Genomic DNA, 110,973 nt, shown 5'->3' with positions numbered 1-110,973 from the left:
ATTCCCACCACCTGTATGGTGGCCCACCAGGTGATCTGATACCCTTTTCTGACCCCTGTGGGCACCAGGTACACTCATGCTGCACATGCATGCATGAAGGTGAAACACTCACACGCATACACTAAAGAAAATTTCAAATCTCTATTAGAACATGCAGCCCTATTCTTGTGTTAAAGATATGTGCCATAAGAACCACGCCATGAATAGTTTGCACATTTGCAAAGAACCGAAAGACTGCAAAAACAATGTTAATGCACTACAGTCACCCCACCTCGTGTCATTTCATCCCTCAGAATCTTCTCTTACATAGCAAACAGGCTTTCGTGAATGCTTTGAACATCACAGGCATTATGCTCAGTTGCCCTTTGTTCTTCTTGTTTTTCAGGTGAGGAAATGGGTTTAAAATAAGAGAATTCTGTACAGTGTCATGCTAACTAGAAGAGGCAGCTTTCAGAGCTCATGGCTAACTTTGTGACTGAGCAAGACAGAAGCTCTTCCTTGCATTACCTCGTAGACCCAGCCCTTTGAAAACTTCACAGTCCCTCACCATTTTGATCTCCTTGTGTGTTTTTTCCCAGACAGGGTGTCTTTGTGTAGCTCTGATTGTCCTGGAACTCACTCTTTACACCAGGCTGGCTGCCTCAAACTCAGTGATCTGCATGCCTCTGTGTCCCAAGTGCTGAGATTAAAGGCATGCGCCACCACTGGCCATTTTGATCTTTTATCTGAAACAAGACTTGAAAAACTAGAATCTCATGCACTGTGGGTGTTTTCAAGGTATTCCCTTGTGTCCCCTGCAAACAGCACCCGGGGCGTCTGATGCTTTCTCATTTTCTTCCTTGATCCAAACTGGTGTCTGCAATAGTCAGTAGGAAGACTAAAACATCTTCCACTTGTCACAACTCATTGTTTTGGACATGGGGTCTTATGTTTCCTCCTGCCTCAGCCAAGTGTCTGAACTCAGTTTAATACTCCTTCATGAGCTCAATTAGTCACCAGTTGGGAAGCCTATAGGGTTAAATATTCTGAACAAATTAAGTATTCATGGTTCTCCCCAATAAAGATCACTCTTTATTGAGACCTGGAACCCCTGTAGAGAGTAGGCTGAAACAGGACAGTCATAAGTTCAGAGGCCAGTCTGGCTACATAACAAGACCTAGTCTCAAAAATAGACATGGCTAACATCTGGGTTTGTTTCTAAGTCCTCATGTTGGGAAGCTTATTATCGCCTATCAAGTCCAGTTCCAAGATATCTAGCATCCACTACTGGACTCTGCAAGAACCTGCACACACTGTGGCATACACACACACAGAGACCACCCCCCCCACACACACACAAATGCCAGCATTCTTGAGCGTGCATACACATAAATAAAAACTTCATAAATAAATGAAAATGAATGATTTATTTCAGCTGCAAGGAATAAATATTCAGCTCAGATTAGTATCGACAAATAAAGGACATTCTTTTTTTTTCTGGAGATCCCCCATGGAGGACCTCACCCTCCCTAGGGAATGGTGTGGGGATTGTGTGGGGGCGCTGGTGGAGGGGTAGGGGAGGAGGGCTGGGAGAGGGAGCTGGAATTGACATGTGAAACAAGCATGTTTCTAATTTAAATAAAAAATATAATGGAAAAAATCTCCTATAATCAATAGCTTAACAATGTATAAGGACACAAAGATGATAAAAATAAAGCATGTTTACATATACCTGCAATGAATAATTTAGAAAAAGCTTCCCCTTAGAATACCTTTGAAGTTTGTTTTTGATTTTTATTAATTTTTAAAATTGTGTTCCTTGGAGGAGGCAATTGCTTTAAAGCAAAGACATTCAGTTCTTGACTGGATTTTTTTGTTGTTGTTACTCTCTCAAGTGAGCTTAATTTTTTGTTTTTATTGTTAAAGATAATAATGCTAGGGTGATGTTACCATGGCAACCATGCCTTGAAAAACAACCTTGAGTGCTGCCCAAATAGTATACAAAAATTAGAATGTAGAGCTATGATCCAAGTGCAGTGAAACGGCCCTATTGTCACCTATGGAGCTGGCAAGCAAGGAGCTGAAGAATGAAGGGATGGAGACGATGGAAAAACAGAAGTGTAGGCTCGAGTGGAGACCAAGGCAGAGGGGATGAGACAAAAGTGGTGCCCACTTCTTTCCCAAGAAGCCACCATGGAACTTTTAGGAGCTAAACTGAAAGTAATCAGAGATCTTATGCTTGCCGTGGGCAACCAAGAAAGCAATTGTAGCAGCAGACTACCTGCTTAATTGGCCAGGCTGGACATGGGGATCACGAAAGAGCAAATAGGCAAGCCACAGTCTGTGCAGATTCAACTCCAAGGCTGTGTCTAATGATACCACATCCTGTGTGATGTCTGTGGTGTATGTGTGTGTGGTGCGTGAGTGGTGTGTGTGTGTGGTGCACGTGTGTGCATGGTACATACATGTGTGTGGTGCATATGTGTGTGCTGCATGTGTGGTGTAGTATGGTGCGTGTGATAAAGGGCATTTTTAAAAAGACTACTGGCTGGGTCTGTGGAACAGAAGAGAGAACCGCAAAATAGACCCACATAATTGTTAAAAGTAGTAAAACTTAAATTGTTGGGCAATGATGGCACATGCTTTTAATCCCAGTGTTTGGGATGCAGAGGCAGGTAGATGTCCTAGTTTGAGGCCAGCCTGAACTATAGCTTGAGTTCAAGGACAGTCAGGGCTACACAAAGAAACCCTATCTTGAAAAACCCAAATCAATCAATCAGTCAATCAAGAATACAACTAAGGAGAGGGGTGCCACTAGCAGAGTGGTAGAGCAGTGGCTTAGCGCACGCAGTGCTCTGAGTTCCACTCCCCCGCCACAAACCAAGACAATCAGAGTGACTTCTAGAATGTGAACTTGTAGAGACTAAGAAAGGAGTTGCTGGGCAGTGATGGCGCATGCCTTTAATCCTAGCACTCCAGAGGCAGAGGCAGGCAGATCTCTGTGAGTTTGAGGCCAGCCTGGTCTACAGAGTGAGTTTCAGGACAGGTTCCCAAGCTACACAGAGAAACACTGCCTCAGAAAACAAAAACAAAAACAAACAAACAAATCAAGTGACTCAGTAAAACAATGCAGGCAGCAAAGAACAGAACTCAGAATAGGTGTCTAAGGAATGGCATGCTGTACTTATGCACGAAAGATCATAGCCCCACTTACACCAATAGTCACAGCGCAGCATGTGTAATTAAATGGTGGTACAGGCAGAATGGTGATCTACACTGTAAGTCTACTGTCCAAATATGTTACTTTACAAGGCAAGGGAAAATTCAGGTTGTGGGTGGGACTTAAGCTGCTAATTGACTCCGAGATGAAGGTATGTAGCCTAGCTTGTCTTTGTGGATCAAAATAATCACAAAGTCCTTAAAACTGGAGGCAGAAAAGTGCAGAGCATAAAGATTTATTGAAGACAATCACCAACCTTTGTGCTATTTACCACTCTTCCTTTTTCCTGTTCATATGTCTGCACGTACAGTATATGAGCATGATTAAAACTATAGTACAATGTGATTTCCATCCTGCTTTTCCCTTTAAATTACCCTGGGACAATTTAATTTCAATGCCATTTAAGATATTCATGAATCTCATTTTGTTTTGTCATTTTTTAGACAAGGTCTTCCAAGGTTGGTCAGGTCTGCCTGAAACTAAGTCCCTATGTATCTTAAGCTAGCCTTAAACATGGCAATCCAACTGGCTAGCCTCTTTAGTGCAGGGTTATAGGCATGGGCCATCACACTTGGCTTTGTAGTAACATTTAAAAACTGTTCCTTTAAGACAGGGTGTCACAATGCAGCCATGGCTGACCTGGAGCTTGCCATGATCCTCCCACCTCTGCCTGCTGAGTGCCATGATTACAGTCCTGTGCCAACACACCTGACTGTTTTATGTTGATCCCTACAAGGCAAGTATTTTTACTGGCTGAGCTAAGTAGTTAGCCTCCTCTTTCTTTTCATTATTGCAATCAATATATAGAGCCCACGTAACAAACCAGGCCCAGTGGCACACACTTGTAATCTCCATACTGGAGAGGTGAGGGCCAGGTGGATCCCCAGAGCTTGATGGCCAGTCAGCCTAGCCTAGTTGGTAAGTCCCAGATCCTAATGAAAGACCCTGTTTCAAAAAAAACAAGGTAGCTTCTCTCCTTTGTGCGGTCTTTGTGACTTGCACCTTGGAAGGATCAGAAGGTGCAGAAGTTGATGAAATAGCGTCAACCTCATCTTCAGACACATGCAAAGTAGATCATACACTCAGCTGTGGATCTCTGAGCCAGTGAAGATGTGGATAGAAGGGTAGATTATTGGTTTTGATGAGTCTGCTGGATTGGTACTAGATGGTACAAAAGAGAGTCACTCTAAAACAAAGCCAAGAAAACAACTTGGGTCAGACAGTGCTAAAAGGAGAGCTACTCCGTTACAAAGTTTCTATCTAGAAAGGATGCTAGAGGTTGAGAAGGTAATACGATGATTTTTTTTTTGTTGTTGTTGTTTTCTTTAAGATTTCTTCTGCTGGTAGCACAGTCTGAAACATTTATTCATATGATTTTGGCATCTATCCCTTATTGTTTTTGTTGTCAGGTGACAAAAAATGCTGTGAGATTTTTGTTACAATTAAAACAAATGAAAGGTATACAGAACCATCCAGACAATCTAGGCCATCCTCTGCCATCTTAAAGTCAGTTGCTTAGCAACCTGATTTCCATCCACCTTACTTCATTTTTGCCAACTAAGAAACAGGAATGACACTCGGGGTTAGCCTCTGACCTCCACATGTCCACTCACAAGCACATCCTTGCATACACATGCATACACACCTCAGTAAATAGGTGATACTTAACTCTAAAATGAAATAACTAAAGAAACAGCACAATAACTTGTCATAATGATATACTATAACAGCTGTTTTTCTGTTACTCAAAGTTAGTGTGTGGGTTTTTATGCACAATGCTTCAATGAGATTCTCTAAGAATTTCTGCATTCCTAGATGCAGATTCACTGGTTTAAAGACATGATCATTTTTAAGCTCTTTTTTTCCTGCACTACTGGAGATTGAACCCAGGGTATCTTTCATGCTAAGCAGATACTCTACCACTGGCTTATATCTGCAGTCCCAAGATTCCATATATATATATATTAATTCCATATATGATTAATTCCATATATGATTATGCTTACTTAGTTCTTCATATCTTCATTGGTTTAAGTATTGTATTAGTCTACTTCCCATCGTTGTGACAAAATACCTGAGATAAACAACTTGGAGGAAGGAAATGTTTGAGCTGGACATGATACTACACACCTGCCATTCCAATTCTTGGAAGGTTGAGTCAGGAGGATCAGGTGTTCAAGGCCAGTCAGAGTTATACAACAAAACTGTCTTGAAAAAAATTCCCAAAAGAGAACAACAAAACTTTTTTAATTTTATGGGCAAAATTTGCTTCATTTTTTGTATTTTATTAATTGATTTTGAGGCGAAGCATACTTTTAAAATAAATTACACATCTCATTTGGTGAATTGTTTATGTGCTTTGTTCATATTATATTGGAAGCAGTGGTTTTATTATATATGGGTATGAGTCCTATATTCTGCATGTTAAAAGTAAATTTTTTATTTTCTGGCAAAATCTTACATTTATTTTACCCTTTTTAAAATGTTAATACTTTTTATATTTAGAAGTGTCAAACTTCTTAATATTTTCTTGGTGGCTTCATACTTTGATAGCATATTTAGCAGGGTCTGTAATAACTGTGTGTTAGCCACTGTTCTATTGATGTGAAGAGACACCACACAAGGCAACTCTTATAAAACAAAACATTTAGCTGGGGGCCTGTTTACAGTTTCAGAGGCTTAGGCCATTATCATCATAGCAGGGAGCATTGTAGCATGCAGGCAGACACTGGAGAAGGAGCTGAGAGCTACATCCTAATCTGTAGGCAGAGAGAAAGTCACTGAGCCTAGTGTAGGCTTTAGAAACCCCAAAGCCCACCCCTAGTGACACACTTCCAACAGAACCATACCTCCTAATTCTTTAAGTCACTTCCACTCCGGGGTGATTACATATCCAAATATAAGAATCTTCGGGGGCCATTCTCACCACAACTACAGAGAAACCTGACTACACTGCAAGTGCAGGAATTTGTGGAGAAGCACATAAAGAGTACATTGATGTTAAGAGGCAGGACACCTATGGCAATCGCGTGTGGGGCCAAAGATATACGCACTTGCTTTTGGTTTGGGGGTTTTTTGTTTTGTTTTGGATTTTTGGGACAGGGTTTCTCTATGTTGCTTTGGAGCCTGTCCTGGAACGAGCTCTTGCAGACCAGGCTGGTCTTGAACTCACAGAGATCCACCTGCCTTTGCCTCCTGAGTGCTGGGATTAAAGGTGTGCGCCACTCCCACTTGGCTACACTTTTATTTTTGTACTAGCGAGTGTGTATATCTTTGGTCCACAGAATTTTTAAGATATTTATTTATATGTATTTTATGTATATGGGTGTTTTACTTCCATGTATGCAAGAGTAGCATGTTGAATTCAGTCAGTCCCTGTTCTTTTGACTTGTGTGTTGCTAGGGATCACACGAACAGTCTTGGGCATCCTAGACAACTAATCTATAACTGAGTACTCATCATCTTGTCTATAAGGATGCCACAACTAATTAATGGGAGAAGTTTTCAGCACATGCTGCAGGGGTACCTAGAAATATACATACAAAACAATGAAGTTGGATCTCCACCTCACACTGTACCCAAAAATCTATCCAAAATGATCAATGACCTAAATGTAAGACATAAAACCATAAATCTAGAAGACTTTGGGTTAAGTCATAGTTTCTTATATATGACACCAAAAATATGAGCCCTAAGATAAGAAAAATAAACTGGACTTCATTAAAATTAAAACTTTTGTGCACTACATGACATTGTTAAGGACAGGTATTATGGCTCATACCTATAAACCTAACACTTGAGTGGATGAGACATGAAGGTTGCCACAAATGTCAGGTTATCCTGGCCTGCCTTGTAAGTTCCAGGAAATCCTGTGCTGCAATGTGAGGTCCTGTTTGAACCTCTAAAAAACGACATTACCAAGAAAGTGATGGGATTGGGAATTTAGCTCAGTGGCAGAGTACTTGCTGGCAAGTGTAAAACCTTGAATTTGATAATGGGGTAGGTAGAGAAAGAAAAGAAGGAAGGGGAGGGAAGAGAGGGAGGGAGGGAGGGAAGGAGGAAAGAGAGAACCTGAAGAATGGGAGAAATATTTACAAATTCTATAGCTAATACTGGACTTACATGAAGAGTAGACAGGTTTACACCTAGTACTTCAGAGGATGATGCTCGAGGATTGGGAGCCCAAGGCCAGTCTAGCCTACATAATGAGGCCTTGTCTCAAAAGTCAAGACTATATAAATAAACTCAGTAACATAAGACAAAACCACTTAAAATGCACGGAGAGCCGAGTGGGAATAACATACACCTGGAATTGAAGCACTTCAGAGCCGCAAGTAGGTAGGTCCCAAGTTTGAGGCCAACATGGGCTACATAGTGAAAATCTGTTTTTGAAAACCATAAAAAAATCAGTAACATTTCTGTATATGAATAGCAATCTAGAAAAAGACTTCAGAAAGCAATTCTATGTATAATAGCAATGAAATGTAGTTGAGTGTGATCATATTTAAATTATTGAGGAAAATACAAAAAAGTATATATGTCCATGTCCATGGATTGGAAGAATTAATACTGTTAACCTACCCATATTACTCAAAGTGCAACACCACCCCTAACAAGGTTCCAATTCTATTTTGTTTTTTACAAAGGGTCTAATTATGTAGTTCTGGATGTCCTGGAACTTACTATATTGACCAGGTTGGCCTCAAATTCACAGAGATCTTTCTCCTTCTGCCTCCCAAGTGTTGTAATAAAAGGTACGAGGTGCCATACGAGGCCCCCAATTCCATTTTTTACAGAAATAATGAAAACAGTCCTTAAATATGTTCAGAAGTAGGGCGGTGGTGGTGCACGCCTTTAATCTCAGCACTCAGGAGGCAGAGACAGGCGGATCTCTGTGAGTTTGAGACCAGCCTGGTCTACAGAGCTAGTTCCAGGACAGTCTCCAAAAGCCACAGAGAAACCCTGTCTTGAAAAACCAAAAAAACTGTGTTCAGAACTACAAAAGAATTCAAACAGCAGACAAATAGAGATAGGTTGGTGGTAGGTAGGTAGGTAGGTAGGCAGGCAGACAGACAGACAGACAGAGACATATCAGGATGGACCCCATGTAGGAAAATGATCCACCACTGAGCTACCTTTCCAGATCCTGAAGCTAATGCAATTTTGATAAAAAGAATAAAATTGGAGACGTCATACTCTCTGATTTCTATATATTATAAGGAAATTGTAATTGAAACAGCATTGTACTGGCATAAAAACACGTATCAACCACTGGAACAGGATTTGAAAGGCCAGGAATAAATTCATGGATTGATGGTCAATTTGTTTTCAGAAAAGTTGCCAAGAATACATATTATAGAAAGGATATCCCTTCAATAATGGTGTTGGGGAAACTGGATATCCACATGCAAATGACTGAAATTTGATCTTTATTTCACATCATCTGCAAAAATCAACTCAAAACAGATTAAGAAATTAAATGTATGACTTGAAACTGTAAAATTGCTAGAAGGAAACATACAAGAAATGTTCCACATTGGACTGGGCAAATGTTCTTTGAATACACAAAGCATGGGATTCAAAGGAAAATGAGAGGGGGAAGGACTGACTGTAACTCCAGTATTTGGATCAGATAGATCATGGTGATAAGGTTTGTTCTTCCCAAAGCTAAAATTCGATTGGAGTTTAAGATCATCCTTGACTAAAAAACTAGTTAAAGGTCAGCTTGGGCTGCTTGAGACTCTGTATGAAAAAAAATAGAAGAAGAAAAGAAAGTGGGGAGTAGCGAAGGAAGGGAAGAGGTAAACAAAGGAAGGACAGGAGAAAGAAAGAATGAATACTATCATATGGAGTAAGAAAAAACATTTGCAAACAATTTTTCTGCTAAAAGGTTAATATACAAAACATGTAAGGAACTCAAACAACTCAATAGGAATAAAATAAACAATTCAATTAAAAAATGAGTGAAGGGGGCTGGGGAGTAGTCCAGGGACAGAATGCTTGGCTATTATAGCACAGGACTTAGGGTTCCATTTCTGGCATTGTCAAACAAAATGAAGCAAAACAAAGGGGATTGACTAGATGGACAGGTGCTTCTCAGAAGACCACATGTCAGTGGCTAGAAGGTTTTGGAAAATGCTGAGCTGAGCATCACTAAATGTCAGGGAATGCAAACCCAAACCTGAAAACCACAGGGTACCTGGCTGCAGAACAATGGCTATGAAAAAGATAAGTCTCTTAGGTCCCCGGACTCTATATTTCTAGGCAACTATACCAACACAAGTGATGTAGGCTGGGTGGGATGACTTAGATATCTGTGTAAGCATGAAAACTGAGGTTGGAACTCTAGCACCCACATAAAAATTTGGGCAAGCACATCGCATTGGGGAGACAGAGACAGGAGGATTCCTGAGGGCTCATTAGCCAGCAAGTCGAGCCTAAATTGGTGAATAGAGGTTTGGTGAGAGACACTGTCTCAAAGAAATAAGATGGTGAGTGTCTGAGGAAGATATCCAAAGTCAACCCCTGGCATCCTGATGTATGTGCATACACAGGCATAATCCATACAAATATGTACATGTATCAGACTAAGTGCTGGTGAGGATGGAAAGGAAAGGGAATCACTGCACAGGGCACACCATTGTCAGGAATGGACGTTAGTATAGTCATTAGAGAAATCAGTATGGTGAAACCTTAAAACAGAGCCTTTAATTCCAGCACTGGCAGAGGCAGGCAGATCTCTGTGAGGTTGAGGCCAGCTTGAGTGTCAGGCCAGCTAGAACTACACAGTCAGATCCTGTCTCAAAACAATAGCAATAATTAAAATGGAATTACTGGTTATATGCGGTATGCCACATATGTAATCTCAGCATATAGGAAATTGAGGCAGGAAGAATTTGAGTTTGTAATCAGCCTAGGCTATCTGTCAAGATCCTTTCACAAACACAACAGATAGACACACAAAAACCATGTCCTATGAGCCAGCAGTCTCACTATCAGGGATCTATCAAGAGAAAGCATAGGAAGTAAAATTAATGGCCAAGGTGACTTACACTCCTGAGTTTACTGTAGCATTAGTCATGACAGCCAAGATATAGATTCACCCTCAGAACACTGCAAAGGCTCGTTCTGTCTGTCTGTCTGTCTGTCTGTCTGTCTGTCTGTCTGTCTGTCTGTCTGCCTGCCTGCCTGCCTGCCTGCCTGCCTGCCTGTCTGCCTGCCTGCCTGCCTACCTACCTACCTACCTACCTATCTGTCTATCTATCTATCTGAGAAACTGCGGCCAGCCTACCCAAGCTGCAATCGCCCTGCCGCTGGTGCCCAGGCCAGCCTGCATGTGCATGCACAGCAGGCATTTCCTCCCTGAGCCAAGTCACCCAGCCTGTCTCAACACCCAGAGACTGCTGACAGAGAGACACCTGACCAGAGACACCAATGAGAAAAGGACATACAGTAGAGTCAGTCGCCTGAGCCAGTGGAACCTTGGGAGGTGGTATAAAGGCAGCATTATTTTTTGCTGAGTAGTACTCCATTGTGTAAATGTACCACATTTTCTCTATCTACTCTTCAGTTGATGGGCATCTAGGTTGCTTCCAGGTTCTGGCTATTACAAATAATGGTGCTATGAACATCTTAGAGCAGATGCCCTTGTTGTATGAATTTGCCTCTTTTGGAAATACGCCTAAGAGTGGAATTGCTGGGTCTTGTGGTAGATTGAGTCCCATTTTCCTGAGGAATCCCCATACTGATTTCCAAAGTGGCTGTACAAGTTGGCACTCCCACCAGCAATGGAGGAGTGTTCCCCTCTTTCCACATCCTCTCCAGCATAAATTGTCTTCGGTGTTTTTGATTTTAGCCGTTCTGGCAGGAGTAAGATGGAATCTCAAAGTTGTTTTGATTTGCATTTCCCTGATGGCTAAGGATGTTGAGCACTTTCTCAAGTGCCTCTCAGCCATTTTAGACTCCTCTATTGAGAATTGTCTATTTAGTTCTGTACCCCACCTTTTAATTGGATCCTTTGGTGTTTTGTAGACTTGCTTCTTGAGTTCTTTGTGAAGTTTGGAGATTAGCCCTCTGTCAGATGTGGGGTTAGTGAATATCTTTTCCCATTCGGTGGACTGCCTTTTTGTCTTGTTGACTGTGTCCTTTGCCTTACAGAAGCTTCTCAGTTCCAGGAGGTCCCATTTGTTAATTTTCGATCTCAGTGTCTGTGCCACTGGTGTTATGTTTAGGAAGTGGTTTCCTGTACCAACTCATTGAAGAGTATCTCCCACTTTCTCTTCTAAAAGTTTCAGTGTGGCAGGATTTATGTTGAGATCTTTGATTCATTTGGACTTAAGTTTTGTACAAGGTAATAAACATGGATCTATCTGCAGTCTTCTGCATACCAATACCCAGTTATGCCAGCACCATTTGTTGAAGATGCTTTCTTTTTTCCATTGTATAGTTTTAGCTTCTTTGTCAAATACCAAGTGTTCATAGGTGTGTGGGTTAAAATCAGGGTTTTCAATTCGGTTCCATTGGTCTACCTGTCTATTTTTGTGCTAATACCAAGCTGTTTTCAGGACTATAGCTCTATAATAGAACTTGAAGTCAGGCATAGTGATGCCTCCTGAAGTTCCTTTATTGTATAGGGTTGTTTTGGCTATCCTGGGCCTTTTGTTTTTCCATATAAAGTTGATTATTGTTCTTTCAAGGTCTGTGAAGAATTGTGCCAGAATTTTGATAGGGATTGTATTGAATCTGTAGACTACTTTTGGCAAGATTGCCATTTTTATTATGTTGATCCTACCAATCCAAGAGCATGGGAGATCTTTCCATTTCCTGGTATCCTCTTTGATTTCTCTCTTTAAAGACTCAAAGTTCTTGATATACAGTTCTTTCACTTCCTTGGTTAACATTATCCCTAGATATTTGATGCTGTTTATGGCTACTGTAAAGGGTGATGTTTCTCTGATTTCTTTCTCAGCCACTTCATCATCTGTATATAATAGGTCCACTGATTTTTTTGAGTTAACCTTGTTTCCTGCCACTTTGCTGAAGGTATTTGTCAGCTCTAGGAGTTCCCTTGCGGAGTTTTTCAGGTCACTTATGTAAACTATCATATCATCTGCAAATAGTGAAAGCTTGACTTCTTCTTTTCTGATCTTTATCCCCTTGATCTCCTTTTGTTGTCTTATTGCTATAGCTAGAACTTCAAGTACAAAACAAAACAAAACAAAAAAAACCAATGGAATCTTGAAATTCGCAGGTAAATGGATGGCACTAGAAGAAACCATCCTGAGTGCGGTAACCCAGTCACAAAGACAAACATGGTATGTACTCACTCATATATTGATTTTTGACATGCATCAGGATAGTGCCAGTCTGCACTTCCACTGACAGAGAGTCTGGGAAACAGGAAAGAACCTAAGAGATATGCATGGTACTCCAGAGAAGAGGAGTGAGGCAAGATCTTCTGAACAGATGGGGAACACGGCGAGGGGTGGCAGGGGGAGTGGGAGCTGGGAAGAAGAGAGGGGAAGAAGAGGAAGAGAGAGTAGGTCATGGGGGAACAGAAAGGTTGAGTGGGGGGTAGAATAGGCGGAAGAGGGAATCATAGGTTAGAAGACAGATCAGGCACCAGTGTGACCTCTAGTGATCTAAAGGGATGACACCAACTGGCAAGCTATGCAATAGTGGTGAGACCACCCCAAATGCCCATTCCTGATAATGAACTTGATGTCCATAACCATCCTGGAGCCTTCATCCAGTGACTGATGGAAGCAGAGGCAAACACCCACAGTTAAACACTGAACTGAACCCATGGAACCCAGTGACAGAGAGAGGGGAGCGATGAGCAAATTGGCAAAGAATGGGCTGGCAAAACCAGCAGAGACAGCTGATCTGAGCAGGGGAGAGCTCTTGGACCCCAGACTGACAGCTGGGAGGCCAGCATGGGACTGATCCAGACCCCCTGAATGTGAGAGTCAGTGAGGAGGCCTGGGCAACCTATAGGGCTCTGGGCAGTGGATCAGTGTTTATCCCTGGCATACAAACAGACATCGTGTGTCCATAACACAAAGAGGGATGTTCTCACAGCCTGGACTCTTAGGGGAGTGCCTGGACCCTACCCTGAGTGAAATGACAGACTCTAGATATCCCCTATGTGGAAGGAATTGGCAATAGGATGGGAGGATGGGGGTGGTGGTGGGCGGGTGCGGGAGGAGGGGGAGGGAGAGGGAACTGGGATTGACATGTAAACAAGCTATTTAAAATTAAAATAATAATAAAAAGGCAGCGTTAACTTCCTTAATAAATGATTCTGCAGCATGGTCTTCTTACTGTTCACTCACTCCTGGTGCCTGCGTTGTTAGTGCTGTGTCTTCTCACCCCCTATCCCAAGGGGTATCCGAGCAGGTTAACCCACAACATCTCCATCTCTCTCTCTCTCTCTGTCTCTCTCTGTCTCTCTCTGTCTCTCTCTGTCTCTGTCTCTCTCTCTCTCTCTCTCTCTCTCTCTCTCTTTTTCTCTCTCTCTCTCTCCCTCCCTATGTCTACCTGCCTCCATCTCTCAAGTGCTGTGATTCTGCACTTATACTGCCTTCCCTGGTTTTATGTGAAGGCAATCATTCTACTACTTGACCCACATTCGCAGCCCCAAGAATATTAGTTTGTAAAAAGAAATGATCTTGTGGGGGCATTTACTTGTTCTGTTCTGTTTTGAGACAGGGTCTCACTGTGTAGTCTGACTGGCCTAGAACTAGCTATGTAGATCAGATTGGCCTCAAACTCCTATAGATATCTGCTTGCCAAATGCTGGGAATAAAGATATGTGCCACTATATCTGCCTCTAAAAAGAAATCTTGACGTTTGTGACAACATGATGAACTTGGAAGTCTCTATTCTAAGTACAATAATGCAGACACAGGGAGAAAAATGCTACCTGGTTTTGCTTATAAGTACCATCTCATAAGAAATCAAGCTTCAAGGTGCAGAGTAAGGATGGTGGTTATCAGCCGGGCGTTGGTGGCGCACGCCTTTAATCCCAGCACTCGGGAGGCAGAGGCAGGCGGATCTCTGTGAGTTCGAGACCAGCCTGGACTACCAAGCGAGTTCCAGGACAACCTCCAAAGCCACAGAGAAACCCTGTCTCGAAAAACCAAAAAAAAAAAAAAAAAAAAGGATGGTGGTTATCAGGGTGGTGTGGCCGACATGGAATTGGTGTAAGGATGGAACATTCAAGTAGACTTTTGAAATCTGTTGTACATTAATGTGATAATAATGAACGATAATGTATATTTCAAAACAGCACTTGGGGCTAGAGAGATGGCTCAGTAGTTAAGAGCATTCATTGTACTTGCTGAGAGCCTACACTTGCTTCCCAGCACCCACATGGCATGGTGACTCACAACCATCCATGACTCCAGTTCTATGATCTCCTTAGGCACCAGGCATACATGTGATGCACATACATACATGCAGACAAAACACTGATACACATAAAATAAATTAATATATATAGAGAGAAACAATCAAAACAACGTTGTATGTTAAATCTCAATACAAAATAAATGTGGTAATATATTAATTAGCCTTAGTCAATCATTCAGCATTGTATACATATATCAAATTACTAGATTACATCTTATGAATATATGCAATTATAATTTGTTAATTAAAGCTAAGCTAAATCAAAACATCATAATGAGATACCAGTTCACACCTAATTAGTACGACTATAAGAGAATGATTAGAAACAAGAGGAGGGTAGGATGTAGAGATGTTAGAGGCCATCAGGTGTGCTGGGATAAGCCTGTAATCCCAGCATTCAGGAGGCTGAGGCAGTAGGACTGTGAGTTCAAGGTCAGCCTGGGCTATATAGTGAGATCTTGTTTCAAAAATAAACTAAGAGGTAAAAGCAAATGAAAGAAAGAACTGGAACTCTCGCATATTATTGGTATACATACAAAATTGAGCACCCTTTCAAATAGATCTGGTCCTCTTGGAGTCTATCATTATGAGGTACATGCTCAAGAGGATGAAACCATTCTCACACCCCTGTATATGGATATTTATAGCAGCATATCTGCCATATACAAACGTAGAAACACAGAGAAGCCCTGTTTTTATCGATCAAAAGAAAAAAGATACATATTACAAAATGAATGTATCCACAAAATAGTGTGCTACAGAGAAGTAGCCAGTTATGAAAGATTACACACTGTAAAATTCAATTTATATGAAATGTCCAGAGTGAAAAAAATCCATAGAGACTGAAAGTAGATTAGGGGTTACCACGGGCTGGCTTGGAGAAGAGGGTAATGAGGAGATATTGCCTAATGGTTTTAGAGTTTTTGCTTAAGGTGATGAAAAGGTTTGGAAGTATTGTGGTGTCAGTTGCACAATACTGGAAGTATAATAAATGCCATTGTGTGTATATGGTTAAAATGGCAGATTTTGCTATATATATTTTATAACGATAAAATGAAGTTTTCAATAAAGAAAAAATAAAACCAACACACACACACACACACGCGCACACACACACACAATTGATAGGAAGCTACTGTGGGATGGCTTGAGTCTTCTGCAAAACGTGAGGGAGGCTCATCCACAGAGACCAAAGAGTACTTGATGCAGAACAGGCTAGAGCTGAGCTCCAGGCAAATGGAGCTGAACCAATGTTGTGTTCATGTCCCGTTCTCATGATAAGAATCACTTGGGACTTGTTAACTATACAGAGCAGTGATTCTCAAAGTACAGTCCAAGGAGTCCTAGGAGTCAGTGAGACCTTTTCTTTTCCAGTTACATATCTCTGAAACTTGCTGCATTTCCCTCTATATTTCAGCCAAAAGAGCATATAGTAACAAATTGAATGCTGGGGCAGATGCGAGCATCTATTCAATTTTGCCATTGTAATTTTTGCAGATGGAAGATAGAGGCTCTGTCAACTTGTGTGATGCCGTGAATTCCTGTAAAGTGGGAATTGGTTATTTGTTCCTGAAACCATTGCAGAATTGAGCCTTTGGGGGAGGGAGCACAATGGTGGGCCCCTTGGTTCGTATAGCCCTCACAACGCAGTTCTCTCTATAGGTTATGTCACATGTGGAACGTTCCTTTAGACAACCAAGTAAAAAAGATGCTTCTCAAATCATCTCTTTCTTGCATTTTTTATTAATTTGTTCTTTGACAATTTCATTCAGACATAAGATTTTGATTCCTCTTACCTCAGGCCTTCTCTTATCTCCCTCCCACCCCTGTCAAGCCCCCTTCCTTTCTAATGATCTTGCTTTTATGTTTTGTGGCCCACTGAGTTTAACCCAGGCTATCTAAAGCAATCATCACAAATGTTAAAATTTAATCATTAAAATATCTGTTATGACCAGGTGATGGCGGTGGCACAAGTCTTTAATTCTAGCATTCTAGAGGCAGAGGCAGGCAGATCTCTGTGAGTTCAAGTCCAGCCTGGTCTGGTCTACATGGTGGGTTCTAGGACAGCCAAGGCTGCACAGAGAAACCTGTCTTGAAAAGAATAAAGAATAAAGAATACATACACACACCACACACACACACACACACACACACAGGACCCAAGGAGGTAGCTGACTCAGCAGGTTAACGCAATTGCTAAGCAAGCCTAATGACCATGGTGGTGTGTGTGTTTGTAATTAATTACAGTACTCCTGTGGTGAGATGGGAGGCAGAGACAGAATTAGCTGGAAGCTAGCTAGCCTGGAGCACAAAATATAATAGAAACAAGAGACACTGCCTCAAAAAAGATGAAAGGAGAGAATTGGGCCCTGAAAAACAGCCTTCTAACACTTGTGTGCCTCTCCCAAAATGAATAAAATTATATCACACACACACACACACACACACACACACACACACACACACACACACACACACACACACACACTCCCCAGGATAAAAGACAGACACTAAAGAGTAGAAAATGTAAAACACTATCACTCTTAATTGAATTGTTGAGAATGTAGTCGTTTTATTAAATATTGCTTATGTTAATGTGTGATAGGTTTATCATTTTATACAAGTTATGGGCATGCACCACTGTTCCGAGTTTTTCAAGTAATTTTTAAGGGTGTAAGTGTTTGTTTCTGAGGACAAAAACTTGAGAACTTTTGACAGAGGAAATTAATCATTTCAGTTACAAATTGTAATTTAGATGGCTTCTCCACATTTTGGTTGGGAGCAAGTGTGGAAATTTTGATTTAGGAAGTCTTTCTTAGGGCCCTGGGCTCTGTTTTTAGACACTGTACTGGGTACTTGCTGATGAGGCTTGGTACTAGGTGTTTATGACTTCCACTGGAATTAAAACTAGAGGAATCCGGATTGTCAGGCAGAAAATAGCTGCCCCCCTGGAGGTTGTGTAGGCAGTGACAGTACTTGATGAGCACACTTGCATAGCTGCATCCAGCAGTGCTGACAACCCAAGACCAGAACAGCGTGGGCACTGTAAACTCCAGCTACCAGGGGCTCAGACGAGGCTCTGTAAGTCACCTTGTACTATATACACGTGGCTGGGATTCATGTTGGTCACTGAGAAACTCCCTTCCTCCCTCCCTCCCTGCCCGCCTCCCCCCCCCTGCCTCTGCCTCTCTCTTCTCTTCTGCTGCTCCAGTCCCCAGAGGCAAATCTCCCCTCTCCCTTCCCCAAGGCCCATTCACTTTCCCCCAATAGAAAACCCTCCACCCAAGCTCTGTCACATGGTGTCTTTCTCTTGCACACAGCTTTTAAAAATTACAATAGCCTAAGTGGAGAAGCTGAGGAAACCTATAGGATGCAGTTGGAGGAGAGATCTGGAAGGTTTGGTGTGCTTTGGGCTGGTGGGACAGATCAGCTCGACCTCTTTCTTCTCTTCCAGGCTCCTCTACGATGCACTGGACTTCTAGTGTCTTCCAAGTGGTGGGTGTTCAGCCTAAGCATCACTGTTTGGGGACTTTTCACAATCACCTGAATTGATTATTTCTCTCTCCTGTATAACACCAACCTGCAGTCTTGGTCTGAGACAGTCTTGCTATGTTGGCCAGTCTGATGTTGTACTCCTGGACTAACAGTGATCCTTCTGTCTCAGCTTCCCCAGTAGGTGGGGTGACAGGCACACCATCACAGCCCGCTCCCCTGTGCACAGTACTGCAGTGCTTTGCACTCTTCTTTTTGTAATCTATATAGCTTCACTTGCTTGTGTCTGACCATCTGATCAAGCAATGCCAGGAAGACAGAAACTGTCCTATTCACATTTATGCCTCTAAGGATGTAATATGTGCTTAATAAATACTCAATGAATTAATGAATGATTGAATTTGTTCAAAGAGTTAAAAGAATCAGATTTAAAATAAGGGGCTATAGTCAGTCTGAGTTATATAGTGAGGCCCTATCTCAAAAGCCAAGGGCTGAGAGGATGACTCAGTGAGTGTGCTTACATAGTATGCATAAAGACCTAGGTTTGAGCCCCAGCAGTGTGAGCATGAATACACACACACACACACACACACACACACACACACACACACACACACATCATAAAAGTAAAAGAAAAACAGAACAAAATATGAGGTTGGTCTGATTCCAAGGTCTGAAAAATATCTGCATGTCTTTGGCTCCAAAGCAAATGAGAAAAAAGCAGAGCTGAGTGCAATAGATACAGAGGGGACCATGGAAACCATGCTGGGTGGCAGAGTGAACAGAAACTATTGATGGTCAATGAAAAGCTCATTTTTCTGAACTTTCCACCAGGGTGTTGTCACAGGGACCTACCTACTAGAAAACTTCTTCCATGAAAAACCAAAAGACCTTCTGACCCTTCTGTCAAGTAAGCATCAAATGATGGAAACTGAATTTGTTGTTCAAAAGGGCAGCCCCTCCTGTCTGGTCCCCTCTTCCCTGCTCTGCTGGTCCTCCTTGATGGATCCCAGCCTATTAAGTGCTGGGGAAGCCATTTAGGAGAGGAGGAAGGTGATTCTCAAGAACCAACCTTTTGAAGAAGAGGAAGGCTGGGGCTGTCTCCTAGACTACTTGGACTGAGCCCAGGTGACCCCTGACCCACTAATTTATATAAATTAGTGAGTGTCTGGTATACTGTTATTGCAATAGAAAATAGAGCAACAGGAGCCAGAGAGACGGCTCAGCAATTAAGGGCATTGGTTGCTCTTCCAGAGGACCTAGATTTGAGTCCCAGCTCCCACATGTTGTCTCACAACCATCTGTAACTCCAACTTCAGGACATCTGGCACCCTCTTCTGACCTCCTTGGGCACAAGATACACACATACATGTAGGCAAAATACCCATATGCATAAAATTAAAAAAATAATAATTAAAAAATTAGGAGAAGAAAGCAGAACAAGACATTAAGGATAGTGGCAATAGAGGGACAAAGAAGCAAGTAGAGCAATGCTGCCAGGGATGGCCTTGTCCTCCATGCCCCTACTTATACCTTCTTGTCTTATTTAAGGCTCTCTCTCAGAGCACAGGAGACACATAAGACCCATGTCTTTGTGGTAAGTAAGCAAGAGAGCAAACATCTAAAGACTTTGTTAGCACTTTCACATAGGATGACAGTGCCCACTAGTTCTTATGTAGGATGCTTTCTGTCTGTAGAAACTCTTAAGGTACCCATTTATAGCTCTTGAAGGATGCTTCAAGGACCAAATATATGTGTTCACATATTATTTGGGGGAGTTCAGGCCCAACTGGCCTTCTTTGGTCCACTAAAAAATCTCATGAACTCCAAGCTGGGGATCTCTGATCATCGCCATTTTCCTTGTCAGAGACAGCAATCGAGCAGCACTTTTAGATCTTATATGTTCTTACTAGGACCAACACTGGTGTTCAGGAGAATTCTGGGAGCCTTACAGAATGTATAAGTGGTAAGTCAATACCACATCCTACCATTTATCTAGTACCCGGTATACTAGATATTCTGTGTATGCAAAATGACACAATATTCTTGTCAAGTGGTTGTCTAGTCTCTTAAACACTTATAGCGACAGGGAACCCTTTATCTTTTCCTTGACCCACTCAACGTTGTCATAGTCCTATTGAGTCACATGTACAACTTGACATAGCACTCTATATTATTCTGTTATATAATACATTCCTAAGTTCTTTCTCACCAGGGATTTCTAGCATATGCATGCATATATACAGAGGCATGTCTACATACTATAGAAGGAATCTAAGTCTCTGTCCATTCATTCAATGGTACATTCATCCTTTCAACTAATTAGTATTTATTCAAGATTTCTCAAGTGCCTGTTTTGCTTCAGGAATGTCCTAACCATGAGGAAGGGATGGAGAGATGACTAAAATGTGGTCTCCTTACCTGGTTTCATCCAAAACAAGAGCTGCAGAGCTTATTTTTCTAGAATTCTCTTTAGGTTGGTGCAACATAACCCACTGTTTTAGCACTTTGGTGATATGGTGTTGATCTGCTGTTGACTGACATTAGTGGTGCTAGCTCATGCATCTTATACTCCTATTTCCAGAATGTATCAGTCTTTTTGAAAATGAGAGTAGCCCAGATTACTAGTCTCTGTCCACATGCCCCACTGATTGTTACCCTGAGTTAATCACCAAGAGCAACCCCCTCCTTGGCTTCCTTCTAGTCTTGTCTCTTCTACTTCTATCCAAAGGGAAGAAGGACTGACTTGGCATTTTGGGTCTTTCCCTGTCTCAATGTTATGGTATTTTTCTTGCACATCCTTCTTTGTAATATGGTTCCTGTGGTCTTTCCAAGCTAGAGCTAATGGGTCCATTTAAGTAACAGTAACCCTGCTTACAGAGAAATATCACTCTCTTATGGTTACAGATGATTTCATGTGTCTTAAAAGATGTCACAAGTTGTGGCTGGGTATCAAAAGTTCTAAGTAGCTGAACACTGATAGGTAGCATAGGTAAATTTTAGGTTTTAAAACCAGAACACAGTGCCAGTGAGATGGCTCAGTGGTAATGGTACTTACTGTCTAGCCTGACAACTTTATTTCAATTGCCAGGTTCCACATAGAAGAATTAGAGAACTGTCTCCTGCAAGTGGTCCTCTGATTTTCACACATGGCATGTGCATGTCTACAGACAGACAGACAGACACACATACATACACATACACACTAAATTAATAATGTAATAAAAGTGAATTAAAAATAAAATCAAGGTGCAGCCAGGTATGATGGTATGTGCCTATAATTTCAGGACTTGTGAAGTAGAGAAAAGAGGATCAAATGTTCAAAGTCATCCTCAGTCATAAACCAAATTCAAGGCAAGTCTGGACTTTATAATGCCCAATCTCAAACAAACAAACAAACAAACAAAAACAAAAAACCAAACCTAACAACCAAAAAGTACAATTATCAAGGTATAAAACTGGGTGTGGTGTTATACATCTGTAGTGCTAACACTCAAGAGGCTAAAGCAGGAAGATCACTCAATCCCAGGAGTCTGGGGCAAGCTGGATAACATAGCAAAGTCCTGTCTCAAACAAACAAACAAACAAACAAACAAACAAACAAACGCATAAACAAAAACCCATCAAGGTCTGATGCTCATTATTGACATTGATAATCCAGATGAGGTAGTGCACACCAGCAAAGTCAGCACTCAGGAGGCTGATGCAGAAGGATTGTGAATCTGAGGCCAGCCTAGGATACATAAGAAGTTTCTGTGTATCTCTTGGATACACAAAGACGTCCTGTCTCAAAAGTACATAAGTGTTTTTAATGTAGCTGGGTTTTAATCTTGGAGAATTTTATAGATAGTGTTTTCCATAGTCTAACCGATCTTTGCTTTCCTTAATTCTGTTGGTTCTTCAAAGCAGACATTATCCTTTCTGGAAAACACCCTAGCAGGCATAGGCCACCGAAATGTCCATTTTGGGGATTCCATAAATCAGCATGCTAGTTAATGATCATACATGTCATGAAATAACTTGTTTTTTTTCAGCACTAGGAACTGAACCATGAATGAGGGGTAAGCACTCTTCCACTGAGCTATATCCCAGCCCTCAGTTTAGCTCTCACCACAGTCTTATTTGGTATTTTAGGTATGTATCTCCATATTGTGACTTTTCTAGTGGGCACTTAAATTTCGGTGAGCTTTTATAGCTCTTTTGGATTTGCTTTTTTTGTGGTGCTGGAGACCGGGTTAGGGATGGAATCTAGGACCTGGCACATGCTAAGAAGCCCTTCACCGTTGATCTATACCTACCACTGGTGTTGTTTTGCAAGTGAGCTGGTATCTAATCAGTCTGACGCACATGTTCAATTAATTAGAAAAATAGTCGATGCCTATATGATGGGCAGGATGAGGAAGAACTAGCCTAGATTCCCAAACCTTTGCCCACCAGGCCTTCATACTGTTAGTGTGCTCATTAGACTTTTATCCTTTTGATTACAATCTCTTCTACACCTGCTTCTGGAAATACCAGTCAAGAGTCCAGGGATTTGAAGACAAGATACCTTAGGACTGATCTGGGAGAGAGAGCTCTGAGGTATGCCTCCTTCTTTCTGTGGACTAACACTATCCCACCAGTTCACTTATGAACCATTTGGTTGCAAAAACAAAATCTCCTTAGCGTGTTAATTCTCAAATTGTAGCATTCTGTGCTTAGGAGTTCCCTGGAAAGCTTGATACCATGCAAGGTGTCTGGCCCTGCCCTAAATTCATGTTGATTTCTATCCCTGAGCAGTTTCCAGGTGATGCTGCTGGGCAACAGACCATGTGCTCTGAGCACTGCTGCTCTAAGGGAATGTGCTGACAGTTTCCCAGACTCTTCCAGAAGGAGCCCTGGCAAGAGATGTCAGTAAGATAATATCTTCTTGAAGGGAAGTTGACTGGCTCAAAAACTCCTCTCCTTGCTGACTATCATTTTAAATTGCTTTACCATCATATCTGAAGTAAAAGTCCACCAATTAAGTCTCTGCCCCTGGGGCTCAGGGCTCTCATCAAGTCCCTAACGAGGGTTCCTCTATGCCCAATCCTAAATGTTTACAGTGGGAGCTTCAGTAAAAGCTGTTGATTGAGGCCTTCCTTCCTAAAGTTCCAATAAGTCACAGGACAAGAAAGGAGTGCTAGGTCTTGAAGGAGGCCCCTAGATAATGCTCCCACCCTGGATGATGGAGTCACCCAGTCCAAGCTACATGAGCCTGCCATCAGAATTCTAATGACCTGGAGAGAAGGAAGTCGAACAGCCTTTTCGTTCTACTGAATGCGCAAATCAATAGAATTAGACACTGGTTTATAATCTAAAGACAATTTTATTGCCAATAAAAGCCTTTAATAACTCATTTTTTCCTGTTTCAGTAGGACCTTATTCTTTCTGATGAAAATCCAGTCATAGCATCTCTCATTAAAAATAAAATTATTTTGAAATAAATAAATATATAAAATAAATAGCATATACATTTCATAAATAGTTTGTCCTTATGCACAGTATCCATGCTTACATTTTAATATCATTTCCTTACAACCTACCCCATATCTCCCGCTCCGGTGGCAGGAAAACTGCATGTCAGGATGAATGAGAGCTCTGCAGAGCCAGGGCAGGGATGGCTTGGAGCAGGGCTGGAGCCCCTAGGATCTTCCAAATGACATTTTCCCAGAGCTCTTTAGGTAGCATCTGGGGCAGATTCCTTGGTCTTTCATTTGCACCCCATCTCAAAGTATCTGGGTAGATTGTGAGGCAAGACAGCCTTGGCCCTTAGCGGGGGGGGGCCCCTGTCTTTGTTATGCCACCTCATGGGAAAGAACATGAGTAAAGCAAAAAGTATATACAAGATTCCCTCTGACCCACCCCTCCTCCCATGTCCCTCCCCAAAATAACCAACTTTGATATACACTTTGAACAAGGGGACAGCTGGGTCAAGTTGAATGGTAAGTGCTTCTCTGTTATCTAATTGATAGGAAGGAAGGATTGAAAAGCTACGGAGTATAGTGTTTGCAGAGCCAACCATGGCCACAGAGTACATGGGTCACAGAGGTGGCACCAGAGGGCCATTACCTATAGCGGAAGAGGTCTCTGGACATGGAGGGCAACTTAGAAGGATCTACTGGCCTGGGTAAAAAGTGAGTGAATTTCTGGTGTCGTTTAGTCCTGTAACCCTCCCGGGGTGAGCCGTCCTTATTCAGGGCCACATAATACTGTCTTTCCGAGTCCGAGTGTTTGTACAAGGTGGAGGCATAGGTGTTGTACCAGTTTTCTTCAAATTGTTCCCGGAAAACACATTCACGGGTGAGTTTCTTCTGTGAGGGGAGAAAATAAAGCAGATCCTATTATATGACTATTCCTCCCATCCCAGTCTGCTGGTGGGGAAACCCTGAAATAGCAACAGCACGTGGAGATTGGACAATTTCAGTCTTGTCTCCTTGTGTGACCAAGGAGTCTTTCTTCTAAGCAGCACAAAACCCCCCTGACTTGTATCTTCTTCGTCTTCTTTCACGGGCCACACAAAAATGTTTTGGGTGTGAACTTTCCTGAAGGATTTGGAGGAGCTGGCCTAGGCTGGCTCTTTAAAACCCCAGAATTTCTATCATGGCCTTCCAATGCCTCTCTAGGTTCCACCAAGCTCACTTCCTACTTAGGGCTAATAATGTTTGAATGCATTGAGATTACAGTCACCCACATCAACTGGCAGGCAAAGGCCATGGGTCTATATAAAGCTGCATGGGAGGTGAGCTGTGATCTTTCCTAATGAGCAGCCTGTCAGTTGGAAAGCTCAGAAAAGATCTCCTTGAAAAGCTCTTCCAATCTGGCTACTTCAAGCTGGCAGCTCCTGGGTTTCCTGCTCTTGGCCCTTCTCATACAAGATCGGACCGCCATACTGTTTGCTGGGGTGCCCGATACTGAGTGCTGGGGACAGGCCTATCTCCTAGGTGTCAGAGAAAAATGTGTTCTGATTTCATGGGTGTAGCCAGCCAGAAAGCATGCTATGTGAGTCAAAAGTCTGAGCCAGGATACTGGGATTCCCTGAAAGGGTTAAGGTCAGCAAAGTCACTTACCATGCCCCAGTGCTGGGCTAGCTTCCAGAGCACAGGAGATTATTGCAGCCAGCCCTTTCCTAGTTAGGGGTCGGGGCTGTCACCAGTCCCCAGAACACTCATTCTTCATTTGTTGGTGTTATTTGGCCTTTGGGGTTCAGTTGAAGCAAAATGGAAATCGGGGGCTGTGTTGTTAACTTCAGAATTCTTACTGGAAGGCTGGCTCTTTCACTGTGTTATTTTGTGCCTGCTCATCAGCGACTGCTCTGGGTACCCATTAAAACTAACATGTGCTCTTTAGAAGTGTTAATGCCCTAAAGCCTGAGCATCTACTGACAAGCCAGCATGGCTTCCTAGTATCATAGCGCTAGCAGGCCCTCTAATGGAAAAGGTGAAGCAAATGTATCAAAGAAAACCTTGTTTGGATGCAGGGCTGAACAAGGTATTAGGGAGAAAGACCCTGAGCAGCCAAGAACAAGAAGAGACCAATCTTTTACAGTCAGTCATAAAAGGGGTTTCAAGTGCTAGATAGACAATTTTATCCTTTGCCTTAGGCTGTCCAAACACTGGTGGCAATAGCCTCGCCTAAATAGAAAAGCTGAAACTTACCGATCCATATAGCTCTCCTCGCTCATTCATTCCTAGGTACAGGCCAGAGTCCACTCCCCGGATGCTGATCAGCCCCACAGCCAAGCTGATGAATTCCAGAATTCCTGGAACAAAAAGTAGAACACCATTTTGTTACTAACGTGGAGCTAGGAAAAAGCTGTTCAGGTGACAAGATCTACCAGTCATTTACCCCCAACTCTAGGAAGCCCTGGGTATCCATGGAGAATCACCTTGGTGAATCCGTCTTCTGCAGCAAGAAATGAAAACCTCAGGGAAAAGTGCTCAGTCTCTCCAAGCCTCAGTTTTCTCATGTGTAAAATGGGGCAAACAATCCTTTCCTTCACTTAAAACTGTGATTTTCTTTTTTTCTTTTGCTGTACTGGGGTTGGAACTTGGGGCATGCTAGGAAAGAGCTCTATCACTAGGCTACACCCCCAGGCCTCTTAGGTATGCTAGGTGAAGAAACAATGGGATGTCTTTCTAACAATTGCTCCACAATTACAGCATCAGTATAGTGGAATACCGCACTTTCAAGAAATGGCAAAGCCGTGTTCTCTCGATGCCAAGCCACCCTGTTCGTCCCTGACACCCACCTGCACTCCCTTGCTGTCCTCTAAGCTGAATGTATTTTTCACCCTCTCAGCATTCATGTCCTTAAAAACCACATGAGGTTGTCAACTGCCTGTAGCTGACTCTAACAAATGCCATACAGGCCATGCACTTGTAAACAGGCCTGTTTACAAGAGGAGGGAAAAGTTAGCCTGCAAACATTGTTAGCTTGTTCAAGCCCAAACTGACAAGCCTGTCAGTCTGCTGCTCTCTCTTGAGAATTTAAAGTTGAGCCATGGCTGAGTTGGCAGGTAGCATTGGACTCCAAACCGATTTGAGATGTTGCAACTTTAAGGGGAAAGGGAAGAAATCAGAAATGTCCATTTAACTGACAAGGTTAGAGGTGAAGATTTGAAATGTTTTCATTTACCCCAGGACAATAAAATATCAATTATGAAGAGGGTAAAGGGACACAGAAGCTAAATCAAAATAGTACTGAAGACTTCATAATTTTGCTCTGAAACAGTACATCTATTATCCCTTGGTTGTGAGCCTAGCCTTTGACGGCTCAGCCATCTCTCCAGCGTAGTCCATCCATTAGCTATGTAAAGATGTTAACAGTCAACTAGATTCTTCTTCCTCTTCTTCTTCTGTTTATTTGTGTTTTTTTAGACAGGGTTACTCTGTGTAGTTTGGAGCCTGTCCAGAACTCACTTTGTAGACCAGCCTTGTCTTGAACTCACAGAGATTGCCTGCCTCTGCCTCCAGAGTACTGGGATTAAAGATGTGTGCTACCACTGCCTGGCTAGATTCTTTGATATTCTTCCCTCTAACCACATTTTCAGCAGAGACCAAAAACCTGACATAACAGTCTGAAAGCATACACTGAGCTCAGGAAGGGAATACAATATGCCCTAAGGAAGTAAAGGGGAGACAGTAGTGATGGGGACTAACCAACCATTGACTTAATGAACACAAATCTTTCATTACTCTGAACAAGGTTCTGCCCTACTATAACATTTTAATAAACAACTCATAAGAGGACATGGGAGCATGGCTTCCCCTAGCCTCAGAGAACACACAGTCTAGGGGGATGGGAATACTCAATATCCAAAGAGGTTGGAAAATGGGCTGGCTCCAACAAAATAAGCATAATTATAGCCAATAGAAAGTATTGCCCCTTTTCCCCAAAACCAGTTTCACAAGAAGTTTGTGTTTGGGGTTTCATTGAGGGAGGGTGAGCCTAGCATGCACACAGCTAACTTCACTCCTTAGTTCATGGCCCCTTACCACAGTTGCGTTGTTTGAGGGTTTTTCTATCATCTATCTCCCTCTTTATATCTCCATATCCTACCCCCATACACTTCCCACTTCAGAACTGAACGTAGGGCCTTGAACATGCCAGGAGCAACCGACCACTATCTACCCAGTCCCTGCGATTTTCTTGAGAATGTGTACCTTTTGTATTTCTGTGCACTTAAATTTTTTCACTCTTGGTTTTGGTGTTGTGTGTATTTTAATTATATATAAGTCTGCCTGTCTCTACAGTGGGGGAGTGTGGCCCAGTGAAACTGAAATAGCAAAGGCTTCTGGAATTTCATTGGGCAGTTAGCTCATTATGACAGTGATTAGCAGGATTATTGAAAAGCTAATGTAGGGTTGACAAGTGGCATAGCAGGTAAAGGCACCTGCTTTCAAAGCTGCCCACTTGAATTAAATTCAGAGAATTCACATGGTAGAAGTCCAGAACTTCCCCAAGCTGTCCTTTTGACCTCCACACGTGCTGCTGTGGGTGGTAGACTTGCCTGGCCCAACACCCCCACTCATCTCTCTCTCTCTCTCTCTCTCTCTCTCTCTCTCTCTCTCTCTCTCTCTCTCTCTCTCTCTCTCTCCCAGTCTCTCTGTCTCTCTCTCCCTCCCTCCCTCCCTCCTTCTCTCTCTCTCTCTCTCTCTCTCTCACACACACACACACACACACACAAAACACATACACGCACACACTCTCTCATGCACACATACACTCTCTTACACACACACTAAAGAAATAGAATAATTTTTAAAGTTAAGGTAGGACTGGCAAGATGGCTCAGTGAATAAAAGCAATGGCTGCCTAGCCTCCAACCTGAGTTTGATCCTTGGAGCTCATATGACAGAAGCAAAGAACTTGACTGACTGCCAAAAGTTGCCCTCTGACCTCCACGCATGCACTGGTGCTAATCCTGCCTCCCCAACGCACACAATGAAAACTAAAATTTCACAAAGCTAATGTAAAACAGGTCACATAAAAATTAAACATTATCTCTGTGTGGAGGCATAATCTGTACTGCTAATACGTGGGGGGTCTTAGGCAGGAAGACAGCTAACTCAAGGTCAGCCTATGCTACATATAGAGAGACCTGTCTGGAAAACACAAAATTAAAACAAACTTGAGTCACACATATGATTCCAGGAATTAGGAGGCTAAAAGGAGAGGGTCCCAAGTTTGAGGCCAGCCTGGGTTACATAGGGAGACCTGTCTGGAAAACACAAAATTTAAACAAAAGAACAAACAAACACCAGGTAAATTGATTTATGCCTATGATTCCAGGAATTAGGGGGCAGCCTGTGCTACATAGTAAAGCACTGTCTTAAATCATTTAAATATGTTTTTGAGGCATGGTCTCATGTAGTTCAGGATGGCCTTGAAATTGGACTCTCTGCAACTAAGGATAACCTTGAACTCCTGATCCTCTTACTCCATCTCCTAGGCATTGGGATTACAGAATGTGCACCCTGATGCTTTTTTTAAAAATTAAAAATATATTAGAACCTAGTGTAAAATAGAAAACAAAAGTGGGAACTGGTCCAGACCCCCTGAGTGTGAGAGTCAGTGAGGAGGCCTGGGCAACCTATGGGGCTCTGGGCAGTAGATCAGTGTTTATCCCTGGCATACAAACGGACTTCGAGTGTCCATACCACAAAGAGGGATGCTCTCTCAGTCTGGACTCTTAGGGGAGTGCCTGGACCCTACCCTGAGTGAAATGACAGACTCTAGATATCCCCTATGTGGGAGGAATTGGCAATATGGTGGGAGGCTGAGGGGGATGGTGGGGGGTGCGGGAGGAGGGGAGGGAGAGGGAACTGGGATTGACATGTGAAGCAAGCTATTTAAAATTAAAATAATAAAAAAGAAAGAAAACAAAAGTGGGGGTAGGCTGTATTTAGAGATCTAGTTACTAACATGAGAGGAGGGACTGCTCTAACCCTCTGCCTTGTCTTGGCAGAATCACACTGGGTTCTGTGTCTGGTTCTACCCTGTCTAGGGAGGGCTGTAGAAAAACAGAAGCGCGCTCAAAGAAGAGTGGCCTATCTGACAAGGAGGTCCCAAGCCATGCTTTGATTCTGTCCTGGGCACTAAACTCTGAGGGACAGCAATCCTCGCTACTAAAGATCTTTGTTTTGCTAAGGCAGCTTATCTTTGAGCCTCCAGTCACAGCAGTTGCCCCTTTCTCTAAGTATCCCATGGTCCCGACTACACTGAGCTCACTAAGTAGCAGAGGGCAGCCTGTGATCTCACTTCCAGAGACCTGGTGTGAGAACAAATCATGAAACCCAAGAGGTGTGGCCATTTGAGTCACCACAGCTTTTTCTCCAACTCTCTGTGAACCCTGATGCCAAAGGACAGATCATACAGGATGTCGCTTGGGTTGTGTCCAGTAACAGGGGTCTCCAACAGCTGGAATCATCCCTGCCCAGCTGTCTTTGGGCATCATTTGCCTTTGCCAACTTTCCTATTAGTTGGATTCAGACTGTGGGAACCCAGTGGCACATGATGATGGAACAGATATTTCTAAACCTTCTCCTGAATCCCAGCCAGCATGAAAGGGGAGAGAAAACAAGCCATTTTCATATTTTCCCAGCTACAGCTGGGCAGGGGTGTTAACAGCAAAGCGTTGAGGCAAAGTATTAAGTAGACAAAGTTTGTCATCAGTTCTCACCCCTTCGAGACCCGGGACCTCCATCTCCTCTGCCTCATCTTGACCTGCCCACCTCATGCTCTGGCATTTTCTCGACAGTTTCCAGACTCTTCTCTCCTTACACCTCTCTCCCAAGGGCCTCAATCAAAACGGATCTGTCCTGGGCCCCACTGTTTGAGAACCTAGCTAGATGACTGGCTAATGTGTCATTTAATCTGGTTCCCTCAGCCATCCTGTCAGACCATCGGGGCCAAGACAGTGCTGCCCTGGCCCTTTGCCAAATAAGAACCAGATCGCTCAAAACCCAAAGCAGCTGCAGCAGCCTGCTCCGTCCCACCTGGCAGGAGGCCTCTCCTGCAGTCTGGCTCCCAAGTCCTGCTCTGTCAGTCCACAGGTGCCCCTCAGGAATGTCAGGCTCCCTGTGAACCTCATGGAAATGCCACCAGCCAGGCGGGGACTGCAGCAGTCCTGGCTACCGACTGCAGATGGAGAGCAGGGAGCATGTGTGGTGCCAACAGGTTATTATTTGGAGTCGGGGTTGCACTTGGGCTCAGCCTGACTTGTTTAGAACACACGGATTCCAGGGTAATCCTTGGGGGCCCTGCTCTCCAATTACAACAAATAGCTATTTACTTTACGTGGCCTTCGGAGACTCCCTCCTCCCTCCAAGCAGAGATCTATAATATTTTATATCTTAAGTCTGGCCTACTTTACCCTGCTGGAATGTTGACTGCTAAAGCACTTATGGAATGTTAAAGTTTCGATTTATTGAATACTCTGGCTGATTAACTCAAACGTGGAGGGCGGAGAGTGTGAGCAAACTCAAACAGCACCTTGCCCTGTGCCAAATGAGTACTAGTGTGTTTAGAAGTCGGCAGGGGAGGTTCCAAAGAGACAGCTCTGGCCAGTTATCATCCTTTACAAGAAATACGCGGAACTGCCAAGAAATCAGGGACGGAGGAAAGGGAAAAGGTGATGTTGAGGTGGTCTCAGGAAGCTTGTTTTTTTCTAAAAGGCCAAACCCAAACCGAAGCAGCCAGTTAAGCAGCAGTGCAAAGATCCCTTCCTGGGCCAGCTTTACTTCCTTTGGTTTCTCCTTAAACTTAACACCCTCAGCAGGTCTGGGAGATGAAAAGAAATCAAGATGTGTCTTTAGGGAGGCAATTAAAGACCACTTATCCCAAGAGCCCATTCCTGATTTATGTTGACCTTGTAGATTATTGGGCTCAGCCCAGGCACAGAGTCAGACAAACACTTGTAGCAGCAGGGAGCAGTGCACAATTTCACCGCTTTCATTGCCCCCGCCCCACATTTCACCATCATTTCACGACTTTGTTTTTATACATATACATATAAATGCACACACTTACATGTGCTTCTCTTATATGTGAACCAGTCTAATATCTGTAAGCCATTTCAGGGATCCTCTGAGTTCAGGGTGGGAGTCCCATTCCTTATGAAGAGGAACAAAGGGGACTGCAAAATCACAAGTGACAGAAGGGAAAGAAGCCAAGTTAACACTCCCTCTCCTCCCACCCCACCTCATCACCCTTTGAGGACCTGCTGCAAGTTTATACAGACACCTGCACCCCTCCATTACCCCTCCCAACCTACTGTACTCCAGCTCTGTTTGAGTGCATTTTTCCAAGATGACATAGACCTCATTAGGGTTCCTGCCTGCTCCCAGCAAGGAAGACCAACCCTGGTCCTAGTTGTTTGCTAGGTTTGGCCTTAAGCTGGCCCCTGTCTGCCTGCTCCCCCCGAACCCATTTTCTTCGATTTTTTTTCTTTTTAAAAACTGAGCACTCCAGATGCAGCTCTAGAAAAGCATGCAGAATGGGAAGATCGGGAAGTGGGGGGGGGGCAATAAAGCATGTCTGCTTGAAGGCAGGCGTAGAAAGTGCCCTTCTAGATTTACAAGGACCGTGGAAGGAAGCAAAGGACATCGAGAGATGGAGGAGGAGAAAGGGTAACTGTCACAGCACCTGCTTGATGGCTTAATAGAGACTAGGAAATTGGAAATAAAAATGGCAGATTATTGAAGAGGGAGCACATTTGCTTAGAAACCTAAAGATTTCTGTCGCAGACCAAGGTTTATATTAATCATGTAATTAGTTCTGTATGGAGGCAGGCAGCTGGATGTTCTGAACACTCTGTATAGTTCCGGGCAGGCAGAGGCAATCCTGCCTGGGGATTAGACATTTCCTGTCCTGGGCCCAGGGGACACCTGTTTCTGGGGCTGGCAGCGGGCTCACAACAGTTTCCTCACATGGGTAAGGAATTAGTTCTGGGCCAAAGATGCCCAAGACTTGTGTCCTTACTCCATGGTTACCGTGAGCTTTCCTTGGATTCCCAGGAGTTATACTGCCTGGATTGGCTCCTACCCTGGGCAAAGACACCCCGAGGATAGCCAGTGCCATGGCTGCCGGGTCAGATGAAAGTGATCCTGGTGCGGGCCGCCGGCCACCACACCCGTGGCCCGTGAAGGTTCCTGCTCTGAGTGATCAGCTGCTACGGGCCTGCTACCCGCGAGGCTCCACCAGCCACAGCCTCTTGCCTCCTAGGCAAGGAGTCCCACTCCTCTCCCGGCTCCACCTGCTTCCGTCGGAGGCTCTCACAAGGAGCCCCTGGGTCCTGGAGGAGGGAGGGTGGAGCGGGTGGGAGAGGCCGCTCCGCAAGGCGCCTCCGCCCCCTCCGGGGAACATTGCGGGGGCTCCCGGGTCGCCTCAAGGCTTAGGGCCCTGCCACCACGTCCTGCCCCGACGGGCCCGGATGGCACCCGGCCCGGGGAGGCTCGGCTGGCCCCTGCGCGACAGCCCCGCGCCGTTGGCTCCCCGGTACGTGGTCCACCCACCTCCCCCTCCTCCTGGCCGCGTCCTCACCGAAGCGGCTGTGGTCGTGGCGGGTGCCGTGCACCGTGCCGTTGGGGAAGATCTCCAGGTGGAAGCCTGTGCGGCAGTAGAGCTGGCGGCGCCGCAGGATACCCTTCAGGTGGGCGAAGTCTGTGGGCGAGCCGCGCTGCAGCTTCCCCTCGATCTGGCCCAGGCGCTCGTTCAGGAAACCCGGGGAGTCAGCTAAGGGCACGTTCCCCAGAGACGAGGAGAAGCCGTGCAGGTCCCAGTCCAAGGAGGCAAAGACGCCCCCCACCTCCGCCATGGCGAGGCTGGCGGCGGCGCGGGCCGAGCCGGGGCCGCGGGGCGCGAACTGCCTCTCCCCGCGGCGGGCGCGGGCGGGTCGGCGGCGCTCGTTCGCTGCTAGGCTCCGTGCTCTGCCCAGCTGCAGCACACGTCTGTTCGCGTCCAAGGAACTTCTTAGCGGCGGGGAGCGTGGGGCAGCGCGCTCCCGACCTTCCTCTCAGTTAAAGTGCGGCTTCCCCTCCGCATCCATCTCTCCTGGCCTCTCATAGCTGGCTTCCTGGAGCTATCAGATGCAAACGGCACTTTATATACATACCCACTCCCCTTCCATTGACATATTGGATATTTAAATACAAGCCACACCTCACTGGCATCCCCTCAGAGATTGGTGTGTGGGTTCTTTCCTTTTCCCCCGCTTCTCGTATCCATTTGGCTCTTTTTGGGAGAGGGGGGTGGAGGGGGGAGCGAGCGAGCGAGCTTCACTCCCTCTTTTATTATGAAAAAAAAATGGCAGGAAAAAGCTACACATTGCAGTGAGGCATAACTGCTTTTGGCAGGTTTTCTTAAACTGCTGATGAAATAACGGAGCCCAGTACGCGGAGGCCATCAGCGCCCACGGCCACGCAGGCCGGTTCTGCGGGGGTCTGCCTGTTGATCGGCTGCAAAGGCCATCCCCACCTCCCACGCATCTTCTGGTTGCTCTCCTCTGGAAAGTGCTTGAGCTCTGGAAGGGCGTCCTCGAGCCGAGCTGTTGAACCCCTCTTCTCCGGCCCATACGAGGCTACTGAAGGGGTGTCTGGCCCGGGACAGAGGCTCTCCGTTTCCTTTGTTCCGCTGTCCCCTAATCCCACTCCCCACCTGTAGATCCACAGGGGGCTGAGGAAGCGAAAAGGATCCTGAAGCTGAATGCAGTTGCAACAGTAAAGACTGAAAGGAGGTGAAGGTCCCTGCAGACACCGGGGTGGGGGGAGCTTTTGGGAGGGGCGGGAAACCCCAGAGGGGAAAGAAGACTTTTAAAAAGAGTCGCTGAGGCTTCGGTATAGAAGGTGTGTGTGTGTGGGGGGGGGGGGGTGAGAAACAGAAAGCGATCTTTTTGAAAAATGATCTCCATGGCTTTCTGGGCTCACTTTTACAAGGCTCGAGAGAGCAAGCTCGATGAGAGGCCATTGGAAGCCTGGTGGAGGCTTCCCCCCCACCTCGTTTCTTGTTGGAAACAGGTGTTTCCTCGCTCTGTCCTGTGCCCTGTTCCAAGATACTCTATCAGGAAGAGCAGCAGTCGAGGTGGGAACTGGCGGTGGCCAGGACGACAGGCTGGGTGGAGAAGACCTGGCGAGCAGGTGCCTGCCTGCCGCAAGCCCCTGCTCCTCTGCCTGGCACCTGAACCCCACTGTCCCTCTGGGCCTCTGGCACTCAACCTCCTTCTTGCCTATTAAATGGCGTTGTTGCTTGCAGTTTTCACACGCAACAGACGCTGGCCGCCTCCCCAGGTTCTGGTAGTGACTGAACCCCCAATCCTACCCTTCCGCGCCTTTACTGCGCCTCCTTCTGGAGACCCCGCCGAGCTACAAGTTCAGGGTTACCTTAAAATGGGTAAACAAGACTCCCCACAACTCAGTGCAATTCGAGTTCCTACTCTTAAGCTTCCATGTGCTCCCTCTGTTCACTTCCTGTAGTAATTCTTAGTTTGGAATAACATTGTGGCTTGGCCATGTTGTGCCTGTTTAGCTCAGAAGGGAACCTCGAGGGCCAAGCACAATGCCTGAGAAATGTAGGCACTCAAAATTAGTATTATGCGCTCAGTAACAACACAGATGCAAGTTATCACTCAGTCGTAGTGGACCCACAAATGCAAAAGGCAGAGTCCAGAGACTGGAGAGATGGCTCAGTGCTGAAGAGCGTGTATTTCCCTTCTAGAGGACTCAAGTTCTGTCCCTGCCACCCGAATTGGATTATATATGCCTACAACTCCAGCACCAGAGGTTCAGATGCCCTCTTCTGGCGTCCACAGGCACCCACACACATGTGCACAGGCACACATATGTACACACAATTTTAAGAAAATTTAAAAGGGTGGGGTCCATATTAGAATATAGAAGAAACTATAGGCTGTCTTGGATTCCCTTAAATGTATCCCAACAGCGAGGTTGGTGTGGTGGAACCCACCTGTAGTTCAGCCCTTGTGGGCTTTAGAGTGAGACCAGCCTGAGATGCATAGCAAGAACCTGTCTTAAATGAAGGAATGAACAAACAAGAAATTATCCAAAGTGCTGAACACAGTAATTCACACTTGCAACACTTTCCAGGTGGAGGCAGGAGGATCAGGAGTTCAAGGCTAGATTGGACCTCTTGAGACCCTGTCCCAACAACAAAACAAAACTTTATGGTGATGTGTAGATTCATGAAGCAGAAAGGGTGGGGGTTGGGGTCCTGGATTCAATCTGGGCTAAGGTGATTTTGTAATGAATGGGCCCAGAGGCAAAGATGGGGAGAATATTTTTTGCAGTCAGAAGGATCACTTCCAAAAAGGAAAAAAAATAATAACAAAAAATTTTAATTGTTGAAAACTAATTCTTAAAGATTTTAATGAGTGTCAAATGCAAAATAGATGAAACAATTTTGATAAGCACACACTATAAAGGATGTAGATGTTTATGATGAAATAAGTCACACATAATATTTTTTTATCAAGCATGGATTTTTTTAAATACAGTATTGTCCTGATTATAGTTTCCGCTCCCTCTACTCCTCCCATTTTCTCCTCCCCTCTCCTCCTCTCTGGGCCCACTCCCTTTCTGTCTATCATTAGAAAATAACAGGCTTCTAAGAGATAACTACTATATATGACAAAATAAAATATAAGATGAAGCAAAAGCTATCATAGCTAAGTTATATATGGCAACCCAACACGGGGGAAAAGAGTCCTAAGAGCAGGCACAAGAGTCAGAGATCCATTTGTTCTGATAGTCATGAATTCCATAAAAATACCAAGCTAATAGCTATAGGGCCTGGTGTAGACCCATGCAGGCTCTGTTCTTGCTACTTCAGTCTCTATGAGTTCATATGCCCCTTGCTTAGTTGATTCAGATGGCCCTGTTCTCTTGGTGTCCTCTATCGCCTCTGGCTCTTACATTCTTTCTGCCCCCTCTCCATGGGATTCTCTGAGATTTGAGGGGAGGTATTTGACTGAAGACCTCCCATTTAGACTCTTTCCCTCCATGTAATGTCTGACTGTGGGCCTCTGCCTCCATTCCCACGTGCTGCTTGAGGAAGCCTCTCTAATGATGACTGGATATATCCTCATATAGCAGAATGTCATTAGGAATTATTTTATTGATTTTTTTCTAGACCAGTAACATTTGGTTCTACCATAAGTCTCTGGGCTATCTAGTCTCTGGTTATTGGTCACACAAGCAGTGTCAGGTATGGGTTGTTTCTCATGGAGTTGGCCCTAGGGTCAAATCAGACATTAATTGGCTATCCCCACAAGTTCTGTGTCACCATTGCCCTATTGTATTATGCAGGAATGACAGATTGTAGGCGAAAGGTTTTGCGGCTGAGTTGTTCATATTTTTCTTTTGCTAGCCTGCACCAAAGAGACTAGAATGTAGGGGCAAGAGTTCCATGTAGGCACCAGCTCCACTTCTCCATGTTTAATGAGTTGTATGTGTGTTGTCCTCAGCAGTGGGGCCCTGTTGTCAGTTTTCAGACAACAAACTTCTGTCTTAGCAACAGCCTGGGCTGTTTTGGGATTTTCATGGGGCCCCCATGGTCAACAACTAAATTGAATTTGACCTAGTCCTGCCACAGGAAGCCTTACCTGGCTACAAGAGATGGCCAGTTGAGACGCCATATTCCCTATTACTAGGAGTCCTCATTAGGATCACCCCCATAAATTCCAGGAAGTTTCCACTGCACTAGATTTCAACACCACCCCTAAATGTCCAGATTATTCCAGCCATCTCTCCCTGCACTCTCTCCCTCCACCCCATCATCCCACTACTTGATTCCCCCATTTCTGTCCTGACCCCATCCCCAGTCCACTAGAAAATCTATTCTATTTTCCGCTTCCAGGGAGATCTCTGAGTACCCCCCTAGACCCTCCTCTTTACCTAACCTCTCTGGCTCTACAGATTGTAGCTTGGTTATCATTTACTTAATGGCTAATATCTCCTTGTAAGTGAATAAGTACCATAATTATTTTTCTGTGTCTGCATTACCTCACTCAGGATGATTTTTTTTCTGGTTTCATCCATTTGCCTACAAATTTCATGATGTCATTTTTTAAAAGTAGCTGAGTGATACTCCATTGTGTAAATGTACCACAATTTGTTTATCTGTTCTTCTGTTGAGGGACATCTAGGTTGTTTCCAGTTTCTGGCTATTATGATAAAGCTGCTATGAACCTAGTTGAGCAAGTGTCTTTGTGGTAGGATGGAAAGTCCTTTAGGTATATGCACAAGAGTTGTATATCTGGATCTTGTGGCAGATCAACTCCCAGTTTTCTGAGGAACCTCTATATCGATTTCCAAAGAGGCTATACAAGTTGGCACTCCCACCAGCAATGGAGAAGTGTTCCCTTTGCTCCACATCCTCACCAACATGAGCTGTTACTTCTGTTTTTGATCTTAGCCATGCTGGTATTAACCATTCTGATATTAGCCCTCTGTCAGATAGTGCGGTTGGTGAAGATCTTGTCCCATTATGTAGGTTGCAGCTTTGTCTGATTGACAATGTCTTTTGCCTTACAGAAGTGTTTCCACTTTCATGAGGTCCCATTTATTAATTGTTGATCTGAGTGCCTGCACTATTTATGTTCTGTTTTGGAAGTTGTCTCCTGTGCCAATGTGTTCAAGGCTACTTCCCACTTTATCTTCTACCAGGTTCATGCATCTGATTTTATGTTGAGGTCTTTGAGTCACTTGGACTTGAGTTTTGTTCAGGGTGATAGATATGGATCTACTTACATTCTTCGACATGCAGATATCGATATCCAGTTTGACCAGCACTATTTGTTGAAGATGTTTTCTTTTTTTTCAGTGTGAATTTCTGGCTATTTTTAAAAATCAGATATCAGGTATACATATGTGTATGGATTTATGTCTGGGTCTTCAGTTCAATTCCATTGATCAATGTGTTCCTTTTTTATGTCAAAATCATGTAGTTTTTATTGCTATAATTCTGTAGTATAACTTGAAATTGGGAAGGCTGAGATCTCCAGCAGTCCTTTTATTGTTCAGGATTACTTTAGCTATCCTGGGTTTTTTTGTTTTGCTGTATGAAGTTGAGAATTTTCCTTTCAAGATCAGTAAAGAGTTGTATTGGAATTTTTATGGGGATTGTACTGAATCTGTGAATTGCTTTTGATAAGATGGCCATTTTACATGAGCATGGGAGATCTTTATATCTTCCCATATCTTCTCCAATTTCTTTCTTCCAAGACTTGAAGTTCTTGTCATACAGGTCATTCAGTTGCTTTGTTAGGGTTACCCCAAGATATTCTACATTATTTGTGGCTATTGTAAAGGGTGTTGTTTCCCTAATTTCTTTCTCAGTCCATTTGTCATCTGTATGTAGGAGGCCTACTGATTTTTTGAGTTTATCTTATATCCAGCCATTTTGCTGAACATGTTTATCAGCTGTAGGGGTTCCTAGAGGCATTTTTAGGGTCCCTTATGTATACTATCATATGATCTGCAAACAAAGATACTTTGACTTCTTCCTTTCCAATTTGTATCCCCTTGATATCCTCCTGTTGTCTTACTGCTCTATCTAAAACTTCAAGTGCTGTATTGGGTAGATATGGAGAGAATGGATAACCTTGTCCTGATTTTAGTGGATTTGTTTTGAGTTTCTCTCCACTTAATTTGATGTTGGCTATAAGATTGCTGTAAATTGCCTTTATTATGTTGATGTATGTCTCTTGTATCCCTAATCTTTCCAGGACTTTTATAATGAAGGACTGTTGGTTTTTTGTCAAAGGCCTTTTCTGCCTGTGATGAAATGATGAAATGGTGATGTAGTTTATTTTTTCTTCCCATTTGTTTATATGGTGAATTACATTGACAGATTTTCATATGTTGAACCATCCCTAAATCTCTGGGGTGAAGCCTACTTGATCATGGTGGATGATCTTTTTGATGTGTTCTTGGATTTGGTTTGCAATTATTTTATTGAGTATTTTTGCATTAATGTCCATTGGTTGTCTTAGGGTTTCTATTGCTGTGACAAAACGCCATGACCAAAAAGCATATTAGGGAGAAGAGGGTTTATTTAGCTTACACTTCAGCATTGCTGTTCATCACTGATGAAAATCAGGACAGGAACTCAAACAGGGCAGGATTCTGGAGGTAGGACCTGATGCAGAGGCCATGAAGGGGAATTGCTTACTGGCTTGCTTCCCATGGTTTGCTCAACCCACCTTCTTATAGAACCTATGACCAGCAGCCCAGGGATGGCACCACCCATCATGGGTTGGGCCCCCTCCCCATTGATGACTAAATGAAAAAATGCCTTACAGTTGGATCTTAAGGAGGCAGTTCCTCATCTCAGGCTCCTTTCTCTGATTCTAGCTTGTGTCAAATTGACTCAACCCTCGTAGTACATGGGGGAATTTGATTTGTAATTCTTATTCTTTGTTGAGTCTATGTGGTTTGGGTACCAGGATAACTCTGACTTCATAAAATGAATTGTGCAACGATATTTCTGTTTCTATTTTGTGGAATAATTTGAGAAATATTGGTGTGAACTCTTCTTTGAAAATCTGGTAGAATTCTGTGCTAAAAACACCTGTCCCTGATTTTTTATTTGTTGGGAGACTTTAAATGACTGCTTCTATTTTACTAGGGGTTAAAGATGTGTTTAATTTACTTATCTGATCTTTATTTAACTTTGGTAAGACATATCTAATGAGAAAAGTCCCATTTCTTTTAGATTGTCCAATTTGGTAGAGTACATGTTTTTAAAGTATGTCCTTATGATTTGCTGGATTTCCTCTGTGTCTATCGTTATGTCCCCCTTTTAATTTCTGATTTTATTAATTTAGATATTCTTTCTGTGCCTTTCAGTTAGTTTGGATAAGGGTTTGTCTATCTTGTTGACTTTCTGAAGAACCAACTCTTTGTTTCATTGATTCTTTGCATTGTTCTCTTTATTTCTATTTTATTGGTTTCAGCCCTCAGTTTCATTATTTCTTTCTGTCTACTCCTCTTGAGTGTAATTACTTCCACTTGCTGTCCTTATTTTAAGTAATATTTCTAGAAAGCATTCCAATCAGCAGAACGTTCATGAAAGTGTTTCCACAACCTTGTGGAGTAAGAGGTGCCACTGTTTCTATTTCAGAGGTGAGAAGACTAAGGGGAAAATGAGGTGCATAGCACTGGGTCATCATTCATTAAGTAGCATTGTCAGAATCTGGTCTCAGGTCCACTAGGACTGAATCCTCTGGCGATTATGCAAAAAGGGATAAATTTCAGCCTAGTGAAAACCCTCACCAGGACCCAGTCCTAGGCTAGTGCTGGGCTTGATGAAAGTGAGGAGAAGAAAGTTCACATTACAAAAATCACCCACCAGGCTCAGCGGCAATGCCAGTAAAGCCAGCTACTCTGGAAGCTGAAGTTGGAGAATGTCAAATTTAGGGCCTGCCTGTCCTGCAGAGTAAGTGCAAAGGAAGCCTGGTCAACTTAGTGAGAACACTCCTCAACATTTTCAAAAAGGATACCATGGAGGTAGTGTGAATGAGGTCCCTAGGTTCAGTCCTCAGTACTGATGGGGCCAAAAGAACACAAATCTTCATTGAATTCAGGGTATCATTTAGAAAGGGCTGAGAAGTGCATCTATTCCCAAGAACACTGTGATACTGAATGGTGTAAAGTATTCAGCATGGATAAGCACATGTAAAATGTTCAACCCCCACTGTCCCTTAGTTCTTTCTTAATACTTCCCAAGCCCAAAGCAAACAAAGCAATTGATGTGGAAAAGACACAGACAAACAACCCCGGACTCTCACTATTCAAGAGAATTGCCAGGTTAAAGTCAGCCTAGTCTATAAAACAATGCCCTGTAATAAATGAAAAAAGAAAGAAAGAACAGAGAGAAGGAAGAAAGAAAAAAGAAAGGCAAGTCTTTTTTCCTCTTTGCCTCCATAGGCATTGCACATGCTAAATTTCTACTGAGTTACACTCTCAACCCACAAGAGAATACTCTGCTTTCCACTCTAAGAGAAGTTGGGAATGGGACTCAAAACGACCCACTGGCCTCTGTCCCTGGAGGAAGGAGAAGGCGGGTCTGAAAAATCTGCTCTCACCAGCCTCCTATCCATGACTCTTATTGGCAAAGCATGTGTAACACCATAACCACACCCAGTTCTTAATTTCCCCCACTCGGAAAGGTTTTCCCTATTGTGGGTAGGTTTCCCTGAGAAGGCTCAGGAAGAGCCGCAAGGGGGAAGGACAGCCAAGGACATCAAAGGTTCCTGTTTATGGATCATGTGTTAAGTCTGGACGATTTACATATATTATCTCCAGTGGCCTTATCACAACTGTAAGAAGTAGTTTTATTTCCATTTTACATACAAGGAAACATATCCAACACCTAGAAGCAGAGATAAGACTTAGATCCAGGTGTGTTTCTTTTTTGGGGGTGGTGCTGGAGATTGAACTCAGGGCAAGAGCTCCATCATTGAGTTCCATCCACAGGCAAACCAGTTTCCATCTTAATTTGAAGTGAGTACTTGACCAAAATGCTGGAGCAATTTCATAACCAACTTGTGTATCTCCTCTGTCTCACTCCTTCCTTTCTCCTACTTTCCATTTCCTGAGGACAGCAGGAGGGCATAGTATGTGAGTGTCAGACTGTTTAGCCTCGTAATCACAGCTCCATGGCATTGTAGGACTTGGAACCCCAGTTTCCTCTTCTCTAGGACGCGAATGGCAGGAGTGGCTATGAAATTTAAATGAAATAATATGCAGCATGTCCTTAGAATTGGGCCTGACACATGTTAATATGCCATTGCTTACAATTTATTTATTTATGTATTGTGTGTGTGTTTGGCACCCATGCGTTAATAACGGGCAGACTTTAAGAGTTGATGCTCTGCTTCCACCATGTGAGTCCCAGGTTGTCAGGCTTGGTGGCAAGTACCTATACCTGCTGAGCCATCTTTCTGACTTCCATTCTTTACGTTTACATCGCCCCAGCTTCAGTTATGTCTCTTCTAGTGTCTCTAAGTTTTCTTTTGTAAAGGCAGGAAGGTGTGGAGAGCACTTCCTACTCTTCTAGAGGACCCGGGTTGCATTCCTAGTACTCAAGGCCAGCAGATCACAACCACCAAAGAGATCTGATGCCTCTGGCCACTAGGCACCTGTATTCATGTGCATATACCCACATACACTGACACATAATTAAAAATAATAAAAATAAATCTTTAAAAATGGCATTCTGCCTTTTGCACCTAAGAACAGGTAAGGGCATAGAAGTCTGGATTCTGGTGGAGTCACTTTGAAGCAAGCAGCTATGACCTTGCTCATCTTTCCATGGCATTGAGTCCCTCTCATTGTCTCTGGGCTTTAGAAGGTCTGTGTTTCAGAAACGGGGCAACCACACTGTCAGCCCTGGGTTGGCAAGCAAGTTGTAAGAGAGTGGAGGCTTGGAGAAAACAGGAAGTCACTCATTTGTATAATTCATTCATTGAGCATCCGAAGCTCCAGACACTTTTGTAAGTACCTTACATTTAAATCATCTCCTAAAACCATGAAGTAGATGCTATTATTATCTTGATTTTTAACAAATGTTAAAACTGAGGGTAGAGAGGTTAAAGCCACTCGCTTACTGTCATATAGCCATGCCATATGGTGAGAGTGCAACTTAGAGACCTGGAGCTTGGCGTCAGTGATTGCTAATGATAAAGCCACTACCTGCGGAGTGTTGAGGTTTGATGTAAAAGAGGAAGCATCATCCTGGTAAAACATTAGTCTTTGGTGGGGTGTGACTCAGTGGTAGACCATCTGCCTGACATGCGTGAGGCCAGATTCCATTCCCAGCACTGCAATAAAGGAGGCAACATTTATTCCTTCCTCTCCCCTCCCCCCTTCTTTTTCTTTTGTCCTAGGTATCCAGAGCTTGAGAAGTCTTCCAAAAGTCAAACTTCCTTCACTCTCCCCACCCCCAACCCTAGGGTCCAGAGAAGAAAGAGAAGCTCTCTGGCTGAGATGAGTCCCCCATCTTACCTTTCTGCCCGGTCTCCCGCAGGTGACACTGAGGAACAAGTATCCTTTGTCTCTGCTGTCATTTTCCTGTGTGCCTACCTGTAATGGGGGAGGTAATGGACCATTTATTCTGGCTGTAACTTGACATTAGCTGGCAGGTGATGACATCTCTGTGAAACGATCTGTTAGCTCTCTGAGAGAAATGGGACACTATGGAATGTGGCTCTAATGCGGGCAACCTGTGCCACATCTCAGGCTGGTGTGTGTGATCCTGAATGTGAGTGTCAGTGGTGACTGTGGGCATGTGGGGCTGGGTGTTGAGGGAGAAGCATGGGCTGAGGGTTTTGCTTGCTTTGCTTCCCCTAACATCAAGTGTACTTCTATTTATGCTTGCGATAGTGTGCAGACATTTGCGTATGGCTATGTAAAATCAAGAGTTGTGGGTTTAGGCTTAAGGTGTATGTAGGTCTATGAATTTAGGGGAAGCCTCTGATAATTTGAACGAAAAATAGACATGATGGCTGTAAAGTTGACAGCGGAAACAAAGGAGACTTGGGGGTCAGTGTCACTTCAGGAGACTGGGCAGAAAGCGAAGAGGGGGGGCTCATCTCAGCCAGAGAGCTTCTCTTTCTTCTCTGGACCTTGGAATTTGGGGTGGGGAGATTGAAGATAGTTTGACTTTTTAAAATTCAAGGTCTCTCCCTGCAACCTTGAACAGTCTTGGTATGAGGCCCTAACTGGCCTGGAACTCTGTGTAGACCAGACTGTCTCTCCTGCCTCTGCCTCCTTGAGAGCTGAGATGACACAATACTCAGCTCAAGTTCATTTCATTTTTATATGAAGTGATTATTTTATCCTAGCAGCCTGAGGGAGACAGATGCCAGGCATGGAATGAAGTGACCTCACAGCATCTCTGTGTAAATGAGGGGAATGCAGTTAGCTTAAACTTAGCTCATGTGTGTGTGTGTGTGTGTGTGTGTGTGTGTGTGTGTACACTCATGCATTTGTGTGTGTGTGTCACAACACTTTTATGGGGGTTACAGGAAAAATGTCAAGAGTTAGTTTTCTGCTTCCACGTTTTTGGGGGCAGTTTCTCCTGTTTGTGCTGGGTTGTGTTTTAGGTGATTCTCCTGCCTTCACTTCTGGTTTACCAATAGGAATTCTGAGATTACCGATATGCACCACTGCATCAGACTTTTAGTGTGGGTTCCAGGGACAACTCAGGCTGTCAGGTTTGCACTATGAGCACTTTACCCTCTGCGCCATCTCACCAGTTCTGAGCTCAGCTCTGCCCACTGTGGTTTCTGGTCCCCAGAATCTTCTCTCTGTTTTGCCTCTCTGTCTATAAAGGCTCTGAGACTTTGCTCTGTTTAATGAGGCACATGTGCATGCATGCATGCTCACGAGTGTGTGCATGAGTGTGTGTGTGTGTGTGTTCATCATTTACAGATGACAGCTTAGAAACATATTGTTACTTAGTGCACTTGATACTATAGAAAGGAAGCCCAGTGCCTACCCTGTCCTCAGAGCTTCCTAGCCACGGCTTTCCCTCAGGACAGGTTGTACGAGCCTCTGCAAAGCAAACAAGGCTAAAACAGACAACAATCAGCAATGACATACAGTTAAGACAGTAAACACAGGACAACTAACTAGCTGGGAAGAAACTGACACTGGTGGGTTATAGTTCTAGCTGTTGCTGCAAAGACACTGCATGGGGCTTTGGCTGAATCACTCATTACCTGTGGATCCTTGTTCTACCCCTGGAAACATAAGGTTGAGCTAGATCAGTCTATTTCAGTCTTTTCTTTCTTTTTTTTTCTGAAGAAACCAAAAATGAAACTCCTAGGGTCTGGTGTGTAATCCCAGTGTATTTGGAGGCTAAAATAGAAGGACTGCAATGAATCCCAGACCAGCTTGGGCTGTTGGGTGAAAGTGTCTCAAAATACAGAAGCAAGTGCTGGGGAGATGACTCAACAGGTAAAGTGCCTGCTGGACCAGTATTCAGGTCTGAGCTTGGACACCAAGAACTGATGTTAAAACCTGGATTCCGAGGGAATGAGACAGGTGGTTCCTTGGAACTCCATGGCCTGACAACCTTGCTAAATGGTGAGCTCCAAGTTCAGTGAGAGACCATATCTCAAAAAAAAAGATGGAAAGAGGGGCTGGAGAGATGGTTCAGTAGTTACGAGCACTTGCTGTTCTTGGGGAGGACCCAGCTTTAGCTCCCAGCAGCCACATGATGGCTCACAAATGGTTATAATTCCAGTTTCTAGAGGTAGTCAATGCCCTCTTTTGGCCTAGATTACACTTAGATATATGGAGTGAAAATACTCACATGCATAGAATCTTACAAAAATAAGGTGGAGAGGCATTAAAGAAGACAATGATCTCTGGCCTCCACATGCTTGTGCACACGTGAGTGTTTGTCAGAACTCATCCACATGAACACACACACATACACACACACACACACACATGTCACAAACAAAACAAAACAAAAACCTACAAAGCAAAAATCCAAACAAAACAAATGTTCATTTTAGATAGGGCAGCAGGAAACCCTAAGTGGCCTATTCAAGCTCTAAGTATTTGTTTCCTCGAGGATGTGTAACTCAGGTTGCACACAGACTTGAAATCTTCAGGCTCCAGCCTCCAAGCTGGTACTGTAGATGTACCATGCTAATTGGCCTCCACCACCCCACTGCATTGCAGATAGTGCCTGGGGCATCATGACTGCTAGGTAACCACACCTCCAGCCTGCCTTATAGTCAACTGTGAGGATAGTTGAACCCTTCTCTCTTCTAGGGAGTAGAAGATCCCCACAACAAACTAAGACAACCCTCAAAGGGGGATTTTGGGGGAAAGAGTGGAGGGAATGAAACATTTTTTTTTCTGAGACAGAGTTTCTTTGTGTAACAGCCCTGACTGTCCTGAGATCCCCCTGCCTCTGCCTCACCAGTGCTGGGATTAAAAGCATGCACGGCCATGCTTAGCTGAAATAAACTATTTTAACAACGCTATCTGTTGTCATATGATCTAGTCTGTGGTTGAATGCAAACATATTATGTAAATGATTGGATTTCTGGTGTTCTGGGCACATGCTGTTTCCCCTAAGTCATTGGTACATGTGCATTTTCCCAGGCATGGTGTGGGCACCCCTATGATACCAGTACTAGGGAGGCTGAACCAGGAGGATTTCCAGTTTGAGGCCAGCTTGGGTAATACAGCAAGACCCTTTATAAAGCCTAAAATTGAGAGGAGGGACAGGAGGGAGGGAGGGAGAGCCGCCTCAAACCAAACAACCAGCAATAAAATACCCCCAAACTCTAATTTTCTTCTGGAGAAAATTGAGCAGAAAAGGAAATCTTGGATGGAAGATTGGTTAAGGGTGTTGATGCACCGGTGACTACTTGGTGATACAATGTTTCAAACCACCTTAGAACAGCTGGGGTCTAAGGAGAGTCTCCCCTAGAGGACTGAGGCTTTTTGCAACAGGCCCCAGGACAACTCAGTCCTAGGCTGGCAGTGATGTTATGGGTTCCAGGACAGAGAGCAGAGCTGGAATCCAGGAAGTCTAGCAGCTGACCTGAAGGGAACTGTTCTTAGGGAAGGGCAGCACAGGTGGAATGGTGTGATAACTGCATATTAGAAATGGGCGAAGTGAAAATATTGACATGACTAAATAGAAAGTGTTAACATGCATAAAGGTTAGGTTTAAGTCCTGGCGACCAAAAAGAAAAAGGAGAGGAGGAAGAGAAGGTAGCGGGAAGAATGAAGAAAGAAAGAAAGAGGCGACAAGAGGGAAAAATGCAGAAATGGATGAGTGTTGATACTTTTTCCTATAGGAAACCCACCAATAATGTCTGAAATTGGAATACATAAATATTTAAAATTCTAAAGGACTCTTCCATGAAGTTCCCAGTTGGGTGGGGATTGGAGGGGTTGGCAGGGAAGCCCTCTTCTATGGTCTGGATGAAGGTAGGTATCTAAGAAACTATATAGAGCCTCGGATACTGAGGGGGGAAGATGAGAGCCCAATTACGGGGACTGAAACGAGCACACCTCCAGGAAGGAAGGGACAAGAGCCCAGTTCCTGGAACTGAAATTCTGTTTTGTTTCTTTAATATAAGACAAGGTCTCACCATGCAGCCCTAGCTGGCCAGGAGCTCTCTATGTAGCCCAGTCTGGTCTCAAACTCATAAAAATTCACTTGCCCCTACCTACCAAGTTCTGAGACAGAAGGTGTGCACCACCACCACCCTGGCTGAAATCAGAGCTATCAGAAAGGACTTGCCTGGCATGCATAAAGCTTGAGGTTGTTGGTCTCTAGCACCAAAACAAAATAAAACGGAATATTAAAAAATATTAAAATTAGTCTGTTGGTGAGTTATAGATGGAGAGCCCAAATTTCCCCTTGATTCTTAACAGAACACTATAATTTGGATTTTAGATATCTCCCAAAGGTTCATGTGCTGTGGGGAAATGGTAGAGCCTAGTCAGAGGAAGGTAGGTTATTGCCAATGTACCCTTTAAAGGGACGGTAGGACTTTACTCCTACTATGTGCTTTCTGGTTCTTTTAAAACTATACCTCGCCTGGGCATATACCCAAAGGATGCTCAATTATACCACAAGGACACTTGCTTAACTATGTTGATAGCAGCATTATTTGTAATACCCAAAACCTAGAAACAACCTACATGCCCCTCAACAGAAGTATGGATAAAGAAAACGTGGTACATTTACACAATGGAGTATTGCTCAGCTGTTGAAAACAATCACATCAGGAAATTTGAAGGCAAATGAATGGAACTAGAAAAAAAAATCATCCCGAGTGAGGCAGTCCAGACCCAGAAAGACAAACATGGTGTGTACTCACGCATAAGTGGATATCAGCTATAAAATAAAGGACAACATGTTATAATCCAAACACCCAGAGATGCTAGGTAACAACAAGGAGGGCCCAAGTGGAGAGCACATGGATCTCCCTGGGAAGGGGAAGTAGAAGAGATCTCCTGAGTGGACTGGGGCAGGTGGAGATGGAAACATGAGGGATCAGGTTGGAGGGTGGGTGGAGGGGAAGAGTACTGAAAGAGACGACTGGAAAGGGGCCTCATTTGGGGTCAGGTAGACACCTGATGCAAGGGAAACTCCAAGGAATCAACAAGGATGACCCCAGATAAGACTCCTAGTGATAGTGGATACATAGCCTGAACTGACCCTCTCCTGTGATCAGATTGGTGACTACCCCAACTGTCTTCAGAGAGGCTTCATCCAGAAACTGATGGAAACAGATGCAGAGACCCACAGCCAAATGTTAGGTGGAACTTGGGGAATCCTGCTGAAGAGAGGGAGGAAGGATTTTAGGAGACATGGGTCAAGGACATCGCAAGAAAACCCACAGAATCATCTAACCTGGCTTATAGGAACTCACAGAGTCTGATCCAACAACCAGGGAGCTTGTGTGAGACTGATCTAGACCCTCTACATATATGTGGCAGTTCTGTAGCTTGGTCTACTTGTGGGACTCCTAACAATGGGAGCAGGGGCTGCCTCTAATATTTTGTCTTGCTCTTGGGACCCTATTCCTTATACTGAATTTCCGTGCCCATCCCTAATACAAGGGGAGATGCTTAGTCTTACTGCAACTTGATATGCCACATTTTGTTGATGCCCATGGGAGGTCTGCCCCTTTCTGAACCGAAACAGGGGAGGAGTGGATCGAGGGGGGAGATGGGTTAGAGTGAGGGGTAGGAGGAGAGGAAACTTTGGTTGGGATGTAAAATAAATAAATAAAATAAATAGAAAATTTAAATTTAACTTATTATTATTATCATTTGTATGTATAGAGGCACATTGCACACATGTCATGGTATGTGGAGGTCAGAGGACACTTTCAGGAGTCACTTCTCTCCTTCCACTTTGGTTTTGATGCAGCATCGCTCTTGTTCCTGTGATGTACTGGCAAGCTGGACCCAGAGCTGCCAAGTGATGCTCCTATTTCTGCCTTCCACCTCTTCATTGGAATACTTTGGTTACAGATGTCCACTACAGTATCTGAGTTTTTCTGTGAGTTCTAGGAATTGGACTCAGGTCACTAGGCTTGTAGGGAGAGTGTATTGACCTGCTGAACCATCTTGCCCACCTGCCTTTTGGATTTTTAAAATATCTTATTTTTCATTTTAAGATTATATTTTTACTTATTTATTTGTGTGGACATATATGTGCCATGGTGTGTGTATGGAGGTCAGAGGACAAGTTTCCAGAGTTGGGTCTTTCCTTCTACCATGTGTGTGTTGGTTCATTTTATGTCAACTTGACACAAGCTAGAGTTACCTGAAAGTGGGGAACCTCAGTTAAGACAATGGCTGCCTATATTCCTGCTGTTGAACATTTTTCTAATTAGTGATTGATGGGGCAGCACCTAGTCCATTGTGGGCGGTGCCACTCTTGGGCTGATAGTCCTAGGTTCTATAAGAAAGCAGACTGAGCAAGCCACGTGGAGCAAGCAGCACCTTTCCATGGCCTCTGCATCAGCTCCTGCCTACAGATTCCTGCCTCGTTTGAGTACCTGTTCTGACTTCTTCCATTGATGAACAGTGATATGGAAGTGTAATTCCTTTCTTTCCAAGTTGCTTTGGTCATGACGTTTCATCACAGCAATAGTAACCCTAACTAAGTCCATGTAGGTCCCAGGGATAAAACTTGGATCATCAGGCATGTCAGTGAAGAGTCCTTATCTGCTGAGCCACCTTGCCAGCCCTGACTTCTGGCTCTTGATGAGATGAGAGGTTTCACACCACCATGTTGTGCTTCATGTCACTGGCATTTGGCACCCACACCAACAACCAGAAAGCCATGGCTCTGCCTGGTCATGGACTGGAACCCATCAAATAGGGAGCCAAAATAGTCTTTTTCTTTCTGTAAGTTAATTACTGCAGGAATTTTGTTGTACTAAGGGAACCTTGGTAAACACACCCAGAGTCTGGGTTTTGTAAAGATGGAGAATAACCCATCAAGAGTGATAGGTGGTCCTATGACAAAAGGACATATTACTGGACAGATCATCACTGTGCTACCCAAGCCAGCCCCTGTAGGCACCCTGTTGCTTCACATGTCCACAGCAGAGTTCTGAGGGATGCATTTCCTCAGCTCCCTGGTCTTCCCCATCACCCCAAGAAGGGAATATAAAACTGTCGTTCAGGGCGTTAACTTCACTGGCTCTTGATTGTGTGGACCTCCCCAAGCCCAGGCCTTTCTTGATTAGCATCTGAGGCCCACAGTGGAGGATGAGGTCAGCCTGGTGTGAGATGAGATGACAATGTCACGACTTGGCTGTCCATAAAACAACTGTGTTTAAGGCTAAATTTTGTAATCTCCTAGTTTACCCAAGGGGTTATGTAATACAAAACCTTGACCATGAAGTTATTTGTAAAACTGTGACTTTCTCCTGAACAGAGTGTGGAGTATGGGAAGGTTGGGCACGGGGGAGGCAAGCATGGTTCACATGGAGCCAGGGTGGGACTACACTGAAGGTTTGTCTTAATGTGACAAAGGTCAAATCTTCTGCAGATATGAAAAGCTTTATTTTCTCAAGATTTCCAAAGCAGAGGGTGTTTAACCTACTGACCTCAGCCTGAAAAAAATAGAAAAAGAGAGAAAACCCCAGCAGAAATTGCTCAGCTTCTTAAACCATTACTGGGGCCAGCTGGCTGTTTACTCGGGGTGGGATAACTTGCCCTCTAGAAAGGTTTGGAGGTTGGCCATCCAGAGGAGTGACAGTCTTGGAATAAGATACCATAATTGGTATACCTCAGGCTCTCTTGGAGTCCACAAGAGAATTTGTAGAAGGCATTATGTATCAGATAAAGGCTTATAAGTGCTGGATGTGGCATCCTTGGAGGCTTGTAGGCTAGTTGGGAGGCAGGGGTAGGAGGATCTCTGGAGCCCAAGAATTTGAGAGTAGCCTGGGCAACACAGTGAAACCTACCCCAGCTCAAACAACAGCAACAATAACAACAATGACAATGAAGAAACCAGGCCAGGTGCGGTGGGCCATGTCTGTAATCTTAGCACAAGGAGCCAAAGGCAGGAGACTTAAGAGTCCAAAGCCAGCCTGTCTACTGGCTACATAGTTAGACCTTGTCTCAAAAACCAAAACAAAGTGATGCTGGACAGATCTCAATGTGGATCTATCACTCATCAGCTGTGAGACTTTAGGCAAATCTCCAAATCCTTCCAATTCTGTCTCTTTGACTGGAAAATTGAAACAATATTTCAAGTTAACTCATAAGTGATTGCAGGGTAAAATATGATAATATACAATATGTATATTATATGGACCATATAAGCTGTATATATGATCTGGCAATCTCATAGTGAGTCAATAAAATCAATATAAAAGCCAGAAGAGGTGTTGGACCCTGTTGGATATTGTGATTTATTTTAAAGCTTGCCTGAGGATTCAGAAAGCAAAGACAGCCTCAAGATATAGAGATCAGGCAGTGGTGGTACACATCTTTAATCCCAGGACTGAGAATTAAGAGGTAGAGGGATCTCTGTTAGTTCAAGGCCACACTGAGCTCCGCAAGTGGTTCCAGTCCTAAAGAGAAACAGCTCACACAAAAATCTCAGCACTTGGGATCACACACCTTTAATCCCAGCACTAGAGAGGTATAAAAAACAAAGGGTCTCATGTAAAGCAATTAGTCTCTAGCCAGGTTGCGGAGAGCATGGCAGCCCGAGTGAATCTGAGGAACAATGAAATTGGGAGTAATTTGAGGATTGCCCCTTTGGTCTGAACTGAGGTAGAGGTAAGAGCTAATGGCCAGCTTCTTTGCTTTTCTTACCTTCAGTTTGAAGCTTGGACCCCAATATCTTTCTATCTTTCTCTGGGTCCTTTTATTTATTTGTTCTACAGGATCCCCTGGGACTGGAGTTCCAGATGTTTGTGAGCCACCACGTAGATACTAGGAATTGAACCTGGGTCCCCTGGACGATCGACCATTGCTCTTAATTGCTGAGCCACCTCTCCAGCTATTCCACTTCTTTTTAGACAAGGTCTTGCTATTGTGAGTCCTTTGATTCTTTTTCATTCCCATATTTGCTCAAGATAAGGAAGTGGGAGTTTTGTCTGTTAGACAGGATCTCTCTACTTAGCCCAGGTTGGCCTCAAATTAGCAATCCCCCTGATTCTGCCTTCCAAATGCTGGCATTACACCATGCCAGGCTTCTGACACAAAAATGTGCCCTGTACTTTTTGTCTCTGGTTTCTCCCTGACCATTGTTCACACACAGGCTCCTCAGTAGAAGGCACTCTCTTGTCAGGTATGCTATCTGAATCCACTCACACCCTATGCTTGTTTTCCTAGAAAATCCCATGACCCTATGGGATGGAGCCACAATGAAGTCATGATAAACCCTGCTACACATGCCTGACCATGCTGCCACCTTCCTTTCCATGCTTGGGAGATGAGCTAGCCTCCTGATTTGCTGACAGTGTTGAGAGCACCGGGTTGAAATTGCTCAGCCTCTTTTTCAGTGCAGTCCCGCTCACACACAAGTGAGCCTCTCCCTTTCTTTTGTAATTCGGTGTCACTGCTTCCTCTCAGTCAGCAAATGTCTCTTCTTGTGTGCTGGGTGGGTTCTTCACTTCTCCCTAGCTCACTGTATCCATACTTCCCTTTCTCTTCCATACCTTCAACCTAACCATGCACTTCCTTTACTGATAACTGCAGGAGTTTCTTTTTCTGAAACAGAATCTTGCTATGTAGTGTAGTAAAGGCTGGCCTCAAATTTGTGGTCCTCTTGCTTCAGCATCCTGATGCCTGGAAAGCATGTGCTACTATGTCTAGCCACAGGAGTGTCTTTAATTCTTTTTAAGTTTATTTTATTTTATGTGTATGAATGATTTGCCTGCATGTATGTATGTTCACCATGTGTGTGTGCCTTGTGCCTGAAGAAGTTAGAAGAGGGTGTAGGATCCCCTAGAACTGGAGTTACAGATGGTTCTGAGTCACTATGTGGATGCTGCGAACTGAACTCAAGTCCTCTGGAAGAAGAGCAAGTGCTCTTAACTGCTGAGTTATCTCTCTAAGTCATCACTCTAGCCCTTCCTGGAGCTTGTGTGTGTGTGTGTGTGTGTGTGTGTGTGTGTGTGTGTGTGTGTGTTTGTGTGTGTACATGTGCATGTTGGAGACAGGGTTTCTCTGTGTAGTCCTGGCTGTCTTGGAACTTGCTCTGCAAACTAGGCTGACTTCAAACTCCGAGATCCACCTGCCTCTGCCTCCAGAGTGCCACCTTGCCCACCTTGCAGGAACTTCTTTATCCGCGCTCCTGCTTACAACATGGTCCTTCTGCACTGCATCCAGAGTGGTCATACAAAGACATGTCTGAGCACACGGGGACTCATCCATCACTTGCCACAACACAGCAGCACAAATTACAGGGAGTGTAATGATATATTTTATTTCATTCAATTCCTGAACATCATCCAAACTTCTAGAGATATCAGGCTCTGTAGCATAGGATAGAATTCTATCTGCCTCAAGAAGATCTTCCTCGGGGGATACAGCTGGAGACTGATGGATTTCAGTCAGCTGCAGAATTCTGAGTCATTACTGTGTAATCAGGCTGTGCTTGGGGACCAAGAGTCAGGGCAAAAGGACAGAAAGCTGCAGGAAATGGGACATCTCTCTGTCTTTGTATTGTTTCTAATTTATGAAAAATGCTCTTTCTGTGGAGCCTAGGATGGCCTTGAACCTACCATGCTCCTGCCTCAGCTTTGGAATGCTGCTGGAACTACAAGTAACCTCCTCATTTGGCTTCTTTCTGTTTTCAGTATATCTATTATACCATGAGACTCCCCTCTGGTGAGACCAATGAGCATCTATTAACTACTGGTTTCCCTTCTTTGAGATATAGAAAGACATTGAGCAGGGCCCTGGGTTCAGTCCTCTGAAACACCACAAAAGAAAATCGTGAAGAACTTGCTTATTTTGATCCCAGTGTTATGGACTTCATATTCATGTATGTATGTCATATATGAAGTTTCTTTCTTCTTTTTCCTTTTGAGATAGGATCTCATGTAGCTCAGGCTGGCTTTAAACTTACTGTGTAGCTAAGGATTGACATGGTTTGTTTAAGAGTAAAAGAGCCTTTCTCAGCTTTTGGTAAGCTTAACCCAGGGTGCTAGGGTACTGAATGGTCATGGCTACTAAAATCACCCCAGAACTGGTTTGTAAGTTCATTGTTCCATACCCAAGAAGAGTAAAAGATCACAGATGTGGAGTGAGCAGAAAGAATGTAGATTAAGGAAAAGTGAGAAAAAACTCCAAGGGACTGATATCACTGTGTTCCCACCCATTGGCTCTTATGGATCCTACTGTGGGAACTGGATGGATACTGAGTACACCTTTACTGAGACTGGTTATTTTGGGGTGTATTGTGAGCTGAACCCATGAAGACTCCATGTGTTCTATGCATGCTCTCTTAGCCCAGCTGGACAGGTGATCATGTTACTTGTCCTATCAGGAGAGTGGTCAGTCACATGTACTATATGGCTCGTTCATGATCCACCACGAGTAGTGCTCTGACTTCCTACAGAGAGCTAGCTACTGTTAAAGGATGACCTTGAACTCTAGGTTCTCTTTTCTCTGCCTTCTCATTGTTGGGATTCCAGGTGTGTGCCCACTGTGTCTAGTTTAAGTGGTGTTGGGGACCAAACTCAAAACTTGCTGCATGCTATGCAACTGCTTCACCAGCTGAGCTGTATCTGCAGCTCACAAATTACCGTCTGTGTGCCAGCCACCATCCTAGATTATATAGACCCACGCTGTTCCATTCAGTCCTGCATTATTTGACACCATTTTATAGATGAGGAAACTGAGGCTTGCCAAAAGGTCACACAAAGACACGGGACTCCTAGGTTTAAGCTCTAGCGCGCCACTTCAGGGGCCTTCCTTTTGTGGACTTTTTGAAATAGAAAAGATAGGATTGATTTTTCCCTTCCTTCCTTCCTACTTTCCTTCCTTCCTTCCTTCCTTCTTTCCTTCCTTCCTCCACACCCACTCCAGTCCTTTTCCCCTCTTTTTTTTGGAAGCTGTGGATGAAACTCAGGGTCACATGAGTGCCAGGTGTGTGCTCTGGGATTGAATTATAACACCAATCAAAGTGTGCCATCTATAGTTGGGTGGTGGTGGCAGTGGTGTCCTGGTTGTCAGTGGAGGCAGCGCACACCTTTAGTTATAGCACTTGAGAGGCAGAGGGGCAGGTGGATCTCTGTGAGTTCAAGGCCAGCCTGGTCTATGTAGCAAACTCCAGACCAGCTAGAGTTTTGTAGTGAGAACCTGTCTTTAAAAAGAAAGAAAGAATGTGAGAGAAAGAAAAGAAGGCAGAAAGGAAGAGTACCATCTCTAAAGGAACTCTGAGATCTTATAATTTAGCCAATTAAAAATATTTGAGTCTGTCCACATATTTTGTATGTTATTAATTTCAGTATAAAATCTACTTTAGGGGCTGGAGAGATGGCTCAGTGGTTAAGAAGACTTGCTGCTATTTTGGACCTGGGTTCAGTTCCCAGCACCCACATTGGGCAGCTCAAAACCCCCCCAGCAACATCAGATCCAGGGTATCTGTCATTCTCTTTTGGTATGCAAGAAGGAATGAACACACATGGTAAATGTACATATATTCAGGCATGTGCACTCACGCGCGCGTGCGCGCGCGCGCACACACACACACATACACACACTAATACCATTCAAACAACTATTGCATACTTTTTCTTTTAAAAGACAGTATTATAACATTTGATGTACTTAGTGGGGGAGAGCAGCAGCAAGCAGGAGCATGTGGAAGTCAGAAGACATCTTGGTTGGTTCCACCAGGTGGGTTCTGGAGGTTGAAGTCAGGTAGTTATGCTTGGCAGTAGGCACCTTGACCTGTGGAGCTATCCTGCCAGTCTCCATTATATAAGATAACAAGCTTCTATTCTTGTCAATGAAAATGTATTGCCAGCACTAGTCATGATAATCATTATAGCCAGTGGGAATGGTGATAGTGGAGGGGCCTAGATCATCTCTTTGGGTGAGAGTCTTTTTTTATTTTTAAATTTAAATTAGAAACAAGGTTGCTTCACATGTCAATTCCAGGTCCCTCGTTTCCCTCCCCTCCTCCCGTGCCCTCCCACCAACCCCCCAGTATCCCTTCATTTCCCCAGGGAGGGTGAGGCCCTCCATGGGGGTGTCCATAGTCTGTCATTTCATCCAGGGCAGGGCCTAGACCCTTCCCCAAGAGTTCAGGGTGAGAGTGCATCTCTCATTGTTGGATGGGAGTCCAAAGTTCATGTGTTTACCCGGGATAAATTAAGGAAACAGACTGTATACTAAAGCAGTCATGGTGTTACCTGAGCTCTGGCCAGGGCCTGACCTTGGGTCCATCTGCTCACCCACATTATGTGAAAATGTCAGAACATATTTGAGAGTGGGAAAATGAACTTGTTGACAGTTGAGAAATGCTCAACTGGTCTCTTCCTTTCTCTTAGCAGAGTTACTACTCATGGAAATGATGTAACAATTAGGATAAAAAGGATGAAATGACAGCCTGGGAACACACATGTAGATGTCAGTTCCTTAATGCACTGGGAGATGAGTCCTTCTCCTGACTTAAGGAACATTTTAGTTCCCAGCATGAGATTTCCTGTAGGTAGCCTAACAGCAAGAATCCTTTACAATATCACTGTGCTGGCTAGTTTTATGTCAACTTGACACAAGGTTTAGTTATCAGAGAGAAGAAACATTGAGAAAATGCCTCCTCCATAAGATCAGGCTGCAGGCAAGCCTGTAAGTCATTTTCTTAATTAAGTGATGGATGCCAGAGGGCCCAGCACAATGTGGGTGGTGTCATTTGTGGGCTAGTGGTCCTAGGCTGAATAAGAAAGTAGTCTGAGCAAATCACAGGTAGCAAACCAGTAAGCAGCATCCTCCGTGGCTTCTGCACCAGCTCCTTCCTCCAGGTTCCTGCCCTGTTTGAGTTCCTGCTCTGACTTCCTCCAGTGATGGACTGTGATCTGGAACTGTAAGTCCAATAAACTCTTCCCCAACTTGTTGTTTTTTAAATCATGGTGTTTCATCAAAACAATAGTAACCCAAGCAATCTCTCTGCCTTAGGAAACCTAAGACATGTTCTCTTTGTGTCGCTCAGCTCTAGAATTTGGTATAGAACAGATATTATAAGAGGTATCTCATTCTGATGATCCCAGGGTCAAGAGCAGTTGAAGAAGCAGAAGTTGTTAGGTTTGTTTCTCTCTTTTGAGGCAGGATTTTGTTGTGTTGCTCCCCTGGCCTTGAACTCCTGAGATCAAGTGATTTGTCTCACAGCAGCTGGGGTCACAGGTGCTCACCTTTCTCTAGGTTTCAGTGAGTAAAAGACTAAGGCCAAATCAGCTCTGCCCAGGCTGCTGGAGTGTGTCCATTCCACCGCAACCAATCTAAGCACAATGCAAGAGCCTTTGGCATTCCTGAGGCTCCTTGGCTACTACAATGGGTTTTCATCCCCCCCAAGACAACTGCTGCTCAGTGCATGGACAGTTTCTGGAATGTTACACACTCTATGGTTGGGCTCTGCTATAATTAATGATTTCTTACCTCTGAGGGTTCTCCTCTAGAGAATGGGGTCTGACATGGGTGGAGTCCCCAAATGCCAGATGTCTTGTGGTGACAAATGTTGGCGTCTGATTTCTGGAGAACTCAGTTTCACACTTCAACTAAAAGGGGGAGGAGGGTATGTGCTTAAATGCCGTTCAAGACTCCAGGAACATCTCCAAGATGGAAGAGTTATGCTGAGCCTGTGCCCCCTACTTTTGCAACTCCTTCAGCGTGCTTCAACCCCTCCAAGCCCACTCTTTCACTATGCTCCCCTTCTCCAACAAACACAAGTAAAACCGAAGAAACCAGAGAAAGCCAGCAGGGTGTGTGTGTGTGTGTTTGTGTTGTGTATGAGGGGTGTACCATGGCACACCTAGAGAGGTCAGAGAACAACTTTGTGGAGTTGGTTCTCTCTTTCTTCCTTTACATGGGTTCAGAGGTCAGATTATGTATCAAGTGGTCAGGCTGGCACAGAAAATGCCTTTATGCCTGAACTATCTCTCCCCCCACACATTCTGCTGACTTTCACTGGTTTCTTTGGTTTTACTTGTATTTATTGGAGGAGGAGAGCATAGTGAAAGAGAGAGCTGGGAAGATTGAAACACACTGAAAGAAATGCAGAAGTGTACTATGGTTTTGCAAAGTGTTGTTATTAGAGACACTTGGAAACTACAGTAGAAATTGATGTATTTTTCTTTGTATGTATATGTAGATGTGTGTGCACATTCCTGTGTGCAGGGGTGTGTGTGTGTGTGTGTGTGTGTGTGTGTGTGTGTTCATATGCTGGTGGAGTCCTAAAGCCAACCTCTAGTGATGTTCCTAAGGAGATACCCACCTTGTTGTTGTGTTTTCTTTCTTTTTATTTATTCTGTGAGTCCCTTACATCATGCATCTTGATCCCACTCATTTCCTCGTCCCTTCTCATCTGCTCTCCTCCCCTGCACTCTCCCCAAATAAAACAAAATTTAAGAGAAAAGAGGGAATAAAATTAAAAATCTCATCATGGAAGCTGCAGTATGACACAGTATCTTGCCTGGACAACGCAGTAGAGCAGGTCCCGAGGGCAGGAGAAAGCATGAGAACTGGCCCCACCCCTTGATCATTGCTGCAAGAGGTGAATTAGCCCAGGGGCAATGCAGGAGAGCTCACCCTGGTGGTGAGGACAGGGGAGAACTGGCTGACTGACCAACCCTGCAACTACCCAGGCCCAGATCCAGGGCTAAGACTCGGCCGCCCCAACATCCACCCCATCTGTGATCTGCTGGAGCACATGAAGGGGGTCTGACACGCAGACCCGCCTTGTGTTTTGAGATTTAGTATTTCACTGGGACCTAAGGCTTGTAGATTAGACCAGGCAGCTGGCCAGTGAGTCCCAGAGATCTGTGAAGACAGTACAACACTGGGATAATAAATACTAGTTAGCCACCATGCATAGCTTTATATGTATGTGCTGGGGATCGAACTCAGGTTCTCATGCTTGCAAAGACTTTACCAACTGAGCTACTGCCTTACTCCTTGTGTTATTTCCTTCCTTCCTTCCTTCCTTCCTTCCTTCCTTCCTTCCTTCCTTCCTTCTTTTTTTTCTTTTTCGACACAGGCCTCGATGTGTATTCCTGGTTGTCCTGAAACTCATTCTGTAGACCAAGCTGGCTTCAAACTCACAGACATCCATCCACCTGCCTCTGCTTCCTAAGTGTTGGGATATAAAGTGTGCACTGCCACACCTGGCTCCTGTGTTTTTTCTTACAAATGCACTTGAGTCTACAAAGTGCTAAAACAAAAATGTTATTTGCAAATGAGTGACTGTGTGGGCCAGTGAGCACTTGCTGTTCTTCCAGAGATCATGAGTTGAGGTCCATTAGCTTACAACCATTTATAACTCCAGCTCTAAAATGCTCTCTCTTCCCTCTCACACATGTGGCACACCCACAGAGAAGCACATATTTATTTAGTGTGTTTGCCTTGTACCACATGTGTGCAGGATCCCATGGAGGTCAGAGAGGGTGTTGGATTCCCTGAATACTTAAGTGACAGGAGGTTGTACACCAACATGTGGGTGCTGGGAATGGAACCTGGGTCATCTACACAAACAGTAATACACTTAACCACCGAGCAGTATTTCCAGCCCAACATACATATAATAATTAAAACAATCTGTACATATTTTGGAGCAGGGTCTCCCTAAGAAGTTGAAGCTAGCCTTGAACTTGGAACCTCCCTAATACAAGGATTATAGGTGTTTTCTAGCATACTTGACAAATTATACACTTTAAATGGGTGAATTGTGTGGTATGTGAAATATATCTTTATAAATCTGTTATTTTTATTTTTAATTAGAAACATTTTATGCAATATATTTTTCTTTCTTTTTTAATTTTACATCATGACTACAATTTCCCTCCCTCATCTCCCCCCAGTTCCTCTTCTCTAACTTTCCTATACCCCCCAATATATTCCTCCTCTGTTTCTATTCAGAAAAGGGCAGGCCTTCCATGGATAGCAACAAAACATGGCATATCAAGTTGTAGTAAGACTAAGCACTTTCCCCTGTATTAAGGGTGGATAAGGTGATGCAGTATGAGGAACAGGGTCCCAAAAGTCAGCAAAAGAGCCCCTGCTCCCACTGTTAGGAGTCCCACAAGTAGACCAAGCTGCACAACTGTCATTTATACAGAGTGCCTTGGTTAGTCCCATGCAGGCTCCCTGGTTGTCTGTTCAGTCTCTGTGAGCCCTGGTGAGCTCAGGCTAGTTGATTCTGTGGGTTTTCTCCTGGTGTCCTTGACCCCCTTGGCTTATGCAATCCTTACTCCTTCTCTTCAGCAGGATCCCCCAAGATTCACCTAACATTTGACTGTGGGTCTCTGCATCTATTTCCATCAGTTGCTGGATGAAGCCTCTTTGATGTCGACTGGGATAGGTACCAATCCCAGCACATCCTATAGGCAGGACAGACTGTAGGTTGAAGGTTATGTGGTTGGGTTGATGTCCCTATCCCTCCCGTGGAAGTATTGCCTGGTCACGGGAAATGGCTAGTTCAGACTCCACTATTGCTAGGAGTCTTATCATGCAATATATTTTGATCATATTCTTTCTCTTCCTCCAACTCCTCTCAGCTCTCCCTCATGCCCTACCTACTAAACTTATGTTCTTTCTCTTTCTTAAACAAACCAAAATAAATATTTAAAAAGTACACACACACACACACACACACACACACACACACACACACACACACACACCAAATATGGAGTCTGTTTTGTTGGCCAACTACTCCTGAGAATGAGGCCTGACTTGGAGTGTGGTTGATATACACAGTGTCACTTTACTGGAGAAAACTGATTTTACCTCTCAGAGCAGCTATCAATTGCAAATAGCTTACTGGGTAGGAGTGGGACTTTGTATTCACTTCCCTTTCTCACTGCTAAAGTTTTGTTTGGTTTGAACCTGTGCAGGTCTTGATGGTGCTTTCACAATCTCTGAGTTCACATGTGCATCATCAGCCACGTTGTCAATTGAAGATGCTGTTTCCTTGGAGTCACATACCACCTCTGGCTCTCACAATCTTTTCACCTCCTCTTCTGCATAGATCCCTGAGCCTTGAGGGGCATGCTTTGATACAGGCATCCCATTTAGTACCGAATGCTCACACTGTCCATTTGTAGATCTCTTTGTTAATTGTCATCTATTGAAAGAAGATACTTCTCTGATGAGTGTTGAGTGATGCACTGATCTGAAGCTCTTGTTGGAATGCTTAGGTCAGACTCCAAGCATTTCCTAGTTAGTGTAGTGGGAGGTACAGGTGGCTGGCTAGTGGGCAAGAGAATGTACTTCTATCTTAGCAATATGGTCTTCTAGTCCATGAACTTAGACCTCTATAAAGCTGTTTTTTTTAACGGGGGCTCGAAGATTGCCAAAGAAACCTACTAAATAACACAAGGTGCATTAGTTTCTGGCCTACCAGGTGACCTTGATGGTGGACCAAAAGCCCTACCTTCCTCAGCCTTTTCCAGTCCCTACTCTTGTGTCAATTCTGAAGGTATAGGAGACACCTCAGCTGCTTCAGAGCCCCACTGACTGCCCGCAGAAGATGTTCATCTCCTGGTGTGGTCCAGTTTGTCTGCTGGAGCTCTTGCTCTCTGCTTGGACTAAGGTCTCCTGGTCAGGGTGCCTACTTCTTCCTTTGGAAACAATGGCTGAGGCACAGCTGTAAATGGGACTTCTGCAGCCATCTGTGTAACTGGGGAAAATTCTGCTGCCTGCCACCTAAAGTCTCTGGCTGCAATGGTAGGTGGTAGCCACTGTGCTTGCCTTCTGTCTGGGACCCTGCATCCCTATACCTACCTGCTGAGCCCCACATGACTGGTACCAAGGTGCATTTTTCTATGCCAGTACTTCTTCCTTCAGAGCCCAGCCAAAGTGATCTTGATGGTGGCTCAACCCCACGTCTCCTAGGGCTAATATTGCTTTCCTCCCTATTCATCTACACTGTATGGGTCACTACCTAACACACTGAAGTGATAGCAAAGCGGCAACCCTATCAGACTGTCTTTACTGCAAAGACCACATTCAGGAACTGTTGTCATGCTGAGCTTGGTGGTTTGGATGCACTTCTGACAAGAAAGCAACGTGGACAGGGTAGTGTGAAGCAGGTGTCTCTCCCAGCCATCCTAAGTTGCATACCTTCCCAGGGAAGAGTCTGAGAGCCTTTGGTTGGGACTCACAAAGGCATGTAGTGAGCACTTGTCTACCATTCAGGAGGCCCTAGGATCTGGGTTCAGCTCCACCCCCAACACTGAAAAAATAAAGACACAATCATCTCCAGTGATTTGGAGACTTGGTAGGACCAGATCTGAAAGAGGGTCTTACCTGTGGTAACCTCTTCTGCACAGACAAAGCCTGGTGCTCTAACTCCTGCCCCAGACACTGCTGCTGCTGTCCCCACCCTGGACTATTTAGAATACACAGGTGGCTGCACTGTCATGTGTGATGAATTTACAAGAGCTGAGTTTACCTTAGTAGAGCTTAAGGAAAAAATTTCCACTTAATTTAAATTCTTAATTTAATTTAATTTACAGAGGAGCCTTACAAATGACCATCGTCAGAACTCACTATCCTGTGACACTTGGTCAGGCTGGAAGGGTAATTGAGAAGCAGCTGACAGTGCCCTGGAGTGGACCACTGGGCTTGCTGTGCCAGCAAAATTTGCTACTTTTCTCCTTACCAGGCAAACTGCTCCCTACTTGACTGTGGGGATCAGGCCGGCCACAGTGTGAAGAGACCAGAGTCTTTGATTCTGTCTCTCTCTTTGACTCACTGTCTACGTCTACAATATGATCACCAGCATATCTGACTCATAATTTGTCATTTCTCATTTTTATGACTGTGAAAACAACAAACACATTTGTAAGGATTTAGTCTCAAGTTAAAAAAATGAATCTGTGAAATTCTTTTGTGACTAAAGCCTGCAATGCTTAGTGGATGAATGTTGAGGTCTATAGAGGCTTCCTGGATGCCTTTTCCTCCTTCAGTTTTTGTGGCGCTGTGTATTGAACCTGGGTCTCAAACATGCTAGGCAGGCATTCTACCACTGAGCTATACACATTATCTTAGCCAGCTATCTTAGTAGTTCCAAGGGATACTGAGAAGTCATTTTGTTGTGATGGATGTGGAAGCAGGCAATCTGACCATTCCCTGTCCTTTTGAGTATAATGAAACTTGGAATTGCCGTTTTCATAAAATCTTGTTCAAGACCCCTGGGGAACAGCAAAAGGGATTAATAGTCCCTCTGTTTTCTAGACAAGGTCTGGATAACTAGCCCAGGCTGCCATCAAACTTATGAAAATCCCTCAGTCTCCTATTCCTGAGTTGTGGGGATTGCAGTGTGAGCCACCACACCTGGCTTGCATCTTTTTTGTTGTTGTTGTTCCAGATCTGATTTTTCAGAGCAGTTTGTTTCAGATGAGTGAAGTGTTGTTTATTTGAATTCCACAATTTTTTCTTGGTAGTTTGGGCCATCCTCCCTGCCCCTCTGGGATCAGTAAAGTCCACTGCTATAGTCAAAGTTAGGTAGGTAAGTAGGTGTGTGTGTGTGTGTGTGTGTGTGTGTGTGTGTGTGTGTGTGTGTGTTGGGCCAGGCTGTAAAGGTTTAGGCATAGTCATATAGCTGGACTGTGAGTAGCTATGTTCTTTAAGGAAGATTGAGAAGAGGCATCTTTTTGTTGTGGTGCTGGATGTGAAAGCCAGGAAATAAGCCATTTCCCTCACTGAATATAAGGAGAGCGCTTGGAATATATACTTTCCTGTTATCTCTGTTGGGTCCCCGGTAGAGAGAACTAACCCTGTACATAGGTCAGACAGCATATAGGATGCACTGGCTCAGAAATTCCTGTGAAGCAGTTAAGTCCAAGCCAGGTAGGTGCCTGGGAAGAAAAGAGGGTGAGGCCAAGGTGGGGTGCAGAGAAAGAAGCCTCTCTTCTCTTGGGATACCAGATCATCTTCTGATGGCATCTTACTTCTTTTCAAATACTGGGCCATCTCCCAGCCAAGTACGTCTTTTCTTTCTCTTTGTCATGTTTCACTCCTTCCCCACCCCTCTGTCAACACAGTGAGGGACATTTGTGTAGATAGGGTGACCCAGGACTGGAGAAGTATCTTTGAAAGCAGATCATGTCACTGCCTCTCCTGTTCTGCAAGCTGAGCCTTCCTGGCTGATCCATTGAGGCCCTGTTTGTTTCTCTCTCTCTCTCTCTCTCCTGCTGTCTTAGGAGGCCTAAGGAGAGACTGGAAGTGCAGCCCTCTCCTCTGATAACCCTGTTTCTCTGCAGTTTCGCTGACTCACTGGGGAGAATCACACATCTTTTTGGATGGAGCTCTTGGCTGGAGTCAGAAGTCCTGGATCATACACTCACTCAAAAGTGATGCTAATTCCAATACTTGGGCTTCTAAGATTTTGCTTCTCACATCCCCCATCCTTTTCCACCTCTGCTCCTCAGGCATCCACTAACTGAAAAGCCACACCAAGGCTACAGTCTTAGCAAAGGAGCTAAGTTATTGTTTTATTTCTTAACATAAAAGATATAATTACAGAGTTTCCAAGAAAGAAAAGGGTGGGGATATGGAAGTATAGAATGTTGTATCAAAAGCTAAGTAACCCCCTCCGCCTCCACACACTCAGCTGTCACAAGTCCTTCCTGTTACAAACTATGGTGGTGGTGGGATTGCCATTAAATGTGGAGTCTGGTCCAGAAGCAGCCTGGGCGGCAGTAAGTGGTAGGCAGGATGTATCCTTTATTGTAGCATCCTTCCCTTAAGGCTGAGAACTTAGCAGTAGGTTTCCAGTCTGCTTTGTCTTGTCCAGCTGTGAAAGGTGCAAGGATGCAGCCTCAGCTGCCTTCCAAGGAGTGCCGGTGATATCTGGGAGCATGGAGGCTGAGTCATATTTTGGGAGAGAACTGTGTTTTTATACCCGCAATGTAGGGTGTTGCCATAATATTAATCATTATTATGGTCAAAAACAAACTCACCCCGCAGTTATGACAAATCTTGGTCTTGGCTCTTTCTTGTTCCTACATTGTCCTTCTCTTAGCTTCTGCCTTTTGGAAGCACAGTTTAACTCTGTGTTGTCAGAATAGGCAGTGGTCTTCTATTTTTGTAAAATGATTTTTTATAGGATCTCACTATGTTACTCAGGCTGGCCCGAGTATCCTGATCCTCTTGTCTCAGCTTCCTGAGCAGCTGGGATGAAAGGTGTGCCACCACACCCAGCAAGCAACTATCTAATGTCATTTAGGCAAAGTGCTCAGTTCTGTTTGGTTCTATTTTGTCACACAGAGGATCGAACGCAGTGCTTCCCTTATACTAAGTATTCTACCATGAACTTCATGCCCCATTCCAAAGTACCTGATTCATTTTTCAAAAACTTTTTGTGTCTGGGGGTTTTGCCTGCATGTATGTCTGTGCACCACATGTATGTCAGAAGAGTGGGTCAGATACTCTGAAGTTACAGACAGATGGTGTATGGAGGCCAGTAGAAGGTGTTGGATACCCTAGAATTGGAATTACCAATGGTTGTAATCCACCATGTGGTGCTTAGAATAAAACCTGGGTCCTCTGGAAGAGCTGTCAATATTCTTAACTACTGAGCCATCTCTCCAGCACCCAAAAAATCTAATGTAAGGAAGTGGAGGGTGGGGGTTGGGCTAGCCGTCTGGGCATGGTGAATCCAAGTGCTCAGGAGGGTAAATTGGGCTACACAGTAATACCTGTCTCAAAAACAAACAAAACAATGCTGACTCAAGCAGACATAGTGGTATCACCTATAATACTAGTGCTTAGGAGGCAAAGTGTTCAAGGGCAGCTTCAGCACCATAGCAACACCTTGTCTCATCCTCCTTAACTCACCTTTCCCCTAAACCAGCAAGCCAAACAGACTTTCCATATCTCTTCACTAAGACCTAAAATTCCACCCAGTCAATATACAAATGCTCCACGAATGCCATTAGTCACATCCACCCTTTGTTTGCTTCTTTTGGGACAAGACCTCAACATGAAGCTCAGACTAGCTCTGAATTCTTCATCTTTTTGTCTCAACCTCTTACTACTAGGATTGTAGGCTTGTATTATCATCTCCATTAGCTATTTCAGTCTTCATATTAATGAGCTTTTATTATTATTTCTTTCAGAGAGGGAGATGAAGTGAACATAGAGACCAGAGTGCAGAATACATAACCAGGGGAAAATAGCATCCTCAAGGAAGAGAAGGCCACAGAGAGAGGCTGCTGGGACACAAGACAAGTTGCTGGCTTTGCCATAAAGCAGTTTTGGACCTAAGTTATGGCTACAGGTGAAGTTACTATAGGATTAGAGGACGAGTAATGAGGGAGTACTAAAAGGAAGCGTCACTGGAAAAAGTTTTTGAAAACAGGGTCTTGTTCTGTAGTCCATGCTGTCCCTGAACTTGAAAGCCTCCTGACTCAATCTCCCACATGCTGGTATTACAGGTATGACTCCTAGAAGGTGAGTTACTGAAAAGAATTTAAAACTTTTTATTGATTCTTTGTGGATTTCACATCTTGCACACCGAGCCCTTTCACCTCCCTGCCCCTTCGTATCTGCCCTCTGACCTTGCAACCTCTCCCCTCCCCGAAATAAAATAAAATAAATCTCACCGTGGAAGCTGCAGTGTGACACAGTGAGTCACACAGTTTACCCTTTAGTCCATACATCTTTACTTGCAAGTGTTCATTGCAAAGAGTCATTGGTCTGGTTCGAGGTCTCTGGTTTCTGCTACACTATTGATGCTGGTCCCTCAGTGGGGTTCCTCTTGGATATCTTGTTGTCCTGTGTCGTGGAGATCCTAGAGTTTTGGATTTGCCAGACCGGTCCCTTCACACGCTCCAGAAGATCATAGATAAGGGGAATATTGGGGTGGGCCAACTCATAGCCCTGGATCTTGATCTTGGTTGTAGCTGGGTTCCTCAGCCCTCCAGCTCTTCCCCATCCTCACCACCGGGGTGAGCTCCCTAGCACTTCCCTGGATAGCTTGCCCAAAGCAGCAGGCAGCAAGGGGTGGGGCCAGTTCTCCTGCTCTCTTTTGGGGCTGGCTCACCTGCACCTACACCATCAGGGCCAGCTCTAATGTGTTGCCCAGGTGAGGTACAGGGCCAGCTCTCCTGAGTGGTGCAGCTGGTGAGGGCCAGGGTCAGCTCTCATGCTCTTATAATACCAATACCAGATTTCCTGCCTGCAGCAGGGCAGGTGGTGAGGGGGAGTTACTGAAATTTAATGAGCCGTTTTTAATCCTGGGACTCAAGCCCTGGTTGTAGAGCAAGAGTCTGAGTTTAAAAAAGTGATTGCTGTGTGCTCATCTTAGGCAGATCCCAGGACCTTGCATAGTTTCTGTGGGTCAGGCATTGGCCAAAAGGTCTTTGGGTTCTACAGAGCCAGAGAAGCTGGGGAACAGTAGGTGACTCTTTGAGATTTTAGGTTCAGTGAGAGGCCTAAATGGTGCTAGGGTCAAGTGTGCTGTTAGATAGTACCTATTCTGCTGGGCTAGGCCCATGCATCTTATCCAGTGACCCAGAAATCATTTTCCTCTTTTGATCTTGAACAAATCAGAAAAGGGAACAAATGTTACCCTACTTGTCTTTTACCTGGGCTTAGGGGGAAGCAGATAAACCAGAAGAAAGTCCCTAATTAATAGTCTCAGGAAACATTTTCCCTGCCATTTATTGGCACCTATCATCACTTGGGTCATGGTAAAAATGACACCTCAGAGGGTGTCCTTCTATCCTTTTTGAGGTAGCAGCTCCCACCACAGCCATTTCACTGATTTTTGTTATCTTGACACCTATTACCGCCTCAGATTGGATTTACTGGTTATTATTTTCCCATCCCCTCTGTCCTGTGTGAGCTCCATGAGAGAAGCCCCTCACTTTAACTCGACGGCCTGAATGTGGCAGCGTTGGGCAAGCCCTTTCTCTGCCTTCACTTTGTAGGCTTGTTCAGAGTATTTTCCCCTCCCTGCACTGTACCCTTCCCTGTACATCTCATCTGTCTTGTCCTGCAATGCTGGAGCCAGTGTTGTCTCCCCCAAGGTCTGGGTGAGGTCACCACAGCATTTTCTTCTTTAACTACAGCTTCATTGTCTGTGCTTTGGACTTTGTCCTCCCTCCCTGCCTCCTCTCTCTTATATTTTCTGATTTTTGTTTCTCTTCTTCTTTTCCTTTTCCTCATCCTTCCTTCCTTTCCCTCTGCCACCCTTGAGACGGGATTTCACTATATATCACATGCTGGCCTGGAACTGGTGGTAATCCTCCTGCCTGAGCTCTGGAGTTCTGAGAGCCATCGAGTCAGGAGATGACATATGCATTTTAAATAAGATGCTTCTGAGCCAACAAAGCTTGACAGTCTGGATCAGCCCCCCATCTCTCCCTTGTCCTTGCCAGAATTCTGCTTCCGTATAGGTAAGATGGAGAAGTTGGGCAATGTGACTTCTTAGTTTTTAACATTTGCAAGTTTGTGTTCTGGAAAGTCCTGGAAGATAATGTTCTTGGCCTGTCTAACTTAGAATCTACTGAAGCCTATTCAAGAATAGTATCTTCAATGTTACACTGCTTAATGGGTGAGGGAGTGGATGGAATGAGTAGGCGAGAGGCAAAAGTTACAGAAGGTCGACTCATAACAAGCCAGAAACAATAGCATGGTCAACCGCACTGCACAGGCCTGGGTTAGAATCCCAGTCTCTGCCAAGTTGGAGCTCTCCAAGCTTCTTTTCCTCAATATATCAACCTGGGGTGTTACTGGTACCTACCTACTGCTTTGGGCCGCTAGAGGACAAAATGAGATAATGTCTACAAAATAGTCTGGCACACATTTTCCCCTCACCTTTCTTTTTAATTAGGTCATGCCAATAAGGAAGGAACGGTTCGTTTTCATTGCAGCAGAACCTGAACTTCAATCATGTCCCTGCCTCCTCCTCCAGTGCTTGGAAGCCTGGCTGACCTGAGTCAGGGCTTGGGAGCAAGGTGTTGACAACTAAGAGCATGTTCTCATTGTCATCAGTAGCTGGGAAAACCAGTGGGGAGGCAGGTGAAGCTTCCCAGCAGGGCGAGTGAACCATGCAGAGAATCTCTCTCTTCAAGCCTCTGCTGCTGCACCGAGAGGTCCCCACCTACAAGTTCTCTCGTGCAGGACTTTGCCTCCCATTGTTTTTGCTTCCTGAGGGTCACCTGGGGGAGATTCGGTGCCTTGAAAGTGGGGGTGTTTTGACCACCTCTGTAGCCTCTGTACCCTGGACAAAGGACTTACTGCCTGAGTGAAGCCGAGATCCCAGAAGTGTTTTTGAAGCGAAACGATGCGCTGATTAGCTTTGGGAAAGTCAATTAGGCCCTGCAAGCCCGGGTGCCTTTTCTGAGGAGTCACCGGGTTACTGGGAAGATCAAGCCCTCTGTTATCTGGAAGAGAATCACCGCTGCAGCATTCAAGCGTCTCCCTTTACCTAAACCTATTTACCATCCCTTTCAGGATTGGACTTTCCGTTCTCTATGCTATTTTGTCACCAAAGCTAGAAAAGGCATCCGTGCTGATGTGTTAATAGGTGTTAATTGGACGATGTATTTACATTTCAACAGGGAGTTTTCCCAGGGTGGGCAGGATGAGGAATGGTGGAGGCCAGGTGTTCAGGCTGGGGAGGCAGGGTTTGCTGTTGGAGGAAGGGGGCTTCTGAAGCTATTTCTCAAGCTGCTCATGCAGGGCCCTGCGCTTTTTATTCTGGCTGCAAGCACAGTGAATTTGCATTCAGGTAATGCCTGAGACCTTGGGAGCCACACTGAAGATGCCTCCTGCTTGGCCTCTAAGAGCAAATGGAAGGCAGCCTAACAATTTACCTGCTTCCTCCCTGAGCCCTGAGTCACACTGACTCAACAGGCTTGATGAACTTGTTCCGGGCATGGAGACCAGTCTTGGGGCCCACAAAAGCCACTATCCTGGAAAAATTATTTCCGTTAATCCCCTTAGGCAGCCCCCAAGGCATTTCACATGCTCACAGAGCCTGGGGCCTTTGCTGGTGTCCAGTGTTAAACTCCTTTGGAAAGAGGTGTAATTCTGGGTTAAAAGTTCCTCTGGTGCTATTAATGTTGAACAGAAATACGTTTTATGCTGAAATATCAAATGCATGTGTTGAAAATGCAGGAGGGGAAGGGAAGGGTTCACTGACTAAGGCTAGCTGGAGTTTACAGGTGTGGTCAGAGGCACATGTAATGCACTGCTATTGTTAGGTCTCAGACCAGGCTGAGGTGTCCATTAACATACCAAAGCAGACACTGGCCACCATGTTCTTGCTCCCTAGATCCCTCAGTCTCTTCCTGGTACAGGGCCCTTCTGACTAGCATACCCTATTCTACCCTGAACTCTGCAGGCAAATATCGGGCTGGGCTGCCCCCTCCAGCGGCGCATCCTGGTCCCTTGTCCTCCTTTGGTCTACCCTTTACTCTTTTGACCAGTCTCCTGGTGCAGGCCGCCCCGTTGGTTGGCAGCTCCCCTCCCTCTCCTCACATGGCCCAGCTCAGTCTGGTCATGTTCACTCTGGGCTCTCTCAGATGTCCCTGCCTCTGACTATGCTCTCCCTCATATCTACAATAAACCCTCTTCTCCACCATACCTAGGAGCACTCAGGCATGAGTTTGTTTCTGAATGTTGTGTTCTGTATGCGTGTTCTCTAATTTGTCTTTTGGTTCTTTTCTGGAGTTCGTTGTGGAAATATCTTGTTTTCTCCCCATGGTGTTAAGGCTGGAACCTATACCTCATACATGCTAAGCAAATGCTCTGCCACTGGGGTCCTCTCTAGCTCTGCTTATGAAAAGAAATTGCTTTTCCTTGCTGCCTAACATGTAAGCAAAGCTACCACCTCGGCTCCTTCAAACATGGTTCCTGGTTCTGTTAAACTCCCCGGGACACGATACAGCCACTCTGGGTCTTGCTGTTCTCCACTGAGAATGTGCCCCTCTTGAATACATTTTGAACATACTCCCATTTATGTTGTCTCTTGCTCACTGCTCCTGAAGAAATGCAAAGAAGAGCCTCATGCCCCTTCAGTTTAGAAACGCTTTATTCCTCAGCATTTTGAGGAGGAAGCAGGTGAATTGGTAGGTGCAGGTGCAGACGGAGCCCCTGTTCGTAAGGACATGGGAATATATGCTTTGTGAGAGACCCGGAAGGATCTGGTCTCTGAATGAGGCTGGTTATACAGATAAATGTGGCTACTAAAGTTGAGCAGGGCTCAGTCGGTGACCAACAGATGAGTTTCTTATAATACAGTAGAACTGCAGGCTAATTCCTTGTTGGGCCTAGGCATTGAAACAGTACTCCGAGTAACTTTGGCAAGTGGGGTGGAGAGTAGGCAGGGAGAGAGGCAGGTCTCCTTGGAATGAGAGTAGAAGCTACCAAGAGGGACCTGGAAGGCTCAATCCAGCATCCACACTCTGTGTGACCTACAGTGCTTTGAAACAGTTTGCATTGGTTGCCCACACGTGAAAACTCAGGACACTGAGAATAGTAGGATCAGGTAACAATGGGCAAGTTGCCTGCTTGGCAATGCTCAGGATCAGGTCTACTCAATAGTGACTGCCAGACCAAGCAGGGTCTCCATATCTCCTGGTCTCTTACATCCTGCATATTTCCTTGTCGGCTCTCTGGCCCCTTTGGGTTAGTTTGTATCCTTGGACTTTCAACGCTTATCCTGATGGGGAAGGCTCTAGGTAGAGGCTCTGCTACAGAGGATAGGAGACCAGCTGAGACATAGGGGCTGAAAGCAGGCAAGAATCCTGAGAGAAGCACCCTGGGGTCCTCAATGGCCATCCTGTCAGGCACAGACACTGTAGTAATAGTGACCCTGGATTTCAATGTCCAGTGAAGATTGAGGCAGGAATCTTTGTGAGCAGGGAGTTAGACACGTAGAAGCATGCAGCAGACAATCTGAGGTCAAGTGACCTTACCGCAGTTGACACATACTCAAGCCTTCCTATTGTTTTTCTGAAAATGAACAAAGAGCCTTATTGTGGCCAACAAGGTGCTACACAGTTTGCCCTGGCAAGGCTAAACTTCATCTTGGGCCTTGTGCACTTGGAAAAGCAGCAATAATCAAGATGATCCCTAGCTCTGTGTTAATCTAACTGCAAAAGACCACTTTGTGTTTATATCTGAACGCAAGAATCGTCTCCAAAGCACCACATGTGGGGGACCCACACACCTGTCAGCTCAGCACCTGTAAGGATGAGGTAGGAGGATGCTGAGTATTTTAGCTTGCTTTCTGTTGCCAAAAGCAACTTGGGGAGGAAAATGTTCTTTTGGTACACTTCCAGATCACTCAGTCCATCGTTGAGGGAAGTCGAGGCAGAGCTCAAGCAGGAACTGGAACATAAACCATAGGGGACATTGCTTATTGGGGTTCTCCCACTGGCTTGCTTAGCTAGCTTTTTATACAGACCAAGCCTACCTGCCCGGAACTGGCACTGCTTCCAGTACACCGGGCCCTTGTACATCAACTAGCAGTTAAGAAAATGCATCATAGACGTGCCAATATGATCAAAGGAGACTCTCTCAGATAACTCTTGGCTGTGGCATGCTGACAGCTGAAGCTAACTAGGAAAGTGAGTTTGAAGCCAGCCTGTCTCAAAAGGCAAAACAACCTATCCAACCAACCAACCAACCAACCAAATAAAGAAACCTCCAATTGGAAAATAGCATGGCAAAAAAACCCCCACAACAATAACAAAAAAGCCATGCCCACTAGAAAGAGAACAGTGAGTTTTAGAATTCTGTGTTTATACTTGTTCCATGGATAACATTTCAGAACCAAAGCCCTCTATTTCCCTGCTGCCACTAGGTAAACAGCCTTGCTGAAATCACAGAATAATTGAATCATTTGCTCACTTCCAGGGGAAAAGGTCATGAGAGCCAATTAGAAGGATGCTGTCTGCAGCCAGCTACTAAATTCCCTTCCCACCTTCACATCATTGCACAGGGTTGCTAGCAGAATCTGAAGTTCGTTGTTTGTCTTACCAGAAAACCACGGGACAGGAATTGGTAGAAGAAAATGAGTTTATTTATAGTTTGGGCCAGAAGCGAGGAGAGAAAAACCGAGTGTCTGTTTTGTCTGTAGCAGTGTTACAATCTGCAGACAAAATGAACGGAGCCAGAAAACATGTGTTTGGAGACTTGGTTGTAGTTATCCAAACTGTGAAATTATTCTTTTCCTGGGAGACAGTGCCTCCTTTGGCAGAATGTCCTGGCACAAAGGAATTTCCAGGGATTTCCTGGAGAAATTTTCTTTTGGGCACCATTGTAGATGATGAGGATTTGCTGTTTCCTAAGACAGCTAGATCTGCTGGGCTGAGCAACCTCAGGGATGGAGAGAACAGTCTTGGGTCTTTGGTCTGTTTTGCCCATGATGTTTGTCTCAGCAGGGAAAGCCTGTCTCTGCTACACATCACCTACACACTTTGATGAACTCTTCTATAAACTAGATGCATCTGGATTCAGATGCCAGTTGTGTTCCCTGCTCTGGCTAGAGCCACACATGCTCAGCTATTAGTTCTGAAAATAACACATAATGGGATGGTCAGAAGGGTCTGCACCAACTGTGACTTTGCCAGGTTCCCACTCTAGTTTCCTTCCCATGCCTCCCTTTAAAGGCTTCTCTTAGTCCAGTGGTTCTCAACTTTCTTAAAGCTGCAACCCTTTGACACAGTTCCTCATGTTGTGGTGACCCCCAATCATGTTACAGCTACTTCATAACTGTAACATTGCTATGGTTATGTTTAGGTCTTAGGTGATTTCTGTGAAAGGAGACTGTTGTGAGGCAAATTGGGGTGGGAGGGAGCTCGGCATTCAGTGAGGAGTATGACCTTATGAAACAGCTCCTTTTCCATAGAGGTGTCTGTAGTGTTTTTTCCCCTTTGCTCTTTAGGGACCCACCACACAGCTCCCAATAAACACACAGAGACTTATTCTTACTTATGAATGCCTGACCTTAGCTTGGCTTGTTTCTAACCAGCTTTTTAAATTATCCCATCTACCTTTTGCCTCTGGGCTTTTATCTTTCTCTATTCTATATACCTTTCTTCCCTTCTTACTCTGCAGCTGGCTCTGTGTCCAGGTGGCTGAACCCTGGTGTCCTCTCTTCCTTTTCTTGCTTCTCCCTTTCTTTCTCCTTCCATTTAAACTCTCTGCCTAGAAGTCCTGCCTATTCATCTCTTGCTTAGCTAGGTTCAGCACTTTATTAGACCAATTAGGTGTTTTAGACAGGCAATGTAATACAGCTTCACAGAGTTAAACAAATGCAACATAAAAGAATGCAACACATCTTTGCATCTTAAACAAATATTCCACAGCATAAACAAATGTAACACATCTTAGATTAATATTCCACAACAGGTATCACAGTCTGAAGGGAAAATTTGACCTTGTAGAGTGTCAGCCACCTGAGGCAGCCAGCAGATCCTGTGCATGTGCACACTGTAGACACAGTGCTCCACCAGGAATCCAGACAATTTCAGAGTGGACAAAAGAGAGGAGGATCATCCCAATGTGCATGCTAGAATGGGTGACATAAATTCTTGGTAATATGGATGGAGCTTCACAAATTGGGACTCAAGACTATTAACGTAAACTGCCAATGAATGCCAAAAGCAAATCTGTGGTGACAGAAGTCAGAAAATGGTTGTTTCTGGATCAGGGGACAGTAATGAACTGAGAAGGCATATAAGAACCTTCTGGAATGTGGAAGCTTTTTGCTTCCTGATCTGAGTAGAGAAGTAAAGACATGTGAGACCTATCAAGAGATATACTGAAGATTTGTCTGAAAGTATGCAGGCATAAAAATCAGTGAGAGCTATGAATAATTCATACATTTAAAAACTTATTAAGGAAAATATTTATCAAGACAGACATAATGAATTAAACCAAAAATCCCAGAGTTTGTTTTTTGAGAAGGACATCAGAGTGAGTAAAGGAAAAAAATCATAAATCACTCCTAAAAATTAAAAAAAGTAAAATAAACCCCACAAATATGTACTGGCTAGGGTTAAATGTCATTCCTAAAGAAACACCAACCAGGGAATTGTGCTCTTACCTTTTAAGACTTAGTATCTGCAAAAGTTGACTTTCCAGACTGAGAACATAGCTCAGTGGTAGAGTACTTGCCAGTGTACAAGAGGATGCCCAAGGCCCCAGTTTTTATCACCAGCACTGCCAAAAATGTTGACTTTCCTCTTTCTTATTTATCTGTGGTTTATGGTATGTTGTCAGGGTGTTAGATCACCTAGCAGGCCCTTGCTTGCTCCACTGGGTGAAAATAGCCATGGTTTTCCTGTTGAGGAGTCTCTCGCTCACTGAAATCTGGGAATCGCCTATTTTCAGCTGAAAACATTGACAGTGGCTGAGCCTTTTGTAGCTCAGTGCACAACTATTGTCCTTGAAGACCTAAGCAGATCTAAGAAATCTGTATCTCACACTGGCCCCTTTCTATATTCTACCTTCCCTGCTGAATAGAAAACTGAAATTCTCTTTGTAGCTTAGGGGCTTGGATTGGTTATTCCCTATTTAACACCCAGGACAGGGATATTAAGTGCATTTTCAGGACTTACTTACACATGAGTGGGAAGAAGATTCCATTTCAATCCAATGTGTCCTGCTTAGGAGAGGCCCACTGCTCACTGCACTTCTCATAGATTGTGTGCTGGCCTTGCCTTGAACTATTATTGTTATTATTATTTCATCCACACACCCCTCTATATATTTGTATATTAGATACAGGCATGGGGAGGTGGGTAGGGGCACTGCCATGCTCACTTTCACTCACCCCCACACAGAAGCAGCAAGGCAGTTATATGCGGCAGCTTTGAGAAGGAGAGGGTTTAGCATGAGCCTGGCTCCTTGGGGAAACTAGTCCTTAAGAATTAGGAGTGTTCCTGCCTCTGACCCCTTCCTAGTGGTTGAGGTGAGTAGGGGCTCTGCTCTGGGTCCCAACTCCCTACTTCCCCCTGCTTCTGTCTCCCTGGGCATTTTCTGTGCCTAGAGTGTATCTGCCCTGCCCAGAAGGATCACCCTGAGTCTGGCCACACCTCAGTCTTCAGTGCCCTCCGGTCCCTGCCCTGTGCTTGAGTCTTCAGTCCCCTCTGGTCTCCCCCCTGTGCTTGAGAGTGTCTCAGACCCACCCGCACCCATCAGAGTATTGGACCTGCTTGAGCACACTGGAAGAGATCCTTAGACCCAAGCCCACCAGGAGAGGAAGAGACCCCACGAGCTCCCACTGAAAGAAGGGATGGGAAGACGGCAATATAAAAACACAGCCAACAACAGAGGAACCAGTATGACACCACCAGAGTCTAGAAACTCTACACCAGAAAGACCTGAACATTCAAACACAGATGAAACAGAAAAGAATGACCTTCAAAACAACCTCATGAAAGTGATAGAGGCCTGTAGGGGTGAGCCTACAGTGCACCTTCTACAATCTGGCCAGAGCTTCAGACAAGAGCTTCAATCAACACTAAAACTTCAATCAATAACTCCAATCAATCATCCCTTGCCAAACAGAGACTATATAACCTACTTAAGACTTTTGTTACACTAACATTTTCTTCCCACAGGTCCCCATGAGATTGTCATCATCCCATTTCAGCAGAAAGTAATTTTGAAAATTCCATGCCCCCCTTCCCTACTGTTGATATTACAGGATAGTTTACACATGTTAACATTTGTTTTCAATTATTTTAGGGTTTGGATTGGAAGGAGGTGTTCAAACTTGGACATCCTTTCAGATAAGTTTAGGATTTAGATGGGATAGATATGTTTATCTTAGGAGATAAGTAGATTATAACTTATTTATCACCTTCTATGTATATGTTTGAGAGTTGTATCAAGTTTAAATAATCTATTTAGACTAAAAGGGGAATTGTAGGGGTGAGCTCACAACACTGTCCATGTCCAAAAGGGCAGGGACAGGGAGATGGGCACAGGTGGGATATTTAAGGAAAGGAAAAGTAAATGTACTCTCTCTTTTTGGAAGCCCGCAATGCTTCTGATCATCCAGCTTGTGTGTAAGTCCTTTCTCTGGTAAATAAATATATTAATTTCTATATTGCATTGACGTCCCTCATCAGCGGTCCTCAAAGAGGATATGAGAAAATCTCTTAAAGAAATGGAAGAAAACACAAACCAAAAAATTCAAGAAATCAACAAATCTCTTAAAGAAAGCAAGGAAAGCCAAGAAAAGGCAATCAAACAGATGAAGGAAACAATTCAAACAGTTCAAGACCTGAAAACTGAAATGGAGACAAAAAACCCCCACAAACTGAGGTAATGCTGGAAATAGAAAAGTGGAATAAACAATCAGGAACTACAGATGCAAGCATAACTAACAGAATACAAGAGATGGAAGACAGAATCTCATGCACTGAAGATAAACTAGAGGAAATAGTTTTATCAACAAAAGAAAGTCTTAAATCCAACAAATCCTTAACACAAAATATCCAGGAAATATGGGACACCGTGAAAAGACCAAACCTAAGAATAATAGGTATAGAAGAAATCAAAGAAGCCCAGCTCAATGCTGCAGAAAACATATTCAACAAAATCATAGAATAAAACTTTCCCAACCTGAAGAAGGATATGCCTATGAAAGTACAAGAAGCTTACTGAACTCCAAATAGACTGGACCAAAAAAAAATAGTCCCCTTGCCACATAATAATCACTATAGATGGAGATAACAAGATAGTCCATGACAAAATCAGATTTACATAATATATATCCACAAATCCAGCCCTACAGAAAGATCTAGAAGGAAAACTCCAACCCAAGGAAGTTAACTACACTCAAAATAACATGGGCAATAGATAATCTTACTTTACTAGAAGTCAGAAATAGGGGAGAAACTCACACACAAAACCACCACCAAAAATGGATCCAAAGCAAACAAGAATCAACAATCAATGGTCATTAATATCCCTGAATGTCAATGGTCTTAACTCACCTATAAAAAGACATAGGCTAACAGAATGGATATGAAGACGGAATCCATCCTGCTGTTGCATACAAGAAACACACCTCAATTTCAAAGACAGACGCTACCTCAACGTTAAGGGTTGGGAAAAGACTTTCCAATCAAATGGACATAAGAAGCAAGTGAGTGTAGCTATCCTAATATCTAACAAAATAAACTTCAAACTAAAATTAATCAAAAGAGATGAAGAAGGTCATTTCATATTTATTATAGGAAAAATCCATCAGGAAGAAGTCTCAATTCTGAACATATATGCCCCAAATGTAAAGACACCCACGCTCATAAAAGAAACATTACTAGAACTCAAATCACACATTAAACCCCACACACTTATAGTGGGAGACTTCAACACCCCACTCTCACCACTAGACAGGTCCACCAGACAGAAACTTAACAAAGAAACAACGGAGCTAACAGAAGTTATGACCCAATTGGGTTTAACAGACATCTATAGAACATTCCACCTAAACAAAAAAGAATATGCCTTCTTCTCAGCACGACATGGAATCTTCTCTAAAATCGACCACATACTTGGCAATAAAGCAAATCTCAACAGATACAAAAAAATTGGAATAAACCTCTGTAGCTTGTCGGACCACCAGGACTTAAAATTAGAATTCAATGTCAAAACAAATTGCAGAAACCTCACAAACTCATGGAAATTGAGCAATGCTCAATTGCATCACCCCTGGGTAAAGGAAGAAATTAAGAAAGAAATCAAAGACTTCCTAGAATTCAATGAAAATAAAGGCACAGCATACCCAAACCTTTGGGATACTTTGAAAGCAGTTCTAAGAGGAAAATTAATAGCACTAAGTGCCCACATGAAGAAACTGGAGAATTTTCACACTAGAGAATTAACACCTGAAAGCTCTAGAACGAAAAGAAGCAAACTCACCCAGGAGGAGTAGACGCCAGGAAATAATCAAATTGAGAGCTGAAATCAATAAAGTACAAACAAAGAAAACAATTCAAAGAATCAATGAAATAAACAATTGGCTCTTTGAGAAAATCAACAAGATAGACAAACCTTTATCAAACCTAACCAAAAGACAGAGAGAGAACATGCTAATTAACAAAATCAGAAATGAAAAAGGGGACATAACAACAGACACTGGGGAAATCCAAAGAATCATCAGGCCATACTTTGAAAACCTGTACTCCGTTAAATTGGAAAATTTAAAGGAAATGGATGATTTTCTGGATAGATATCACTTACCAAAATTAAATCAAGAACAGATAAACAATTTAAACAAATTTATAACCCTTAAAGACATAGAAGCAGCCACAAAAAGTCTTCCAACAAAAAAAAAAGTCCAGGGCCAGATCACTCCAGTGCAGAATTCTACCAAAAATTCAAGGAAGAGCTAATACCAATACTCTTCAAATTGTTCCACATAATAGAATCAGAAGGATCACTGCCAAACTCTTTTTACCAGACTACAATTACCTTAGTACCCGAGCTACACAAAGACACACCCAAGATAGGGAATTACAGACCAGTCTTGCTCATGAACAATGATGCAAAAATACTGGCAAGTTGAATCCAAGAACACATCAGAAAAATCATACACCATGATCGTGTAGGCTTTATCCCAGGGATGCAGGGGTGGTTCAACATATGAAAACCCATCGATGTAATTGACCACATAAACAATCTGAAAAAGAAAAACCACATGACCATCTCACTAGACGCCGAAAAAGCCTTTGACAAAATCCAACACCCCTTCATGATAAAGATCTTGGAGAGATAAGGGATAACAGGAACATACCTAAACATAATGAAAGCTATATACAGCAAACCAACAGCCAACATCAAACTAAATGGAGAGAAACTCAAGGCGATTCCTCTAAAGTCAGGAACAAGACAAGGATGTCCACTCTCTTCATATCTCTTCAATATTGTACTTGAAGTTCTTGCTAGAGCAATGCAACAACAAAAGGAGATCAAGGGGATACAAATCAGAGAAACATCACTCTTAACAATAGCCACAAACATGATAAAATATCTTGGGGTAACTCTAACCAAACAGGTGAAAGACCTGTATAACAAGAAATTCGAGTTTTTAAAGAAGATACAAGAAAATGGAAAGATCTCCCATGCTCTTGCATAGGTAGGATCAACATAGTAAAAATGGCAATACTATCAAAAGCAATCTACAGATTAAATGCAATCCCTATCAAAATACAAGCACAATTTCTCACTGACCTTGAAAGGACAATCCTCAACTTTATATGGAAAAACAAAAGACCCATGGTATCCAAAACAACCCTGTACAATAAAAGAACTTCAGGAAGCATCACCATCCCTGACTTCAAGCTCTATTATAGAGCTATAGTCCTGAAAACAGCTTGGCATTGGAACAAAAACAGACAGGTAGACCAATGGAATCCAATAGTAGACACTGATATCAACCCACACACCTTTGAACACCTGATTTTTGACAAGAAGCTTAAACTATACAATGGAAAATGAAAGTATCTTCAACAAATAGTGCTGGAGTAACTGGATGCTGGCATGTAAAAGACAGCAGATAGATCCATATCTATCACCATGCCCAAAACTTAAGTTCAAATGGATCAAAGACGACAACATAAATCCAGCCACACTGAACCTGTTAGAAGAGAAAGTGGGAAATACCGTTGAATGAATTGGTACAGGAGACCCCTTCCTGAACATAACACCAGTAGCACAGACACTGAGATCAATAATTAATAAATGGGACCTCCTGAAACTGAGAAGCTTCTACAAGGCAAAGGGCACAGTCAACAAGACAAAACGACGGCCCACTAACCCCACATCTGACAGAGGGCTGATCTCCAAAATTTACAAAGAACTCAAGAAGCCAGTATCCAAAACACCAAAGGATCCAATTAAAAAGTGATATAAATAGAGAATTCTCAATAGAGGAGTCTACAATGGCTGAGAGACACTTGAGAAACTGCTCAACATCCTTAGCCATCAGGGAAATGCAAATCAAAACAACTCTGAGATACCATCTTACTCCCTTCAGAATGACTAAAATAAAAAACACTAATGACAGTTTATGCTGGAGAGGATGTGGAGAAAGGGGAATACTTCTCCACTGCTGGTGAGAATGCCAACTTGTGCAGCCACTTTGGAGTTTGGTATGGAGATTCCTCAGGAAAATGGAAATCAGTCTACCACAAGATCAATAATTCAACTCTTAGGCATATATCCAAAAGATGTACCCTCATACAAAAAGGAAATCTGCTCAACTATGTTCATAGCAGCATTATTTGTAGTAGCCAGAACCTGGAAGCAACCTAGATGCCCCTCACCTGAAGAGTGGGTAGAGAAAATGTGGTACATTTACACAATGGAGTACTACTCAGCAGAAAAAAACAATGAAATCTTGAAATTTGCAGGCAAGTGGATGGCACTAGAAGAAACCATCCTGAGTGAGGTAACCCAGTCTCAAAAGCACAACCATGGTATGTACTCAGTCATATATGGATTTTAGACATGGAGCAGGGCATTGCCAGCATACAATCCCAATGCCAGAGAGTCTGGGAAGCAGGGAGGACCCTAAGAAAGATATGCATGGTAACCCGGATCAGGGTTATGGAATGAGATCTTCTAATTCGATTGGGGGGAGAAGGGTGGAACAAAAAGAGATGGCAGAAAGAGAGGGGGAAAAGAGGAGGGGAGAGGAGGACATGGGAGAGCAGGAAGGTTGAGCCAGGGTAAGAACAGAGGAGAGAAGGATGAGAGATACCATAAAAGAGGGAGCCATTATAAGCTGGAGGAGACATCTGGCACTAGTGAGATCTTCACAGATCTACAAGAATGACACCAACTGGCATTAAGGCTACCTTAAATGCCCTCCCATAATAATGAGATTGATGACTACCTTATGTGCCATCCTAGAACCCTCATCCAGTGGCTGACGGAAACAAAGGCAGACACTCACAGCTAAAAACCTAATTGAACTCCTGGAACCCAGTTGCAAAGAGGAGTGATGAGCAAAGGAATCATGATCAGGCTGGCGAAAACCCACAGAGGCAGCTGACCTAAACAAGGGGGAACACATGGACCCCAGACTGATGACTGAGGATCCAGCATGGAACTGATCCAGACATGCTCCCCGGCATAGGTGTCAGAGAAGAGACTTCGGCAATCTGTGGGACCTTGGAGAGTATAACAGTATTTATTCCTGGCATACAAGTAGACTCTGGGAGCCCATTCCACATGAAGAGATGCTCTCTCAGTCAGGTCACATGGGTGAGGACCTAGGCCCTGTTCGGGATGATATGACAGACTCTGAAAATCCCTCATGGAAGCCCTTACTCTTCCTGGGGAGTGGAGGGGGGATGGAGTGGGGTGGGGAGTTGGGAGGTTTGAAGGGTCGGGGGAGGAGGGAAGGGAGAGAGAACTGTGTAGAAAGTTAAATAAAAAAAGAAAAAGAAGAATTAGGAATGTTCCTTTAGGGAATATGGTATGGTCTCACCTCCAGTGAGGTAAGCATGACATAGCTTATCCTGAGTCCTTATGCAATATCTACCTGGCCCCTAGTAGCATAGGTCTTAGGACAATCAGAGCCCTTACATTCATGAAAAGTCTACCAGAGCCTGGGCTAGCATCAATAAATAAGGGCAGATCAACAGAGATCAGTTCTGGGACCAGGGAGATGAAGGTGGGAGACAGGGTAGGAGGAGTCTGTCTGAAGCAGGAGACCCCAGCAGAGTGAGAAAAGGTGGCCAGGCTCATCCTTTGTCCAGGCTGGGTAGCCAGGGTTTGGGTTAAGTAACATTCCTTTTCTAGAAATCTTCAGAGAAGAAGCAGGTAGGAGCAAGGCCAGGTCCCAAGGGAACCTTTGGTGCCACTGGCTGAAAATAGGCCCTCTCTTGGAAGACAAGCTCCTCAAGCTGCATCTTAGGGAGGTTATCAAAATCCATGTCAAAAGTGAACTGGTAGTCAGACATGGTAGCACATGCTTTTAATCCCAGCACTTGAGAGGCTAAGGTAGATATATCTGTGTGAGTTCAAGACCAGCCTGGTCAACATAGGGAGTTCCAGGACAGCCATACTTATATAGTGAGACCCCCCTGGCAAAACCAACACAAACTAAACAAAATAATAGAAAACAAACATACAAAAAAGTAAGGACTTCTTTGACAATAGCTTATATGTCAGGTGACAGGACTGTTACAGGCAGGGCTGAACCTGTGTTTCCTGTACTGTGATCTGCTTGCTGGTTTTGAAGATTAACAGTCTTGTCCAGTAGGTTAAGAGCTTTGGAGTCAGACTTGGGGTAGGGGTGGAGAGTGGGGTCGGAAGTTTGGCCTAGGCCACCTAGATGTTAGAGGGCATAGACTATAGGTAGTTTGAAGTCTCCACGTTGATGATATAATTTATGTCATCCTGGAATAGGGAACCCCAGGATTCATAGAATGTGGTTGAACTGGTCCAGGTAGTGTTTGTCAGGGAAAATGGGCCAGAATGCTGCCCTCAGACCAGATGCTGAAGGATTTGGTGTAGCCTTTGGAGTTAAGTATGATCTTTGGCGGCTGGGTGCTAGCAAGTAGACAAACACCATCAGAAAGCCAATGCAATCATACTCAGGCTCAGCAATTAAGGCCAGGCCAAAATTATTGATCTTAATATGGCAGCCATGATGTGGGAGGGCTTCAGGTTCCTGTGGAACACTGGCTGAATGTGTGTATGTCCTAGAGACCCTGTAGGATCTGGTTGAGGAAGTAACAGATGTGACCATTGCTTAACTGCTAGCTTTTGAGCAGTTTGTACAGGTTTGTCCCTATTGTGTCCTGAGTGATGTAAACATCCCTGATGGCTTTCAGGGTGGGTGCCTGAAGAATGTCTCTGATGCTTAAGATGCTTTCATGGTGTGGTTGCAGTGAGATCTGAATCTCCATCACTGTGTGCCCTTCTAATGCTTGAAGGGCTGATCTCTCAATGGCTGTTGGAGTCTTGTGCACGTGGTCATAAGCAGAGCTTATGCACCCTTGCTGTCTATTTACTGTAGCTTTGTGAAGTGGTGCTGGTCTTCTAGAAGGGTTACACCTTCACCACCTCCCCCAGGTTCCCAGGGACAACCCATTGGCTCCTGGGTGCTCTCCATGTCTGTCCCAAAAGCCACACTTACCTTGAATTATTATCTCAGTGTAGGGACTGGCAATCTTGGAGCTTCTGAAGGCTGTCCAGCAGAATAGAAATCAAAGAATTCTAGGTGAGAGGTTTTGTTGTAGAAGCCATAGCCAGACGGGGTTCCAGATGCCTTTCTTACACAGCATAACATTTATTTGCATCTTATCAAGTGGCTCCATTCATTTAGAGATAAAAGAAACTGGGTTTACAGAAAACCTGGGCCTGGACCTCTGGATTCACCAAGGTCAGTTGTGGAAAAGTTTGTTTGAGTCTTAATATGCAATGGAAGCTGTTAAAAGTTGAATATTAATCTCCCACAACAAGGCACTTATGAGCAAATCTGGAGTCTTTATAATTGTGGGTTTTGTGATAACGAAGTGAAATCTGTGTGCTTTCTTGCTGGTTCTGCATAGGACAGTAACTCTACCCTACACAATTACAAAAGGTAAATCTATGGAATGCATGACATAGCCTTGTGTTCTAGTTTCATTCTATTGCTGTGATAAAATACTATGACCAAAAGTAACACAGGGAAGGAAACATTGGTTTGATTTACACTTACGGGTCACAATCTGTCATCGAGGGTCAGGGCAGGGACTTAAGTAGGGACTTGAAGTGGGTGCTACTTGCTAACTGGCTCTGTGGCTTACTCAGAGGCTGATGCTTGCCTAGCTTTCTAATATGACCCAGGACTACTTGCCCAGGGATGGTGCCATTCACAATGGGCCTGGCCCTTCTGCATTAACTAACAATCAAGATCATCCCTCACTGACATCTCCTGAGGTTAGTTTGAGGTTGGCAATTCCTCTATTGAGTCTTCTCCTCTGAGATGAATCTAGCCTGGGCCAATTTGATAGTTAAAGCTAACTGTAATTCCTTATAAATTTCAAGGCATTATGGAAATAGAAATGAGAAATTACTATCCTGGCATGTGGAGATCTTTTTTGATATTGATATCTAAACAGTTTAAAATTGTTTATAAGTATATGTTAATCACAGGTAATAATGGATTTATTATGTTTTCACACATGTATTTGATGTATATGAGTGAGAAAGCAAGACATTGATAAGCTCAAAGGTGAAGGCAATGAGAGGATCAGCCCAAGCAGTGAAGCGTATAGGGGACTGTAACCCCATATGGCTTCTGGGAGTAGTTTTCATCAACTAAGAATAATCCTGGAGTTTGACAGCTGGAGCCTCAGGTTACCTTGCCATTCATGGATAGCGAGGCCCAAGTTTCTGTGACTCCAGAAATCTACCATAGCTTCATCCTTTCAACAGGTTGCTTAATACTTTGAAGGTCTTGAAAATATGAAGACAGGTCCTCTGTCCATACCAATCTCAGTGCTTTATGATTGCTTCTTACTTGGGAGGCACCCCCAGGTAGAACATTAACCAACCCAGGAGGTGCGATCTGAGGAGTTTCAAGAGGGCAAGAGAAACTGACCAACTCATAGGCTGTAAAGCTGATTGTGCATGACAGAGGTCCTTGGTATGAAAAGAAAATGAAGACAACTCTGCTGGACATTGGACAGTGTCCAGTACAGATTCAAAACCAATAGGAAAGACAAGAGACCAGAACTCCTCACCCCCACCGTGTGTATGTAACTGTCAGTTTCCAGTTTTTGAGCACCCAAAGGGAAACTGTTTCAACATTTAACCATCCTTTTTCTGTCTCTTGTGTTTCTTGTTTTATTTTTATTATACTGTCAGTAGTACTTTTGTGGGATTAAAATATGTCTTTAGGGTCTGGAGAGATGGGCTCAGCAATTAATAGCACTTGCTGCTCTTGCAGAGGACCGAGGCTCAGGCTCTAAACCCCCAGTAGTAAATTATGTAACTCCAGTTCTGGAGGATCCAATGCCCTATTCTGGCCCCTGTAGGCACCAGGTATAAACATTTGCTGCACACACACATTCAGGGAAAGCATCTGTACACAAAAAGGTCTTAAAATATGTTTTTATTCTCCTTCACGCGTACATATGATTTTATTTATACATTTCTTCACTACCCGTTAATCTTTCTTCTTTTTTTCTCCATTATTTTCTATAAAATGTATCCCTATTTTGCACTCTCTTTAATACATTTTTAGTTGTAGTGTGACTTTATTTTATTGGGCTTTTGTTCTTGCTTGCTTAAAACCACCTTAAGAAAACACTCTCATCATGTAGCCCAGGCTTGCCTTGAATTGCCATGTGGCTGAATCTGGTCTTGAACTCCTGATCTGCCTGTCTCAACACCCCGTGTTGTTATTACAGGTATGTGCCATCATACCCAGCTAAGAACTTATGTATTTTTTAAATTCTGATTTTCACATTTATCTATTTTTCCAATTTCTCATTATGAAAATATCTTTTATTTTATAATATTTATTTTTGCAAAAATGATTTATTTATTTTTATTTTATATGGATGAGTATTTTGCCTGCATGTATGTGTGTTCACAATATGTGTGCCTGGTGACTGCAGAGGTCAGAAGAGGGCATCAAATCCCTTGGAACTGGTGGTACGGAGGGTTGTGAGCCACCATGTGTGTTCTGGGGCTTGATCCCTAGGAGCCATCTCTGCAGCCCCATTATTTTTTCTTTATTTTTCTAATCTCTTGCTGCTTTCTCTTCCTAACATTTTCACTCCTGTTCTTTTTGTTTGTTTTTAAAAATAACATTTTTATTAATTATTTAAGAAGTTCATACAACATAATTTTACCATATTCACCCCCTCTCCCAACTCATTTTCTTTGTCTTTTAACATATTTAACCTTGTTTCTTCTCTATTTCTACCATCTTCTGTCTTCTTCATCTATCTTGCTCATTTACTATTTCCACTTTTACAGTAAATCATTTTATAAATTTATTTATTTTATTTTATGTGCATTGGTGTTTTACCTGCATGTCTGTGTGAGGGTGTTAGATCTTGGAGTTACAGATAGTTGGGAGCTGCCATGTGAGTGCTGGGAATTGAACCTGAGTTCTATTTTTTTGGTTTTTTGAGACAGGGTTCCTCTGTATTGTTTTCAGGAGGCTTTACTGGACCTCACTCTGTAGTCCAGGCTGGCCTTGAACTCACAGATATCTGCCTGCCTCTGCCTCCGAAGTGCTGGGATTAAAGGCATGTGCCACCACCGCCCGGCTAAACCTGGGTTCTTTGGAAGAGAAGTCAGTGCTCTTAACCACTGAGCTATCTCTCCAGCCCCCTAAATAATTTTTTTAAACTCCTTCACATTCCATAGCATGTTTTAATTGCCTTTAAGTACATTTCCCTATATTGTAAAGATTTATGTTGTTGCTATTACAGTAGTTTGTTTTCTCACCATTAAGTAGAATATAGTTGCTCAATAAGATCCCTAAATCAAACTGGAAGAGATACGAAAACCAATAGATTATCAAACTGCATCACAAGAAACATATGAAACATGAAAAAGTAAGACGGCATGAGCCCTCTTCAAATACCAATTCAATGATACTGACATAGATAAAATGCTAGGTAAAGATTTCAATAGTTTACTAGTCAAAGCAATCAATGATCTTAACGTGGATACAAAAAGATGATTATTTCAAAAGGAAAGTCAACAACATAGAAGAAAAAGTTAAAAAATAGATGTAAAAATCAGCAGTAGGGATGAAAACGTCACCACCCTAGAAGAACAATTCCACAATAAGAATGAAAATAGTAACATGGAAGAAAAATTCAACAATGAAATGGAGAATTTTGGAAAACCTGTAGAAATACTGGAAATAAAAACCTCAATGAACCAGAAACAAAAACCAAAACCCAGTAAAGAGCATCATTAACAGAGATGACCAAGCAGAAGACAGACTATCGAGGATGGAGAATAAGGTCAAGGAAATACTACACTTTAACTTCAATAACAAAGAAGAAAACACACAAACAAAATACTGAGTATGACCCAAACATCCGATAAAAGAAGAGTTGAGGTAAAAGCTAAGGGAATAACAAACTATTCAATGAAATTATAGCATAAAATTTATCAAATCTAGAGAAAGAAATAGATACCCAGATTTAAGAGACATTTGAGTCCCCTAATGGACACAAGCAGAGAAGAACCCTTACAACGTATCATTGTTAAGCTGTCAAAAATATAAGCAAACAATAGTAAAAGCTGCAAGAGGAGAAAAGCCAACAGACTTAGAAAAATAGCTACTAACATCAAATCTTTTACCAGCAACATTAAAGTACAGGAGAGCGTGGAATGGTAAATTTTAGGCCCTGAAAGTAAATAACTTCCAACCAAGATTGCTATAGCCAGAAAAGCTACCTTTTAAAACTTACTGTGAAGTAGGGACATTTCAAGATAAGCACAAACTAAGGCAGTTCATAACTGCAGAAAGTCCTTAAAGGAACACTGTATACGGAGAAGGAAGGAAGGTAGGTTATCTCAATCATGAGAGTACAAGAAGAAATACATTTCATGAGAGGAAAAAATGGACAAAAGAGATACAGGAAGTAATGCATCATGTCCAACACAGTGATTCAGCAAACCCCTAATAGTAACGGGAGAGAAAGTAAAGAGTAAACGATAGTCCAACTAACAGCAAAATCACAAGAATTAATAAACATCTCTCAATAATAACATTGAATATAAATAGACTCAAGTCACTAACAAAGAGGTGCTGACTCCATTAAATCACCAAATCCAACTATTTGTTGTCTTCAAGAAACATGCTTTGTTGATAAAGACACAGATTGATAACTGAAATCAATCTATCAAGTGGATGGAAGACAGAAACAAGCTGCAATAGCTTTTTTTTCAACGATCCCACGTGGAGTTTATTGGTGGATGGGGAGGGAAAAGGGGAGCAGAGAGAGAGAGATGAGAGAGAGAGAGTAAGAGCAAGAGCAAAAGAGTAAGAGAGAGTAAGAGAGGAAGAGGAGTAAGAGAGAGTAAACGGGCAGGGGTCAGTCCCTTAAAGGGGTCCTTTGCACCTGCCTGGTTCTCACGGAACTCTGGGCTGGCCAGAGTGTTGCCTGAGCGCATCCTGCCAGGTAACAGGGCAGGCCAGAGTAATGCCTGAACCTTTCATTCCCACCTTTATTTATGATTAAAAAGAGATGGGGGTGTTTTTTTGCAATAGCTTTTTTAAAATGCTATTCAAGAATATACAACAATTCTAAATATCTGTGCACTGGATATTGTGGTTCCAAGTTTCATAAACAGACACTAATGAACATAAAAAGGCTAAGAGCTCCTGATACAAGAATAGTGGATGATTCCTATATTCCCCTTTCATTTTGAGATGTCACCCATACTGCAACAAAGAAGTAGCAGAATTAAAATGAACCTAACAAAGAGCTACAGACTAGTCCACCCAAAAGAAATGTACATATTCTTCTCAGTGGCCCATGGGATCATCTCTCTAAAACTGATCACATTATAGGCTTCAGTGCAAGCCTTAGAAAATACAACAGAATCAAAGGCATTTCCTTTATCTTTTTGGCTCATAGTGTAATAAAACTAGAAATTGATAGCAAGAGAAATCACAGACACCTGGAGACTGAATAATGTTCTCTTGAATAAGCAGTGTGTCATTGAAATCAGAGAGGAGATTACAAATATTTTAGAGTCAAAAGAAAATGAAACACAACTTACCAGAAGCTTAGAAAACATTTACGACAGTTGTTTCTAAAATTATATTATTTATTATGATGATGTATGTGTATGTATGATGTATGTGTGGAGAGTGCACACATGGCACACAGAGCACTCATGTGGAGGTCACAGGAATCTAGAGGTGGTTCTTTCTTTTCACCTTCACATTCTAGGGACTGATCTCAGCTCACCAGGCTTTATCTGCTGAGCCATCTTGTGGGACTAACACACTCCCACCTTTTTAAGTAATGGCAGTTGCAAGAGAAAAGTCTGTAGCCATGAGAGCCTATATTGAAAAAGTAGATGGATCTAAAATAACCCAGTGGTACAGTCAGGTCTTAGAAAAACAAGGACAATCCAAGCCCCAAAAGCACTAGGTAGCAGGAAACAATAAAAACCAACACGGAAATTAATAAAACGGAGAGTAAATCAGCAATTCATAGAATCTATCAAAGACAAAGATGGTTGTTTTAAAAGATAAATAAGACAACCTCTTAGCTAAGCAGACCTCAGACTAAAGGAGAGAGAAAATTCAATAAAATTGGGGATAAAAAGGGGAAAGTTACAGTAAATTCCAATGACATACAGAGAAACTCTGTAGAATACTTTAAAAATGCCCAGACACATATAACTTGGCAAAAATTAAATAAACAGACTCAGGACAAGCAAGAGAGTAGTAAAAGCACCCTTACAAGGAAAAGCCTAGCATCTTGCAAACTTTTATGAAAGAGCTAACACTAGCACTACACACACTATTACACAAGACAGAAAGGGACGGAGTACTTATGGAGACAGTATTATCCCAAGATAGGGTTCCAAGGTCGTCAAAGGAAGTCATACACCAGTTTCACTGATGCACAGACACAGAATGCTCAATAAAATTCTTGAAAATTGTATTCAATTAAGAAGACCATGACCAAGTTGGTTTCGGGAATGCAAGGTTGTTTCTACACATGTTAATTGATAATTATAAACCAGTGTGTAGTTAGACTTAAATTCAGACATCATGTGGTCACTTTAATAGATTCACAAGAAGCCTTTGGCAAAGTTCAACATTCCTTAATGATAAAAACTTGGAAGAAAGTAGGTATAGAAGAAAAGTATCTCAAAATGAAAAGGCTGATATATAGAGCCAACATGATACTAAGTGGGGAAAAATTAAAAACATTTCCTTTAAGATCAAGAACAAAGCAAGGGTACTATGATGGCTAGTTTTATGTTAACTTGACACACTCTAGAGTTATTTTGGAAGTGGGAACCTCAATTGAGAAAATGTCCCCACTAGACTGACCCATGGAAAAGCTGTGGTGCATTTTCATGATTGATGATTGATGTGGGAGGGCCTGACTCACCGTGGGCAGTGCCACCTTTAGACTGTCGGTTCTGGAAAAAAAAAGCAGGTTGAGCAAGTCTGTAAGCAGCGTTCTTCCATGGCTTCCTTATTAGTGCTTGCCTCAAGTTCCTGCTCTGACTTCCTTTCATGTGGAATTGTAAATGAAATCAAGTCTTTCACCCCAAGTTGTTTTGGTCATGGTATTTTACTGCAGCAATAGAAACGGAGACAGGTGTTCACTTTCAGCTGTGTTATTCAGTTGGTTCATTTTTTATTGAACTACACATTTTCCCCCACTCCCTTTCCTTCCCCTCCTCTCCCCTTATACTGTCTCTACTAGTCACTATACTTCCAATTTACTCAGGAGATCTTGTCTTTTTCTCCTTCCTAGGCAGATCCATGTATGTCTCCCTTTGGGTCCTCTTTGTTATCTAGGGTCTTTGGGGTTGTGGATTGTAACCTGGTTACCCTTTGAATTACATCTAATATCCACTTAGGAGTGAGTACAAACTGTGTTTGTCTTTCTGTGTTTGGGTTACCTCAGTATGCTTTTTTATAGTTCTGTCCATTTGTCTGCAAATTTTAAGGTGTCATTTTTTTCTCCATTGTATAAATGTACCACATTTTCCTTATCCATTCTTTGGTAGAGGGACATCTAAGTTGTTTCCAGGTTCTGGCTATTATAAATAATGTTGTTATTAATATAGTTGAGCAAAAAGTTGCCATGTACATAATTGTGCAAGTGTCCTTGTGATATGGTTGAACATCCTTTGGGTATACGCACAAAAGTTGTATGGCTGGATCTTGAAGTAGATTGATTCCCAGTTTCCTAGAAATCACCATACTGATTTCCACAGCAGCTGTACAAGTTCCCACTCCCACCAGCAATGGAGGAATGTTTCTCTTACTCCACATCCTATCTAGCATAAGCTGTCGTCAGTGTTTTTGTCCATTCTGACAGGAATAAGATGGTATCTCAGAGTTGTTTTGGTTTGCATTTCTCTGATGGCTAAAGATGTTGAGCACTTCCTTAAATGGTTTGAGATTCCTCTGTTGAGAGTTCTCTGTTTAGATCTGTATCCCATTTTTATTGGATTATTTGGTCTTTTGATATCTAGTTTAAGTTCTTCGTATATTTTGGAGATCAGCCCTCTGGGGTTGGTGAAGATCTTTTCCCATTCTGTAGGCTGTCGTTTTGTCTTATTGACAGTGTCCTTTGCCTTACATAAGCTTTTTGGTTTCAGGAGGTCCCATTTATTAATTGTTGCTCTCAGAGTCTGTGCTACTAGAATTATATTTAGGAAGTGGTCTCCTGTGCCAATGTGTTCAAGGCTACTTCCCAGTTTCTCTTCTATCAGGTTGAGTGTGGTTGGTTTTATGTTGAGGTCTTTGATCCATTTCAACTTGAGTTTTGTGCATGGTGAGAGATGTGGCTCTATTTAGTATTCTTCTGCATGTCAACATCCAGTTATGCCAGCACCATTTGTTGAAGATGTTTTCTTTTTTCCATTTTATAATTTTAGGTCTTTGTCAAAATTCAGGTGTTTATAAGGTGTGTGGATTGATATCAGGGTTTTCTATTTGATTCCATTGGTCCACCTGCCTGTTTTTATGCTAATACAAAGCTGTTTTCATACTATAGCTCTGTAGTAGAGCTTGAAGTCAGGGATGGTGATGCCTCCAGAAGTTCCTTTATTGTACAGGAATTTTTTTGTTTTTCTATATGAAGTTGAGTATTTTTCTTTCAAGATCTGTGAAGAATTGGGCTGGGATTTTGATGGGGATTGCATTGAATCTGTAGACTGCTTTTGGTAAGATTGCCATTTTTACTATGTTAATCCCACCTATCAAGGGGATCGTCCCATTTACTGATATCTTCTTCAATTTCTTTCTTCAAAGACTTAAAGGTCTTATCGTGCAAGTCTTTCACTTGTTTGTTTAGCGTTACCCCAAGATAGTTTGTTGTTTTAGGCTATTTGTAAAGGATGATGTTTCTCTGATTTCTTTCTCAGTCCATTTATATAGGAGGTCTACTGATTTTTTTTAGTTTATCTTGTCTCCTACTACGTAACTGGAGGTGTTTATCCATTGTAGGAGTTCCCTGATAGAATTTTTTTATTTTTTTATTTTTAGATAGCTTGTTTTACAAGTCAATCCCACTTCCCTCTCCCTCCCCTCCTCCCACACCCCCATTCCCCCCATCCTCCCACCCTATTACCAATTCCTTCCACATAGGGGATATCTAGAGTCTATCATTTCACTCAGGGTAGGGTCCAGGCACTTCCCTAAGAGTCCAGGCAGAGAGAGCAACCCTCTTTGTGTTATGGACACACGATGTCTGTTAGTATTCGAGGGATAAACACTGATCCACTGTTCAGGGCCCCATAGGTAGCCCAGGCCTCCTCATTGACTCTCACATTCAGGGGGTCTGGATTGGTCCCATGCTGGCCGACCAGCTGTCAGTCTGGGGTCCAAGAGCTCTCCCCTATTCAGATCAGCTGTCTCTGCTGGTTTTGCCAGCCCATTCTTTACCAATTTGCTCATCACTCCTCTCTCTCTGTTGCTGGATTCCTTGGGTTCTGTTCAGTATTTAACTGTGGGTGTTTGCCTCTGCTTCCATCAGTCACTGGATGAAGGCTCCAGGATGGTTATAGACATCAAGTTCACTATCAGGAATGGTCATTCGAGGTGGTCTCTACACTATTGCTTAGCTTGCCAATTGGTTGTCATCCCTTTAGATCACTAGAGGTCACAATGGTGCCTGATCTGTCTTCTAACCTATGATTCCCTCTTCCCCCTATCCTACCCCCCCCCCCAGTCAACCTTCCTGTTCCTCCACGACCTACTCTCTCTTCCACTTCTCCCCCTCTCTATTTCCCAGCTCCCACTCCCCCCACCCCATCTGTTCAGAGGATCTTGCCTCATTTCTCTTCTCTTGGGTACCATGCATATCTTTTAGGTTCTTTCCTGTTTCCCAGACTCTCTAGAAATTTTTTTCGGGTTAGTTATGTATACTATCATATCTTCAGCAAATAGCGAGTGCTTGACTTCTTCTTTTCCAATTTGTATCCACTTGATCTCCTTTTTTGTGTTATTTCTCTAGCTAGAACTTCAAGTACTATACTGAATAGACATGGAGAGAGTGGACAGCCTTGTCTTGTTCCCAATTTCAGTGGGATTGATTTGAGTTTTTCTCCATTTAATTTGATGTTGAACGTTGGCTTGCTCTATATTGTCTTTATTATGTTTAGGAATATCCCTTGTATCCCTGATCTCTCCAAGACCTTTAACATGAAGGGGTGTTGGATTTTGTCGAAGGCTTTTTCAGCATCTAATGAGATAAATCATGTGGTTTTTCTTTTTCAGTTTGTGGATTACATTGACGGATTTTCATATGTTGAACCATGCCTGCATCTCTGGGATGTAGCATACTTGGTCATGTGAATGATTTTTCTGATGCATGTTTAGATTCAGTTTGCCAGTATTTTATTGTGTATTTTTGCATCAATGTTCACAAGGGAGATTTGTCCGTAATTCCCTTTCTTAGTTTTGTCTTTGTGTGGTTTGGGTATCAGGGTAACTGTAGCCTCATAAAAAGAGTTTGGTAATGTTCCCTCTGTTTCTATTGTGTGGAACAATCTGAGGATTATTGGTATTAGTTCTTATTTGGAATTCTGGTAAACTCTGTGCTGAAACCATCTGGTCCTGGCAGTTTATATTTGGGAGACTTTTGATGACTGCTTCTATTTCCTTAGTGATTATAGGTCTATTTAATTTGTTTATCTGAGCTTGATTTAATTTTGGTTTGTGGTACTTAACCAGAAAATTGTTCACTTCCTTTAAGTTTTCCAATTTTGGGAAGTACAGGTTTATGAAGTGTGACCTGATGATTCTGTGGACTTCCTCAGTGTCTGTTGTTATGTCCCCCTTTTCAGTTCTGAGTTTGTTAATTTGCATATTCTCTCTCTGCCTTTTGGTTAGTTTGGATAAAGGTTTGTCTATTTTATTGGTTTTCTCAAAGAACCAAGTCTTTGTCTCATTTGATTCTCTGTATTGTTTTCTTTGTTTCTACTTTGTTGATTTCAGCTCTCAAGTTGATTACTTCTTGCTGGCTACTCCTCCTGAGTGGGTTTGTTTCTTTTTGTTTTAGAGCTTTCAGTTGTTCTGTTAATTTGCTAGTGCGGAATTATTCCAGTTTCTTTATATAGGCATTAAGTTCTATGAACTTTCCTCTTAGCACTGTTTTCATTGCGTTCCATTAAGTTTGGGTGTGTTTTGCTGTCAGTTTCATTGAATTTGAGGAAGTCTTTAATTTTTTTATTTGTTCCTTGACACATGTTGATTTAGTTGAGCATTGTTCAATTTCCATGAGCTTGTGGACTTTATGCAATTACTGTTGTTGTTGAATCCTAACTTTAAGCCAATATGATCTGATAAGACACAGGGGATTATTCCATTTTTTGTATCTGTTGAGATTTGCTTTGTAACTGAGTATGTGGTTAATTTTAGAGAAGGTTCCATGATGTGTTGAGAAGAAGGTGTATTCTTTTGTGTTTGGGTGAAATGCACTATAGTTGTCTGTTAAGTCCATTTGAGTCATAACATCTGTTTGTTCCTTTATTTCTCTGTTTAACTTCTGTATGGCAGACCTGTCTAATGGTGAGAGTGGGGTGTTGAAGTCTCCCACTATTAGTGTGTGGGGCTTGATATGTGATTTAAGCTTTAGTAATGTTTCTTTTACAAATGATGGTGACCTTGTATTTGGGGCATAGATGTTCAGAATTGAGACTTAATCTTGATGGATTTTTCCTATGATAAATATGAAATGCCCTTCTTTGTCTCTTTTGACTAATTTTAGTTTGAAGTCCATTTTGTTAGATATTAGTATAGCTACACCAGCTTGTTTCTTAGGATCATTTGATTGGACAATAATTTCCCAATCCTTTACTCTAAAGTAATGTCTATCCCTGTAATTGAGGTGTGTTTCATGTATGCAGCAGAAGGATGGATTCTGTTTTCGTGTCCAATCTGTTAGCCTTTTTATAGGCAAATTGAGGTCATTGGTATTAAGGGATATCAATGACTAGTGACTGCTAGTTCCTGTTGTTTTTGGTTTTGTTGTTGTTGTTGGTATTGTGTGTGCATTTCTCTTGTTGGGAGTTTCTGGTGTGAGATTATCTATTGCCCATGTTTTTGTGGGTGTAGCTAACTTCCTTGGGTTGCAGAATTGTGGCTAGGTGTTGTTTATATCTGATTTTGTCGTGGGATATCTTGTTTTCTCCATCTATGGTGATGTAAATCTTTGCTGGATATAGTAGTCTGGGCTGGCATCCATGGTCTCTTAGTGTTTGTACAATGTTTGTCCAGGACCTTCTGGCTGTCATTGTTTCCATTGAGAAGTTGGGTATAATTCTTATATGTCTGCTTTATATGTTACTTGGCCTTTTTCCTTTGTAGCTCTTAATATTCTTTCTTTATTCTGTATGTTTGGTGTTTTGATTATTATGTGCTGAGGGAACTTTTTTGTTCAGTGTTTTTGGTGTTCTGTAAGCTTCTTTTACTTTCATAGGTATGTCCTTCTTTAGGTTGGGAACATTTTCTTTTATGATTTTGTTGAATATGTTTTCTGTGCCTTTAAGGTGAACTTCTTCTCCTTCTTCAATCTCTATTATTCTTAGGTTTGGTCTTTTCAAGGTGTCCCAGATTTCCTGGATACTTTGTATTAAGAATTTGTTGCATGTAACATTTTCTTTGGCTGATGAATCTATTTCCTCTATCGTATCTTCAATGCCTGAAATTCTCTCTTCCATTTCTTGTATTCTGTTGTTTATGCTTGCATTTGTGGTTCCTGATTGTTTACCCAGATTTTGATTTCCAGAATTCACTTAGTTTGTGTTTTCTTTATTGCCTTTATTTTAGATTTCAAGTCTTGAACCATTTCTTTCACCTGTTTGATTGCTTTTTCTTGGCTTCCTTTAAGAGCTTTGTTGATTTCTTCCAATTTTTTGTTTGTCTTTTCCCCCATTTCTTATAGTTTTGGTTGTGAGCCTAGTCTTTAATGGCTGAGCCATCTCTCCAGCCCATTTTTTCCTCCATTTCTTTAAGAGAATTTTTCATTTCCTCTTTAAAGGCCTCAGTCTTCTTCATAAGGTTATTTCTAAGGTTGTTTTCTTCTGTTTCATCTATGTTGGAAGTTCATGTCTTGCTGTTGTAGAACCATTAGTTTTCAGTGGTGCTGTATTGCTCTTTATATTGTTGAGTGTATTCTTACCATGTTGTCTATCCATCTCTTCCTCCAATTGGATCAGGTGGAGCCTGTGTGCCAGGGAAGTCCCTCTTCCTCCAATTGCTGTATTTGGTGACTGTTGAATGCTCCTTCAGGTATAGGCAGGGCAAAGCCTTCAGGGATTACTCCTCCAGGATTAGATGAGCTCAAGTCTCAGATGGTCGCTCCTCTAGCTGCAGGTGGGGCTGAGACTGAGGTTCTGGTGGTCAGATAATTTCTGGAGGCTGTGGCCCTCCCTGATGCTGACGCCTCTCCTGCCCACAGCACTGCTGATGCTTCTCCCCTCAATATGGTTCTTGAAGTTTAATGTAGAGTTATAAGATAAGAGTAGAAAATACAAGGAATTAAATCAAGAAAGTAGAACTAAACAGACCCATAACAACCAATGAGACTGAACCATTAAGTGAAGTCATCTTAGTGTTGTTTTAAAAAGTAGTGCATGTGCCAGAGAGATGCCATCATGTGACAGAGCTTTTTTATTGGGGAAAGGGAATAGGGAATGGGGGAGGGGAGAGAATGGCCTCTGGGAACAGGAGCAGCCAGAGAGAAGAGAGAGAGAGAGAGAGAGAGAGAGAGAGAGAGAGAGAGAGAGAGAGAGAGAGAGAGAGAGAGAGAGAGGAGGAGGACAGAGGGAGGGAGAGGGAGAGAGATGGGAAATGGAGAGAGAGAGATGGGAGGTGGGCAAGACCCACCATTTATAAGGGAATGTAGCGAATGTGCACAGGAGGTACTCTCCTTTTTGTTTTTTTCCTCAATATATGTTTTCATTTAAATTAGAAATGTGAATGTTTCACATGTCAGTCCCAGCTCCCTCTCCCACCCCTCCTCCCTTGGCCCTCCACCAGCCCACCAGCCCCCCACCCCATCCCCACATCATTCCCCAGGGAGAGTGAGGCCCTCCTTGGGGGGGGATCTCTAAAGTCTGTCATTTCATCCAGGGCAGGACCTAGGCCCTTTCCCGTGTGTCCAGGCTGAGAGAGCATCCCTCTATTTGGAATGGGCTCCCAAAGCTCACTCATAAACCATGGTAAACACTGATCTACTACCCAAGGCCCCAGTGATTTCTGTGGCCTGCACAGGAGGTACTCTTAGTGGCTGTAGTTGAGGACTTTTCCTGTTAAGGACCCCAAGGGCAGGCCGGTATAGATGCCCAAATGTTAACACTTAGGATTCAATGATTCATTGCTGAATGATACCAAACTTTCATTAAAACCCAACACTGTATCTCTCAAACTTTCCCACAAAACAGAAATGGAATGAACACTAAAAAACTAATTTTTTATTGAACTATACATTCCCCCTCTCCCCTTCCATTCTACCCCTTGCCACCAACACTCCCAATTTACTCAGGAGGTACAAAACTCATTTTACAAAGCCTATATTACCCTGATACCAAAAATGGGATAAAGACACTACAACAACAATTTATGGACCATTTCCTTGCTGAGCATAGATTCAAAAAAACTTCAAACATAAGATTGTATGCATGTAAATTCAATCTCAATGAAGCTGTCACACACACACACACACACACACACACAATCAAAACAGGGATTGGTGATGTAACTTGGTGCTAGAGTGATTGTCCAGTGGCCCCAAGACCCTAGGTTTAACCTGACTACATTTGGGTTATCTGCAAAGTAGCATGTAGTTTCCAGCACCCTGGACAGACAGTTACAATTGCTTGTAATGCCAGATCCAAGGGATCTGATGCCAATCTTCTGGTGTCTGTGGATATCCACAAATAACTTGTATGTACATAGCAATATACATATACACAGAAAAATAAAAATCTTTTTAAAAATTAGCTAAAATAAGAGGTTAAGTGTAGGCATGGTGGTGCATAATTTTAATTCCAGTAATTGGAAGGCAGAGGCAGGCTTAAATCCTGTGCATTTATAGTCAACCTAATCTACATAGTGAATTTCAGGCCAACCAGGGTGACATAGTGAGACACTATCTCAACAAACAAAACAAAACACCCCCAGAACACACACAAAAGCAAACAACAGAAGAGCAAGTTTCTTCAAGGGTTCTAAGTCAAATAAAACAATGCTTGGTGGTACATGCCTGCAATCACAGTACTTAGGGGGCTGATAGGGGTAGTTCAGTTGTTGTGGAATATTACTTTAACCATGTAAAGATGTGTTACATTTGTTTATGTTGCATTTGTTTAATTATGTAAAGATGTGTTGCATTTGTTTTGCCCGTCCCACCTAAGGCACCTGATTGGTCTAATAAAAAGATGAACAGTCAATAGCTAGGCAGAGAAAGGATAGGTAGGGCTGACAGGCAGAGAGAATAAGTAGTAGGAGGAATCTAGGTTGAAGAGAGAAGAGAGAGAATGAGGGAGAAAAGGAGGGAGACACCAGGTCCTAGCCAGATAGCAGCTAAACAGACATACATAGAGTAGGACATACAGAATGAAACAAAGGCAAAAAGCCCTGAGGCAAAAACGTAGACGAAGAAAAACAGATTAATATAAGTTATAAGATCAAGTAGGACAAGCATGAGATTAAGGCCGAGCATTCATAATTTGTAAGTCTCCATGTCATGATTTGGGAGCTGGTTGGTGGCCCAAAAGAAGCTGGCTATATTCAGTGACAAAGATTATATATAGGGCATTGACTAAAAAATTATGAGCGAAAGATGGATCTAAACATTTTATATATTGTCCAGATACTTATTTGAATATAAAAGCAACTGGCAGACGAGCTGCCAAAAAAACTGCTCAAGGATGGAATCTAGCCAAAGAAGAAAGATTTAAAAGAACTCCACAATGGAAACGTCTGGAGGAAAGGACTATAGATAGAATCGTAGTCAAGTTAAACACAAGCCAAGATCAAACCATATGGACAACATGTTTCAAAACAGAACACACATATAAACTGAGGAAGATAATAGTCTCCTTTATTTTAGAGACAAGAGGGATGTGAGACTTCCTTTGTCCCTGCTTCTTCCTGCTGACTTGGCTGTCTTTCTTTTTGGTCTTAAGATAGGTTACAATGTACTGTTTTTTAGGAGCAAGCAACTCCAAAATCCTAGTGGTTCAGTAGTACCAATCCTACTTCTGCATCTCATGTGTCTAACAGATTTTCCAGGGTTTCATTCCAGTTCTGTTGGAATCCAGCCTGACAGAGGGGGAGCTTTTACAGCCATCATCACAGGGATACCTGGTCCTCACTGATTGAAAGTCAAGGGATTTGAGGTCAGACCGGCACACAGATTGCTGGAGGGCTCACACTGATAACAAGAGCTTTGCTCTTTCAAAAAACTTGTCACTTTCCAGACAAATTGCAGTGTCTTAACTGCAAGGTGGCAAGAAAGCATTATCTTCCAATGTTTCTGGTAGATACAGAAGTCTAGATGTGACTGGGCTCTAGAAGGTTCTACTGTGCCAGTTCCTGGTATCACTCTATCTTTACTTCCTGGATGGGAAGCTCATCATGAAAGTGCCAAAGGTCAAGAATTGTTGGGCTCTTGTCCTCTAAAGATGCTGAAAAGACCCACAGTGTTCCAGGGCACTAAGTCAGCAGCATAGAGTCAGTGGGGGTGAGCTTTGGAGTCTTGTGTGTATTGCAGGAAGCCTTGTTCTCAAAGGACCTAGAAAGACAGAGTGCCTTTAAAAATAATTTTTTAATCGATTCTTTGAAAATTTCATATAAAATATTTTGATTATATTTACCCTCAATTCCTTCTACCCACCCTAGTGTCATTGTCATGTGCTCTCTCTCTCTCTCTCTCTCTCTCTCTCTCTCTCTCTCTCTCTCTCTCTCTGTCTGTCTTTCTCTCTCTCTTCTTCCCTCCCTCTCCATTGAATTCAGTTTGTTTTGGTTGACTAATTCTGAGGACAGGACCCACTATTTTAGTGTGATTAATACATCTGAAATCACTTCATTGAAGAAAATTGACTTTCCCTCTCCCAGCAACCATAAAATTCCAATAGCTACTCATCTAGGGGAGGGTCTTTGTACCCACCTGCCCTTCTCCATGCTGAGATTTTTGGAAAGCCACAATGTTTTTCCATTGTTCTCCATGTCTACCTATAGATGTCTACTTTGGTTTCTGTTCATGCGCAGCTGGCTTCATTGATGTGGGCCTGTGGAAGCAGAACATCAGGAAAGGGGCTATATGGTATAGTGAAGCAACCCACAAAATGACAGACAGGAGGGAGAATGGAAGGGAGGAAGGAGTTTGTTAGGTTTGGTTTGCCATACTAAAGAGCCAGACCTTTTCTGATCCATGGCACACATGGAGCAGTCAGAGGACAACTTGAGGGAGCTGGTTTCCTTCTCCTACTATGTTAGTCCTATGGATGGAACTCAGGTCATTAGACTTGGCAGCAGGAGCCTTTAGCTGCTGAACTATGTCACTGGTCCAGGTATACCCTTTTATTCTACTTTAGAGTGTGTGTGTTTTTAAGTCAATATAAACTTACTTATTAAATAAGTGACTACGGCTGTAATTTGGGTCTCTCATGCCCCTTGAAGGCCTACATGTTAAAGATTTGGTCCCCACCTGGAGTGTCATTTGGAGGTATTGAGACCCTCGGAGGTGGGGCCAAGGAAGTGAGATAAGGTCCTTGGGAGTGTGTCCTGGAAAGTGCTGTTGGGATGAGCCTATGTCTCCTTTTCCATCTTTGCCACCATGAGGTGAGCATCTCTACTGTGTCCTCTGCTATGATGGCCTGTCTCACTGAAGACCCGGAAGCAACACAAATAGTACTGTACTTTTTAGGACCTCTGAAGCTGTGAGGCCAAATAAACTTTTCTGTCTTCAAGTTGCTTATTTCACCTACATAAATTTTGGGTTTTCTTGAGATACAGTTTTGCTTTATAGCCCAGGCTGGCTTGGAACTTGTGATTCTCCTACTTCAGTCTCCTGAGTGTTGGGATCATGCACCACCACTATCAACTCTTTTTGGGAGGATAGGGTCTCACCATGTAGCTTATGCTAGTCTAGAGCTCATTATGTAGCTCAGGCTGCCATTTGAAGTTGTCACAGTCTTCCTGCTTCCGGCCCCTCAATTGCTTGCAGTGTGAGCCTCTACAACTGTTTTTCTTTTCTTCTTCTTTTTTAAACAGTGCTTTGTCATGTTAGCCAGGCTGGTTTTCTGTGTTCAAATAGTCCTTAAGTCTCAGGTTCCTGAGTAGCTTGGGATAATAGGCACATGCATGCCACCATGCCTGGCAACAATCTCAGGTATTTAACTGAGCTATACATGGTTACACAAGATAGAAGGCTTCTAATATTTTGGCTTTTACAAAACTGAGGAATTAATTCAGTTCATAAATCATTAAAATAGTTGTTTGATGGGATTTTACAATGTAGTATGTGCTAACCTCAAAAGATCTTCCTGCCTTTACCTCCTAGTACTGAGATTACTGGCATGTGCCACCATGCCTGGCTATTGTCAACCCTTTAAAGGTGTTCTTTCTTCAAGTGTTCCTAACCAGCATGCAGCAAAGACAAATGACAAAGGTAACATGGTTGACAGGGAAACTATAGTTTTAGGCCCTAGTGACTGATTGCCTAGGAAGGTGAAGGGAAGAAGTTATCTCTTTTAGGAGAAAGACAGCCTCATATTAAGGCAGAGATTCCTGAAAATCCAAGAAGTAACTCGTGAATTTCTATATAAGCAGGGAGAAGAGGGATAGGAAATAACATAACACAGGTTGGTTGCCTTGTTTTCTCAGTAGCAAATTGGGGAGTGAGGCTTGGTAGAGCAATCCCAACAATAGCACTTATTTCATGGTACTGGAATAATGGTTCATCTTTACTGTCAACTTGACTCAACTTGGAATCACCTAGGAGACACACCTCTGAACACGTCTGTGAGGATATTTCCAGACAGGTTTAATTGCAATGGAAAGACCTATCCTAAGTGTTTGCTACAAGCCCAGGTTGAATGAAAGTGGGGAAAGGGGCAGGAAAGCCTGATGAGCACCACATTAATCTTTTCCTGATCTCTGGTATGTCCAAATGTGAGGAGTCCTAGCTATGTGCTCCTGCCACTATGACATCAGCCATTCCTTCTCTTCCTTGATGGACTGTACACTCTAAACTGTAAGCCAAGCTAAATCTTTTCTTCCTTAAGTTACTTTTGTCAAGTATTTTTGCCACAGTAATACAAAAGTAACAAATACAGATCCTCATATATGCCAGGTGAATATTGTACCACTAAGCTACACACCCCACCCCAGGCCCTGAGTTTATTCTTGCTCCTCCAATAAACTTCTACTTAGGTGTTCTTTAGACAGTTCAATACAAACTTGTCTTGACTTAGAAAGCATTTTTTCAAGTCTATGGGTGTCTCTCTCCTCCAGGACAGGTACATGCTTTTGGAGGGCAGAGCCTGGGTTCTGTCTTCACACACTGGAACTAAGCTAAGATCACAGTGTGAAGACTGTGTCTTATTTTTACAGAAGCCACAGTGAAGGCTACTCTTGCCAGAGGAATGAGTTAATAGCAGATGCAAAGGAGGCCTGGGTGAGGCTGAGCACTGCTGTGCTTTGTACCTGGATGTTTGTTCATACACATATGGACACATGCCCAGACCTTTCTCCTGTCTGCTGGGGAACTACCTCCATTTCACACATTCTTTACATGCCTCCCCCATCAGCTTCAATTTAGATCACCTTCAGACTCAGGGAGCAGAGTACTGCATGGGGCCCGGGAAGATAATGCTTGCATTTGTGAGTGCATGCGTCTGTGTGTGTGTGTGTGTGTGTGTGTGTGTGTGTGTGTTTGTGTGTTTGTGTGTTTGTGTGTGTCTGTGTGTGCTGATGAGGATGGGACTCAGGTCCTCACATGTGCTAGGCAGGTTCTACTAAGCCCTGTTTTTTGTTTTTAGATAGGATTTTTCACTTGTGCAAAACTCTATGGAGGCTGCCTGGGAAGTCATCATTATCTTGCTTTCTAGATGAGCAAACTTGGGCTTCAAAAAAGGAAAAGGCAAATGTAGAGTCTTGGACTGTTCATTTCTGGCTCAGAGATTTGCCATTGCCTGGCATGGCTAAGCCAAGAATCACTTTCTAGGAGGTACTGGTTTCTAGGCCAGGTAGGCAGCCAGCAGTTTAGGGAGATGTTGTTGGGTGGCTGAGCTAGGATTCTGTTTGCTTTGCTTAGGAAACAGAGGGGCAGTCAGAGAGCAGAGGCCTATGAACTGCCATGAGAAGGGAAGGAGGGACTTTGTATAGCAGCCCAGGAATTCCAGGCAGGAATGAGAACCTTTCCACCTGCTGCTGTCCAAAGTGCCTAACGCCGTCATGGAATTTGTGTGCAGACAGCTAGATTGGACTTTGGAAACAGAGGATGAAAAACGAGTTTCCTTCTCTCCGTTCACAGAGGCCAGCCAAGAGCCAGATTCAGAGCTGGAGCCAGGCCTCAGATCATAAAGTGAGCAACAGAACCAGTCAGTTATCGGTTTCAAGTCCGACCGCCTTCACTTATAAGGACTTTGGAACTTGGGGAGGCTCCCCTGTGCTCTATAAACCAGCAGAAAGTTAGACTCATGGTTGTCAAGACCCCAGATGGAGCAGCAGACTCACACAAAAGTGGAGTGGGAGGCTAGAAACGCTGCTCAGAATCTAGTTAGAAAATTGGTTACTCTACTCCTTCCATTATGTCTAAGAACTCTCTCATTAAGGCCTGATGTATGGTATGGAGGTGGTATTGGATTAGCAATAACAAGACACTAGGTATCCTAGAATTGGAGACTGTGAACTTTAAGAGATACAACTTCCCCAGGACCTGGGGCCAGTCCATAACTTACTTCCATAAGAGTGCTGTGATTTGTATTTTTGTTATTTGTAATTTATGCTGGGGCCTAACTGGTATTGTCATGGTATTTAGAAGTGCTCCTTTGAGAGGTGTATGGGTCCTAAGGACTCTATTGCCATGAGTAGGCAGATGTTCATATTGTAGAAGTAAGCTTGTATCATGAGTGGGTTTGATGCCTCTTGCTCTCTCTTGTGGTGATATCTTGCTTGAAATAATAAAGTTTGTTTGGGTGTCAGAGAATGGAGTTTGCCACTAACTAACCATTGAGGTCTGTAGGTCTATACAGACAGTTAGGAAGTGAGGTAACTGGGCAGAAAACAAGATGTAAGTGGGAAGAAACAGGAAATGGCTTTCTTGTCTGCTGAGATGCTTAGAAGGTAAGTTGTGCTGTGGCTTGCTCATTCAAGCATAATATCACCGCACACACTCATACACCTTCTCTGCCCTTTGTAGAGTGATTCTACAAAAGCCCCTCACCAGATCCTGTCCCTCAATCTTGGATTCCCCTCCCTCCAATACCATGAGCTAGTATATTTCTTTCTCCATTATTTTGGTCTTGGAAGTAGTTTTATGGGTACCTCCATAAACATTGTTTATTTTAAATATGATCATTCTTTCAGAAAATTTTAAACATATTTTGACCATATTCACTTGCATTCATCCACCCTAAATCTTCCCAGATTTACCTCTCCCTCCCTCCCTCACAACTTTGTGTCCTCCTTTTTATAACCCACTGACTCTAGTATGTACTGCATATGTTTTCATTGGTGTGGGGTCATCCACTGCAGAATGATAACTTACAAGGGGCCACACAGTTAAAGAAAACTGACTAACCCTCTTCCAGAAGCATCAACTGTCAAAGACTCCTCAATTAGGAGTGGGGGGCATGTGAGCCACTCTCTCTCCATGCCAGAATGTTGACTGGGTTGATTTTGTGGAACGAATACATTTGTGTTTGTTATAAATTGTCCAGTCTGTGAGGGTTCTGTCACAGCAGAAACTAAGACAGCATCCCAGGACACTGGTCCTCTAATCCAGTCTTGACCTCATGAGAGCCAAAAATATACCATGAAGTCTCAACAAATCACTTATTTTTACTCTTGGCTCTTCTACCAATGAATTATGGGACAAAAGGCATGCCTGGTTATCCTTCGGGTTCTCAATTGCCTTGTCTGTTAAATGGACATAATGCTAATATACTTCACAGGGCTGTCGGGAGGGTGAAAGTGTTTTATAAACCATAAAGCCCAGTGCAGACATGAGGATTTAATGTCATTATTACCATGTGATCTCCTGGCTCTAGAGAGAGCAAGAAAATGCCAATATAGAGGGGGGATCCAGATCAGTTTATTTTAGTCTAGATGATCTCTAAGGAGGAGAAATATATGGTAGAGGGAGGCAGCCCTCTCTTGATGATGTATAGTCTCCTGGGTGTGTGTTCCCTTGTCCTCAGGGTGGGGGTGCCAAGTCAGCCCTTCAGCTTTGGCCATAACTCCTTTTGGATGTCATCCTCAGTTGTTTGATTGCCTGGTTGGAATTTGAACAGGCAAATAAAACTAAGTTCAAGAGGTACAGTCCCATCAGAAACAGGTCAGCTTTACATCAGAGTGAAGATAGAATCCATAAATACTGGCTGAGCCAACAGTCAGCTCAGCTATAGAGGCAATGCAGAGGCCAGAAGAAGTGTTGGACTAAGAATCAAGCAAGCAGCTCTGCGTTAGCTCTACTGACTAACCAGGACATCTCACATGCGTCTGAGTTTTATGTTCATTATCAAAGAGAGTATGTGAAAATCTCTCCTAACATGTAAGGCAGTGTATATATAGAACATGTTATTTATATTGTTGAATGGCCTGCTCCCCCAAATTCCCATTCCCTCAAAATGGAAACATTTGCCTCAGGAAGGAGCAGGGTGGTCTGGAACCTGAGGTTGTAAACAGAGGGTAAGCAAAAGGTTACATGTCCAGGAAGAACAGATTCAAGGAAGATTCTCAGGGTCCCTACCAACAGTGTAAAAGAGAGTGACAGTTGCTGTGGGGGGAGACTCTGACCAATGAAAGTTCAAACCACAATTCTGGAGCTCTCCGGGCAGCTATTGGTCCAGAGGCACAGTTCTCCAGAATCATCTTGGAGTGAGCTTTCTGGTGATGCATCTGCTTTTCTGTCTCCCCTGCTCCTTGTAACTATGTTCCTGTTAGTAACCCCAATAAGATCTCATTGAGTCACAACACTGACATTGATGCAAACTTTACTTTAATCTGGGCTTCCTTTCTGGGAGTAGATAGGTGTATGCGTACTTTCATCTCCCAGGTTTCCAGGAAGACTGCCACAAAACAATATGATGCGTTTCAGTGTAGACAATGTATTCGTTATTCTGTTCCTAAATGTGGATTTTTTTAGTTACAAAGAGGGTCAAATATGTTGGAGGGTATATGTCACTCCATTTATTGGATAAACAATTAGAAATGAAGGAGCTGTTGTTTTTATCATATTATGTTGTATTTACATAATCACTTTTGAAGAGCTGGTTTATTCAGTTGTAGGGGAATGCAAAAAAATCTCTACTTTGGTATTGGTTTTCTTTTTTTTTCCACATTACAAATGTCTTTATTTTACTTTTGAAATGAAATTTTCCAGCCATAAAAGCAACATCTAAACAGAGAGAAAATATTTGTTAAGTGGCCATGAAATGAAAAATAGATTCCTGGAATATGTATTGTTACAACTCAATAACTGAAAAAAACGAACAAGAGGGTTTTGAAGAAAATGAACAAAAGATTTAATCAGGAGGGTGTGCAGATGGTATAAAGATAAACAAGCACTAAATATTGCTTAATATAATTGTTCATGGGAAAAATACAGGTTGGTCATGGGACATAATACAGCAATTAGAATGGCTAATATTAAAAGTGTGAGTATCCTACATGGTTTTAATATCATGGGACGATGAGACCTGCCTATATTTTTCTTGCAAGTCCAAGATTTTATTGGAAGTTTCTTTTACAGTTCTGTATATATTTACCATGTAAGTGGCAAATTGAAAGTAGCCTGGGCTTTTGATTTCCACTTGGTTAAGGTTAGCAATTGATGAGGCAGGAGAGACAGTTCACATTTCACCACCGCAGGCCACAAACAGGAACCTCACAAACAGAATCAGCATCTATGCTAATAATTGGTTTTCTTTTTAGTGTGATGAAAAAGTTCTAGAATTAGCAAGTGATAATGGTTGTACAAATGGTAAATTTTATCTTGATTAAAATAATTCAAATGAACAACTTTATAAGCAAGGTCTAAATTGGAAGTCATGCTGAAAATGAAACCTGGCTTTGAAGCAATGACATCATGCCCAGGGTAGATGAGTCAAATGCTCTTTCTTACTGAATAAGGAAAGAGCATGGAGAACTAGGGGAACCTTTTTATCAATGTCAGGGGAAGGAGAGGGAAGAGGGAAAGAGAAAAGGGAATAAAAGCTACAGCACCTTTCAGACGCACTCAAGATGTAATGGCATTGTAAAAATTCCTAGTGCATTTTTGGGGGAATCTCGAAAGTAGGCCCCACTATTGGCTCCATTGATGAGGATGTTCACATTTTCTTATTCGAGGGGCAGGATAACCACATACAGTTGCAAATATGGACTCAAATGATCAAGCATTTTTGTTTGCTGAAGACTAACATGTACTTTCAATATGAAAGATAGAAATGTCCTGGGCAAGCCGGGTTGCCCTAAAATTGGTACCATTGAAAGAAGAAAGGGGAAAAGGGATACAGATTGTGTCACAGACTCGTGATTTAGGTGACAGTGAAACATTGTCCCTAGACACAATAGCTGAAAACCATCAGAAAGAAAGACGGAAAGAAAAACAAAAGGGTGTTATTACACCCGAATCTTAAATGCCAATTGAAAATTGAAGTTAGGTTTGCTCTGGGACTTAAGCTCAAGATAAGGTATTAATTCCAATGTTTACTGACTACCTCCCTCGAAATAAGCTATATGCTAGAATATGTTAGAGATGAAGTGGTAAATAGAATTGACTTAAACCTCTGTCCTCATTGGAGCACTAGCTAGATATGAGAGACTCTAGGATGGATAACTACCATGGCCCTGGGAGTCAGGGAAGCCAGAAGAAGTAAGATGTTAAATCTAGGCCTGGATCCAGAAAAGCCGCCCACACAGGAAAGAGATCAGCCCCTCCAAGACCCCAACCCAGCTAGCCCAGCTTCAGGTGAGATTGGGTCTCAGGCTGGGACCGCCCGCCCATCACACATCCCCCTCCATCTTCGGGGCCGCTCCCGGCTTCCAGAAGAGCCGCCCACACAGGAAAGAGATCAGCCCCTCCAAGACCCCAACCCAGCGAGCCCAGCTTCAGGTGAGATTGGGTCTCCGGCTGGGACCGCCCGCCCATCACCCATCCCCCTCCATCTTCGGGGCCGCCCCCGGCTGCCAGAAGAGCCGCCCACACAGGAAAGAGATCAGCCCCTCCAAGACCCCAACCCCAGGGAGCCCAGCTTCAGGTGAGATTAGGTCTCCAGCGGGGACCGCCTGCCCATCACCCATCCCCCCACGATCTTCTGGGCTGCTCCCGGCATCCAGAAGAGCCGCCCACACAGGAAAGAGATCAGCCCCTCCAAGACCCCAACCCAGCGAGCCCAGCTTCAGGTGAGATTGGGTCTCAGGCTGGGACCTCCCGCCCATCACCCATCCCCCTCCATCTTCGGGGCCGCCCCCGGCTGCCAGAAGAGCCGCCCACACAGGAAAGAGATCAGCCCCTCCAAGACCCCAACTCCAGGGAGCCCAGCTTCAGCCCGCAGTAAGGAAGGAGACCAGTGGAGACAGAAAGACCCCACCAGCACCCACTGGAAGAAGAGATGGGAAGAAGACAGAATAAGAGATCACTCAGCAATAGAAACACCAACATGACCCCACCAGAATCCAGGGATCCAACACCAGCAAGTCCCGAAAAGCACTACATAGATGAAGAAGAGGAGACAGATCTTAAAAATTATTTC

General features: G+C 43.3%; 1 protein-coding gene and 1 pseudogene across 1 annotated transcript; both read right to left on the bottom strand.

Moving 5' to 3' along the window:
• Positions 1 to 23,430: 23,430 nt before the first annotated feature.
• Fgf16 (fibroblast growth factor 16) lies at positions 23,431 to 33,565 on the bottom strand. Its single transcript, XM_005085951.4, has 3 exons — positions 33,167 to 33,565; positions 25,780 to 25,883; positions 23,431 to 24,435 (listed from the first exon to the last, which is right to left on the bottom strand). Exons 1-3 carry the CDS (start codon positions 33,438 to 33,440, stop codon positions 24,190 to 24,192), a joined length of 624 nt encoding a protein of 207 aa, XP_005086008.1. The 5' UTR covers positions 33,441 to 33,565; the 3' UTR covers positions 23,431 to 24,189.
• A 462-nt stretch (positions 33,566 to 34,027) lies between these two features.
• Positions 34,028 to 85,536, bottom strand: LOC101830482 (annotated as a pseudogene).
• Between the last annotated feature and the right edge of the window lie 25,437 nt (positions 85,537 to 110,973).

This window comes from Mesocricetus auratus, unplaced genomic scaffold (genome assembly GCF_017639785.1).
Source record: "Mesocricetus auratus isolate SY011 unplaced genomic scaffold, BCM_Maur_2.0 Super-Scaffold_100003, whole genome shotgun sequence".
Taxonomy (NCBI): Eukaryota; Metazoa; Chordata; class Mammalia; order Rodentia; family Cricetidae; genus Mesocricetus; species Mesocricetus auratus.
The sequence above is the reverse complement of the archived record's forward strand: the minus strand, read 5'-3'. Positions and strand labels throughout refer to the sequence as shown.

Excerpts from the sequence above, each read along its gene's own strand:
- Fgf16 (XM_005085951.4), bottom strand. The coding sequence starts at position 33,440 with ATGGCGGAGGTGGGGGGCGTCTTTGCCTCCTTGGACTGGGACCTGCAC. Across the intron at positions 25,884-33,166 it reads CCACGACCACAGCCGCTTCG|GAATTCTGGAATTCATCAGC; the intron begins GTGAGGACGCGG and ends TTTTTGTTCCAG. Across the intron at positions 24,436-25,779 it reads GAGGAGAGCTATATGGATCG|AAGAAACTCACCCGTGAATG; the intron begins GTAAGTTTCAGC and ends CTCCCCTCACAG.